The sequence below is a fragment of the Monodelphis domestica genome, chromosome 1 (genome assembly GCF_027887165.1).
Source record: "Monodelphis domestica isolate mMonDom1 chromosome 1, mMonDom1.pri, whole genome shotgun sequence".
NCBI lineage: Eukaryota > Metazoa > Chordata > Mammalia > Didelphimorphia > Didelphidae > Monodelphis > Monodelphis domestica.
This window is the reverse complement of record NC_077227.1, coordinates 603,627,054-603,736,374: the sequence shown is the minus strand read 5'-3', so window position 1 is coordinate 603,736,374 and position 109,321 is coordinate 603,627,054. Positions and strand designations below refer to the sequence as shown.

General features: G+C 34.8%; 1 protein-coding gene and 2 long non-coding RNA genes across 6 annotated transcripts; 2 read left to right on the top strand and 1 right to left on the bottom strand.

The window, feature by feature from the left end:
- Positions 1–211: 211 nt before the first annotated feature.
- On the bottom strand, positions 212–85,817 carry ZC3H6 (zinc finger CCCH-type containing 6). 4 transcript variants are annotated; one of them, XM_056813786.1, is made up of 12 exons: positions 85,472–85,817; positions 58,089–58,272; positions 55,077–55,199; positions 40,023–40,275; positions 38,805–38,938; positions 30,850–30,966; positions 30,328–30,439; positions 29,553–29,662; positions 23,686–23,939; positions 19,957–20,468; positions 10,600–10,833; positions 212–8,859 (listed from the first exon to the last, which is right to left on the bottom strand). In XM_056813786.1, exons 4-12 carry the CDS (start codon positions 40,249–40,251, stop codon positions 7,355–7,357), a joined length of 3,207 nt encoding a protein of 1,068 aa, XP_056669764.1. In that variant the 5' UTR covers positions 40,252–40,275; positions 55,077–55,199; positions 58,089–58,272; positions 85,472–85,817; the 3' UTR covers positions 212–7,354. The 4 variants fall into 4 exon arrangements, with proteins under 4 accessions (XP_056669764.1, XP_056669765.1, XP_007476652.2 ...); XM_056813787.1 differs by having other exon boundaries at positions 85,531–85,817; XM_007476590.2 differs by lacking the exon at positions 85,472–85,817 and adding an exon at positions 85,198–85,330.
- LOC107650123 (uncharacterized) lies at positions 64,483–72,373 on the top strand. Its single transcript, XR_001624951.2, has 3 exons — positions 64,483–64,662; positions 70,283–70,421; positions 70,647–72,373. It is a non-coding gene; the product is annotated as an uncharacterized LOC107650123 (long non-coding RNA).
- Positions 85,818–86,121: 304 nt separating the features above from the next.
- Positions 86,122–87,206, top strand: LOC103094930 (uncharacterized). Its single transcript, XR_008915595.1, has 2 exons — positions 86,122–86,214; positions 87,064–87,206. It is a non-coding gene; the product is annotated as an uncharacterized LOC103094930 (long non-coding RNA).
- The last annotated feature ends 22,115 nt before the right edge of the window (positions 87,207–109,321 follow it).

The window sequence follows — 109,321 nt, the reverse complement described above, 5'->3', positions numbered from 1 at the left end:
GGATTTTTCAGCTTATATTGATTAAAGATGTAAAAAAAAAACTTTCAATGCTGCTATTAAGCAAAGCTGAATTAGGAAAACGAATTGAATAAGCTCCAAGAAATATGGTTAACAAGCAGAAGCTGAACTGTTTAGAAGCTTCTGACTGATCTAAAGGAAGTAGGGGATGCAAATTTGTAGCTTCATTGATGGCAAGCAAACAACCAAATACTAAGAGAGCGATTAGAAATAACTTTATTTCAAGTCAGACAATGGAAAGATGTTACAGGAAGAAATTACAGAAACTTGGAACAGAACAAGATGCAATCTAGAAACAGTAAATGAGGAGAAAACAGAAGTTTCCCCTGGTTTAGTCAAATAAATATGCCTTCAGTTAGGTCAAAAGTAGCAGAATGGCCTGTTACCAATGTCAAGAAGGGTCAAATTCAAATGATAATTGCTCCAGAATACCCAGAAGTTATCAGCTCATAAAAATCACAATAGATAAAAGCCCCTAAAGACAAATATGTGTGATGACATGGGTCCAGCATTTGATACATAGTCTGGGCAACCCAAATAGTGAATTTAATGTCAGGAATACCTAATACTGAATTGGAGCAATTTGGGTTTGCATAGCAAAAAATGATACTTATGAAACTGTCAGAGAAATAGCCTAGCATGAGTCTTAACCACCCACTATACCCCAAGCAACAAATGGCATTAATACATTTGGATCCTGGAAAAGATGACACCTCAAAACAAGGGGGGAAAAAACCTTCCACAATTGTGGAATTTTACATCGAAGCCCTTTCAGAGTTTTTGGAGGAATAAAAATATTAAGAACGAGGGCAATTTGGCATATCGAATGACTTTTTTTTGATTGTCACTCTTAAAAGGGAATGCCATTTCATTATTTGAAAAGCAAATTTCTCAAGTCACATGACTTCCCTCTTAAGCATTTTAAGTGCAAATGCTAATAAATTAAGGATGAATGAAAGTTCTGATAATACTTATCCTGTATTAGCTTATTTTTCATGTGTATTTTGTGTTTTCTCTCCTCCCACCCAAAAGCTTCAACATACTGTACAACCAATTCTCAGATATTGCTGGTAGCAGAGGTACATGGATAATGCAAAATACTACATCTGACTTCTAATTATATTACAGTAAACTTTGTCTACTGATAATGGAGCAAAATAAAAAGCAAATTTCGTCTCCTCTTAATTTTTATCTGGATAGAAGTGTTAACCATTTATGAAATGCCCAAATGGTGAGCAGGGAGAGGAACATGGGGGCTGACAATCCACTTAATTGTCACTAACATGCCAAGCTTGTTAGTTTTCCTTAAAAATGCCAAGTTGAATGTCTAGTGACTAAAAGGCAAATAATGCTATCATACCCTATTCTAAGAAATGACAACACATTGAGGTCAAGAAGAAAATCAACACTTTCTTCACATATATCTCTGATACAAAAGCATTCTGCTAAAAATAGCAATGATGGTCAGAAGGTATTTCAAAATTAAAACAAAAGATAAAATTAGAAAATAACTAAATAATAATAAAGGAATTTTGAATTTTAAAACATCAAAGGGAGAATTACTAGTCTTTGTGAATGCTGATTGTTGTTATTCTACCTGCTAACCTACCTACCAAGGAGTTAATCCATATGTTTAATTTCCTTCCTGAAAGATAGGAATTTAAAAGGATGCTGGCTTAAATCCTTGAGAAAATTTGGAGGAATCACCCAAGAAAGGCAAGGGATGTATTTTTGTAATAAATACTTTTCTATGATTACAGTTCTTTTTAATGTATACCAAGAACCCCTTAAAAGATCAATAAGAAAAAGTTATTTTTATCTACTTTGATTTACCTGATCATCTAGGGATTATCTTAATGTATTCTGGTACTCTCTGAGGTGTATGGGTACCATAAAGTAGACTAGAGATGAAACTGAATTACTCCTATGGCCTACACTATTTAAGCTATTTATTTTGGGGAAGTAGGGATTAAGAAGGTGCCCTGTGTTTATTGGAAAAGATAGTTCACCAAGTAGCATTGCATTTGAACATAATCAAGAGTATATAGCTGCCATAAAATAATTGTCCCTACTATGGATAAAATGTTACCTTAAAAAACATCTACTATATGCCCAGTATTAAGCTTGTTCCTGTGGGGTATATAAAAAATACAGCAGTTGTGTTTCCTGTCCTTGAGCCATTTGCAATCTAATTCCAAATGTGCTTTTCATTTTTTCTTATTTTAAAAACAAAGTATCCTACATAAACATTAAAAGCAGCAGAAAGATGATAAGCCCTTTTTCAGCTGTGTATCCTTTTAGGGAGAAAGTGCCCAAAGGGAAAATCAGGCTGTGGAATAACTATTATAGGCTAAGAAGTATGATGTTTATTACTGGAGTTTTGTGAACATCAGGATCCATTCAAAGCATATTAAGCTACCGGTAGGATAGTAAAGTGGATCCTCCTATAATCCTCCCCGCTGATTCATTGTGGCATGGAATGGACCCTGAGTTCTCAAAGGCTATTCCAGTCAAGCATAAGCTCTGGCAGGTCTAAACAAAGCTAGAAAGGCTTTAAGTATGAGCTTGGCAATTGAATGAATTTAATATATATCTGAGGATCAGGCTGGCTAAATGCAGCAAGGCTCATCACCAGAAAAGTGTCCACCAAGTGATGACATTTTCAACTACAAAATTTCACAGAATGTGGTGGTGGTGGATCTGCTTTGGGGGAGGGAGAATCGACACTGATGAAATTATAAATCTTTCAAAAGATTAAGGTATTCTAATGACATTGGCTCTCATTAGAGAAATAATTTTAAAATGTTCAATTAAAGGCCTTTTTTGCTATACATGGATGATGTTTATGACACAAAGATTTCTCTGAACTGGTATCACTTTACTAGTGGCCTAGAAATTCAACAGGTAAACCTTTAATTTCATTTCCATCAAGATGACTATAAAGAGCTGCCAAAAACATGGAAAACCTACATTTCAGCAAAGTTCACAAAAGCAGACTACTAGAGAAACAGGATACTTTGAAGACCACTTGAATAAGGAGCCTGTCCTTGCCTTTCCAAAGAGAAGAACTGAGTATAAGTTCACTAACAAGGCTCAGGGAAAAGAGACAAGTTTTGCCAAAAGTCCTGAGTCATGCACAGGGCAGTCCGGCCTTTCTCACCATACCCAAGATCTCAAGATCACATCCCAAGAAATCTCCCACTTTCTAAGCAACCCGTGGCTTTTGCTTTCACTGCATTTGGCAGAGGCATCTGATATAAGTGACATTACCTTTCTGAAATACTTAGCACTATCACAAGCTTCACATGAACACAGAAAGTAATGTACTGCACAGAATGGGACAAGCTGGTTTCTGAGAGCCATAGGCAAAATACAATGCTTGAGTTTGTTACCTTAGACAAACTTTGTATTAACCAAGCACACCACACAGAAGCAGCCTTTTACAGCAATTAAAAAACCCCACCACTCAATATCATGCTTTGTAAATTTGTGTAAATTTTCCATTTTTAATACACACACATACACAAAGTCAAAGAAAACCCTGGAGCAAGGATTTTTTTCTGTTCATAAATTATACAAACTAGAATTGTGGAAATTGGTACTTGTTGAAATTATTTGAAGCAAATTATATGCAGTCATGACCTTTACAAAATATGAATGAAGGCTCTAAAATAATTTCAGCATACCCACTGAAACTTCACAAATTGCCTTCCAAATTGTACAACTTAATTCATCCCAATAGGTATAGATGGATTATTTTTATGAAGTGGTTATAAAGCAATTTTCTATTTACAAAATACTTTACAATAATTATTTCCTCCAACATCTGTGAGCAGCCATATTATCCTCATTTTACAGTTGAGGAAACAGACATAAAATAAATTCATATGTTTAGGGCAAACACACTGAGAACCAATACATGAATTCATAATTTTTAAACTCTCAGCCTGATGTGCCACACTACTACACCACTTAAAAAAATTTCAAAAGGTGGATTAAATGAATCTTTATTTTCAAATCAAATGTTCTTCTACTCTCAAAATAAAGACCGACAGTAAGAAAAGCTTGAAGTTCTAAACAGATTAAATGTAAGGAAGTCTTCCGAAAACTTGGTACCATAACTCTCTATCCATGAAATTTGGTTTAATTTTATATTTTAAATAAAATATTAAAACCTTGGTTTTTGGGAATCTATTCAAACAAATTGGGGCTAGTTCAAAGTCAGGTAATCCTCCAAAGATAGAAATTTGAGGTGCAATAGCCAATTCAGATTTGAGCAAGTACAATCTTCAAATAAATTATGATTTCTTATGCCTCCTCAGTTCAGAATCCTGATCATAATAGACAACTAACCATGCCCATCTAACTAAAGGACATATTGCAACTACAAAAATGCCAGAAAGTGGTATAGATGGAGAAACTTCTAAATCATACTTTCCCCAAGGTCATAACCTATTCCTAATTGCCTCTGGAATTTTCATGGATGCTGAGGAAGAAGGGTCCAATTTGCTGAAGAAGGACATAATTTGCTTTACAGGGCACTAATGGCTTAAATATCTACCTCAACTCTATAAAGTGGCTAATACATCAGAGAATATTGCTCCATATGAGTTTTGGTGAGAGAAAAAGGTTAAAGTAGTCATCACATCCTATAAGTTCTGCTTTCCTAAAGGGACTTAATTATTAATAAAAACACTCAACCAGAGTATAAAACCAAAAAATAAGAATAGTCAATTTTCTTTTCTGGTAGCTTTTATCCATAATCCCTGTATAAGATTAGTTTAGGCATTGTCTATTTTATCAGCGTTGTAAATAAAAAAATATAGTGCCTGTTCTTTTAGAACATTATCAGTTTAATAGTCACTAATAGACTCCCATTGTATTTTTATAATTTTGTTTAAAATGTCTCAAAACACAATTTATGCATTATAATTATATCAATATCAAAAATACTTTAAAATTATCTATGTTGCCCAGTGTATTTCACATGCCAGTATAAGAAAGTAATTTCTTTCTTAGGTAAATCTCAATAAAGCTGCAATTACATGTAAAATTGCATCTGAAAATTTAAAGCATTCTTTATATAATGTATTCACTTGCATTTTAAACTATAACCAAAATCCTACTTATGCAACCTTACCTACGTTCATGAATTTTAACCCTTGCTGTTTTTAACTTTTTAGTAGAAGAAAGGTCCTTTTTATTATTCAAAGGGGTGGGAATCAAGGCCCATTGGCTTGGATTCTATCTTAAATATGACAGATATATTTATCTTTTTATATGTTATTAAAATGTATATGTATTATGAGGAGTCTTGAGATACATGGATGAGCTAATTATAGCTATTAAATGATTAAAGTTTTGAAAATTCAAGAAGCTTTTCATGAAGCTCAATATAGCAAAACTAGTATTCAATTTTAATCACCCAAAAATAAACATATATATATTAAAAATATATATGACATAAATCTTACACCCTCTACTAAGTGTTTTTTATCAGACAATTTTTTTCCTTAGTTAGGAAAGCAGAATTTGTAAAAGATGACTACTGTTACAGTGGCTTAAAGACTGATTAAAAAAAAAGAAAGAAAGGGCTGTCCATGGCTATCAAGCAATCAAAAGAGAATCAGTAGGCAATCACATTTATATCCTAATGACATAGTACCGCTCCTCCCATTTAAAAAAAAAAATTCTTATCATGGAATAGACATACATTTGTTATTCTAACCACAACTCAGTTTCAGTATAAAATGTAATCAGGTCAAATAATAACAAGTAATGGACAAAAGTAAGGAGTGTACATGCACTAATCTTAAACCTTATGCTATTATCTGAGTACCTAGGTACAAAGGTGACAGGTTCCCACAGAAACAATTAGCCACGTAATTTTAAAAATTACTTAGTAAAAATGACCATTTTAATTTGAGGGCCAATTTCTAGGCTAAGTTTATAAATCTTAAATTTTACTTTCATTATGTTTTATAATGAAATGCTCCTCTCAAAGTTACCTACTGCATTTGCTACCAGCAAACACTATCATATATCTTTAGCTCAGGATATATGAATATCAATGTAATACTTATTTTCAGTTCTAAACTGTATGTGCATGACAAAGTTTGAAACGAATAAGCTAGTCATTATTTGTACACTATAATAAATACACAAGAATACAAGGTTTTATAAAAATACAATTTCTAATCAATTTAGGAGATTTACAAACCATGAGAACATTAAATACTTAAACACAAGATAGTCCCTTTTATGGTAGAGTGCCCAAAGGGCTAGATTTAAAAGAGGTTCCTCTCTGGTAGTTGTGTACAATTGATTATATCAGTAATCTCTGTATAAGATCAGTTCAGGTATTTTCTATTTTCCAAGAGTTAGAAGTAAAAATACGGTACCTGGTCATTTACAACATTATCAGTTTAATAGTCACTAATAGACTCTCACTGTATCTTTTAAAATTTAGTTAAAAATGCCGAAGACACGATGAATACAAGTACTGCGATAACGTCAATACAAAAAAGCAATACAAATTAAGCTGTTGAATACAAAAATACATTGAAATACATAAACACCACAATGTAACCTATAGCACTAATTGTTTTATGTGAAAAATTAAATAAAAAGTTTAGTATATAAGAACTTAGGTATTCTCACTGTTTAACAACATTTTAGTTATGTACTTCACAATTTTTACATACAGTATAGCAGAAAATACTTTGAAAAGATATGACATTTTAAATGCTTTAGTAGATGATATAATTATCCTTTACACAAAAAAGTACTGACAGAATGAATAAAAGTCATTTACTTAACATCAATTGCTCTAAAAAATGAGGATTAAGATTTTTTAACTTCATTTGTTTATATTTCAGTTAGCAGGTTTGGCCTGATAAATTCAGAAGATCTTAGTCTGAAATATTTCTTTCAAAGTACTGTACACTGTATTGCTTGAAACTATACATCATACAAAAGTAGCAATTCTTTGTCTAAACAATGATTATGAAAGACAGCTTGCACATATATAGGTTGAATGTTGAATTCATGATGTTTTATTTACAATGAAAAGTGCTTTCATCAGCTCTAACGTGATACATCTATTTCTATGTGTCAATTATTACAGTCTCCCTGAATTTGAAAAAACATGTAGAAAATACCACATCTTTGCAAACACTAGAGCATATAACTGCATGTGGTTCTGGAATTAGCAGCTGAAAAAGTGTTGATAATTATAATTTAAAAATAAATAAAGCATAGAGGTAAACCAGTTACAAAACAGCAGAGAACTGCAATAGTCGCAACAGTAAAAAGAATTTTTTTAATAAAGCAATTGCTAACAAAATGGTGAAGCTGTTGGATCAAAAGTCTTAAAAACATCCTTCAGGGACTTATCATCTGATTCTCCATTGGGATCATTATCTGGTGTTTGATTCACTTGTCCTGGCTGTCTTGTCTGTCTTGGATCACTATACTGTGGTCTTATTAATCCTGTTAAAGCCTGGATTGGAAGGTTATGCACTGCTGGTGCAGTACTGGAGTGTGGGGGCTCAGGTTTAACCTGAATCTTAACAGAACTATTCTGTTTTTCTGACTGTGAGTCAACTGGTCCATCTGTAATCTTTTCCAAATTTGGAGTGGTTTTCTGCAAAGCTTCTGAAGAAGAAGGTTCATTTTTGCTGTTGTTTTGCAAACCACTGATTTTTTTCTGGTTCTCTCCATTTTCTCCTAAAGAAAGTGATGTTGGTTCTGATAAAGACAATGAGCCATGTTCCCTTGGGTCATACAAACTAATGCCACTAAGAATAGAGCTTGGTGTTCCTAGTCGAACACCAGTTGAAGCTGATAGTTTAGGAGCATATGGAGGAAGAGGATCAGACTCAGATTTATTAGTTACTGACCCTGAGGTCTGTGATGAACCAGGACTAGGTCTGGCCAAACGCGGATCAAATTTTGACGGATGAGGATCCTTTGCATTCCCATGATGAGAGTCTGTACTGGACAGCCTATGAAGTCTAGGATCAACATTTTTTTGCAACCTAGGATCCCCCAATTTATTTCCTGGACTATGGGTGTCTCCAGGTTGGTCCAAGAATGCACTTCTTGTAGTATTATTTTTGGCTTTTGCTGCTAATCTTGGATCAGCTGGCATTGTACTTTGATGAAGATCACTATTTATATTACGTAACGTATTCAGCCTCTGGTCAGCTATCAATGGAGGAAGAGGTAAGTTGATTGACGAAACTGGGTCAGGCTTAGGTAAGGGTACTGGAAGTAAGTCTTCAGGAGCCCATATAATGTGTTTTGCAAAGTTTGGTTTGGTCAGGGTAATATCCATCTTAATATGACTGAACTGTCTAAGCTGTGACCTTGGATCTTGAAGTGTTATACCAGGTAAAGATTCCAAAGGTATTAGGAAAGCTTTTTCTCTCAGCTCTCTTTCTGTTTCTTCTTCTTCATCATCAACTCCTTTTTGTTTAGTTTTAACTCCAGAATTTGAATGTTGTAAATCAAACTTTCCTCCACTAACAGAGGGGCTTGCATGACCACTTTCATTAAGTTTTAATTTCCTGGGATCCCGCGTAAGTCTGGGATCAAAAGGGGCAGAATCAGAAGGTTTTCTAGCACTTTGTCTTGGAACAGCTCTAAGTCTAGGATCGACAGCTTGGTTTCCTGTATTTTTGTCTTTAGCAAGTCTTGGATCAGTCGGAGTACCAAGTTCTGTGGAATGTTGTTGTTGATTCCTCAGAGTCTCTGTTTGTTTCTGCAAAGTTTTCAATATTGATTTGACACTACTTCCCTCTTCTTCTTCACTACTGGAATACCAGTTAACGTTATCATCTAAAAACAAACAAAATTCAAAAAAGGTCACATTTAAATTTCAAGTTTCCAATCAACATGTAGTCTTTATAATAATGTTCACTTAAAGCCGAACTAATGAGGGAATTGATAAATAGAAGTTAAGGTACTCTTTTGGGACTAAACTGCCTCCCCCCCACACACACATATGGTTGCCTAGTTGCTAACTATAGTAACAGGGTCAATGAATTCTCTAGAGAAATGCATGTCAAAATCAAATAGAAATGGAGGTCACTAAATTGCATATAAAGGTTCTTGTGAATGTGTATTGACTTAGAAAATCACATTTTGTTATATTTTTATTTTATTTTGTTCAATATTTCCCAATTACATTAAAAAAAACCTATATCTTCCATTTTAGAATTGATACTAAATATTGGCTCCAAGGTAGAAGAGTGGTAAGGGCTAGTCAACTGTGGTTAAGGATTTGCCCAGGGTCACACAGCTAGGAAGTGTCTGAGGCCAGATCTGAACCTCCCATCTCTAGGCCAGCTTTTAGGCCTGGCTCTCAATCTATTGAGCCACCCAGCTTCCTTCTCACTTGCCAATTAAATTTTAATCTTGCCATACTTGGAGTGTTGGGGGCCAACATGTGGCCCGAGAGCACCTCTGCTCTAGAGGATATATTGCCTTTATAAAGGATAGTTTGGCAAATCTCGCTTAAAATCCTTCTGGTCTGGGGAAAAACTGAAATCAAGGTAATCTTTTTTTCACTTTTAAAGGAATTAGAGAAAGACAAAGTAAGGATACTAAGATATCTCTAGGTAGTCTAAGAATTTTACAAGCCACTTAATTCAGGAAATTCCTAGGTGAAATCGTTTTGTGCCCTTTAGTACAACAAATAACAGCTAAAAATAAACATGCTACCAATATTCCTGGAGAAAAAAAATGGCAATTTTGTAGGTAAGTTATTTTCAGAGAGAAGTATATTTTTATTTGGATGTAAGAAAAACCTAATGCCAATGACTAAGTCTGAAGACTAAAAATATCCATATTCAGAAAATAATTCATGTCAGCATTTTAATTTTTAGTTGTAATAACTATCAGATTTGTTAAAATTGAAAGTCAAGAAAACTTATCAAGAAAATGCTTTCTACCTCACTATCTCCCCTATGGGAGATGCATGTAGCCACATGTCATTTACTTGTTACAGTTACCTGTTGGTGTCTTCAAAGTTACTGATACTGAAAAGAGTACTTTGAAAGAATATAAAGCCTGCCCTTTACAATTTCTTAATCAAAAATTGTATAATTTTCAGGCAGAGACAGAAAATAATATGTGCTTTTCTCCAAAGGGAGATTAATTTAGACCTTAAGATTAACTGGACTATTTTGAAAGAAGACTGGAAATTAATGGCCTATTTCCTCATATTAATGCTGAAAGTATATCTCTCCAACCCTGATCTATTTAATATTGGGTCTAGGCTTTACTTGTAGCAGATGAGGTACATTGCTCAGGTTGTTGATTTGTTAACCCATGGTTTCCTGGGATGATCATCTCAGTTCCATTTTAGATCATCCTCTACCTTTGTCAGTTTAGTGTCTGCTCAAAGAGTCTGAAGTTGTGGCAGTAAATGGGATTTACGGTGGGACAGAGAGAAGTGGGTTGGCAGTGGCAGAGTGAAGCAGGATGCTGGGTGAATAGAACTCATCAAAATTTGATTTAGTTCACTTTAGTTATAGAGCAAGTATAACAGAGAAGGTTTTATTGTATTGGTATTACCTTCTTCCCTGCTTAATGTTTTTTGAGATTGGTGACCAACTGGTTCTCCATCTTCTTGATGTTTCTGACTAAGTCTTACAAAGAGGGCTTTCTGCATTGCAGGAAGGAAATCTGGTACATTTATAGCAGGTTTATGGCCTGATGTGTTGATGCAGTCCTTCTCACTTCCACTGTTTAGTAAGTCTTGAGTCAGGTGAGGTTGATGTTCAGCAAATTCACCATGCCACATTGCATCTGCATGTATTCAATAACAATAAGAGAAGAACATATGTAATAAAAACTAAATAATATAAAAATTGTCACTGAATAATAGTCAGCTTAATAAGAGATGAGTTTCCCAATAATAATTGAACTTGCATATGACAATATTCACTTAATGTCAAACTTGGCAGTATAATTTTATCAAATTATTAAAAAACAACTACAAAGCATTCAAAGAATTACTATGTCAATACTTTTGGACAAATTTTTTAAAGGCATTTACTTTAAAATTCAATTTTAGCTAACTTGAAAGAGATCTTCAAGATTACCAAAAGGAAGATAAACTCTAGCAACAGAAAAATCCATAAAGGCCATAGAGGACAGAAACCTTTTATCTCACAGCAAAGATAAAGGACTATTTGGGCATAATGGTGTGTATTTTGTCAGATGCAGTCACTGTTTGTTTAATTGTTTTTCTTTGGCACAAAGGAGTTGAATTCTCCTTTGTAAAAATGAACAACCAATTAAGCAAAAACACAATTCAGTGATAGTCTGACACTCTATGTAAAAAAATGTCCTCATGTTTCTCCATTTCATTATTTGTTTTCTAGGACCAAGATCAATTATTATAATTATTCAGTGTTGGGCTTCCTTTTAGTTTTCATTTATATTATTCAACAAACAATAAGTTTGTCTAATAAGTCCCACTATGTACAAGGCATTGTGCTAAGTACTGTGAAATAAATATAACAATGAACAGTTCTTGCTTTTAATGAGCTTATATTATAACTTCATTATAGTCATTGTGCAGACTGGTATTCTGTTACAATTTATACAAATCTTCCAACCATGAAAGATATAACTTATATGTATATATCTTTTTGTTGGTGATACCTTTTTTTTTTAAACCCTCATCTTCCATCTTGGAATCAATACTGCGTATTGGTTCTAAGGCAGAAGAGCAGTAAGGGTTAGGCAATGGGGGTTAAGTGACTTGTCCAGTATCATACAGCTGGGAAGTATCTGAGGCTAGATTTGGAACCCAGGACCTCCCGTCCCTAGGTCTGGCTCTCAATCCACTGAGTTGCCCAGCTTCCCCTGGTAATACCTTTTATAGTGAGGGAAGGGGAGGGAGAGGCTGAGACAAATACCTGGCAATAAATTCTATTTAAAAAAACCCAACAAGAAAAAAATAACATATCTTTCCAGGTTCTCTTAATTCCAAATATATACATATATACACACACATATATGTATAAAATTTCTTAATGAACAATAATATTTTGTCATTCATATACTATAGTTTGTTCAGCCATTCTCTAGTTGATTCGCACTTTGCTTCTAGTTGCTTCCACAAAAAGTGCTATGCAGAGTTTTATAGTCAACTTTCCCCATCTGTGACCTTACTTGCCACAGAATAATTATTTGATAAATGATATAATTTTATTGGTCATATCTATTTGAATATTTCTGGTATACCTGAATCATTTTAAATACTGCCTAGAATTAAAGGTCACAGTTCTAACTTTGCCTCGTTTGCCATCTGTTTCCTTATTTTATTTCCTGAAGTCTCACTTGGGAATGAATTCCTTTATTTTTTAACTTAATCATCCCTGTGTTATTAAAAATGCTGCCTAGTACCATTCCCAGGACTCATTCACTGCATGCTGGCCAATGTTGGTAGCCATGATCCCTGGTTGCCATACTCAAAAGTAAATAGGGCTTGGTAAAGCATCCTTGAGAAACACTGGATTGTGGGAACAGAGGGCAGAAGCAGCAAATGAGTAGTCCAAGGAAGTCAGCCTGATTCTTACCTTTTTAGATTGTTCTGAATAGACAAGGTTCTATTAAATGCTGAAGTTAATAAATGTTTTATCATGACCAAATGCCCAAAATACACAAATGCTAAGGATAAAATCAAATTAGTTCTAGACTATAACTAAGCTTTCATATTCCTTCTCTGAGAGGGATTGGTACTCTTGCCATTAGCTCATATAAGGCAGAGGCATTCCATTTTAGTTGTCTTGCCTTAGATATCTCTACAGTCCATCAAGGGCAAGAATATGTCACAAGATAACTGTGCTCATAGAAAAGACCTGGTACAAAGTTGGTTTACTTATGGATACTTATTAAAGTTCCATGCTTAACCACAAGACCAGGCCTTTCTGTAGTTTTATGATGCCTCATGCTGAGTATCTGACCCTTCTAGCACCTAATATGAAACACTTGTCTCACCTCTCAGGGGAAAGAAAGTTTTCTTGTTATATTCTAAATATCTGCCAGCTATAATGCTCAGGGTCTCAGATCATGCTGGGTGTGTCTGCACACCACTGACTCTTGAGATAAATATGCTCATAATAAAGTCAGTTTTCTCTGAAGATTTATGACTGGCCTTTATATTTTACAATATCCAAACTGTTACCAAGGTCTGTTGATTTTCCCTTTGCAATCTCTCTCAAATATGTTCCTCCTCTCCTCTGACATCCCTGTCATTCTAGCAAAGGCCCTTATCATCTCATGTCATCTCATGTTTTGATCACTGTAATACTGTGCTGGTGGGTTTGCATGCTTTAAGTCTTTCTCCACTCTAGTTCATCCTTCATTCAGCCACCCAAATGAATTTCATAAAGTATAAGTCTCAATATGTCACTCCATCCCCTTTCAAAAATCTCTAATGGCTTTGGGCATTTTTTTCTGGCTGTCTCTCATGTCTAGAATGCTCTTCCTCTTTGCCTACTGACCTCCCTTGCTTCCTTTAAGTCCCAACTAAAATTTCATCTTTTTCTAGAAGCTTTCTCTAATCCTTCTTGAATCTGGTGCCTTCCCTCTCTTAATTATTTCCCATTTATTCTGTATTTGCTTGTATATATTTGTCTGAAAAGTTTGTCTCCCATGTTAGATTGTAAGCTCCTTGAGGGCAGAGACTGTTTTTTGTCTCTTTTTGTATCCCCAGCACATTGCCTGGCACAGAGCAGGTGCTTAATAAATGTTTACTGTTTTATTGAAGGTGACTTTGGATGAAATACATACCCTTTCTGATCTTTAAGTCTCTTATAGCTATAAATCGAAGATTCTATGATCATTTTCCAATTATAGATTGCCCAAATGTTTCTTATGCTATGCCTTGATGGAAATACTCTATAGCCTACTTATACAAATCTTATATCCCTCTAATACTTTATGCATTACCCATAATTTTCATACTTTGAATACACTGGTTTTCTAGGATTCATGACCATTCCACATCATTAGAAAACCAATGTTAAAAAGATGGATTTTGCATCAGGAAAAAGCTTGGGATTATTACAGATGTTGTCCAAATTCCTATAAAAAATCAGCCTATTTTCTTCCTCCTATTCATTTGTGGTCACCTCACTGTTTATCTACAGTACCTGTGCTAGATGTGTGCCATATATCTAAGTGTATTTCATGGCCTAGACAATGGGTCCATTCTCTGGACGACATACATTTGGTTTCCCTATATAAGTAGTGAAGTTAATCTTTTTTGAATAGTGGCATTTTAGCAATTCATTGAATAAATTCATAAATATCACTAGGAAGGCCAGTTTTATTCTTGTATTTAATACAATTAACACAAATAGAATTCTGTGTCAGTGACTCATATCTTTGATGACATATCTTCATGCTTTCTACTTTGCCTGATGTTAATAATAAGCTGATTATTGACCAACATTATTTCTGTGGTTATATATTCACCAAGGAATCTTACATGATTTTAATATGTGCATTTTAGACTCCTTATTGGTGTAGATTTTAAGATAGCATACTGCCCTACCAAGTCAAACTTTTTTTTGGTAATCAAGTCCACATGGTTATTTTTATGAATGATCTAAATAAACAAAATAGATAATGTGTTTATTAAGTTTACAGGTTACACAAAATTAGAATGGATATTTAACAACGGATTATAGATTCAGAATTTAAAAAGTATCTCTACAGGCTTTAACCATGAACTGAATTGAAAAAGAATGGATTTTAACTGGAATAAATATAAAGTCTTAGATTTGGGTTAAAAAAATCACCTTATACAATATTGGAGAGGAGTATGACTTAGAAAAATGTCTTCATTTTTCTAAGAAAGAAACAGGTATTTTAGTGGACTACTTAGCTCAAAATATTCAAAAGCCAAGACAGTTGATGCAATTTTAAGTCATACTAAAGGAATCACAACTTCCATGTGTAAGGAGGTATAAAAGTTTTTTAGTAACAAAAATTAATCAATTAATGAACATTTATTAAGAACTTACTATGTATTATATGCCAAGTATTATGCTAAGCTCTGGGGATACACAAAGAGGCAAAAGACATTTCACATATTCAAAGCACTTACAATCTATTAAATAGACAGATGAAGCATTGAGAAAAATGGGATTTAAGTCTTGCCTCTAACATATAGTAACTGAGTAACTGTTGGCAAGACACTTAACATCTCACTGTCCCAGGCAACTTTCTATTCTAAGTTGCAGACAGATCACTGATCTGTGTGTATGGAGATGACTTTCCCAAACTGATGTCAATGGCTCAATCCAAAAAAGAGTTCATTGTACTCTCCATGGTCAGATCACATATGGGGGCTTGGATGCTACATTTTAGGAAGGTCATTGGTAAACTGTTAAGTATTGAAAAGAAAGGATAGTATCCAGAGTGGTGATCCTCATGCTATATGTGGATCATTTGCAGGAATTGGAGGTGTTTAACTTGAAGAGGAGTAGCAAGACTTATTGACAACTGTCAAAATATCTGACGGGCTTTTAGTTGAAGAGGGATTAGATCTGTCCTATATGGCCCTACAGGGCAGAACTATAAGCCATGGCTAAAAATATATGAGAAGCAAATATAGGCATGATGTTGAAAAAAATTCAAAAAAATTTTCTAAAATTTAGTGCTATCAAAAAAGTACAATAGATTATTTTGGGAAGCAGTAGGTTTCTTCATTTGAGTTTTTTGAGTGAAGGTTATATAAGCATTCTATGTTTCAAGTGTGTGTTGACTTGATGGCTACAAAGTACCTTCCAAACTGGAAATTCTGAGACTGGAATTTTGTATTCTTTAGAACAACTACTCAATAATTTTTGTACAATGGTTTCCTTTAGCAGTCAGATGAAGCCTGTAGAACCTGCAACCATAATGTTCTTTTTAAAAAATAAATGAAGGAAAAGCTAAATTTCAGTTAGAGGTTAATGAAAATAAAGATGTAATTTCATGAACCTTCATGAAATCTATCTAGACCAGTGGTTCTCAACCTTTCTAATGCTGTGACCCCGCAATACAGTTCCTCATGTTGCAGTGACCCCAAACCAAAAAATTATTTTGGTGGCTACTTCAAAACTGTAATTTTGCTACAGTTATGATTCAGAATGTAAATACCTGATATGCATTATGTATTCTCTTTGCTACAAATTGAGAGGTTGAGAACTGTTGATTCTAGACCCTCAAAGGGAGGTGTAGAGTAGGGGTTCTTATCCTAAGGACATTTTTTTCTTTTTCCAGTTAGTTACATGACTGCAAAAATATGTTCTACTGTGGAAAACCATGAAAATTACTATTTGCTTTTTTATATGTTCATGAAGAATATGCTCTAAATTTGAGAATGTTTTCATTAAAAAGATTTTAACATAAGACAATGTATATAGGTTTGAGTTAATGATGAATTAATGAAGATATGTCATTAAAAACTGCTAATATTCTATTTTCTGACATTTATTATTCTTTTGTCACCATCTATAAATGGTATTGGGCTGATTTCATTGGGTCTCATATATAGCTTTCTACAGATTTTTTTTTCACACCCACTGCTTTTTTCCTTTTTTAAAAGGATGTTCACATTCTTTCTTTATTCTCATATTGTACAAGTAAATTTGTACTTTAAACTACTATTGCCTACTAGCTATCATATCTTCTTCCTTGGCAAGGAGATCAATTGTTGATTGGCTATGGTGGCTACTGGGTTTGTTTGTTCCCCTCATTATGGTGACTATTCTACAGAAGTTATTCTGCAGAAAATAGTGATAATCTTTGCAGTCTAACCTCTAACCTCCCCAAAGTTAATAATGATCTACCTGACAAATTTAAAGTGCTTTTCTCAATGTTCATCCTTTTTTACCTTGACCTTGATCCATTTTTGATATGGTCAATCAACTTATTTTCCTTGATATTCTCTTAAGGTTTTCATTACATTGCTCTTTCTTAGTTCTCCTCCTATCTGTCTGATCTGTTCATCTCAGGCACCTTCACCTAGGTAATGTCTATTAACTGTGAGTGTCCCAAAAGGCTATGTCCTGGATCCTTTTCTCCCCTTATACTATTTCATTTAGTGATTTCATCAACTCCAATAGATTTGTTTATAATGTCTATGCAGATAAGTCTCATATCTACATGTCAAGCTCTAACTTTTCTCTTGACCTATAGTTTCACATCTCCAACTACCAGAAATCCTGGACTGGATATTTTTAGACATCTTAAACCCAACAAGTTCAAAATTGAACTCATTATGTTTTCCCCTAAACTACCTTTTCTTAACTTCTTTATTATAGTCAAAGGTATCATCATCTTTCCAATCATCCACATTTGCAACCTAGGTGTCTTCAATTCCACATTCTCTTTCTCAACTCCACCCCCCCAATCCGATCAGCTGCCAAGTCTCATCATTTCTACTTTCATAACATCTCTCATCCCTTTCTCTTCTTGAACATTATCACCACCCTGGAGCAAGCCCTCATTAATTTATTCCTGGACTATGGAAAGAGACTTCTTATTATTGTCTCTGCCTCAAGGCTCTTCCTCTCCTAATCTATCCTCCACTCAGCTATCAAATTGATCCACCAAAAGCACAAACCATACCATATCATCTTCCATTACATTCAGTAATCTCCAGTGGTTTTCTATTACCTTCAGGATCAAATATATGTTTTGTTTGGTTTTGAAAACCCTTTATAATCTGGTTTCCTCCTACTTTTCTAGACTTCTTGCGCTTTATTATACTTTATTCCTCTACATACTCTGTAATCTAGTGATATAGACCTCTTTACTGCTCCTCATATGATATACTCCATTTTCCAATTCCAAGCATTTTCATTGGTTATCCTTGGAACTCTCCCCCTCCTCATCTCTACTTCTTTGCTTCCCTGGCTTTCTTCTAGTCTTATCTAAAGTCTCATCTTCTCAAAGAAGTCTTTCTCAATCTCTGTTAACAATCTTAATGCTTTCCTTTAGTAACTACTCCAAATTTATCATATATCTAAATCTAAATCTATATATGTATATATTTTGTCTGTATATAATGGTTTGTATGATATCTGCCTTATTACATTTTGAAGCACCTTTAGAGCTAAGCTAGGACTATTTTGTTTGCTTTTATCTTTCTTTGTATTCTAGCACTTAGCAGAGTGCCTGGCACACAGCAAATCCTTAATAAATGCCAATTTCCTTTTTCCAGTTCTAATTTTTCAGCATCAATGGATTGTGTCAGTAGGCCACATTGCACTGTATTTTCAGTGTCTTCATTTTTTATCTTTTCTTTAAATCTGTCATTGATTTTTACTTTTGTTCTAATTAAATAATAATTATATGTTGCCTCATACCACATATGTAACTGATTCTGAAATTAATTAGATGGAAACCAATCTTTTTCTGTCAATTATAAGACATGGTAAATCTCACATTTTTATTGATGCTATATAGTGCTCACCATATTTAGCACTTGCTGACTCTCTTCTTGACGACATACTTTATTTATGATATATAGGTATGAGATTTCTAAGCAGCCCATAAGTTTTTGGTCTCTTCCATTAAAAAAAATCAGATTTATATTTTATATTTTTACTGTCCACGTTAATAGTAATCAAGTGTTAAATGATATATTTAATTAATTTCATGTATTTTATCTTAATCTACACTTAATATTTCACCTACAAAAGAATGGTTGATATACATGACTAGAGTAAAAGACATTTTGATAGAAGAAATGTACAGTGGAAAAAAGCACCATCTCTGGAGTATGAGGATCTGGATGTAAATCCCAGCCCTGCTATTTACTACTTTTGTAAATTTAGGAGAGTCACTTAAATCCCTCTGTTCTACAATATCTTCAACTATAAAATGAGAGGAAGGGACTAGATAATCTCAAAGGTTTCTTCCCATCCTGGATCTATAATTTTATGAGGTTATAGAAATAAGGTTTATTCTGTAATTAATTTATCCAAAAGTGGCATTATTTCCCAATTAAATAATAATGACTATTCAATTTTGATTTTAAGAAACCTTCCAAGTAATAAAACATTAAAAAAAAAAAAACCCTTTCCCTCTGTCTTAGAACCAATACTAAGTATAAGTTCCAAGATAGGAGAGTGGTAAAGGCTAGGCAATGGGGGTTAAGTGACTTGTGCAGGATCACATAGCTATAAAGTGTGTGAGGTGAGATTTGAAAATAGGCCCTCCTGTCTCTAGGCCTAGTTCTCAATCCACTGAGTCACCTTGCTGCCCCTAAAAGATTAATTTTTAATGAATATAGAAATGAAAACATTAAATTATATTTTGACTGTGATGTCTTCATTCACTGGCAAAATTTTACTATTAAAAATAATTTTCAATGTGATTTATTTCTAAAGAAATATTAATTATTCAGAAATGCTTAAGAATATAATTCTGTACACATTAAGAAAGTGACAATTTATTACAATGTATAATTTTCCAGTGTTAATAGTATTTGCAAGCTATACAAATATATATATGTATATTTTAAGTAACTTTTCTTTTTCTGGTACAAATGTACAAAATATGTGGAAGAAGTAGGATAAGCTATGTTGTACTAGTTTACTATTCTGTTAACTACATAGTTGATCAGACTTCCTATTTTTATAATTAAGGCACTGCTGAAAGTAAATAATAAAGATCTTGATTTTTTTTCTTCCCATAATCTATAAAATAGTTCTCTGCTACACTGCCATTAAACCATATAATTGACTTTACAAAAAATATACATTGCAGATGTATTTTCATTTAAAATTGTTTCTAAGTATACAATTTGTTGTTCAATAAATACTACATTTACAAGATACAAGATACAAGATTACAAGATAAAATTATCTTGAAATCACAAACAAGGAACTAGACATGGAATTTCAAAGGTAAACTTACCACCAGAGTTATTGGCTGTCTGAAAATTATGTACAGCTTGATGTGAATAGTAATTATCATAGAATTCAGCTGAGTTTTGTAGGGACTCATAGTTGGCATTGAGCTGCATTTCACTGGGACCTTGCTGGTAGGAAGGACCTGAAGAACAGTGATTCTCTATTGTGATGTTCATCATATGTCCTTGCACTCCTGTAGAATTATAGGAACCACTCATACCAGGTGGTGTTAAAGGTGGGCCTGGTTGAATGGGTCCTCCAGCTTGATTGTGTGGCCCTAAAAATCCAGGTGGACCAGGTTGCAATGGTGGGCTATGTGGCATTGGTGGGCCAGGAGGACCTGTGCACTGGTGGTGTCCAGGGGAACCTGGGTGCACTGCAGGACCATTGTGTCCCTGAGACATGTTAGGACCAGGACCTGGACTTGACCCTGAACTGTACATATGCTGAGGATGTGGGTTGTTTCCCTGAAACTGTGGTCCTGGTGGTGAGGCACTATTATAAAATGCTGGTGGCCTGTAAAAAGAAAGAATGTTTTAATATTTTTCTTAAGTTAAATCTTGAGAAAAAAGTGTAAATATCTAATGACTATTCATAAGCACTTTCTACCAAAGTTAGAAACTATCAATATTACCTACAATGTTTTTTAAAATATTAATTTTACTTAACATTTACATGATATGTTGTTTGTGTTGCTTTTCTTATTTCCACTGCTTTCTTAGTTCCTACTGACAACCTTTTACTTTCTTTTTCTTCTTGACCGTGTCCTGCCTTAATTGCTATTATTATTTCAAAATTTGATTATAATCTTAAATGTTATAATACAGGACAGACATGTAAAAAATTTTAGTTTTCTAAAACCATCTTTTTTGGTTTGTATTGTGATATACTATCAATGTGTATCACAAGTGTATATCACAATATGGAAATTATAGCACTTATTTTCTTAATATTTTCTCCAGTGGATAACAGAGTCTGAAACAAATTCTCTATTACTAACAGCATCAGTTTTGTCTCTTTATTTGTAAAATGAAAAAAAACAACTCTTCTTCATTTACTTAATACATGATAAATATTTCTTTAAAGAAAAGTACTATGATATTTATTATAATGACCCTTGGAGAGTCTATAAATTGCCTTACATATATTTTTCCATTTGAGCTTCACAACAATTTCATGAAATGGGTACTTACAAGGTATTATTTTCATTTTTAAAGAGGAGAAAATGGACTCAGAGGTTATATGATCTGTCTATGGTCACATAGCTATCAAAGTTGTAATTTAAACTCCAGTTTTCCTAATTCCAAATCTAGAATTATATCCACTATGACATGTAATCACCTTTTTAGTCCTTCTTATTCTCACTGTTTTCTCCCTAAAAAAAATTTAGTGGTGGTGAGACAGGGGTTATCTCCACTAATTTTTCTTTTGAATATCACCACTGATGTTCAGTAGAATACCATTTTACAGTCAAATTTAATACTCAGAGAATTATTCTAAAAATGTAATCACATTTAGTATAAAAGGACTAACATTATTCTCTTAGTTTTTTTTGCTTTTTCACCAAGATTAAGTGCTTTAAAATAATTGCCAAAATAGAAGACATTTCAAGTTGGTTCTATATTTTCTTTAAGATGCCTTGGGATAGTTAACATTTGGATATTCCTTTAGTCAAATGTTACTCATGATAATTAAGCATACTATGAAACCTTTAATGATAATGTTTTAAAAATTGAAGAAATATTATAAATATATTTTATAATGTGCAAAATTGATAGATTCCATTCAATTCAATTTAAAATTTACTAAGATTCATTGTGCAGAGTATTTTGATAAGTGCTAGAAGAGATACAAAGTTTAAATACATGATCCTTTGGGGAAGGCACTTGATGTAGTAGAAAAAGCACATCACTTGAGTTAGAGCTTAATCCATTTAGTATGTGATTTTGGGCAAGTAAATTCCTTCAGGCTCAGCTCTTTTATCCGTAAGATAGATGGGCACAGTATTATCAACATATTAGGATTATTAAATGATATATTTTATATATATATATATGTGCATATATAAAGACTTAAAGGGACTTGTGAGGATTTCATTTAATAACTTTTGGGGATTTTCTGTTTCTTTTAGTCTGCACTAGGAATCATATATACTAATAAATGAAAATGCACATTAGAATTAATGCTACCTGAAAAAACTTGATCATTTTTTAACATATTGCTATACCCACATTTTTTAAAGCCTTTCAGGGATTATCTGTTTATGATAATGAATAGCTCTATATTTATTCATCAGCCTATTTACTGTTCCTCATGTGAGTGACTGAATAAAGAAGTAGGGAATTTCACTGGTTATTTTCACCTTACCAAATGTGCAAACTATCATTCTGGCACTACTTGAATTCATTTGGATGGACTACCAATAAGTTCATATTAAAATTAAAGTATATGGGGTAAGCTTTACATAATAGTTATAAGTATCTTTGATTTTTCCAGTTACAATAATTGCTATCTATTGGTTTAAGTAGTCACATGTTTTGGTCCAAAAGAACAGCAATGTACATGGTACTTTGGGATCCACTGCTGCTTAATCTTCCCTCTATTTCTTCAGAAGCAGTCTGGAGAAGAGGAAAATGGGAGCATTTAGTAATTCCTGAATGCCACAGAACCAATTATTAGGGCATATAAATTGAGAGGCAGCTAATAGCTAACTCCTTTTGAAAATGCTCAACTTGTAAAACAATTCCAAAAGAAGAAGGAAGTTATCTGTGATCTTTTAAAAATGTAGGAAATTTGGGAAATCCAATAGTTGACCCTCTCCCTACACCTGACAATAATTTAATAAAGGATTCTTACCACAAAAAAAAAAATCTAAGCACTAGCCTCAGTGGTTTTTGTGGCACTTTTCTTAAAACTCTGTAATAATCTGATGTTGGGGTTCAAATCTTAGTTCCACTACTTACAATCTGTGTGACCTTGGCAAAATCATAACCTTTGGGGCCCGAGATCTCATTTGTAAAATCAGGATGCTGGATTCATAAGATTCCTAAGGTCTCTTTCAATTCTAAATCCTATGACATAAGTAGACAGATAGTAAAAATATCCCAATGGCCATTTTTATAGGGAAAGAAACAGGTTCAGAGAGATTAACTAAGTTGCCTAAATTCATATAGCAAGAAATTGGCAGAGCTGAGATATGAACCTAGATCATTTGACTATAAGTTCAGTGCTCTGAAACAGTGGCTAAAAAATTATAATTCTTAGGAGGAAGTGCAGGTTCTTGGGCAGTCCCAATGATGATGCCAGAAACAATTCAGATTTTGGCCAGTTGCTAGATTGTTAAATAATGCTTTGAGGTAAGGGAAGAAAAGGTGGTACCATTCATATTGCCAGACCTTGAAAAGGCACATTTGCAATTTCATGAAAAAGAGTTTTTCATCTCCATATTAAAATGTCTGGTTCTCCTCCAAGCTAGCACTTCCACATAAAAATCATGGGAGAAAAAATATAGGGGAAACTAGATAAAACAAAGCCAAGGCTGAAAATGAAAAAGACAAAATTATTCATTAAAATAAACAAAACACTAGCAACTAACAATTTAAAATTTGTTCAGTTAGTGAACTATTAGATATAAAGATCATGCGGAAAGCATAGGATAAGGTTTCATTTTACATAAGAATCAAACCTTTGTTTGAAAGTATAGTATTTTGTTGTGATTGGAATTCTGACTTACTTCTTCCCAATCTTGTGTGCTAAATCCACAGTAGGTTTTACAACTATTTCAAAGAGAGATGGAATTTTCTTAAATTCATCAGAAAGATCTGCTTGAAAATTGTCTTCTGATTCAGAAAATGAAAAATGCTCTGGTGGGGTAGGCAAAAGGCCAACTCCTGGAGGTGGTTTAGGAAGAGGAGCAATACCACGCCTTCTAAGGTCTTCTAAGTCTTTTTTATCTTCATTTTGTGGTTCTTCTTCAGTATTCAGAAGCTAAAAGAAAATTACATCATTATTTTTGGGCAACTGAATCTATCATGGGTATTATCTGACCTCTGAGCAATTCCTAATGTTGTACTATTCATATTAAATATGTTATCATCTTATATTGCTCCACTCTTTCCTGGGTCCTTCCCCTCAGTCTACAAATACATTCAGATAGCTCCATTATCCTACATAAAAAGGAAAAAAAACTGTCCTTAATTTCCCATTCTCAAGTAATCATCTCTTTCTTTTCTATTAAACTTCTGTAAAGAAGACTCTACTTGTCTCTACTACTGATTCAATTCCTTGTAATCTACTTTCAATTACTACTATTCTACTGAAATCATTCTCTCAAGGTCACTAAATTCTGTATTATCTTTTTATCTGTTTTTTTTTTTAGAACTCAGAATTACATAACTCTGTGGTGCATGCCTTCATTTTTTACCCCAATTGGCTTCCTTGATGCTATAAATTAGTTAATTTTTAAATGATACTTTTTTCATCTTTTGCTGGAGCATGCCTTAACTATGTCTTCCCTTAAGGACCTGTCTATTAGTCCTCTTTTCTCTCAATTTACTATCTCCCATGGCTTTGGATCACCTCCATGCAGATATTTCCCAAATCTATATTTTCATTTCTCAAATTCTCCCAAGAAAGCCAAAACCATTTTTAACTGCCAATGGATATTTCTATCTCTATGTCCCACCTGATTTAAAATAATGTCTAAAATTGAACTCACATTTCTCCCTAAACATGATTCTCTCCCTAGTTTTCCTATTTCTGGCAATGTGCCATCACCTTCCCAATCTAATAAACTTAGAATTGTCCATGGCTCTCTCTTCTCCCTCATCCCACACATCCAAACAGTTGCCAAATCTTAATAATCTTGACCTCTTCAATTTCTGTTGTATTGGGCCCTTCATTTCCACTTCCAGTACAAGGACCCTTGTTTGGGTTCTTACTTCTTCTATCTTATACTATTGCAATAGCCTCTTAACTAGTCTTCCTGCTTCATTCTGTCCTTTCTATAATCCAGCCCCCACATTGCTGCTTGATTAATCTTCATTTATCACTATTAAACATCTTTAAATGATTCCTCATTCTCTAATTAATAAAGTAAGATACCAGAGTCTAATGTCCCCCCCCCCCCAATCTGGTTCAAAACTACCTGTCCAGCCTTACCTCATATTGCCATCCTTCATATCTTTTATATGCTAACCATCTAGGATAATTTTGTCCTCCTCCATTCTTATTTTTCCCTCTCCTGTGGCTTTGCATTATACTCTGTACTCCCATCTTTCTTTCCTTCAAGACCCAGGTTGGATGCCATCTATTCCTTAAAGCCTTTCCTGGTCTCCCTAAACTAGCACCATCTTAAAATTTCATTTTTGCATGGACTTTGCTTTTATGTCACTTATTGAAGTATTAGATGTATTTGTATATTTTTTATACCATTAGATTATAAATTCCTTGAGGGCATGGCTCATGTCATATCTATCATTTTATTTCCCAAATCTAGCAAAATGTTTTGTATATGATTGGTGCTTAACACATATCAGCAGAATTGAAATGTCAAATGTTTACTGAATAATTTCTGTCCATTTCAATTTCCTTTGTAAATAATGTTTTAAATTTCAGAAGCCTTACCAGTGTTTAGAGTTCTAGCTCTCTATTTTTATTAACTGTCTAACATGTATAATCCAATGGAATTCTGAGCCAAGATGGAAATGATGGTAATAACTTATTCTTATAGGTTTTCTCCCTAACCAAAGTAGTTGTAGACATATTATTACTTTCTTTTTCAGATAAGGAAATTAAGGCTCATTGTCACAAAACCAATAATAATGATGATAATTCTTGAAATTTTGTGACCAGCATGAATTAATTTTATGTGCATGAGACACATAACGCAAGACATATAATCTGTTCAGAATTATGAAATTCATTGAACTGGAAATTTCCAATAGTCTCCCTTTCAAAGAATTTTCTTGAAGAAGGGAAACATTTTATAATTTACAAGAATTAAAAAAACAACAATTTAAGAGTTTTTGTTAAACTATCAATGAAAGCATAGTAAACTCAATCCAATATGGATCAAATACAATTTAGTAAATGAACAAATATTCATAAAATACCTACTTGTGTGCACTGTGTGCACTGTTCTGGGAATATAATGATGAAAAACAGAGTCCTTGTCCTTAGGGAACTTATATTCTACTGGAGGAATATGACATAAATGTCATATATTTATGATAAAAATAAAGTTATATAATGAAAGAAAGAACAGTTACAAGTAAGGGATGAGAAAAGACTTAATGGAGAAGTGACACCTGAACTGAGCGTAATCATTAAAGGAATTTAATGATTCTGAAAGACAGAGATAAGGAGGGAGTACATTTCAGGCATAATAGAGAATGTAAAGTTTCGGGAAATGAAGTCTAATTTGGCTAGAATACACATTAAAGGAAATGATTTAAAAAGGCTGGAAAGGGAAGTTGGAGCCAGATTATGAAGTCTTAAAATCTGGAATAGCAATTTGTTATTTTATTGTAAAGCCAATCAGAAGCTATTGGAGGTTTTTTGAATAGGGGATGATGAAACGGTCAAAAGTGCCTGAGTAAAATTATTTTGGCAACTTTGTGGAAGATAAAATCAGGGAGACCATTTAGGAAGCTTTAAAATAGTCATAATGTGATAAGGACCTAAATGTGGATTATAACCACAAGAATGGAGGGAGGCAATATGGCAGATTATCTGTGCTAATAATAAATAATGGCTGAACTATTTTGAATTAGCTGATGTGTGAGTTGTGGTAGTAAAATAAAAAGGATATAATAACTGAATATGAAGAGCTGAGGAAGAGGGGAAAACTCTAGGATGACTCTGACATCAAACTAGACATCTGAAAGGACAGTGGCACCTTCATAAGAAATAACTGGGTGGTGAGGAAAATAATGAATTATTTTGGAAATACTGAATTTGAAATGTTAAAGAGAAATCCAAGGGAAAATGTTTTGTAAAGAAAGACTGGGTTTCAGAAAATAGATCAGAAATGGACACAGGAATCTGGAAATACAGAGAAGATAACCTATGTGTGTGGGAAGATCATTAAGCAATAGATTGGTCACATGAAGGGAAAGGAATGGGGAGAGGATCATAAACACTTAAGAGATGGATAATGATTGAGAAAAAGGAGAAAGAAAAGAAATGAAAAGTGAGAAAGGTAGGAGAGTATTGCTGTTACAGAAACTTAAGGAAGGAGAGCAGTTTCTGGAAAGAGTGCTGTTCAATTGTGTCAGAAACTGGGAGAAATCCAGGAAGATGAGAACCATAAAGTCCATTGGATCTAGTGGTTAAGAGGTGATTGGTAATTTCTGAGGGGTAAATATCTCTAGAGCAGTAGAATAAGAAGCTAGATTTCAAAAGGCTGAGAATTGAGTGAATCCTGAGAATGTTAAGACACTGCATATAGTTTCTTTCTTTGAATATAAGTTAATCAATTAATAAACATTTGCTAAGCACTTACTATGTCTCAGACTGGAGAAGGAAATCGGCAACCCACTTTGCTAAGAATACCCCAAATGAGGTCAGGAAGAGTCAGACACAATGGGACAACTAAGAAGTGGTATTAAAAGGGGCAAAAGACAGTTCCTGCCCTCAGGGAGATTGCATTCTCAATGGGGAAGACAACAAGAAAACAAATATATAAAAATCAAGCTTATATAGGTTAATAGGAAATCATTAATAGAGAAAAAGCACTAGATTAGGGAAGTCTTCCTATAGAAGATGGGATTTTAGCTCATATTTAAAGCAAGTTAGGGAAGACAGCAAGCAGGCAGAGAGAAGGAGGGAGACCATTTTAAGCATGGGAGTCTGCCAGAGTAAATGCCCAGAGCTGAAAGATGAGTCTCTTATTGGTAGAACAGGCATAAAGACAGAGTCACTGGATGAAAAAGTATGTGGTTGATGGAATAAGATGCAAAAAAGATTGGAAAGGTAGGATGGGGCTAGATTATGAAAGGTTTTGAATGCCAAGCAGGGACTGTATTTGATCCTGGAGGCAACAGGGAGTCACTAGAATTTACTGGGGGAAGGGGGGGTGACATGGCCAGATGGATCTTTAAGAAAATCACCAATCACCAGTGACTGAATGGAGTGTGGACTGGAGTAGGTATAGACTTGAGGGAGGTCGGCCACTAAGCAGGCGTGAAGTGATGAGGGGCTGTGCAAGAGTGGTGGCAATGCCAGAGGAGAGAAGGGAGCATATTTGAGAGATGCTGCAAAGGAGAAATTAGCAGGCCTTGGATGCAGCGTGAATATGGGGTGTGAGAGATAATGAAGAATCTAGAATGACATCTAGATTGTAAGCCTGAGGGCCTGGAAGGATAGTACAGTACTGCCTTCTATAGTAACAGGGAAAATGGGGGGAAGGAGGGTTATAAGAAAAAGATATTAAGTTCAGTTTTGTACATGATCAAATTAAGATGTCTCCTGAACATCCAATATGAGGTGTCTGTGGAGTAATTGGAGATATGAGATTAAAAGTCAGCAGAAAGGTTGGGGCAGGATAGACAGATTTGAGAATCATTAGCATAGAGATGGTAAAGACATGGAAGCTGATGAGATCAAGTGCTATAGAGGAAGAAAAGCAGAGGGCCCAATACTGAATCCTGTAGAGCATCTTTGTTTAGAGGGTGTGATCTGAATGAGAGTCTAGCAAAGGAGACTGAGAGGGAGGGATTAGATAGGTAGGAAGAGAACCTAAAAATCTAAGGTGAAGAGAGTATAAAGGAGGAGAGAGTGCTCAATAGCTACAAACAGGCCAAGGAGAAAAGAGACTGAGAAAAAGGACTTGACAATTAAGAGATCACTGACATCATAAAATATGGCAGTGTAAGAAAAGAGCTATTTAAGATGACAGTTTTGAGGGCTTGGTAAATGTTAAATGAAAACTTTTTTTTTTTTTTAAGATGAGAGATATTGGGGCATAATTGCAGGAAGCAAGGAATGAGCCAATAGGTAAGAAGGGATTGAAAATGAAAAGAGAGAGGGAATGATCTATGGTCAAGCTCTCCAAGAAGATGGAAGGGATAAGATTAAGGGCATTAATTAGAGTAGATCTTGGCAAGGAGGAGAATTACTTCTTCAGGAACTAAGGAGAAAAGGACAGGCAAAGCTATAGAAGGGTTTGAGAAAACTCAGCAAATAGGAGGCAAGTCTGTTAGGGGAAAGAAAGGGTTGGTGGAAATATTAAGGTCTAATGAGTACTGCTGGGCATATAGTAAGGGAGCAAATCAAGGAAGAATAAAAAAATACTCTGTAGGAATAAGGGTCAAATTATTAGTGGATAACGTGAACTGGGTAAGCAAAAAGTATAGGTGAGTTCATTTTAATGATAAGATCATAAAACACACAAATTACAATCTTAGCCAAAAATTTTTTCTTCATAACTGAAATTTTACTTATGTGTTGCCAACATTTGTTAATTCTCTGTAGCTTTCTAACAAGTGTCTGACTAATAAATCACTTTCTTTACAAAAATAAGCTGCTTTTTAAAAAGAATTTCAGTCATATCAATCTATTTTACTATATCAGTAATTACAGTGCATGTATATTACTTACTTTGTCCAGAAGTTCTTTTGTTTCTTTAGTGAGAGGAGCATGGGAAAATTTGCACTTATCTCCTAGGTAACATTTTGCTCCCGTATGATAAAATTTGCAAGGAAATTCATGTAAAACATAGTATTAAGGAAGAGATCAACTTAAAGTCTCACTACAATATTTTAAGACCATTTCACTGATTGAAGACTTAAAATGAACAAAACTTACAAAATATAATTTCTAATAGTTTTTTCTTCTAATATCTATTTTATTTTGATATGACTAGAAAACTACCTATTAAAACTTAACACAGGTTAGAAGCAAATGTGTTAATTTCCATAATTACAAAAACTTTCTTATACTTGAAAAGTAAATTTTCAATAAATCCCTATAATTTATGAAAAAACTAAAAGGGCTTAATACACTATATTTAAAGTTATACAACAAAAATTAGGCTGATTTGTCCTGGCACAAACATAAAGTTTGAACCAAAACTTTACCTAGACCATTCTAAATAGAAAAAAATTCATTGAAACAGAGATTCAGAGCTGAAAAGTCTTTATTTAGTAGATTTTTCTCTGAAAGAACTTCTTTTTTTGTAATCAATGATATTAATGAAATTCAAAATACTCAATTAAATAGAAAATCTGATTAAATTAGGTTAATACAGTGTATCTTTTCCAAAACTAAAATAGAACCATTGTGAGCTTTATTCAATTACTATTTTAAAAAAAGACTTACTACCCTTTATCCCTAATCCTTAATTTTTTAACTATATATTTTCAGCAAAGGATATTATGCATATAAATGCAATTCTCTCCTTTGGTACAATATCCCTGTATATAAAATTTGCAGATTTCCTTTTTTTTCTCCAGTTCTGCATCATGATCAAATTTACATTGGTCTCCCTGTTCAAAAGAGAAAGAAAAATATTTTTAAAAACTGAGTACCTTGACTGTGACATTATAAAAAATCTCAATAATATTCCAATAAAGAGAGTTATTAATAATACAAAAAGTTTAATAAAACCTCAAAAGGAATGGATGGCATCTAATTCATAAGGCTAAATTTAATAAACTTTCTTACTATTACTTTTTGCAATATATTTGTGTGTGTATGAATATCAGCATAAAGCATTTTCATATAAGGTTTAGCACTATAAAAGGTTAGTTTTATTGCAACAATGAAACAGTAGCTATTAAAAATTCCCTAACATAAAATATTTCTTAGACTAAAATGAAAGATTATAGATTGGTAAGAAAATAATACTTTAATAGAAATTTAAACAGAAATATAAGTATTTAAATGAAATATTTACCTTAATACATCTCCCCTCAAGAAAATATTTACAAATCTGTTTTCCTTTGTGTTCCACTGTATGCTGGTTTATGAATTCTTGACTCATATTAACCCATTTTTTCATAGGTTTACCATCCTATAATAAAAATATAATTCCATTTAAAATTACAAAGGACATGTGGACAGTTTTTAAACTTTTATTTTTGAGATATATACATCTACATAGTCTAATATTTAGAATAATTCTTTACTGCATGTGAAACAAAATATCAGCATGGTGAATTCTAATTCTATCACTAAATTAGGGTGAAAAGTCTCTTATAATTTTCTTATTTTTAATAGTTATTAATACAAGAACTTTTTACTTTCATAATTTGATGAGTTGGTGATTTTATCAGTATTGGCACTTTCTTCACCAATACTCTTTAAAACCATTTTATATCTTCTTATTTCATTTGATTTTTGTTCATGTTTTTCTTGGAATCCTTCACAAAGGATCTACTGAATCACTGTAATTCTTTCCTCTTATTCCATTTACTATCTTTTGAGAATCAAAAAGATGTAGCCCACTTTGTGTTTCACATGGTGTATGGCACTTAATAAATGCTCATTGACTGACTTTACTCGAACTACTAGAGGCATCTAGGTGACATGGTTGATAACATGGAATTAAGTACACTTGAGTTCAAATCCAACCTTAGGTACTTAAAAGCTGTGAGACCCTAAGCAAATGACTTAACCTGTCTGCTTCAGTTTCTTCATCTGTGAAATTAGCAAAATAATAGCTTCTATCACCCACTAACCTCTAATTTAGATTCCTCATCAGTAAAATGAGGAGAATAACAACACTTGCCTCAAAGGATTGTAACAAGGATCAAATGAGAAAATATTTATAACGCACTTTGCAAATCTTAATTATATAAATGCTATTGTTATTTCTTGAGCATATTGCCATTAATATACTTCAAACTCAACTAATACTAATGAATACATTTCTATAATTATTTGGGTTATGTGAAACCTTAGTTGTTTAGAGTTATTTCCTGACTTACAGTAATATATCACTGCTCAGGGAATCCTGTTGTTATAAAGCACTAACAATTCGAGACTGAAAACTGAATCATTTCTATATCTTAATCCAGTTCAATCTACCACTTTTAGACCTTTACCCAGTTTATTATGCAATTGTAGCACTTGTCATATCTATAAAGCTACATGTCTATATTTAAACAAATATATATATATTTGATAAAATGCCTGTTGATAGCAATCTAAAGCAATATGTATTTTTCAAATCTGGAAGGTTACCCTAATTACATTATTGTGTATTTCACTGGTGAAAACTCTATAGTAGCATTCAGGAGATCAACGCAATTAACAGGATGTTATGTATAAATTGGAACAAAAATTTTTGTGAGACTATATAATATAGAATGCTGGAATTGGAGTTCTATGACCTGAGTCTCAGCTCTGATTAGTTATTTCTGTTACCATGAGTTAGTCACCACACATCACTGAAACTTGGTTTCATCTATAAAATAGTTATAATATTTGAATATCTTTCACATTTATTGTAAGGAAAAGTACTTTTTAAGCCTTAATGTTTTAATAAATAAATTAATATGACTCCACATAGTTATATCATCTAAGACATGGGGAAAAACATATTTATTACCATGTTTAATATACTTTGCACAGTGTCTGGCACTTAATATTTACTGAGTGACAGAATATCAGAGGATCATTGAACAAAGTTATTTCCCAAGTTATGTCTTTCATGAAGTTTTACATAGCTCAAATGTTTATTTCAGAGGCATCTTGCTGAGGAAAGCCCTTGTTGTTTTTTTGTCAAATACTATTTTCAACCCCCCAAATAGTGGCACCTCTATTCTCTATACCTTTCAGTCAGTTGACTTTTTGCTATAAAATACTACCTTTCAAATCTGGCCAGTTCCTTTGCATGTTTTCATCAAGCTACTCAATGCTCACAAAGGACACTTTTATTTTATAGAGATGAGAATGCAGGTCATTAGATATTGATGTCTTCCAAGTTGACATTTTAAAAGTTCATGACCTTTTCCATTCTTTTGGAATCTTCTCTTCTTTGAGTTACTTTGAAAATTGATCCACGAGTATCTTTACGACTTTGTTGCCTTCAGAATGAGTATTCCCTTGGTCACTGTGATTGGTCTGGACTGTCTTCTCTTCCCACTTCATCTTTTCAAAATCATTGTGATCTCATCACATGATACATATGTGAAGTAAATAAGTGTTGGAGTTCAAATTTGGTAGCTTATTGTTGTTGGTGAAACTAGATTACTACAAACACAGTGGCAGATATATTCTATTACCTGTCTATTTGTTGTCTTCTTGGTTTCATCTACAAATGATCTTGAGATAATCTAGCTTAGCTGGATTTCAAATCAAGTTCTCTTTAGGCTCATTTTCTCAACAGCTTTTTTGTGTATTTTTTTATAAGCAGTACTGCTTATAATCTTCTATTCATCCCTGCGGAGTTGTGAAAATCAGACTATTTAATCATTCAATAAGCATTTACTGAGTATCCATTACATGCTAGACACTGTGCTAAGTACTAGGAATACATAAAGAAAAAAATTAATGTCTTTGCTCTCAAGAAGCTTACATTCTAATGAGAAGACGTGTGCATATGCAAACATGCAAAGCATACATAAATCAGATATAAAGGAATTTTGGAGGGGAAAAGCATTATCTTTGGGAATACAAGGAAAGACCTCCTATATAAGGTGGCCAGGTGAGTGGAACCGTGAAGTAAAACTAGGGATTCTAATAGATGGAGGTGAGGAGATAAATATTTCAGGCACAGTCAGGATAAAGGAAGAGAGAGAAGATGGAGTATTATCAACAAATGACAGCAAACAGGCAAGTATGATTACCTGTTAAAAGCATCAAGAAGAGTAATAAACAAAAAGGATGGAAAGGTAGGAAGGGGTTAGCTTGTAAAGATCATTATATGGTGAACAGGAGTTTATATGTGATCCCAGACATGACATGGTCAGATCTCATCACCTGGAAACCTATCACCCTGTGAGATTATATCAGCTTTTGAAATCTGACCTAATCAGTACCCTCTGCTCCTCTTCCAGGACTGAGTAAGGATTTCTCCCAAGGTCTCCATTTAAGGATCTGTATTCTCTTGGACTATATATATTCCATCATGACCATGCTCCCAGGAAACATGTTCCTGCAGAAACCACTCATAACTCACGAGCACTGTTTGCCCACTTGATTATCCTCAAAGTATGGAGAGCAGATCAAAGAACTTCTCTTGAAGCTTCCAATTCAAGAGATCTCTCATGCCAGTTATCTATTCATTTTTTATCAGCTTGCACTTCTTGGGTGGGGCTCCACTAGGTTCCCCAATGCTAGGTATCTTCTTCCTTCCCATGCTCCCAAATCCAATATCCTAACTTTTTAGTTTCCTTTTATGCATTTCTTCTCTCATTAGATTGTAAGCTCCTTGAGGAGAAAGTGCCTTTAAAAAAAAAATTGTATCCTTAACATTTAGCATAGTGCTTGGCACATTGTAGGTACTTAATGTTTATTTATTAACTGAGTGACGACAGGCTTTAAGAAAATTTCACAACTGTGTGGAAGATGTGAAATTTGACATAGATGAAATAGTTGGCTTTTGTAATAATCCAGGCAAAAGGAGATAAGAGCCTGAACTAGGGCAGAAATGTGTAGGTGCAGAGAAGGGGACAATGTTGGGGAGATATTGGAGAGATAGAAAAGATACATGTTAAGAGTTTAATAAATGTTTTTTGAGTACTGAAGGCTTGGTAATTGAATAGGTAGAATGAGAGTGAGGAATTGAAATGACCCCAAGGTTATAATGCTGGACAGAATCAAGGAAGTGTAGGTTCAGAGGCACGATAATCAGTTTTGTTGAATTTACTATGCCTCTAGTACACTGAGCTCAAAATATCTAATCGGTAGTTGGCAATGCAGAACTAGAATTTGAGAGAAGACATCACTGAATATAAAGATCTAAACATTTTCTTCATAGAGATGATAATTAAAACTTGGTGTCCTGATGAGATTACACAGTAAAAGAAACTAGAGAAAAGAAAAGAGGTCCAAGAACAGTTAGGGGTATTTATATGGATGATGATTTAATAAAGGAGGTTAGTTAGGAACTACCAGATAGATAAGATGAGAACCCAGAGAGAGTGTCACGAAGACAAGAGAAGAGATTAGAGGGTAGTCAAGTAAGATTAAGATTGAGAAGAGGTCATTATAAATTAAAAAGGGTTTATATAAAACAAATACAAGAAATATTAAAAGGAAAGCAGAAAGCAGGGAAAATTTATAGCAAGTATCTTTAATAAAGGTCTAATTTCTCAAAAATACAGAGAAACTAAATCAAATTTATAAAAATAAGAAATACGAATAAGCAGCTTTCAGATGAAATAAAAGCCATTTATACTCATATAAAAAAATGCTCTAATTAGAGAAATGCAAATTAAAACAACTCTGAGGTACCATCTCACATGTATTATATTGGCTACTATGACAGGAAATTAATATGACATGTTGGAGGGGATATGGAAAAATTGGAACTTTAATACTCTATTGGAGCTGTGAGTTGGTCCAATCATTCTGGAGAGCAATTTGGAACTATAGAGTCAAAAGACTACAACTGTGATCTATCAATACCATTACTAAATCTGTATCCCAAAGAGATTTTTTTTAAAAAAGGGAGAAGGGCCTATTTGTACAAAAATACTTATTGCAGCCCTTTTTGTGGTAGCCAAGAAATGGAATTAAGGGGTTGTCCCAACAATTGGGAAGTGGTTAAACAAGTTGTGGTATATAACTGTGATGGATACTATTTTGCTATAAGAAATAACAAACAGGATAATTTTGGAAAAATCCGGACTTACACAAACCAATGCAAAGCAAAATGAACAGAACCAGGAAAACATTGTACCTAATGACTATAATATTTTTTGACAAACTACTGTGAATAACCTAGTTATTCTCAGCAAAGCAGTGATCCAAGATAATTCCAGAGACTCATGATGAAAAATACCATCTGCCTTCCATGAAAGGACTGATAAGTCTGAATGCATATTGAAATACATTATATTTCACTTTCTTTCTTCTTTGTGATCTCTTCTACAAAATGGCTAATATGGAAAAATGTTTTACATGATTGCACATGTAAAATCTTCATCAGGCTGTTTACTGTCTCAGGGATGGGGGAGGGGGAATGAAAAACTTAAAAAATTAATTTAAAAAATTTTACATGTAATGGAGGACAAAAAGAGGTCATTAAATGTGGCAACTAAAAGATCTGTTGGTGACTTTAGAGACTAGTTTGAGCTGAGTGATGAGGTATATGCTTGCCATATCTTTCCCCTGAGCAAAAAATGTTTTTGCAGGCTGAGGTAGTTTCTGGACATTTGAGCCCTCTTCTTGTAGCAATTGTTTCATATCAAGCAAACGTCTCCATAAAGTGCTAATTAGAAACAAAGTCTTTACATTCTCTTTTCATTTTTCAGAGTCCGTAACTTGCATAAAGATGCTGAGTTGGAGTTGCAGTTATCATATACAGGGTACCTTCTTGTGCTTAACTTTTCTTCTAATTTGGAATTTACTGTTCATTTTAACTAAACATTTATAAGATGGTTTTAGTGAAGATATTCTGAAGTGATGGTTACATCTACAAACAGTTGTTTCCTATCTCAAGATTCAGTTAATTTCTTTTGTCATTCTGTCATTTGGTACTCCACATATCCAGTGTCTCTTAAAAGTATTCATGATCTGAAAATGTAAAGCATTTTGATAGTCTACAATCCTTTGATCTCTAAGACCTTTTGATATGGACTGTTATTTTCTGATGTAGCTTCTTTTGTAATTCCTTGTCCTCATTTTGCCTTGAAGTTACCAAGTATTAATAAATGTGACTTGGTTTGGAGGAATTTGTCAAATTCCATGTGTGATTTCTTTACTTTGTCTTCTACAATGGATGTTGGCACATAACACTGTAAAAATTTTAATAGTTGTTTGATTATCCTCATGACAGTGATCAATGAGATAAGAAAGTATTGCAAAAAATTGTTTTTTAAAAAATTACTGTTGGGGACTCTTCCAACTCTTTATTTGCCTTTACAAGGGGAATCAGTGAAATATCTTTCCATTTACTTGGTTTTGTTATGTCTTCTGGATCAATTTGTAACAAGAATATAAACATGAATAAAGCTGCTGATATAGTTGATAGTAAGGGCACAGTAAATATTTATTTGATCATATTTTGCTCTAGTGTACCTGACTTTAACGTTGTAGTTAGTTCATTGAATTACCAAGAGATGGCAGCACTAAGACAAATGTACACATTTACTGCAAAAAATAACAATAGAGGAAACCTTCCAAGCACTTATATACTAATAATTTCTCAGGCAAATCTAATTCTATCTATCACTTTTACAAACTAGAAATACTTAACTCTGGGAATTCAAAGAATCCAGATTATTCTCTCTGGTTCTGGGTGCAAAGAAACTGGAATTTTCTAATTAATATCTATGGTATAAAGAAGCTACTTATATATTGACCAAAATGTAGGTCTTTGCTCTATACTCCTACAGTGATTTATGGGATTGAAGATTTAGAGCTAGAAGAGAATTTAGAGGTCATTTAATCTAAACTATTTTACAGATAAGAAAACTGATTTCTAGAGAGTTTAAGTAACTTGCCCAAGGACATGTAGGAAGTAAATGGCAGAATAAATTCAAATTCAGATCATTTAACTTCTAATCCAGCATTCTATACATATTCCCACGGTGATAAAAGATTCTGTTGGAAGTAGGTTTTTAAACCATGCCTTCCAGTGACCAGAATAGTTATGATAGGAATGGAAACCTTAAGTCTGATACCTTAGAATACTTGGCCACCCTGATTTGACTATTTAAAACAAAAACCTATGTTGTAAAAATAAAAAGAAAAGAGATTATAGGAAATAGTAAATAAAACAGTAAAATAAAGTGAATAAGGTGTTGAATATAGTGGATAAAATTCTGATATTCAGAATCTATGAGGAAATGAAATAAATTTGAAAATATAATACACATTTCCTAATATTCCTAGATTTTCCCAATATCCTAATATTTCTAGATAACTTGGAAAATAAGAGAAATTTTTTCAAAATGTAAAATGTTAAAAATTACTCTGAAATTTTCATATTCAATCTGAGAAGTGCAAAATAAAAAACCTCTTAATCTTATAGTCATAACATTGGTTAAAAAGTAGTTTAAATAACCATATTACATGTTGGCTTTACTATTTCAATGAGAAAAAGTAATAGTTAAAGGTCAATATGACTAAGAAGGGGCTGCAAGGGCTTGTTTCTATACTTTCAGAAGTGAGGATGTTATGATGCTACTGGAAATCACACTTCTTCATTCTTTTAGATTTCTTCTATTACAGAAACGTTATCATTTCTTTCTCAATCATCCTACTTGAGAAAAACAAAGGGAAGAAAAACCAAGGCAAAAGAGTTTTACAGTTTTAATTTCAAATAGAGGGAGGGTCTAAATCTATAGTTTTACTGGTATAGGGAGTCTCCTAGGTAAGGAAATTCCTTCTACCAAAACAGGTCATCAGCTTCCCTGAAATCACTATTTTTACTGAGCTGTCCAGAGCACTGAAAAGTTAAAATGAACTCCTGGGGTCCCACAGCCAGAATAAGGCAGGATCAGAACTTAAACCCATCTTTCAAGGGTAGGCCTCTATTGATTATGCTCTTCAATTTAGAAGTTCACAAAAATAATTTATTTGATGAAAATGAAACTAAAATAAAACATAATTTCCTTTTTATTTTTCTTACAGTCTTTTATGATGTTAAAAATGTTAATACTATATTTGTACTAAGAAGAGCTAAAATTTTGGAAAGAACTTAGCATCAACTCTTTTTTACATGTCTATTTTTATTACCTCTTGAAAGCCATCTGTTCCAGAGAAAGCATTAGGTCCTTTACTGCCTCTCCCTCGGCCACGCTCTTTGCGCTTTAGTTTTTTTGGCAAGCCACGTCCACGACAAACACTAAAACTTTTACTCCTCTGATCAACTAAAATAAAACATATATTTCAAGTGCAATAGAAGAACAGCATACAAATTTGTTAAAAGTAGAATCTTCAAAATAATCTGTGATTAACAGTGCATTCTCCATTTTTTATTGTTGTTGTTGTATATCCAAAAACACAATATAGTGGCATTTTGCTTCAAGAAAAACTGATATAAACAGATTTACAAAATTAAAGGGTAGTAAGTCCTGATACAAAATAATTTGCTTTTCATAAGATTAACTACAGTATTCTCTTGAAATCAAATTCTGCAGTTCACTTAAAATAGTTATTTACAAGAATCTGGTTGATACAAAACTTTTTAGGATCAGGTTACATAAAAAAGGGATAATGAAATAGTAGATAGTGAAAAATTTTAAGTAGCAGATGAGTTTTTTTTTCTAACTTAAAAAGGCTATTCCAAGAAATTAATCTTTAGACTCATCTGACATTGTTAAACAGCAGCAGAATTTTGAAGGAAGAGCTAAGAGTGAATAGGGCAAAACCATAGAAAAGGAATAATTCATAAAATTGAAGGAAGGGGGGTGGTTTGATTTATTAGTTCAGACTTAACTTTTATAGGTTGAACGCTAAGATTTTAAGTTTTAGAATAGTTGTAAATCTATATAAGTAAGGGGAATTTCCTCACCATGAGATCCTTATATTGATGAAATTCAGGTCCAGACTAAAAAACTCTTCTTACTATCATGGTTACCTATCTAAAAACTTATTTTATATTCACCTCATGCTCCATAAATGAATAAGAATATATTTACATAAAAATATAGATAATTCTTATTCAGAAATAATGTGTATAGATTAATTAATAATACATAATAAGAAAAAAATAGGCTATTAGCATTTTAAAATATTCATTTAAAAACGTGTCAGGTCATCTTCTAACTGGTAAAAAATTAAAAACAAAACCAAAATCTTTTAAAATCTCATAATAACTTTGTCCTTAGAAGCCGTATCATGAGTGAGGCTACATTTATAAAGTAACTAAGCCTGTACTGGGTCCAAAGACCCACCTACTTAATTCTGCTATGGAAAAGCATTTGACAGATTTTGTTTCAATTTTATACTTACCTGGCTGTACTCCTTTCATTCCCTGTTTTTTCCCTGATTCTTTATGAAATGGTGATCCTAAAGCAGGGTTTGAGGTTTCTTTAGCTTGTCTGTATTGTTTAAGATGATCAGCAAAGTCTTCTTCTGTTTCCTGATTATAGTTATCAAAGTTGTCATCACTGTAGTTACTATAATCATCATAGTCTTTATTTTTTGATTTTTTATTATGCTGACTTTTCTGTGATATCATGTAGTTTCCTGATAAATGTCCATGCTAAATGAAAAGGACAATAGAAATTTTCAATTAAATACAGTATAGCCTAATAATTTATTTCCCTTCTCTGATGAGGATTAGGAGAGGTGATAAGTACTAACTATTCTTGTTTATCTTTGCTTATAAATCATACTACCAAAAAGTAATTTCAAATTACTAAATTGTATTCCTTATAAAGCCATGATGGAAGAGAATATGCACACTAATAAATCCATGGATCAATAAATCTTCAACAAGCAATTAAACTTGTACTATGTACCAGTATTGTGCTAGATTCTGGAGATAGAAATAAATAAAAAAAAACAAACTTATTTGGAAAGTCTATAAAGTTATAATAGACCTGGGAGATCATCTTGTACTAATCTCAGACACCCCCAAAATAATCCCTCAGGAGAAAAAAAAAACTGGGCTCAGTGGCCATTAAAATATATGATTAATGTTATTGTAGCTTCTATTTTTCACCTTTGATCATTCATATGGTAAACTTAAAATTTATAGGACCATATTCCTTTTTTGAAATAATACAATGAGCATTTTCAAAATGAGAAGAGAATAAGGTAGATTGGGAATAAAATATGTAAAAATCCTCATATTTACAAAATTTACAAATGGCATGTCTAAAGAGATTATATCCTATAAAAAGATTAATGATTTTATTAACAAAAATAAAATATATATATTTGAGTCTAGTAGAAGGAATCAATTTTATATAATCAACAAATAAATTCTTAGGAATAATTAGCTCTTTCTGGAGGCCCATCAATACTTTCAGATTATTTGATTTATTCAATACTAACTTTATTTTTTTCTGAATTAAGTGGCAATCTGTTAACTTGGGAAAAGTTGATATGTTAGGCCTCAAAATTTAATGCAAATCTGATTAGTTACAACAACTATAGTTGATGAAAATTATAATAAAAATAGTTAACATTTATACAGTGCCAGGAACTGTGCTGAATGCTTTAAAAGTGTTATCTCATTTGATCCATACAACAACCCTTGGGAGGTAGATATTATTATTATCTCCATTTTATAATTGAAGAAAACTAAGGTCAATAGAGATTTAGTGACTTGTCCTGGGTCACACAGCCAGTAAGTACCTGGTCCTGGATTTGAATTCAGGTCTTGGCTCCAGGCCCAGGGTTCTCTCTACTATGCCATTTAGCTGCCCCCAAACAATCTCATTTTTCATAAAGGCAAGAAAATAATTTTAAATAGATATTGTTTGAAAGAACTATTAGTGGCTCATCTTAGAATCAATCAATTGATCAGTAAGTACTTAGTATGTACCAGATACTATTATAGAATTCTAGTATCACAAAATTTTAGAAATGTACAGTAGAGATGCAGGATGGTCTGATATTAATTCAAATGACGTCTCTAGCAGATAGCTTCAGGGCTCTGTGATTATCAACAATTTTATTAATCATTTGAATAAAGGCAAAGACAATATACACATCCAATGTGCAAATGACACAAAATGCTAATACACTGAACAGAATTAAAATCTCAAAAGATTACAGATTAGAAAGTTGGACATAATTTAATAAGATGATGAAGTATACTTAACATGAAAAAAATTAAATCTCCCATGTAAAAGGTTGGAAGAGGAATGGCTAGAAAATGTTTTGTTTTGTTTTTTGTTTTTGTTTTTCTGAAAAAGATCTGAATGTTTTGGTGGGTTGCAAGCTCAATTTAAGTCAATAGTGAAATACGGCAGCCAAAAGTTCTAATGTGATCTTAGGATTAAGGGAGACATTGGAACTAAGGTTAGAAAAATGATTTTCCAGGTGTGTTGTGTCAGCACTCCAAAGAGAGCAACCAGGATAGGGAAAGGCCTAAAGATCATGCCAAATGATAATCAAGTGAAAGAATAAGCACATCTTCTTTATAGAAGAGAAAACTTTAGGGAGGGAGGGAACATGACAACTGTTCAAGTATTTGAAGAACATGGAAGATGGATTAGACTTGTTTTGCTTGGCCCAAATAGCAGAACTAGAAATAATAGATGGAAGTTGCAAAGAGACAGATTTAGGCTTAATGCAAAGAGAAATTTCCTTGGGATTAATGCTATTAAAAAACTGAAATGGACTGCCTCAAGAAGTAGTAATATTTGTTGGAAGTGTAAAAATTAAAATTAGTCTCAATAATAAAAATGTTATATTTTAGTAGATTTGTTAATGATCATTAGAAATCAAGGAATAAAGGGGACACAAAATAAAGACCACGTGCCCATGGCTGATCAGCCCATTTAAAATCCCTGTGCTTGAGGGCAGCTGGGTAATTCAGTGGATTGAGAGCCAGGCCCAGAGATGGGAGGTTCTGGGTTCAAATCCAGCCTCAGACACTTCCCAGCTGTGTGACCCTGGGCAAGTCACTTAGCCCCCATTGCCTAGCCCTAAATACTCTTCTATCTTGGATCCAATACTGATTCCAAGATGGAAGGTAAGGGTTCTAATAAATGAATAAATAAAATAAAATAAAATAAAATCCCTGCACTTAGCTTACCACTGCCACCATGCTGGCTGCAAGCCCAAGAAAGAGCCCCAAGAGGACTGCCCACTCACTAATATCCTCTGTCTACAGAAAGTACATAACAACAGGAAGTCAGTGGGCTCCCAGGAAATGTAGTTCTTTTTTAGGGTAACAGATTTTCAAATATACAGAAGAATGTCATTGGACATTTCCTAGCAAAGGCTGAAGACCTTTTGGATGACAAATGATTTATTAGTTATGTTGTCAGGGAAATTCTAGTTTAGACCAGATCACCTTTGAAGTCCCTTCCAGTTCTGAGATTTAGTTATGCTTTAAGAAATTGGGTCATGGTTTAGAAAGATCACTATTAGTTTATATTCTAAAGATATGAGAAAAAGGAAAAAAATCCATATGGACAAAAATATTTGTAACATCTCTCTCTTTTTTTTTTTTGATTGGTTTATGACAGCAAAGGACCAGAAACTAAGGAAATGCCTGTCAATTGGGGATTGGCTGAAAAATTATAGTATGTGAATATGATGGAATACTATTATGTTCTAATATATGAGGAAGGAGATGATTTCAGAGAAAACTATACAGACTTATATGAACTGACAGATGTGAAATAAAGTGAACGGAATAGGGACAATAACATATAAACTAATAACAATATTATAAAGGCTTCTACTCAAAACCCCCAAATATTATAAAAAAGTAGTGAAAGTCTTAAGAACTGTGATCATTATAATAGCTGAGGCTGATAAAACATGTTATTACCTGCCTCCTGAAAAAGAGATGATGGAGTCAAGGCACAGATCAGAAACATTTTTTGGACATGACCAATAGGGAAATTTGTTTTGCTTGATTATATGTTTTGTTACAACAATTTTGTTTTTTCTTTCTTTTTCAACGAAGAGGTGGAGGTGAGAGAGGGAAAATAGAAATTTTCAATTGGCAAAAAGAAAATTTTTTTTGGTTTGTTTTTCAAGAAAAACTGGGGCTCAGAGAGCTTAAGAGATTTATCCTAGGTTACACTTAGAGTAAGATATCAGAACTAATCTGGGTTTAAATCCAACCTCAGATACTAGCTGTGTGAACTTTAGGAAAATCACTAAACTGTTCTCAGCCTTAGTTTCCTAATCTGTTAAATGGGGACAATAATAGCTAACTCACAAGGTGTTGTGAGGATCAAACAAGATAATTTAGGAAAAAGAAGAAATTGAGTCATGGGGTTTGTGTAGTTTCACCTCTAATGAAAATGCTAATAAACAAGATTTAATAATAACCTATTACTTGAGGCTGTCTGAAGATCTATATGTTAAAAGTTTCTAAATCCCCATAAGAAAAAGGTATTTCTACTAATGCTTAATGATATATCTTACTGTTTACAAACTTAAAAGTTTATTACATTACTAAATTTATATATCTTTGCCAGAGACTTAGTTGTCCAACATACATCACTGTCACCTAATTATCCATTTGAAACCTTCCTTTCTTTCTATGTATCACCCCCAAATTCACATCTTATATTTCCATTTATATGTCTAATACTAACCCTTCTAGCTTTTCCAGATCTCCTAGACTCCCAATCAAAGTATTCCTGGTAGCTCTCTCATTATATATTGATGATTTCACTATGACATGGTGGAAAAAATGCTAGATTTATCAAGAAATTTGCTGCGATTCAATCGTTTTTTTAGTTGTGTTCAATCCTTCATGACCCCATTTGGGGTTTTCTTGATAAAGATACTGGAGTGGTTGTGTAAAGGTTAAATTTAATGGTTGGACACATTTTATTTACCAAAATATAGGGGAAACAATAAAGTAGAGAAATATGAAAAAAGTTAGAGAAAATACCTATCCTAGTCCTTAGCCAGGACAGCCAGATGCCGCCTCCTCCAATATGGAAGCTAGTCTCTTAAGAAACTAGGAAGAGAGTCAGCCTTTTCACTCACCCAACCAAGTAGTCAGAGTCTAAATTGAAGTCATGATCCATGCCGCAATGTCTAATGAAGTTCCCTCGAAGACTATCTCCAGGATAGTCAATTTATATAGTCAATTTATATAGTCAATATCTCCAGGAATGTCAATTTCTCATCAAAAAAGTTTCCAACTGTTTGAGTTAGAAAAAGGGGTGGAGCTCTTCCAAGTATCTTGCTGGCTTCTCACATCTAGAGGTGTTAACTCTCCTCCTATGAGTAAAAGTTTGTGGACTTCCCTTACTTTAGGGTTAGGTATAGGTGTATTCAATTTTGTTGATTAATTCAAAAGTAGACAAAAGAGAGTTAATCCTGTCTTCAGTCTAGTGAGGTACTATGTAAGGGTACTTAAATTATTGTTATTCCAAAGTATTACCTCCAACTAGGCAAAGAGAACAAAAGATTCCCTTTTCACAAGTGCAAACTCAGAATAGACAGAGAACCAAGAATTTCCTTTTGCAGTTGACTATTTCCTACTCCAGCTCATTTAACAGATGAGGAAAATGAAGCAAACAGGGTTAAGTGACTTGCCCAGGGTCACACAGCTAGGAAGTGTCTGAGGCCAGACTTTGAACTCAAGGAGATGAATCTTTCTGACTCCAGGCCTGGCACTCACTGTACCACCTAAACTGCCCAGACAAGAAATATGTTAGTTCAAATTTTTACTCCAACGTGTGACCTTGGACAAATCACTTTACCACTGAAATTTAATTTCCTCATCTATAAAACAGAGTTAATAATACTTGTACTAACTACCACAAGGGGCTGTTGTGAACAAATAAGATAATATATGTAAAGTCCTTGGCAAACCTTAAAGTACAATCTAAAAATCAGTTTTAATGCTTTGATAGATCTCCATTTTCTACAAAGCCCCTGGAATATAGATTTGAATTGAGCCTATGATTATGTTTAGACCCCCTATAATTATTTTTAGATGATTATTATACTCCAGAGAAGTCTTTTTTCAGGATTAGTTGTAGCACTGTACAAATAGGGGTTATAACATTTAATCAGATATGTGGGAGTATGCCTAGTTTCTTTGTGCCCATTACTAGGCTAAAAAAAAAAATGAACCTTTTAATGAAGATCCAACAAATGCATTTTTCAAACTCTGCTGAGTAAAGACAAAATAGACTTAGCCACTTTCTGGAAAAACATACAAACATATAAAAGATCAACATGTCTATGTAAGGAACAATTATGTATAAAGATTATTTACTGGTGATTACCACGCAATAATCAGAGACACAGAATCAGTTCATGAATGGTGATTCAATTTCACAAGCTATAAGAAAAGAGGAATTAAATGAAAGAATAATGAATGAAAGTAAGTCAAAATCTTATACAGGTTAAGCAGATTTAGAAAGAGAAAATGTTCATAATAAAGAATGAATTCAATATAATGAAATCTGAATCTCAATATATGATGAGTGAATTAAGAATCTATAGGTGAAATTAAGCTGGAATATGATTTCCTTACTAAATAAAACATGAAAGGCAGTGTGGCATAGTGGGTAAAAGAGCAGTCTTGTTTAAATCAGGAAGACCTGTATTCAACTCCTGGCCTCTGAAACATGTTGTCTGGCAGATTTCAGTGGTCCAGATTATAAGCAGCAAGCCATTTGTTTATCTATTGATGAGGAGATTACTTATATAGAGTGAAGTATTTTTAAAAAATTGTCCACATAACTTTTTCAATTTGGAAACTTTTTCTTGTCAGCCTCAAACCAGTTAAATGTTCATTTTCCATCATGTCACATTGTCTTTTACACATGTTTACCCAAGGTATTCACCAAAGAACAAAAGGAATCCATGTTTTTTAATAGACACAATCAGGTTGGGGCCTTGAGGTCTAGTTTTTAGATAAGAATTAAGGGGGAGTTGCTCCTGGTAATAGGAGCAACTAGATGGCAGATCTGACATTTTTCTCTGATCCTCACAACTTTTCAAACCTCTCTGAAACAAAAATTATGCCTTAGAGATAAATCAACTTCAGCTGTCACCATGCTCTACACCCAGAATCCAAAAGAAGGTTAAAAAAACAACAACCCAAAAAACCAACAATCTGAAAACCCAGGAATTGATGCTCATTGAACATAAGCTCACTCAGTATTCCTTTCTGACCTCCCACCCTACAAGCAGTAATGCTATACTAGCAGACCCAAGGACATGACAAAGGCTTACATCAAAACCCATTCCTGCACCCTGGTCCCTTCCATCCTTTTTTACATGTCATGGAGATCCATACTCCAGGTTCAGGAAGTTTGCTTGGGATTTTACAATTAGCATGGCCACAGCTCTTCAGGAAAGGAGCAAAAATCTGCCAAAAGCTACAACTCAGAAACATTAGCTCTGCAAGGCTGTGAACTGCAGGTGCCAAGGAAAATAGATTCTAAAAGCTGGTACCAGAGTATTGAGAAATGAGGGAAATCGGCCAGGACATCAGGACAGAACACCAGGTGTGTGAAGGGTTGCATGGCACTCTACCACATCTGAGAAAAAGAGTACAGAATCCAGATCAGGCCAGTTCTGACCACCCAAAAGTCAGCTGGGGCAGAGACCCAGGCTGGTGAGTTATGAAGAGCCCAGCATGGGGTGTGGCTGAAAAACCTGTGAAATCCAGTTCCCAAGGAAACCATAGTTAGAGAAGAAGGAATGAGTAAGTAATAAGGAAGACAAAGGGGAAAAAGACTGAAAGTGTGAAAGGCTTCAGGAAGAACACATCTCAAAAGCCTTGAACAGAAACAGATAAATCAACAGGAAAAACAGTAACAACAAAAAAGAAATATGATCTAGTATACAAGTTCAGACATCTATGAATAAAAATTGATAAATAAAGGAAAATGATTTAGTACTTGATGAGATAGAGAATCCTGTGGAATTTGAGGGCTACATGAGACCACAACATGTTATTCCTGAGTGGTTTAAAAAAGCAATGAGAATTATGAGTGCAGAATTTATGTGCTCATAGCAAAAATGATGAGCAGAATAGAAAATTTTAATCTGTAATGACTAACTTCAGCAAAGAAATAAAAGAGAGAACAATAGATTGGAAATGCAAATACACAGAAGCAAAGGACAATCTAGAAGAAGAGAAGCAAAAAAAAGAACATCAAAAGAAAATATGCTCAGTACACAAAGTATACTGTCCTAGAAGAAAGAATGAGCAGACACAATTGAAGGAACTCAGATCTCCCAAAAGAATGACAAGACAAAAAAACCTTAACAGGAAATAATAGAAAAGAATTGCCCAGAACTTCTAAACATAGAAAATAAAATTCCAATTGATAGAATTTATACATCACCACCAGAAAAAACCCAATACTGAAGACTCAAAGAAATATAGTCAGAAATATCAAGTTCTACAAGCAACCAGGAGAAACCTTCAAATACAAAGAAAAAAAGGCATTCAAATACAGTTAAGCCTTGGTACTCAACAGTTTCAGAACTCACTCAATTTGGTATTTTTTGGTGAGACAAACTATCACAGTATTCAACATTTGCTTGGATTTGACATACTTGCTAGAACTTGTTGGTGCCATAATCTGTGGAAACATTCCCTCCTCCAGCCGAAACAAAGAATCACCTATTAGTTCAGGAGCATAAAGAAGAGCTCAACACTGAGAAGCTGCAGTAATGTGTAAGAGGAGATTTTGGAAAGGCAACAGGATTACAAGGAGAGTGTCACAGAATGCTGTGAAGCAAGACTGGCAGGGGTTAACCCTGTTAGAATCTTGGAAATAGAGGGGAATGCTGGGATTCCAACAGCCAGCCTGGGAGTTGTTCCTTGAATCTGGAGGGACACCCAGCTCCCACACTCCTGCTCCAACCCTTCGGAAAGTGAAAAACATTCCTGAAAGAGAATTTAAAAAGAGCCTGAAACCCACTGAAACTTATAACTCTCTTGTGACTGTGAAAACAAGATCTAAGAGGGAGCTGATCGAACTCTCAGGAGGAGACTTGATCACTCCTGAAGTCTGACTTCATTTCTATTCAATCTACAATCTAAAGACTTGTTCCTAAGTGGGTTTAGCCTAGGTTTAGCTAAGAATACAAAGGATTTATCCGGCAGAGAGTGTATTCAGAGCATCCTCGACTTTGATCGAGGACAAAAGAGACTTGCCATCACAGTCAGTTGGAGGGGAAAGAAATTTGTTAGGTTTTATTAGAGATAGGGAATAATTCTCAACCCATTTACTTCACCCCATACCCAGTTATCAACATGATTAAAACTTGTTATCTCTAAGAAGCAGTCAGATTGATTACTCACTGGCCTGAGGCAGAGAGGGCAGCCATTTTTGCTCTCTGGTCTTGAAGAGACTACTCTGTCTGACCAGGTTCTGTAAAATCCTGGTTACCCATTTATACCATCCTAACAGGGGCTCTCTTCACCCTAACAAATGTCAAAGGGAGCAGCAATAGTTAGTGAGGGGAATTTTCTTTATGTAAGGAGGATGTCGCCACTTCCTTAATCAAAGAAAGGTGTACAAAATGGGTGGAAGTGCAAAACTTTGTTGAAAAACATTACCCCAATAAAAGTTTTTAACAAGCAGAATTATAAATTTGTTAAATGACCAGATTATTTCCCACTTTAGAGGAATTTTGAAACACAGACAAAAACATCATTGGATAGGTTTCTTGTGAAGCTTACACCTGGTGAATATCAAGCTGGGTTCAGTAGTGATAAGGGACAGAAAAGGAGACAGAACTCAAGGCAGTTGCCCTCAGATATCATTAGGGAACCACTCTTCCAAACAACATTTCTGCTTCCCACTATCTCCCTTAGGCCATGACCGCCTCTCAATATAAGTAAAGTTAGGTTAAAATTATTTAATTTAATTGTTTTTTATTCATGTCTATGTATTATTAATGCTTATTTAGTAAAATATAACTCCATTAATATATATAATATCTTATAAAATCTAGATTTTCTGGCTGTCTAAAACAGAATAATTCAATTTACAATATTATTCCTTATGGGAAAAATTCATTTGGTACTTGACATTTTTGGTATTCAGCTTTCTGGAACCAGTTAATAATGGGTACCAGGGTACCACTGTAATGGAAGACTATTCTGGAAGAAAGAATAGAAAGTGTTCTGAAGAGCAATGGAATTCAGGATGCAGCCCTAAGTTACCTATCCTGCAAATCTGAGCTTAACTTTTGGGGGAAAAGATAAATATTCAATAAAAAAGAGGAATCTGAAGCGTTTTTAGAAAGAAACAAAGAACTAAAGAGACTATTTGCCTCTCAAACTCTTTAAACATTAGAAATGGAGGAGTGAATAAATATAGTAGGCAAGAATAGTAGCAGCAACAAAGTAACAACAAAGAATCTTCTTTCTAAAGGTACAGGGGGAGGGGGCAGCTGGGTTGCTCAGTGGATTGAGAGTCAGGCCTAGAGTTGGGAGGTTCTAGGTTCAAATCTGGCCTCAGACACTTCCCAGCTGTGTGACACTTAACCCCCCATTGCCCAGCCCTTACCGCTAATACACAGTATTGACTCCAAGATGGAAGGTAAGGGTTTTTTAAAAACAAACAAATAAATGTACAGGGAGAAACAAAGGTGAAGGTGGAAATCTGGTAGAGATAATAGTAAAGAAGCAGACATGGTCTATTAAGGGCAGAACCCAGCAACACTGACTGCAAAGGTGAAGGTGGGACTACATTACAACATGGGAGAGAGCATGAAAGGTGGGGAGGAAAGTAGAAGGGTAGAGAGGAGTCAGTGATGAGAGCTAACAAGGGGGAAGGCAGTCCCTATGGTCCCAGAAAGAGAAGAGTCTATAGGGCATTGGGTGAGGAAGAAGAAAGACTGAAAAAGGTATGGGGATGAGTAGGAAGGAAGAAGGCCTTACTTTGAAGTAGAAGGTAGGACAAGGATCCACTGATAAATGCTCCTATGAATGAAGAAAGAGGGGTGGTGAAGGGAGATTAGAGCCTTACATTGGATGAAGTCTGTGAGACTTGGTGCTTAAAAAAATCTACCTACCATGGGAAGGATGGAACTAAAACCTTGAGGTGTAACTGGGACTTAGAAAAGAGGGAGAGCATGGACAAAGGGAAATTTCCATGCAAATGTAGGGGGAAAAAAGTCAACAAAAGAGTATATAAATCAATGATGTGTTGCATAATCAGGGATATGGTAGGGGATTGGCCTTTTTCATAGGGCAGTGTGCTGTTTGACACCTGCAATAATCAGTACTGTTCTGGAAATGAGGAACAAAGCAAAAGGGAAATCTATGGGGTAAGTCCTACAAGCAGTAATGGAAAATGTGCAGAGGAGAGAGCCTAAAATGGAAAAATTGGAAGCCATGATTACGAAGAACACTGAAAAAAGAGAGATCAGATAAAATTATAGGAGTCATAATTAGAGAATAAAAGGTTTAGTGTAAAAGAAAAAGAGATGTATAATAGAGTGAGAGAAATCCTTTTTGGAAAGGATTGGAAAAAAATTTAAAACTAAGGAACAAGAATGGTTGAAGGGGACATAGAGAAGGGGGAATATTAATTAAGGAGAGGGGATCAGTGGTATAGGGAATAGAGCCAGTGGGAAGAGGGCCACTTAAAGAAAAGTTTGAAGTTAAGTAACTGAAGAAACATAATATTATATTTACATCAGAAGAGGGAAATTGAAACCTAAAAGTTTCTGCACATACAACATTATTGCATCTAGAATAAGGAAGAAAATGACAATGGAAAAAATATTTATATCAAATTTCTGATAAGAATTTGGTAGCCAAGATAGACAAACAATAAATAAGCAAATAAATATGACTAATAGCTCTTTCCCAATAGATTAAAGGTCAAAGGATATGACCAAATAAATTTTAAAAAGGACTACCACATATTCATAACCATATGAACAAGAGAAAGGCAAATTGAAACAACCCTGATGTTTCACTTCACACCCTTCAAACAGGCAAAAATAACAAAAAGGTCAACAGTCAGTATGGGAAGATAGGTCCACCAATATACTACTGTTGGTGGAGTTCTGAAATGGTAAGACCATTTTGTAAAACAATTTGGAATTATGTAAATAAAGCAACCAAAATGCCCATACCCTTTGAACCAGAGACTCCATTTCTGAGCTTATAGCCCAAGGAAGTAATTGAAAAGAAAAAAATCCCCACATATTCCAAAATATTGACAGCAGCACTTTTTTTGCTAGCTAAAAATTGGAAACAAAGAGAATACTTATCAATTGGCGAAAGGCTAAACAAAATGTGGCACATGAATTAATGGAATATTACTGTGCTATAAGAAATGATGAATGTAATGAAAACATAAATGCATGGAAAGATCTATATGAACTGATATATAGTGAACAGAACTAAGAAAACAACATATATAGTAACTACAATATAAATGTAAAGAGATATGAGAACATACCCCCAAACTACTCCTTCCTGGTGCTAGGAAATCCACAAATGTTACACATTGCACATTTTGGGGGGCTTTTTTCCTTTATTTTTCTGTGCTGACTTTTTTTCCTCCCTCAGATATTATTTGTCATGTGGGACAAATCTCTGAGAGGAGGAGAGATACATGGGACACTATGGTAATGTAAGTAACAAAAAATATAAATAAAAACTTATTTAAAAAAAGAATTAATGGGGAAATCAGTGTTCTGTTGCAGTTATACTTATTAGCTGTGGTACTTTTCCTTCTGCAACATACTTTAATGTGGGCACAAAAAATGGTATATATGGTGTGAAAGAGAATTCTTTACTCTATTGTCTATCCTGAGTTAACACTAATTTAAGTAACTCACTAGATTGAGAAAATAGGATTAACTCTCTTTTGTCTACCTTTTGATTGAATCAACACAAGCTTGTAGGAGGTGGAGGAGCTGCAAACCATTTAGTAAATTCACACCCTACCTAGTGCTAGGTGAGAAGCCAGCAAGATACTTGGAGAGCTCCACCCTTTTAAAAAACTCAATCAGTCAGAAACTTGTGCATTCTTTTAAGATTTCACACCCTCAAAAACTGTGAACCCTTTCAACAGGTATTCACCTCTCCAAAAGGTGCGAACTGGTTCCCACAAATACTACCCCCTGGGCAGTGCTAGACTATTTGGAAACTGATTGGCCCCTGTGAAGAGGGAGGAGACAAGAAGTCACCATAAAAGCAAGCCCTGAACTCAGTCAGAGGAGATGGTCTTGGAGAAGATAATCTGAAGATTGCCTTCTGGAGATAGTCTTCTGATTGAGGAGAGTCTTCAAGGAAACTTTGTTGAAGTCTGTGGCTTGGATTATGGGCTTCGAGCTCGGCTTCAACTTGGATTCTGACTTCTGGACTATTTCATTGGGTGAGTGAAAAGGGCTGACTCCTTTCCTAGTTTCCTAAAAGACTGGCTTCCATTTTGGAGGAGGCCATGTGGTTACTCACTACTGGCCTTCCTGGCTGAGGACTAGTATAGGTATTTTCTCTAACCTCTCTCACATTTCTCTACTTTATTGTTTCCCCTCTATTTTGGTAAATAAACTTCTGACTTGAGATATAATAATTTTGGCGACCACATTATTTCTTATAATTTAAGTCCAAGCACTAAATTTAACAACCTTTACAATGGATATTTCATTTCTATGAATGTACCATGACAAGTAGATAGGATTCTGGTGAGGTAAAAAAAAAAAGACAAAAATGACATCAGAATTATTGTGAGTCAGGTGTACTTCTAGAATGAAAATGCTCATGATCAATGAAGAAAACAGTATTATCACTGTTTCTGAGGTAAAAATAAATGGTATAGATAAGAATTTCTAGTAATAGTTAAGTCAGAGAAAAATTTAATTATATAGATTAAGAATAACTTTGGATATTTCTTTTAAGAGAATTAGTACTCAGGGGCAGCTAGGTGGCTCAGTGGATTGAGAGACAGGCCCAGAGACAGGTGGTGCTGGGTTCAAATCTGACCTCAGACACTTCCTAGCTGTGTGACCCTGAGCAAGTCACTTAATCCCCATTGCCTAACCCTTACCATTCTTCTGCCTTAGAGCCAATATACAGTATTGATTTTAAGATGGAAGGTAGGGTTTAAAAAATAATAATAAAAAGAGGATTAGTACTCTAAAAACTATTTATGAATACATTTAAAAACCAGACTGGTGGAGGCAGCTGGGTGGCTCAGTGGATTGAGAGCCAGGCCCAGAGATGGGAGGTCCCAGGTTCAAATTTGGTCTCAAACACTTCCTAGCTGTGTGACCCTGGGCAAATCACTTAATCCCCATTGCCTAGCCCTTAACACTCTTCTGCCTTGGAACCAATCCCCAGTATTGATTCCAAGATGGAAGGTAAAGGTTAAAAAAAAAACAGTATTGGTCCAGATGAAGAATTTGCATGTTAACTTATGTGACAAAAATCCTATTTCAACACTACAAAAAATAATCTGTCTACATCTCTTTCTGCCTCTTCTCCACCTTTTTTATTTTCCATAGTTTCTATCTCTAAGGAAAATGTATCTTTACAAAAAAGATTTAGGTAACAATATATAGGGATATAACAATGATTTCATCACACATTTTAATAAGGAGTAATTATATTTAATACCTTTTCCCCAGCAAAATCATCTACCAAGAACACATTCGAAAAACAGGAAATAATCATATGGCACTAAAATAGCTGTCACAATATCTTCTCCATCACACTTTAGAAATAACTCTCAAATGCCATTTAGTCTTATTCTATACATAATTCTAATTAATGTGTTGCTTGCTTTCTATCTCAAAACATATGAATAGCATTAAATCATTAAGAGGAAAGAATAGTACTTATAGCATTAATATAAAGAGGAGCACTTAACAGAAGCAATTAGTGACCAATAACAAAGAAACAAAAATGATTTTAAAAACCATGGCAACTTAAAGCTATTTGACATGGGAGTAGGGGTTTAGGAATAGAGGAAAAATAAATAGTACAGAGAGTATGATACAGCACACTAAAATAATTGATGTTAATAATGAAAACACTGAGTTATGAAAAGTTTAAATTTTGAATTATGTATTCTGTTTATGAAAACAAGAAACATATTTATTTTAAAAAAATTTACACTCAAATTAATTTTAAAATGTTTTTGTGCTTAAAAAGGAACATTTTAATTACCTGAACAATTAAATTAGGAAGAATAACCCATTGGACAAATGATTAAGTTTATGATAAATTAAATAAATGAGATTTAAATGAATAAATGAATAATTATAAATTGAAAAGCTAAATTGAATAAATAAGATTACTGCATGGACTTTGTTATAGGATTAAAATTTAATGCATATGTATTTTATAAGATATTTTATCAAAATACAAGGACATAAAAGGATAAGATTAAGTTAAAGGAATAATAATACCTGAAGAAATGATGAGTCATAATCCCTGTAGGAACTAGATCCTTTTTTATGGGACCTTTCTGTATGTTCAACATCTGAATCAAGGCTGTAGTCTGAACTATCATCACTAGAAGGAGAATTATGCTGGAAAAAAACACAAATGTTTTATTAAGCATAAATTTATTGTCCAAAGAAGAAACAAACTCTTAGCATTGTAATAATGAAGCTGATAGCCAAATAGACAAATCTATGTCTTAGTTACTTAATTAGCAGAGTGGGTATCATCACAAATAGAGGTCTAGATTTACCACATAGATCCTCAAGCCAGTATTCACTACCATTCCCTCCCTGTAGCCCTAACCTATATCTCTTAGAAGTTTTCTAGGATTCCTAGGAAGGGGAACAATAAATTTTAGAGTTTATTGTAGAATCTGGTAATTTTAATAAAAGCTCAACTTTAAAGTAAATTTTTTTATTTATTATAATTAGTATTTGACAGTTGTAATGCTTCATGAAAATGATACCAATAGAAGTGAGTCTTGAAGAAAACTAAAGATGTCTAAGAGGCAGAGGTGAGGAAGGACTCCCAGGGCAAAGGCATGAAGATGGGATAAGAGTGTTGGGAATAAGTCTGGCAGGACCATCAAATGTACATATGTATAAGTACATATATACACAAATATGTATGTTTGTAATACATAATAAGACTGGAAAGGTAGGATGAGACCAAGCTGTGAAGGTCTTTAAAAGCCAGATGAAAGATTTTATATTTGCTCCTGGAGGCAACAGGAAGCTGCTAGAGTTTAATGAATTAGAAGCCTGACATGGTCAGATTTAGGCTTTAGAAAAAAATCACTTTGGCAGCTATATGAAGGATGGGAATGGAGTGCAGAAAGATTTTAGGCAGGGAGAACTAATAGGGGGTTATAGCAATAATCCAGGTAAGAGTGATAAGATCCTGAATTAGGGTAATAACTACAAGTGGACAAATGTTGGGAAGATATTTAAGTAGAAAAGATATGATCTGGCAAATGATTGGATATGTAGGGGTTAGTGGGGAATTGAAGATGACCCCAAGGTTATAAGACTGTGACTAGAGGTAAGGATAGTATTGCCCTTAACAGTAATAGGAAATTGGGAAGAGATGAGTATGTTTGGGATATTGAATGAATCCTGTTTGGGATATTCTTAGTTTGAGATGGCTAGAGAATACCAAGTTTAAAATGTAACAGTTTGTGTTGTAGTATTGGTGTTAAGAAGAGCAAATGAAGATAAAGATCTAGGAGTCATGTATAGAAAGATGATAATTAAACCTATAGAACCAATGAGGCCACTAACAGTGCAGAAAGAAAAAAGAAGAGGACTCAGAGCAAAGTAAGTTAAGAGGCTGGAGAATGGATGATGATTCTGCAAAGGAGACTGAGGAGAAAGAGTTAGACAGGAAGAAAAATAAGAGAGAGCAGTGCCATGAAAACAGAGAATCCAAGAGGTCTACAGTGTCAAATACTACAGAGATAATAAAAAAGGATAAAGGCTGGGAAAAGATCATTATATCTGAAAATTAACTTAACTTTGGAGAAAGAAATTTCAGTTGATTGATAGTCAGAATCCAGACTGCAAAGGGTAGAGAAGTGAAAGAAAGAAAATGAGGTATTTAGTACATCAGATATGCCTAGGAGTTTGGCTGAAAAAGAGAAGAGAAACACAGAACAATGGCTTGAGGGGTTAATAGGGACTAGTGATGGTTTTGACTTGGGCATGTTTGAAGATAGCAGGGATGGAACTGGGAGGTAGGCGGTGTTTATAAATGAGGAGGGAGGAATCTGTACAGTCTATGGAAGATGATGAGATCAAGGGCAAACACTGGCTTTGGTGACAAGGGCTAACCTTGGTGAGAAAGTTCACCTCTTCATTAGAGATAGGAGTAAAGGAGGAAAAAATGAGGGATTGATTATACCAGGGAATAGTTAAGATTAAGAAAATAGGAAATTACTACAAATGTCCTCTTTTTCTAAATAAAGTGGGAGGGGAGGTCTTTAACTTGGAATTTGGAAGGATAAGGGTAGTGGGAAAGACCTGAGGAGAAAAGAGACTCTTACATAGGATTCTGTACTCTACGACAAACTTAATTTCTTATATCAACTAGACCCTCACTGCTGCAAAACTGTCCTTTTTCATCTTCCTAATTGATTCTCAATCCTACACCCAATAAAGGCTTTTCCAAATTGTCTCTTTTCTCCTCAGGTCTTTCCCACTACCCTTATCCTTCCACATGCAGTGTTCCATTCTAGGAACCACAGTTTAAGGCCATTGTTAAGCTGGAAGCTGTTGTCCAGAGAAGAGTAAGCAGTATGGCAAAGTATATCCTTTAAAGTTTGATTACAGAACTGAGGATAATTAGCTTGGAAAAGAGAAAACTTGAGGGACATGATAGCTATTTAAGTTTTTGAAGGGTGATTACATGTAAGGGGTATTAGACTTGCTCTGTTTGGCCCCAAAGGGCACAAATGGGGACAATAGGCACAAGTTAGAAAGGGGTAAATTGAAGCTCATTGTTGAAAAAAAATTTTTTTCTAGAGGTGATGGGTTCTTCTGTAGAGCTTCCTTTTCAAGCAAAGGATGGGTAACCACTTGGATTGAGAGTCAGGCCTAGAGATGGGAGGTCCTAGGTTCAAATCAGGCCTCAGACACTTCCCAGCTGTGTGACCCTGGGCAAGTCACTTAACCTCCAATGCCTAGCCCTTACCACTCTTCTGCTTTGGAACCAATACACAGTATTGATTCCAAGATGGAAGATAAGGGTTTAAAAAAAATAAATAAAAATAAAGTGCTTAGCACAGTTCCTGGCACACATTGTTATATGTGTTATTATTATTATCTTGTACTAGAACATTATCTAGGTATTTCAGCAGATAAAGCACTGGATCTGGTATCACTAAGACTTGAGCTCCAATCTGGCCTCAGACACTTTCCGTTGTGTGACCCTGGGCAAATTGCTTAACATAAATGATTATAAAAAAGGTAGTTCTTAACCTTATGTTTCTCGCGTCTTCTCCTTTTTGATTTTTTCTTTTCTTTTTCTTTCTTGCGCTTCTTTCTTGATTTTCTGTGGGCTCTCTCACTTTTCTGTTTGTCATTCCCTTTTGTTTCTGGCTGTTCTTGTATTTCTTCAAATCCAGCATCATCTATTTCACCATCTTCTAGTTCACCATCTTCTCTATAGGAGAATAGGCAAAAATGAATATTTAAATATCAATTCAGAAACTAAACATGTTAGACATGTTTTCTTTATCTTTTTTGGAGAATGTGGGAATGACCCAGACCTGTAATGCAGATCAGTCCTTGCTTTGTAGTTCATAATCTTAAGAGCTTCCTGGGCCACTGAAAAGCTGAGTGATTTTCCTTGAGTCACATTGTCAATATGTGCCAGAGGTAGGAGTTGAACCCAGGTCTCCCTAACTCCAAGACTGGTTCTCTATCCACTATGCTAGCCTATATGTCCAGGTATGTTATTTGTAGAAACTCTGTACAAGAATTTTAAATTGTATTACCCATTCTCAAATACATTTTAAAAGCTAAATTGTTTTGAAGATAAATAAAACTATAAAATGCTAAACTACCTCAAAAATGGAACTATATTAGATGAATATATCCTAGAGAACAAAAGTTAAAAATACAAAATAATTTAAACTTCATCATATTGAAATGAAGGTAGATGCAATGAATTGCTTAAAATGAAAAGCAAAATATTAGTACAGCCAATTTTAGTACACTTAAATAGATAAGCACTAATGATACTCAGGCTACTAAAAAAAGATATTAAGCTAATAGTAAAGATAATAATTTTAAAGTTGAAAACTGACAAGAATATTGAAACTAAAATACAAATCCTAATAATTTCACATTTGCAAATATTAAAATATTAGTTTTTCAAAACAAATATTCATTTTTAAAATAAATATTTGCATCTAAATAGATGAAGGGACCAAAATATTTAGTAGTAATGATTTTTAAAATCATAAATAAGCAAATGGGACACAGAACAAGAAGTCTGATAATACAAAAGCATGTTATATCAAAATGCAAAAGTGACATTTTTGTTATATTTATGCCAAATATCTCTAGTTACTAGAGTGAGAGAGTCTATATATTTAAGATAAATTAAATTTAGAACTATTCTAAAATATTTGTACTTCTAACTTTTTTACAAAATAAGTACATTTTGAAATTGGGGAAAAATATATTTCTCATTGACTTCTATGATACAATTAAAGTTTTATTTTACAAAAACAAATCCCCAAATAGACTGACAAATATTTCTGCAAGAACAGCAGCTATGCCTTTTATGATTATGATAGATGATATTAATTATAGCTGATATTTACATAGTATTTTAAGGTTTATAAAATACTTTATGTAATATTCATATAACAAGATCTCACTCTTCACAATAACTCTGTGCATAAGTGTTATTATCAATTCCATTTAACATATGAGGAAACCCATGCTACAGAGTTTAGTAAGAATTTAAGGCATATTTGAGCCTTGAGATTTCTAACTTTGAGTCCAGATAGATTTCTCTCCACTACAGATTATGCTGAGGAGGTATAAGAATACTAGGGTTGATATTTAAAAACGATGGTTCCATCAACTATATAGAATGACAAAAAAAAAGTTGTGGTATATAAATGTAATGGAATATTACTATGCTTTAAGAAATGGTGACAATGAAAAACCTGGAAAGACTTCTATGATTTGTTACCAAGAGAGGTAAACAAAGCCAGGAAAACAATATAAAAGATGACAATGTGAACAGACAAAAAACCCCAACAAAACAATATAAATTGAATTTTGGGAAATTAGACTAAACTGCCCCCCCCCCAAAAAAAGACATGAGAATGCACTTCCATGGGAATAGAACACTGAAACAATGTCAGACTTTTTCAATGTACTTAGCTAGTTTTGCTCAATTGCCTTCCGAACTGCCACCCCCACCCCCTTTTCACTACTATAAGGGGTGGCTACATGGGAGAGTGCAGGAATGAACAGTGGAAAATATGGATGATGTTAAAACAAGGAATATCAATAAAATTTCATTTTTTTAAAAAGATGACAACTACCGGGGTTTAAGACCTGGCTATATTACTTAATTACTAGCCATACGACCTTGGTATTTAGTCTCTGTTTCCTCATATGTAAAATTAAGAAGGTAGATTTAAGCAGTTTCTAAAATCCCTTCAAGTTCTAACATTCTGTTATAATAGCATTATTTCTATTGACCCTTAAAATTCTACAAATTCTTGGTCCTTTCAATTTCCAATTTGTCATTTTGGCCAAAGCATAGGAATTTCTACGCTGTTTAGGTAGCTAACTCACCAGTTGGAAAAAATGGTTATCCTTTCTTTGGTAAACAAGACCACACTATCACATTTTACCAAGAGATGCTGTTATTTTTTAGGCTGAAAAATTCTGTATAATCTATCTGCACTCTATATTATAAATTCATTAAGTCTAAAGGTTCATAAAAGTAAGTTTTCTTAAAATGTAAAATATACTGTTTTCTGGAAATTTTCTTCTCTTCAGCTTTCCCTATCCTTTTATTTGACCTTTTTTTCCCCAAAAATAACTTAAAATGAAAATTGGTTTTGAATTCACACTTCCTTCCAAATCATGCTCTAGATAGCTTATGGAGTCATTTTTGGGAAATATTCTATGATGATATTATACTTGGCATCAGGGTAGGTACTAGCCTCAATTATGATACTAAAATGGAATACAATTTTTTTATTGAGCACCTACCATGCTTCTTTATCCAGGAAGTCACTTAATCTTTGAAGGACTCAGTTTCCTCAGCTATAAAATGAAGGAGTCAGACTAGAGGATCTCTAAATTGTCTTCCATTTTCTAAATTTTCTTCCCTCCTCTCAGTAGAGAGGTGGTTGGCTAAAGGTACAGAATGAATTGTATGTTGTCAGACAGGGCAACTGTTGATTTGTTTTACTTAATGTACTTCTTTGTTAGAATAGAGAGTTCTCTGAGGGTGAAGGGAGTCAATGGAAAGCTTCAGTGATACAAAGAACATCAATTAAAAAAACTTTAATCACAAAATTTCTTCTAAGCACCAAAACTCTTTGGATTATATCACATTTTCAACTTCTAGTCTACCTTATTCTTGAATACATCTGAAACATTTATAATTACCATCATTACAAACAATAAATGTTTAATTAAAGGCAGATGGTGATATGGGATTATCAGTCAGGACAAAGGTTAAGGCTGGAAATATGAATCCAGGTGTCATCTGTATAATGGAAGGTAAGAGTTTAAAAAAAAAAGAAAAGAAAAGAAAAGCTAGTAAACATTTTAGACCAGAAGAGGGAGTTCCTTCCCAAGACCTCCTTATACCAAAGGTACCATGGCTCTGGGTGGAACTAGATAACACACTAGATAGAATGCCAGTTCTGGAGTTGGGAGTATTGGGTTCAAATCTGACCAACTACCTAACCCTTGCTGCTCATCTTCAAATATAGAAAGTAAGGGTTAAAGAAAAAAAAAAGATATAGCACTGGCTTTAAAAAAGTCATTCTTTTTACATCTGCATTTGAGTAAACTTTTGGAAGCATGAATATATTTATAATACAACCTAAGCTTTTTGGACCCCTCAGCAAGAAATCAAAGTATATAGTTTTCCTTTTGAGATAGTTGCAGATTTGAAAAGCATTTTATAAGCATTAAAGTATGGTACTATATAAGTTGAATCTATTATTTTTATTTCTGTCTTATAATATTTTTATTTCAATTATTTTAGGTGTCTCTGAAATTTTTCTTTTTTAATCTTCATGTTGCAGGATCATTATTTTAAGATTATTATAAAAGGTTGCAATCTTTTTGAAGCTTTTAATCCTGTTTGCCTCAGTTCCTCATTTTAAGAAAGTAAAATGAAATTGAGAAGTAAATGGCAAACCATTCCAGTATTTTTGCCCAAGAAAACTACCAATGGGGTCAAGGAGAGTTGGACATGACTAAAAATGACTGAACAACAAAATGGCATATCCAGTTCTAGTTGCACAAGAGGCAAATGATGATGTGTAACTGTTGTTTAGGTGAGAGATTAGTGCTGGATAAATTGATCCAGGAAATCAATTGCACAGAAAGAACTGAAATCATGGGAACTCATGAGCTCGCCAACAGATTAGTATGGAGGGAAGAAAAAAGGGCCCAGGACAAAGACTTGAAGAAACCCACATTTAATGGGTATGACCTGGATTAAGATCTAGAAAAGAAGAGAAGGAACAGTCAGAAAGGTAGGCGAACCAAGAGAGCAGTATTATAAAAACATAGAGGAGAGAATATCTAAGAGGTGAGGATGACTGACAGTATAGAAAGCTACAGAGAAGTCACTAAGCATGATGACTGAGAAAAAGCTATTGGTTTTGGCAGTTAGAAGCAAGTAAGAGAAGAAGTAGATGGCTTTCTTAAGGCATTTAGTTCAGAAGAGAGAGAACTAGCAGGAATGATCAAGTGAATCTTTGGGGGATTTTTTTAGACAAAGGAAACATAGGAGTGTTTGTAGGCAGCAGAGGCAAAGGGAATAAGCATTTACATAGTGCCTACTATGTGCTAGACACTGTGCTAACTGCTTTAGAAATATCTCATTTGATCCCTAAAAGAATCTGTGAAGTAGGGATAGTCAAAGCAGTATTCAGGGGAAAATTTATATCACTGAGTGCCTATACCAAGAAAATAGAGAGGGCAGAGATCAATGAATTGGGCTTATGACTTAAAAAATTAGAAAAAGAAAAGATTTAAAATCCCCAGATAAAAACTAAATTGGAAATCCTAAAAATTAAAGGAGAAATTAATCAAATTGATAGTAAAAGAAATATTGAACTAATAATAAATAAGACTAGATGCTGGTACTTTGAAAAAATAGATAAAGTACTAGTCAATCTAATAAAAAAAGAAAATCAAATTAACAGCATAAAAGATGAAAGGGGCAATCTCACCTCTGATGAAGAGGAAATTAAGGCAATTATTAAGGGCTACTTTGCTCAATTATATGGCAATAAATATGACAATCTGGTTGAAATGGATAAATATTTACAAAAATATAAATTGCCCAGATTAACAAATAAATAGAATTCTTAAACAATCCCATCTCAGAAAAAGAAATTGAACAAGCCATCAAGGAACTGCCAAAGAAAAAATCCCCAGGGCTAGATGGGTTCACAAATGAATTCTATCAAACATTTAAAGAACAACTAATCCCAATCCTATACAAATTATTTGACAAAATAAGCAAAGAAGGAGTTTTACCAAATTCCTTTTATGACACAAATATGGTACTGATTCCAAAGCCAGGCAGACCAAAAACAGAGAAAGAAAACTACAGACCAATCTCCTTAATGAACATAGATGTAAAAGTCTTAAATAAAATACTAGCAAAAAGACTATATCAAGTTACAAGAATGATCAGATGGGATTCATACAAGGAATACAAGAATAGTTTATTATTAGAAAAACCATCCACATAACTGACCATATGAAAAATCAAACCAACAGAGATAACAATTATCTCAATAGATGCAGAAAAACTTCATCTATTAACAAAATACAACACCCATTCTTATTGATCACTAGAAAGTATAGGAATAGAAAGGCCATTCCTCAAAATAAAACAGTATATATTTAAAACCATCAGCAAGTATCATTTGCAATGGGAACAAATTAGAAGCCTTCCCAATAAGACCAGGAGTGAAGCAAGGATGCTTATTATCACCTCTTTTATTCAATATTGTACTAGAAATGCTAGCAGTTGCAATTGGAGAAAAAGAAATTGAAGGGATTAAAGTAGGCAATAAGGAGAATAAACTATCACTCTTTGCAAATGATATGATAGTATATTTAAAGAACCCCAGAAAATCAACTAAAAGGCTAGTGGAAACAATTAACAACTTTACTAGTAAAGTTACAGGGTACAAAATAAACACACATAAATCATCAACATTTCTATTTATTTACAACAAAATTCAGCAACAAGAATTAGAAAGAGAAACTCCATTTAAAATCACTCTAGACAATATAAAACATTTAGGAATATATCTGCCAAGAGAAACAGGAATTATATGAACACAACTACGAAACACTTTTTACACAATTAAAACTAAATCTAAACAATTGAAAAAACATTAATTGCTCTTGGATAGTGTTATTGTAATAGATAATATTGGAGGAGATATATTTGATGGGTAAATGATAACTAATGGATCAGTTATCTTCTTTTGCCTACCTTCCTTCCTTTTCCAGCCTCCCTTCCTCCCCTCTGTTCCCTTCAGCTTCCCCTCCCCCCCTTCTTCAGGAGTAGAGCCTTCTGAAAAGGCAGAAGCAGGAAGATTCTGGAATTCTGAAGAAGTGACAGGACTGTCTTCTCCTAACAGGTAGGCTAGAGGTTGAGTTTTGTCTAGTCTTCTAGGGTGGACCTAGTGAACTAGCTATTCTCTCCCTGTGGCTTTCTTCTTGATCCATCATACCAACTACCTGTACCGGTGTATCCTGTGGACTGACTGAGATATTCCTGCAGAGCTGCTTGAGACACCTAAAGCCATCTGTTAGTAAGCCCTGTTTCTGCTTACCTTCCAACCTTATTACCTCTATCACTATCTAAGGGAGGATATAAGTTAGTGAAGTGTAGTTATTATAGGAACTGGGGCTTTTAGGTAGAGAGCTGACAGTGCAGACACCATCTCTCTGAAGCTACTTGCTTGATTTGGGGGAGGTTTATTTATTATCTGCCCTGGGCTGGTCTACCTTTCCCAAACCAGATTACTGGCCCTATAATACCCTCCTTGAACGTACAATTATCCCAAATAATTATATAAGTGTCAAAATAGTTATTTCAGGATGAGCTAATATAATAAAAATGACAATCCTACCCAAATTAATCTACTTATTCAGCACCATACCTATCAAACTACCAAAAACCTTTTTTATAGAATTAGAAAAAATTGTAACAAAGTTCATCTGGAAGAACAAAAGATCAAGAATATCAAGGAAAATAATGTGAAGGATGGGGGCCTAATGGTATCATATCCTAAACCATACTATGAAGCCATGGTCATCAAAACAATATGGTACTGGTTAGAGATAGAAGGGTCAAGCAATGGAATAGACTAGAGGTAAATGACCCCAGTAAGTTAGTGTTTGGTACACCCAAAGACCCCAGTTTTGGGGACAAGAACTCACTATTTGACAAAAAAGGCTGGGAAAATTAGAAAACAGTATGGGGAAAATTAGATTTAGATCAACATTTTACACCCTATACAAAGATAAATTCAAAATGGATAAATGATTTAAATATAAAGAGTGAAAAAATGTAAAATGAATGATTTTGATTATATCAAATTTAAAAGGTTTTGTACAAGCAAAACCTATGCAACCAAAATTAGAAGGAAAGCAACAAATTGGGAGAACATTTTTATAACAAAACTCTCTGACAAAGGTTTAATTTCCCAAATACATAAGGAACAAAAGTCAAATTTTCAAGAAATAAAGCCATTCCCCAATTGATAAAACATTCAAGGGATATAATAGGCAGTTTTCACATGACGAAATCAAAACTATCAAAAAACACATGAAAAAGTGTTCTAAATCCTTCCTGATTGGAGAAATGCAAATTAAAACAATTACCTTACATCTAGCAAAAGGAAAGTGATAAATGTTGGAGGGAATGTAGCAAAGTTGGGACACTAATGCATTGCTGGTGGAGTTGGGAATTGGTCCAACCATTCTGGAGGGCAATCTAGAACTGTGCGCAAAGGGCTTTAAAAGAATGCCTGCCCTTTGATCCAGCCATGCCACTACTACTGCTGGATTTGTACCCCAAAGAGATAATAAGGAAAAAGACTTGTACAAGAATATTCATAGATGTGCTCTTTGTGGTGGCAAAAAATTGGAAAATGAGGGGATGCCCTTCAATTGGAGAATGGCTGAACAAATTGTGGTATATGTTGGTGATAGAATACTATTGTGCTCAAAGGAATAATAAAGTGGAGGAATTCCATGGGAACTGGAATGACCTCCAGGAAGTGATGCAGAGTGAGAGGAACAGAACCAGGAAAACACTGTACACAGAGATGGATACATTGTGGCACAATCGAATGTAACAGACTTTTCTACTAGGAGTAATGCAATGATACAGGACAATCAAGAGGAATGCATGAGAAAGAACGCTATCCACATTCAGAGAAAGAACTGTGGCACCAGAAATGCATTAGAAAAATATATGATTGGTCACAGAGGGATATAATTTGGGTTTTGATGTTAAAAGATCCCTCTACTGCAAATATGAATAACATAGAAATATGTTTAGAACAATGATGCATGTATAACCAACCCAGTGGAACTGCTTGTCAGCTTTGGGGGGGGGGGATTATGAATCATGTAACCATGGAAAAATAGTCTAAACAAAAATTAAAAAAAATAATCTGTGAGGTAAATAGGTGCTATTTCCCTTTAATGACAGATGAAAGTTAAATGACTTGCCCAGGGTCACAGAGCTAGTCTGTATTTGAGGCTGGATTTAAATTCAGGTCTTCCTGACTCTACAATGATTTTAATAAATGCAGCATGTTTGGGCAAGACTTAAGTCTAAATAATTTCCAAATTAAAAGATAATCCTCTGGCAGACAATATTTCCTATAATAAACCATTAAACTATTAGCATAATTAGAGTTTTAACATTTCTCAGTAAGCTGAGCATGAGAATTCCAAGTTTTCAGTTATGAGAGTCTATAGGGACTATATGAAGAACACTACAGGAGATCTAAGCTTCTGTTTTGCCATCTGTATTATAGGAATAATCAAAGGACCTAACAGCAATGCTCTTACACAGTTGTGAGGATGGATTAAATTATTGTGTTCAGTACTCTTTAAAACTTGAAGTACTCTGTAAAATCTGTTATATTTATCATTAATTGCCCAATGGGATTTTTCCGGCTTCACTTCTAAAGTGTCTATAATGTAAAAAAGATACAGATTGCTTTGGTTTAATAAAATTAATATACTTTACAGTTTTGTGATGATCTTAGTAAAGCATAGAAAAAGTAACCTAAGTATTCATGTTTAATGGGGGTTCATCTACCAATAACATCATAGATTTTTGATTTAACTTTAGTACAGAGAAAAAATAGAAGCATAAAAGTCTAATTAAAAGAATATTATGTTGAATTAGGAAACCAGCTACTAATTAGCCATGTGACTTTTAATGAATCTCTTAATTTGACTGTTTCCTAATGTATATGCTTTTTTAAATACTTTTAAAATTCCATTAATCTGTGATCCAAATACTTATTCAATTTTCTGAGCTTGCCATAAATATGCTAATATATAATTTATGTTATACATTTTAGGATTTACAGAATATGCATACATTACATATTCATTCATTCATTCTGTTTGTCTGTTTATCTATCTATCACATTTAACCTGTAAGCCTCTCCTGAAACCCTATTCTAATATAGTATGGAAGGGAAATCTGCCTTCTTAAAGGCAAAAGCAGTAAAGCACAAACTCTCCCATGTCCAGCAAATGTGAAATAGCCTCAATTATGGGCTCAGCAATAGATTATATTTCTGTCAACCAAACATTAACCTAGCTAACTTTGGCTGGTTGGTCACTATATGATCAGTAACACAAATTTTAGCAAAGAAACTCATTAAACCATAACTAATGCACTTATGATCTGTACTAATAAAGAAAATCCCACATAGATGGAATCATATATTTTTAAAGTCAAGGATTCTTAACCTTTTTGTGTGTCATGAACCACTTTGGCATTCTAATGAAGCCTATGAATGCCTTCTCAGAATCATGTTTTTAAATGCATAAAACACAAAGGATTAAATTATAGGATATAAAATAAACCAATTTTATTTATCAAAAAATAGTTCATAGACCCCAGGTTAAAAATGTTTGCTTTTACTAGTAAATAAGTAGTTACTAAAAACAAAACAGATTTCCAACTTTTAGGTTATATAAAATAACTAGGATATACTTTTTATGAGAATTAAGCTGATTTGTCATGATACTTATTTAAAACAAATATATCCTTTGCTAAATCAATAATTTATTAAATATAGGGTGCATCAAAAGCTATAAGAACTTAAAACTACACTTAAAAAAATACTCCATATATAGAAGACACAGAATAAACACATTAACAGGAAAAACAACAAAGTTAAATTGATAAAAGGGAGGCCTTAGAATCAAGACCTCAACTCCAGGGGTTCAAGACTGGTCTTATACAAATTGTGTGACGTTTAGCAAGATATTTAATTCTCCAGCACCCCAGGCAAGTCTATAAGTGGTTTAGACTATTGATAGCTTGGATTTCTTCCTTTGAAAACTTCCTGTTAATATCTTTTGACCACTTATCAAGAGAATGGCTCTTATGCTTATAAATCTGAATTCATTCCCCATCTATCTTAGAATTGATAGTTTTATCAGAGAAACACTGCAAAGATCTGTCCCCTCTCCCCAGTTAAATGTTTCTCTTCTAATTTTAGCTACATTAGTTAGTGCAAGAAATTTTTTTATTTTGTGTAATTAAAATTATCTATTCGAGGTTTTTTTTTTTAAAAAGAGGCCTAGAACTGCATTGGTTTCCTCTTTGGGAGTTCCATTTGCCTATAAAAATCATAGATTCAGAGCACATCTGATGTTACTGTATCTAAACATGACCAAAACTAGACACAATAACAAGCTTCTAGAGAATGTGGTTATCTAGAAATTTTGTGAACTCAGAATATATGCAAAACTAAGAAGGTATAAAAAAGGCTGTATGTAGTCACAATAGTTGCTACAAAGTCTATATACATTAAAGTTCCCATGTTTTACTTTTAAGTCATTCTCTTTCTCAGCTTACAAATTATACTTGTCAGATCTTTGGGAAAGGAAAGACTTTAAAACCAAGCAAGAGCTAGAAAAAAAAAATCACAAAATATAAAATCAATAATTTTGATTACATCAAATTAAAGTTTTTGTACAAACAAAACTAATGCATCCAAAATTAGAAGGGAAGCAACAAATTGGGAAATAATCTTCATTAGAAAAACCTCTGATAAAGGTCTAATTACTCAAATTTATAAAGAGCTAAACCAATTGTACAAAAAATCAAGCCATTCTCCAATTGATAAATGGGCAAGGGACATGAATAGGTAATTTTCAGTTAAAGAAATCAAAACTATTAATAAGCACATGAAAAAGTGTTCTAAATCTATTATAATCAGAGAAATGCAAATCTAAACAACTCTGAGGTATCACCTCACACCTAGCAGATTGGCTAACATGACAGCAAAGGAAAGTAATGAATGCTGGAGGGGATGTGGCAAAGTTGGGACATTAATTCATTGCTGGTGGAGTTGTGAATTGATCCAATCATTCTGGAGGGCAATTTGGAACTATGCCCAAAGGGCAATAAAAGACTGTCTGCCCTTTGATCCAGCCATAGCACTGCTGGGTTTGTACCCCAAAGAGATAATTAGGAAAAAGACATGTACAAAAATATTCATAGTTGCGCTCTTTGTGGTGACAAAAAATTGGAAAATGAGGGGATGCCCTTCAATTGGAGAATGGCTGAACAAATTGTGGTATATGTTGGTGATGGAATACTATTGCGCTCAAAGGAATAATAAAGTGGAGGAATTCCATGGGGACTGGAATTCATACAGAATGAGAGGAGCAGAACCAGGAAAACACTGTACACAGAGACTGATAAACTGTGGTACAATTGAATGTAATGGACTTCTCCATTAGTGGCAATGCCATGACCCCAAACAACCTGGAGGAATCTACAAGAAAAACCACTATCCACATCCAGAGGAAACACTATGGGAGTAAAAACACCAAAGAAAAACAACTGCTTGAATATGTGGGTCGAAGGGATGTGGTTGAGGATGTAGACTCTAAATGAACATCCTAGTGCAAACAATAACATGGAAATAGGTCTGATCAAGGACACAAGTAATACCAAATGAAATTGAGCAATGGCTGTGGGAAGGGTGGGTGGAGGGGAGGGAGGGAAACAATGTGATTATTGTAACCAAGGCATAATGTTCTAAATTGACTAAATAAACTAATTCAAATGGAAAAAAATAAAATTTAATTTAAAAAAAGCTTACAAATTCATAATTTACAAAAGTTATAACAAGCCTAAATTATGTTTTTTTCAGTTTCCAGAAGATGAATTGTTGTTAAAAACCAATGAACCAATGAGTTGGAAAGCGCCTCAGGGACCATCTAGTTCAACCTGTATCTGAAAAAGAATGCCTCCTATATCATCTCCCGCTCAAGTTTTGGTTGTCCTATTCAGTAAGGAAGACCCCACTCTCTACATTCAGAAGCAGCCAATTTCTCTTTGGACAGCTAGAATGCTAAAGAAGTTGTTCCTGATGTCAAGTCGATAACTGTCCTGTAACTTTTATCCACTGCTCCTAGTTCTGTTCTTTATAGCCAAACAGAAAAAGATAGTCTTTCTTGTACATAACAGCTGTTGAAATACTTGAAAATAACTATCTTTTTTTTCTCTCCATCCAGGTCTTCTCCAGGCTCAAAAGCTTTGATTTCTTCAATTAATCCTTGGGGAGGATTATCCTACAATAGAATTATTACCTCTCTAGTCCTGGACCAAGAATACTTTTTCTTAAATTAAGTCTGAATTATTTCTTTATAACTTCTAACCATTACTACTAGTTCTGATCTCTGAGACCAAGCAATTACCAAAAGTTGATTACATCTCCTTAGGCATTCTCCTCACCATGCTAAAAATCCTTAATTTTTAAAACTTATTTTCATAAGCTTTATCAGGCTTGCAACTTTCTTCCATACAACTTCTAGTTTAGTACATCTTAAAAAAAAATAGCTAGTAGAGCTGAATAAAAATTGTAGTTTGACCCACACAAAGCACCAAAGAACTATAACCCCCTCTTATTAATACAATCTATACTCAAAATTAGCTTTATTGATTGCCATAAAACTCTGATTCATATTGAATTTAACTTAAGTCCACTACTACACCTAGGCCTTATTCCTCCCCCCATTTTGTATGTTGACTTTATCTTAATTTATTTGGCCCAACATTAGGACTTGTCAAAAACTTTTTGGTTTTAACTCTATCATTAATGTGTTATCCATTAGCTTCAAATCATCTGCATATTTGACATACCTGCTAACTAAGCTTTAACCAAGTAATTGGTAAAAATGTTAAACTAGGCCAACCAAACACAGATTCTCAAGGCAGTTAGATATCCAAAATCAATTATTTTTTTCTGGATCCAGCTATTTAATCAGTTGAAAATCTACCTACCTATACTCTTTTCTAACCCCCCTTTTTAAAAATCTTCTCCATGAAACAGCATAAAACTTTATTAATTACCTTGATAAGATCTAGATAAACTAAATTGATGGAATTTCTCTTAGTTTTACAACCTTGTTTAAATATAGGGGAGGAATGAAATAGTTTTCTATGACTTGTTCTTCAAATAATGCTGGCTCACTGACACTTCCTTTTCTAGATATTCATTCTCCCTTTAATAATACATCTTAGAAATTTTGCCAGAAAATGAAATCTTGTTTGTTTACCTATAACTTTCAAGTCTACTGTCTTCTTTTTGAAAAATCAGATCATTTGCCCTTCTGTACTCTAACAGCATGTAACCTGTTTTTCATAACCTTTCAAAAATGTCTGACAGTAGTTCATCCATCATAGTCACCAATTCTTTTGGTATCCTAGGATGTAATTCACACGGACTTGATCACTTTATAAGCAGCAATAATAATTCACATTTATAGAGAACATTAAGATATGTAAAGTGCTTTACATAAAATACATCATTTCAACAAACTCATTAAGGGTAGCTAGGTGTTCTTTTATTAGGTCACTACATATCTTGGGCTTTGAATTTTTATTTGCAATTTTTGTTCTTGTCCCTTTGAGTACAAAAATTATTCTTTCTTTTTGACAGAAAACAGAAGAGAAAAGTTAAGCAACTTTGGCTTCCTTCCTTTGCCTTTTATCATTATTACATCCATTCTGAAAAACAGTCCCACCTCTTTTTTTAAGTCTTCTCTTAAAACAAACAAAAAATCCAATCCTACCCTTATTTTGTTATTCTTAGCTTTTCCCAACATCTTTACCTCATTCTAAGCTCTCGAACTACTGAAACCATTCGTTTAAAACTTTTTTTATACCTATATACATATATAGTATTTTTCCTCTGTACCATGACCTTCCTTCCATTTTCTGCTTATGTTTTTTTAAAAAGTCTTAGTTGATTGAGAATGTTTAACTTGTTAATACACATTGGGTCTATTAAATTGACTTATTCTTCATAGAAACAATGATAAACTTTCAGAGCTGGAAGCAACCTCAACATCTATCCAAGTCCAACCCTTTTCAAAAAAAGAATTCTTCATTACCTCCTCATGGCAATTTTTACTTTGTGTCATTAGAATTTCATTTATTAAAATTTCTAATCTCCAAGGCTGGTTTTTGTTATGGAATTTTAGTCTATGTGATCTTATTTATCCTTTTCCTGAATCCTCTGAAATTGGGTGTTCTAAAATCTATTATGAATATAAGACTATGCCAGTATTTCCTCTACTCCCTATCATTTTAAATTGGAATTTTAAAATGGAATCATAATTTCTTCCCAAGGGTCTCATTAATTTTTACTGCAGAAATAAAGAGGAAAAAAGGTTTTCCTACAGATTTGCTGATCTCATTTTGAAGTGAGCTGAACAACTCATCTATAAATGCATTTTCAAGTTTATTACTTTTCTGTAATCCAGGACAGTAAAAAGAACACTGAATTTTTAATCAGGGGGCATTGGCCCCTCATTCTGCTGCTTACTATCTAAACTTGGGCAAGTTCCTTTACCTCTTTGGATCCCAATTGCTCATACAGAAAGCAAGAATCTTGGAAAAGATATCCTCTTAAGATCTCTTTTCCATAGTAGGTAAAAGTACTATTGACTGTTCACAGCTATAAAGTTAAAAAGTATAATTATTAGCAGAGATAGATCAAAATGATGCTTGCAGTAGAAATTCCTTCAGAACTCTCTCTAAAAAATTCCTTACCTACCTACTTTCTTTAGAATCCACACTAAGTATACAAGGCAGAAGAGCTGTTAAGAGCTAGGCAACTGGGGTTAAGTGACCTGCCCAGGGCCACATATCTAGAAAGTGTCTGAAGTTAAATTTGAACCCAGAACTGCCTATCTCCAGGTCTAGTGCTCTACCCCTGAGCCACATGGCTGCCCACAGATATAATTCTTAAATTTCATTTTCTTGGATCTACTTTCCTGTTCAAGATAAACAGGATAATAGATATGAATACTTTCCTGTTCAAGATAAAGAAGCAGGATAATAGGTATGAATAAAGAAACAGGATAATAGGTATAAATATTTTCAACCTGGAAATCTAGAAACCCCCAGTTTATTTAGTTGGGAAATAGAAACCTGTTTCTCCCTCTGAGGGAGGGCCCTACTTCACCAGACAATAGACAATCCATTTCAGGTGTCGCTTCAGGTGGGAGATAAACCCAATCTGAAGTCAAGTGACTCTGTCTCCAGAAGCCTTTCCCAGTATATCACACCCTCCTTCTGATGATCAAACTCAGGACCTTCAGCTTGTGAGACTGATGCGCTACCTACTGCACCAAAGAGTCACTTGACTTCAGATTGGGTTTATCTCCCATCTGAAGTGGATTGTCTATTGTCTGAAGTAGGGCCTTCTCTCAGGGGGAAAACTCTCCTGTGACAAGGTCAAAACCTGGGGTTTCTATCTCCCAACTAAATAAACTGGGGATCTCTAGATTTCCACTTTGACAATATCATACATTTTTAGATGTGTTCATTGTATTGGATGCTTTTGCTTTACTGTTTTTCCTTGTCATAAGGAAAAGTTCAATCTGGAAAGGCCATTCTTGAAATGACTTTGATGTAAAGATAAAAAGTATTAATAAAAAATTTAAATTTTCAAATAACTTACTCTCTTGTTTCTATGTTCTGAGAAATCATGTCTTTTCAAATGCGATTTAATCCACTCCCCTCAGTAAGGATATTTCCAAATCATCAATAATATACTTTTATTAATGAGATTTAAAATTTATTATTATTATGTCTAAACTCTTACTTTCTGTCTTTGAATGTGTATTTCTGTGTATTGGTTCCAAGGCAGAAAAGTGGTAAGGACTACGCAAGGGAGGTTAAGTGACTTGCCCAGGGTCACCCAGCTAGGAAGTGTCTGGGGCCATATTTGAACCCAGGACCTCCGGTCTCTAGGCCTGGCTCTCAATCCACTGAGCCACCCAGCTGCCCCCTGTAAACAATATTTTTAAAAATATTTTTTAAAAATTGTTTATAGCTAATCTGTTGCCTCTGACCTCTTCTGCAGCTACCCTAAAACTGATCCACAACAAAAGATTCCGGCCACACTAAAAAGAAAAGATAGTAGAACAGATTCCAATGTCTTTTCAAATAAATGCTAATTTATGACATTTCAATAGAATGTCTCTCAATAGTCATTCACTGAAACATATTAATAGATTATTACAATGTACTTATCCATACATTTTCATATTTGTGAGTTTTGTAGTATAAATATTATTTTTATTTTGCCAATGAGCACACTGAAGTTCAAAGAGTTTTAAGTAATTTGCTTTAGGTTGCATAGCTACTAAATAAGGGAATGAGGTCTCAAATCAGGTCTTTTACCTCCAATTCCAGAAATTATTCCACTAATGATATTTGTTTCCACTACCTAAATTATATATTTGAATGCCACAGGACTATTGGGGAAAGTAATCTTAGATGTCCCTTGTACAAATGAAAAAATCAAGAACACTTTTTATGGCTTTTTCCCAAATTTAAAAACCATGAAGCTTAGAAGCTTTTGTATAGCCTTTCCAATTCATATATACTATTTTATTTCTTATATACCTTTTCTTACTTATTCCTTCTTTTTCTCACTATTCTTCCAGATACCTTATCTTCAATCTCGATAGTCTAGTACAGAAGCAAGAGAAATCTGAGGACTTAATAGTAATGACCCCAGGCAAGTCACTCTACTTCAGTTTTCTTCTCTTTAAAATGAAAGGTTAGGACTAGATCACCTCTGAAGGTTAGTTCTAGATGACCTCTGTCATCTTTGACAAAGGACACAATGCGTGCTAGTCTAGACTGGTAAATGAAGTTTAGCAGCTGCAGAGCTGCTTTTGCCAGAGGCATGAGGAACCAGGTTCCCAAGTGGATAAATGTAAATAGGAGTGGTAAGTATTTCTTTCACATTTGAAGAGATCTTGGGCAAGGGAAATATAGAGACAAATAATAGTGGGTTTTGATATTCAATGAGATTGTGCTGATGAATATTTCAGCTACTCAAATTCCCAGAAAGGGGATGTGCTAATAAGGTAGGCGAGACATCTAGAGTTGTAATCAAGCATAACTTTACCCCTCCGTATCATTTAAGTGGCCAGAAAGATTTTTGTTGTTTCTTTTGTTTTGTTTTTAGTAAAATACTGATTTGGGAGGGGGAAGCTAAATAAAAAACCAGATACACAGATTGAGAAAAAAGATGCAGAGAAAATAGCTCACTAGCTCCCCAAGAGAAGGGAAAGACAAAAAAGAAAAGCAATCCAAGAAATGGAACCCAGTATGTTATGATAATGGTAATGGAAATGATCAGTTCAAGTTGGGAAATACACAGAAGGTATGAGTTTTAATACTGAAGAAAAAGGCTAGTTAAAAGATTTACAAATGATGAAATCCATAGGAACACCAGTCAAATTTCAAAGCAGGTGACTGCCAGGATAGTTTTCACTCCAAAAGAAAGAAGGTAGACATAAGGCTTAAATAGGAAAAGGTCAGTAGGGAACTAGAAGTCAAAGAATAAAATATAGGCATGGAGTGGAAATCGAAAAGAACAAGAATAAAAATTTGCAATAAGATTAAATGCTACCCATGGAAAAAGGAAGTGACCAGAGAAACGAATGAGGACAGACAATCCCTACAAGAGATTGTTTAATATTTTGAACTAATGAACACCAAGCTAAAATTGAATAATGTGAGAGAGGCTGTACTTATGGCTGACCTGAATTTGTATAAAGGTTTTATTCCCAAGTCATGTTACATACACTACTACAGCAAAATTTCATTAGGGAGGAATAGGTAGACAAAAGAGTTATTAACACATGAGAAAAGAAAGTAAGCAAAAGTTTTAAGTCTAGGAGCAATTTTTTGAAAGAGAAACTCCCTTTATTCAGTTTTTCTCCCACGAGTTTTCCAGCAGAAAAGTCATCTTAAATAGACAAATGGTGATAGGAATCAGACAATTTGAAGACTGATCCTAGACAGCACTTTAAGTAGAAAAGCATATCAATTTTCCAAAAATGAGGTATATTTATGCTATCCTGGAAAATCAAGGATTGGGGGAAAGAGTGGCTAGCCTTACACCAGTGGTTCTTAACTATTTTGTGTCACAGACCTATTTGGAAGTGTGGTAAAAGCTTAGGGACTCCTTCTTTTTAGAATGCTTTTTAATTAATAAAATATATAGGATTACAAAGTCAAATATACTGAAATATAAATTTCACAATATTAAAAAAAAATTCCAGGTTAAGAACCCCTACCCTAAACCTTTATATTTGATGACAGGAAGGATATTTATGCAATCCAAAAAATGTTCATTGTGAAACTTACAGAAACAGAATAATAATATAATTTGAATATTCATAATACTGAAAAAAATTTGAAAATGTCTACCTCTTTCTTACTTTTATTTATAATAAATTTCTTACTTTTGGTTCTCTATACGTACATATACACACAACATGCAACAAACCCAACAAAAACAAAATTCAAGAATTAGTTTTGACTGAAAAAGGGGGAAAAGCCTGCAAGGTCAGAATATTAGACCAAAGTTAATTTGCTGTAGAAAAGTACTTAAAAGTTTAAGGTGCACAGCTGATGCCCCTAAAATGCCTGTTGACTAAATTATTTAACTATAGGTTATGAATGAAGAGATCTTAACTTTGACCCATTAGGAGTATCCACAAAAGGCACTTTGTTGATAAATTTTCCAACCTTAATATAAGACAACACAGTATTATGGAAGTAGGGATTGGTAGACACAAAATAGGTAAAACATAGCATAGTTAGAGAACAGGGTTCTACTTCTAGATCTTCTTTAATGGGCTGTAAATTAGCTACTCTCTAGTAGTAGCTAAAGACTCTTTAGTCTTCTCATTTTGTAATATGAAGTGATTCAATTACATAATTTCTAAGGTCTTTTTCAACTCTAAAACACTCATTCCTCAAGGTTTATTTTCCCTTTCCCCTTTTATATCTATAGTGTTATACGGGGCTATACAGTCCAACCAATATGTTACCAAAAAATTCTTGACAACATATTCTATAAGTGGGCATTCAGCCTTTGTTTTAAGATCTCTAATGAGATCTCCACTATATTCTGCAGCAGCCCATTACACTTTGGGGTAGCTATAATTTGCTAAGTACTTTTTACTTCTATTAAGTCTAAGCCTCTCTGATACACATCCCTATTATTGCTCATTCTTCTCTCTCTCTTCCATATGAGATACCTAGGTGGTTCATAGAGCACTAAACCTGAAGTCAGAAAGGCCTAACTTCAAATCTAGCCTTAGACTCTTTCTGGGAAAGTCACTTACCCTCTGTTTGCCTCAGTTTCTCTAAGTAAAAATGAGGACTTCGTAAGGTTGTTGTGAGGATCAAATGAAATAAAATTTGTAAAGCACATGTGTCTGGCACATAGGTACTATATAAATGTTTATTCTCTTCCCTTTCCCCACCTGGTGCTCTTTTAAATACTTGAAGATATTTATCATGTTTCCCTTGAGAATTCTCTACTTCAGCCTAAACACTCCCAATTCTTTTAATCAATTCTCATATGGAATAGAGTTGAGGCCCTTTACATTTTTGGCTATCCTCTTATCAATGTCCTTCCTAAACTATAGTGTCCAGAACTTAATATTCTACATGTGGCCTGATGAAGATTTCCAGTGAACATATAAGTCACAATGATTTCTCTTCTTGAGTTTCATTGTCCTAGAACACAGGGATGCTATGAGGTTCAAATGAGTTAATAGATGTAAAACATTTTGCAAACTTTAAAGCCTTATAAATGCCAGTTATCATTATTTTTATTATTAGTCTACAGTCAGCAGGCCTCTAGTCCTGTGATTTATTCCTTGAGCCTTCTATTACAGTTCTGTTCAAGCAGTGTTTACAGAGTATTTCAGGGATATGTTGGTAAATGTTTAAAAGGGGGCTAGGAGAATGCTTTAACGTTTAATCTGTATGAGGAACAAAATTTTCTCAAGTCAACAAACAAACAAAAAGAAAACAAATCAAGCCCTGAATTGTAGAGATTTCCATTTCTGAGGTGTAAATGCTTAAACCAAACCAATTATCATAGGTTTTCTGGTTTAAGCAGGCTCTAGCACATCTGGACACACAGAATGAAAACAATGATGATCACTGATAGTTAGCATTTATATGATGTTCTAATTTTGCAAAATGCTTTACATATTTCATTTTACTTCATCACAACAGCCTGATAGAAATGTGCTATTATTGTCCCTATTTTACAGATGAGGAAACTCAGGCAAAGAGAAGATAAGCAACTTGTCCAAGGTCACATAGTTGATAAGTATCTGAGGACAGAGTTGAACTCAGTTTTTTCTGACTACAGATCCAGGATACTATTGATTATACAACGTAACTGTCTTATAAAAGAGGCATATTAGGATTTTGCTGAGGATGTTGCCATTAGATGTGTCCATGATTTTCCCAGAAGTATCACTGAATCTCAAAATAAGAAGGGGTCTTAGAGGCCTTTTTGGTCTGCCCTTAACTACTCTCCAACATCCTTAATGTGATCACTCAGATTGACTCTGCTTCCAGTAATGCTGAATTCATTGCTAAGTTTTTACCAAGAGTGAAGCTAATCTTATTAAAGGATAATAGAATGTGCTGTGTTCCTACAGGTCCAATTTAAAGAAGATTTTATATCGAATGACCCATTTAAAAGCTGTCTTATTTTAAAGGCAAGCAGTAAAGTGGATTAAAAAAAAAGGCTCCCTAGCAATGAAATTAATATGATTTTAGTAAATGTTAAACATATAATACCCCCAAAAAAGGGTTAACACTGCAAAGCAGAAAGACTTTTCATTCTATAATGGTCAAAAATCCTATTTAGTCGTCCAAATTAGAAGGGATTGTCAAAACATGATTAAAATCTTAGAGAGAGAGACTCTTTAGGTAGTTGAGGAAACCCCAAACTTTCTATATTCTTTGCCAGACTTTTTGCACCTAATTTAACTTCTATACCAGGCATAAGGAAACTTGAGTAAGTAGCTCTCTTAAAGCCATATGAAAGTAGGGCTCTGCATAATCTACTTATTGATAATACAACAGGAAAAAATATCTTATACCTTTCTCAAGTTACAGATTAAAACAAAGGCCATTGTATACTTCTCAAATGTATACTATGGATATGCAAAAACATCTCTCTCAATTTGTTTCTAATTTTTTGAACCCAAATAACTCATAAATGATTTAATATCACTTTTTGGTCAACTAGTTGCTAGTTTCAAATCTATAGCCACTGCTCAGAGAGAACTAAAAGAAGTAAGTGTAGGTATGTTTTCTTATGTCAAGGATTTTAGTGAATTCTAGTTTTTTTTAAACCCTTACTTTCTATCTTGGCAACAGTCTAAAACAGAAGCACCAGAGCTGGGCAAATAGATTAAATGAGTTGCCTAAGGTCACACAGCTAGGAAGTGTCTGAGGCCACATCTGACCCCAGAGCTTCCTAATTCCAGAGCTGGTGCTCAATCTATTGTACCACATAGCTGTCCCTGTGAATTCTCTTATATCAATTAGTAGAAACTTTTATAGAACCTAGAAAGCTTCCGTTTCTCACAAATGAAATTTCTTAGATTACGAAAGGCTAAACTTGGAATAAATGGAAAAAACATATCTGAAACTAGATCAGCACAGAAATCTAGTAACTATGCAACAGTAAGCTGTAAGTTCTACTCATAGTTTCCTGGTTATGTTCTCTGGGGCCAAGAAACACAAACCTAATTCCTATGACATGATAATCCTTCAAATATTTGAAGGCAGATATTATGTCCATCCTTTGCTTCTTCTTTCCCCTTCTCTTTTCCAGGTTAAACATTCTCAATTCCTTCAGTCAACCACTAGGTCCTTCATTATTCTCAGTATCCTTTTTGGGACTCTCCAGTTGACCTATGCTGTTCCAAAACTGTGGTGCCCAAAAGAAGGTATAACACTCCAGGAAGAGTACAGCACGTCATCTCAAACCTGACAGATCCAAAAGAAAACTCATGCTCTTTCCTCTGAACCTGATGCTTTTGCCAATGGTCTTATATTTTTGTCAAAAGTCCTTCCCTAGTTATTCCTGTCTTGACAATATTATTTTTGACTTAGCCTTTTCCTCAACCCACATATAAAATAAAATATAATATCTTGCTGTTTCTACTTCCACATGTCTCTTACAGCTGACCAGTTCTTGATCATTATCTGTTGCTTGCCTGGGCTATTGCTATAGTAGACTGCTAGAAAGCTCCCTAATTGGTTACCTGGACTCAGATCTCTCCCAAATCAAGTTCAGAACTCAAAAGTTTTCTTAAATATCTATTTATGTCCCTATCATCTCAATAAACACCAGTGACTCACTATAGCCTCTAGGAGGATTTTAAAGCCTTTAAATCATAGCTCCAAAAGATCTCTTCAGCCTTATTATACCTTATTTCCCTTTACTCACCCTAGGGTTCCAGGTGAACTACTCTTCGTTCCACTTATCTGGTACTCTATCTCCCACTTCCACATCAAAAATACAGTTTTCTTAGTTAACTTCATAGAATTCATTTCTTCCTTCAAGATAAAACTCAAGTATCACCCTCTATAAGAAACCTTTTTTGATTAGTGCCCTCCTTAAATCTCTTACATTTATTTTGTTATACATGTATGTGTATATGTTGACTCTCCAGCTGGAATGTAAGCTTCCTGAAAACTGAGGTTGTTTTTCTATTTATACTCTCAGCTCCCAGTACCGTATCTGGCACACAGAAGCTGCTTGAACATTATTGCCCTGCCTCTCCCTATAGACCCAATATGACATTAGCTTTTTCAGTTGTCATAAGACACTGTTGATTCATGTTGAGCTTGAAGACCATTGAAACTCCCAGATTTTTTTTCAGATAAATTGCTATGTAACCATCTTATACTCAGGAAGTTAAAATTTTGTATCTAATCCTTCATATCAATCCCTATTAAATTTCATCTTATTAATGTCCTAGCTTATTAAGATCTTTTTAGGATTCTAACAACCACTATTAGCTATACCTCCTAGCTTCATATAATCTTCAAATATATAACGCTTCACAAATATGTTATATAAGCTAAGCTATGCCTAGCAAATTTATAGTAAAATGCACATCATATTTAAATGGTATGGAAATATCACTGAGAAAAAAATGAAACTGAAAATTGTGTGATTATAATGACCAAGTTTGGCCAAGAGAACTGAGAAAACAGACCTCTAATCTTTCATCACAGAAATGGATGCGTTAGGGAAGTGGAATATTGCTTACATGTCAGATACAGTCAATGTATTGTTTTCTTTATTTTGGCTCTTTTAAAAATCTTTGTTACAATAGATCATTTGCTGGGAAGAAGGGGAAGTATATTTGGAAATGAATGTAATATGAAAATAAAAAATATCAAAATGAAAATATGATTTAAAAAACCCTTTAAACAAATATTTTTAAAACTAAAATTCTTGGGTCTATCTCAATTGGAAAACTACCAGCTTTAAGTAGATAAAATTTTCAACTTAAAAGATTTTAAAGCTAAAACTAAATATATTTAATTTAAACTAAAACTAAACTTTTGCATTCCAAAAATTCATTTTTACTTAAGATGATGCTTTTATATAGTAATCACAAAAGTCTATTTACTTTTTGAAAAAAATACATGTTTTAGACATCTGCTTTTTAAAAAAATTGTAGAATTTATTCATTCCTTGAACTTATACTATAAGGATCTAATTGTTATTAAAAAATCTTTAAGCCATTGGTATTTGACAACTAAATATTTCTTTTTAGAATAGTTGGAAAAGTATTCTAGAATTTTTTTTTGCTGAATTCCAAGTATTATAGTTCTTATACCTCTTTCACTTCCATTAACTTTTTGCTATCATGGGTTGGGAATAGAGGGGCAGTATAGTGTAAGGATACAGTGATAATCTTAGAATCAAGAAGACCTGAGGTCAAGTACTACCAATTATATTTATTAGTTATATGATTACTGTCACGTGATTTGACCTCTCTGAACCTCAAGCAACTCTCTAAGATGACAGATTATTAATTATATAGATCCTTTATTTTAAATGAATATAGAATCAGAATGTGAGAACTATATAAGGGCTTAGAGATAATCTAGTTCAGCTTTTTTTTTTTTAAATTTTCAGGTTAAACAGTTTTGACCCAGAGAATTTAAAAGACTTATAATAAGGGGATTTAAAAGATAGAGTAAGTTCACCATCTAGATAATAGCAGAACCAGGACCAGGCCTCCAGAATACACTGTATTGTAGGATTTTTTCTACTATAGATCTAGACATAAGCAGAAACTAAAGTATAATGAGTTTTTAAAGAAAGTATTTCAGAATAAAGCTGCTAATCTAAATCATTTTCTAGAAAAAGGTAGAAAAATCTTATTTTCTTAGCTCTAAAAGGACACAAGAATATATTAGGGTAAATCCTTTAAATTACTTAATGCTGCTGGGGTCAAAGACAACTAAAAAACAATTTTTACAAATGAATTTTTTTGTTTTGAATTTTAATTTACAATTTGCCAGCTCTCACTAGCATGGTTTTTGGTCTTCCATAGTAAAAACATTTTGATGCCCAAATACAGTAAATTTCTTTATTAGGAAACTATTAGAATTTCTCAATATAGCGCTAGAAACCTTTAAGGCTAGAGTATAAATTGTTAAATTTGGTATTATATTCTCACTTAAATATTTAATTCCTTCTGATTAAAGAATGAAACCTCATCTGTCTAAAGGAGATAAATGTCAGTGTAAACTCTTCAGAAACTTTACTAATTGTATTTTGATTTTTAAATATTAAATGATTTGCTTAAAAAAGATATTTGTAACTTTGTAAATATCCTTTAGGATTAATTTATTATGGGAATTTGCTATCTAAAGATATTAGATTTTTATTTTTAAAACCTAGATATGTTTTTGCAATTATCAATAAGTCTTTAATTAAAAGAAAATTCCTACTGCCCCAACAAAAGGATATGAAAAGTATTCATATATTCGTGATTCTAGCCTTTTGTTCAAGAGTGCTTTCCTTCCCTCCTTCCCCCTCCCCCACTTTGTGAAGGGAAGGGGAAGGTCACTGCTTTCTTTCATTGGCTTGACTTTTAGGGGATTTATGCAATTACATTTGTCAAATAAAAAAAGTCCTTGATACAACTCAGTCCTTCAAATATTTAAATGCAAATTCTGAAATGCAGACTAGTTTATTATTTCTGCTTTGGGAAATGGGTAAGACTGTAGCAAAGTATAAAAGTCATTAATACTAGTAAGTTTTAAACTTTGGCAACTTACACATGTGTTAGAAGCATTCTAGGAGTAGCTAGAAACTGAAGCTAGGGTTCCAAAAGTTTTTGCATATAAGCACTTTCAAATACTTCTGTTTAGTTCAAAATAATTTTCTTACTCTGGATTTTGAAGTGGATGTTCTAAATGACAATTAAGACTTGATATTTTGCTTTAGTCACCTAAATGGTTAAGTGACTACGCTGTGCTTGGGGTCTTATTACATCTGAAGTCTGCAACCTTAAAATGGAAAAGACATATTACATAGAGTAGTACTCAAAAGTAACTTACTTTGAGGGAAATAGTAAAAGTGTAACATTCACAAAATCAAAGAGGCCAAAGAAAACTCATAATTCATGAAGAACTAATTTTGAGATTTTTTTAGAAGAAAAATGCTATGGCCTTATTATTTTGCAGTGTTCCCTGCTTTTCCTAACTATGCAGGCTTGTTATTCTCAACAGGGTTTTAATAGAAAACTTCTCTGTGTTTGGGATTTTTGTTTTGTCTTGTTTTGGTGGTGGAGTTGTTGATTTAAAACTTTATAAAAGCAAAACTTTGGTATACTTAAGGGGGAGCTCTGGTGTCATAGGCAATATGTAAAAACCATTAAGTATTAAATGGCTTAAAATATTTGAAATTGAATATCCAATCATTTACCTTTGAGGGTTTTTTTTTTTTATCTAGGGCTGGGCCATAGCCAACAGAGGAAATTGGGAGCTGCAATCGTTTCATGTAAGAAAAAGAGTGCTCAGAAGAGGGAGACACACAAAAGTGCTTGTCATCTAACCAGGGAAATGATGACTGGGGTGTGCATGTGGGGACTGGGGGGTGGCAAAGCAAAACGTCAGTCAGACCCTAATCTGCATAAAAATGATCTCGTGAAATCAGAAGGCTGCAAATCCGAGGAGAAAACCATCAGGTTAAATATAGAACACGAAACCTAGTTGAGAGGTAGGGAGGAAAAAACCTGAAACAAACCTTTCTCTATCACCACCAAACGAAGTTTGCAAAGACGGTGGAATTATCTTGAAGGTTTAAAATGGGGAGGCAGGGGAGGGGAGGAGTGCATGTAATGGAATTGATGGAACAAAATAAAAAAGGTTTAAATCATGCAAAATGTAACTGCAACCGTCCCCGAGCTCCCCGCCCCACACCAATCCAAAACCACCCCCATTTTGCACACCAAGGAGGAAGGTGATTTTGTTTGTTTGTTTACCTCCCCCACCCTCCAACTAGCTTTCCCCCCTCCCCCAAGCCCCACCAAACACAGGCTGAAGAAAACGCAGCAAACATTCCAGTACTAGGCACATGAGGATGAGGACTATTATTATTGAACCACAGACACATTATTATTATCGGACAGAGAGAGAGAGAGAGAAAGAGAGAGAGAAGAATTAGGGTTACTCGACCTTTCGTCCCCTGCATGTTCAGAGTCTGTCATGTTTTTGTCAAGAACGGGGTTGGGGGGTTTGGAGAAAAGGCTCTCAAAGGCCATGAGGCTGGTGGAGGAGGTGGTGGAAGAGGTGGTGATGGTGGAGGTGGTGGTGGAGGGATGAGCAGCAGGAGGTGGCGAGGAGGAAACTGCCCTGTGGCCACCGACCAGAGACCCTAGCGCGCACACGCCCTGCTGCTGCTGCTGCCTGACAGAGAGAGACACACACACTTGGACTCGGTGATCACCACCTGCTCTCGGCCGCCGCTGGGACTCGGTGGTGAGAGATGATGAATTGGTAAAAACTCACGGTTACTTAGTGAGCGACACAGAGAGACACAGAGACTTTTCCAGTCTATTAACAATCACAGCAGAAAGATGGGGCTCTAACTGCAAACACAGGGCAATGGCCCCCCTCGCTGCCGGGCGCTGCTGGCGCTGCTGCTTTAGTCTCTATCCGCCGCTGCTGGCCGAGGCTTGGGAGCAAGCGGGTGGCGTGGAGGAACACAGGGATTTGGAAAGTGGCCGTGACGGTGATTTCTTCTCACCAACATGGCGGCGCCCGAGATAGGCAGCTCGACAAAATGGCGACGACGCCGGCCGAAATGCCTTTCTCCCGGACTCAGGGAGGAGGGGTGGGGGTGGGGGGTAGGTGAGAGAGGATTCTTCCGCGCGCGGCCCTCGCTCTGGTGCTTCCGCACCGCCGCGGCGCAGGCACACATACATGCACACACTCATACACACACACATAAGCCCGGCCCCGGGCCCCACTGGGAAGCTGCCCTGGCGGGCGGGAGGATCCTGCTGAGAACGTTGACCATTGGGGAAATCTCCTTGCCAATCATCCCCTAGGGGCGGGGTCTCTTTTCTCCCTCGGTAGCAGCGAGGTAGAGAGGCGGGACGTCGATATGGCAGCTATGGTGGCTCTCTCACCCGAGGAGGGGGAGGAGGGGAGGAGAGGCGGAAAGAGAAAGAAGTTGCCCCCTCCGCCGAGGTAGCGACGGCGCACGGATATCTCCGGGTGGAGATGAGAGTGGGCCGTGTCACGTGCCGCTTGAGGCTGCGGCTGAGCCCGAAAAGAAGGCGGGGAGGAGGGGCATGGCCGCAGCCGAGCAGTGCTAATTTCCCCCTCCTCCCCCCGCTTCCTCACCAGGCCTCTCCGGCAGGCAGTCTTTCTTTTGGGAGCTGCTGCATTGCAGTGGCCTGCTTGGAGGCCTAGGGAGAGAGAGGAGGCGTCCCTTGGCCCTATCTGCCGGAAGGGCCTGGGAATCTGGTTCGGCCTCCGTCATCCTCTAGTGTCCCTACCAGCTGTGCTGGGCCTGAGGCTAGGCCTGAGGCCCAGGAAATGGAGGCGAGGAGGAACTAGCCCTGCTCGTTTTTTTTTCCAGAAGGCCTAAATGCTTGTATGAACACACATTATCTCTTTTTTCGTTTTTTGCTGCAGCCACCAGCAGATTTACAGTTTCACTCTCCTTTTCCACTGTTATATTGTTAATACTTTTGACAAAAACAAAGTATCTCAAGCACTAATATTTCTAGCAGAAACAAAATATCCCAAGTACTGGTCTTTCTGAAAACTGACACCCAGGTGACACTCCCTTTTTGTGTATGTATTGGAATACTACTCTGAGGGCCTTGCACAATTAAGTACTTTCTCATAATAGCTATCATTTATTTAGCACTTTACGGCTTGTAAAATGCTTTACATGGTTCATCTCATTTAATAAATGCTTGTTGATTGATTGTGAGAGATGAGGTTTGAAAAAATTATACCTGCCTAACAAAGCTGCACTTGTACTGCTCATATGGTTACCTACCAGGTGATGATTTTTTTTTTTTTTAGTTGCAGCTCTCAAGATTATGTTCTGCATCTGGAGGGCTGATGAAATCTTCTTACGTATGAAAACTTCACAACAGTCCTTTATGTGTGCTGGTGTGGAATTTAGCAATGTCTTTTGGCTTCTGAATAAATAGGCCCCAAACTAATTTTAATTTGTGTCTGGTTCATACTTAACATTTTAATATTGAAGGCAAGTATTTTGTTCCTTGGAATAGTAATGACAGCTGGCATTTGGATATTTGTGTGGCTAAACTGTATACTTACATATTTAACACCTTCATTTATAAGGCAACGTCCTTGTTGCATGAAATTAGAATAACTGACCCCTGCATTAGCCTTAAAGATTTACAAAGGATTAAGCTATATGATCTCAGAATTTTTATTGTAGCCTTTTAAAATTACTTTAAACTTGTAAACCTTATTGATTTCTCTTACCTATTACCCCAAGGTTCTTTGTGTTTCATTTGGATACTGTTAACAAGACCCAGTTATAAAGTATATTTCACTTAGAGCTCTGATAAGTAAATAAGTAGACTACAATGAAGCCAGGAACTTTCACTTTTGTCTTTGTGAAGGATACAAAGTACTTAGGATAATGGTTGGCATTTAGAGGGGCCTAAAAATGCTTTTTCTTTGGTTTGATTATGGCCAACACAATCACTCAGGAGCATAGGCTCCTTCCAAGTTATTATTAAAAAGCAGTAAATATTGGGAGATTTTCATTAGTTGAATATTTTTATTGTTAGAACCTTTATTCTTAAAGGCAAAATATTCAGATGAAGTTCATATTTTGATACAATGTTCTTTCAGAGGATTGTATTTTCCTACTGGAACAATGACATATTTGGGCATTGTGTACCTTATTAAAAGCTCAGAATCAAATCACCAGTATGACCAAAAATAAAGAAGCATTGTGGTATAGAAAACCTTCTTGAAGTCAAGACAAATACAAGTTCTACCGTATGTTGGCTATGTGATTCAAGACAAGTCATTTAAAGTCTCAATGCTATAAGAAACTCTAAAAATATAAAATAGAGAACAGTTGCTGATAATTAGAAGAGGGAGTTACCTCACTGGGGGTTTCCTTGAAATTAAATTTTAGATCATCTATCCCCTTATTCCAAAAATGCAACTGAAAAGTAAAGCTATTACAATTTGTGTACATCTCCTCCTCCCCATTTGATTATAAAATACTTGGAGAAATAATCAAATGAAGATTTATTAATCACCTATACTGTGCTGATATAAAAAGAAGGAAAAAATTCCTGTCCTCAAAGAGCTTACATTGTCATGTAAAATGTGGATAATAGCATCTATCTTCCAGGATTGTTATGAGAATTATATATATATATATATATATATATATATATATATATATATATATATATATATGTGTGTGTGTGTGTGTGTGTGTATGTATATGTGTATGTATATATATATATGTATATATGTATATATATATATATGTATATATATATATATATAACCTTTACTGTATAAATGGAGATTTTTGAACCTTAGACTTCATTCCCCAGAAGTCCTTGATATTTCCCAGAATTCCCTATAATCTCTCCTGTGTCTCCACGTTATTGGCATTTAACTGGTAGTAATGCCTACCATGTTCTCTCTTCTTACATGATATAGCATCAGTAGTGACAGTGGTAAGGTGGGGATGGCTGAAATGGCTAACCAGCCATGGGCATGTGGTTTTTATTTTGTGTCTTCTTTATTCCTTGATTTCTAATGATCCTTAATAAAGCTCATAAAATATAATATTTTTATTATTAGAGATATAATTTAATTTTTACAGTTGTTGGCAACCACTCTAGTCAGAGAAGAACCTCTCAATTTTTTAAGATAGCCTAGATAAATTTTTTTAAGTCATGTTTCTCCTGCCAAGGCTTTTTGCCTACCCCACCCACCCACCCACCCTCACAAAGCCGCTTCTCCCGAATCAGCTTGCTCCTGCTGCTAAATCGCAGCAGCTTGCTTCTACTCTTACTCCTGCTTCTACTACTGTTGCCCACTCTGGCCTTCCAGCCATCCACTCCTGACCTTGACCCAGATTGTTCACCGGGCCTGGCCCCAGCCTTAGGCCCCAACAACTCTACTCCTGATCTCCGGCCTCTGACCCAGATCACTCATCCAACCCCAGGCCCAGCCCCAGGACCCAGGCTGCTGGTAGCTGCCACTGTGTCTTCAGAATCACAAATCAGCTCATAAAAACTGGTGTGTTCTTTTCTTAGGTAACAGTTAGCCTCCATGTGGTGGGGGATCCTGGGTGGGGCGAGGAAGAGAAGGAAAAGACTTTTCCAAACAGGATATTGATTATAAGCATGGCATATTCTATGAGAGAGCAGTGTATTGCCTATTTCAAACAGCTTCCAGCTTTAGGATATTTTTTTCATGGGTGCACTGACCCTTTTACTTATCTTGCCTGAGATTCAGGGGAGAAATTCATCTCTCTGCAACTCTTTGCCATTTGGGCCTGCCCAGTTTGGGATTCCTAAAACCCATGTTCTCTCACTATAGGAGATACCACAGTCCTGACAAAAGGAATCTCAATGGAAAAAAAAAACAACAATAAACTTTAAAGAGGCTGGAGGTTATATTTTTAAAAACTTTTCAGACTACAATGTTTTATAAAAGTCTCTGTATTTTATTGTATTTTGCTGATTGTTTTGTTTAAGATTTAATTTTGTGATGTTAAGTTCATATACTAATGTATTCAATACTACTCTGTTACACTGAATCATTTTAATGTACTGAGTTTTAACTACTGTTATATTCTGTTACCTTTCCCCTATAACTATACTGAACAAATATTATTGAATAAGACCATATAAAAAAAGTGTTTTTTTTTTTTCTATTTTGGCTTTGTAAGTTGTTACATAGAGGATAGATGGACTTCATCAATAACTGGTTACAGTTGTATAACAATCTTTGGTAAATTTAATGAGCTAAAGATCTCAATTTGATTTTAAGGGGTCTTTAGACATGATTTTTAGATTTTTTTTTTTTAACAATTGATCATTTTGCCTGCCTCTACTCGAAAGTAAGGTCCATTTTAGTAGCTGAAGTGAAGTACAATTATAATCCCCACTTCCCAATGGGACATTACAATCTCATACCAAAGGAGCTGGGAAGTTGATCCCAGGGCATCATACCCCTGGATGGCTCCCAAAAGAGGGGAATCTCTCATTTGTAACTCCTTAGCTCACTTTACCCTTTCACCACAATGATCTCTAGCTTCTTGGTGACATTCTTAGACCCAACATCAACAGTACAGAGGTTTGTTTTTTTCTAGACTCCTGCCACATTTTTGTAATGATGGCAGTAACAAAATTTTTTTAAAATATCTCAGCCAAGGTTGAAACATTGCTACACCTGAAAAACTTGTGACAAGTATCCATTTTCTTTAAACATCATATAGCAGGTTCATGTAAAATATGGTAGTGGGTTTGTTTGCTATTGTCATTAAATGGGCTCTTATAACTTTGGGGATTCTGATACTTTTGAATGTGCATTACATGTTGTACTATTGTTCTTTATAAAAAAGTGTTACTTTGTGTAAATCATTTGCCTGTACTCACAGTGGATCATGGCCAGATTTGAAGAGGAAATGGATCTCATTTTTGGTGACAAACCTTTGTATTCTACATTTCCTTAGCTGACACAGTGTGTCAATGATTATAAGCTATATTTTTTATTTTTAAAACTCTTATTATTTTTTCTTACATGTGCAATATACTATTTTTGATTTTTTCTCTCCTTTTTGTATTTGAAGCAAATGTCACCAGTATTGAGAAAATTTTCTTTAACTTTTTTGATTTTGCAGTAATATAAGTTTAAAATATATTTGCTATAATGTCAATGCATACCCAAAAAGCTTGAGATTATAAAAATGATGCCATTGATTGTTTAAAATAATTAAAATAATTTGCTAAATGATTCTGTCTGATTCCAGGACAAGAGGATACAAAAGATCCATTGCACAGTGCCAAAGAAGCACAAAACTAAACTGCATAATGCCAATCAAGCACAAGATCAAAGAGACCAACCAATCCTAATGGAATTGATGAAAAATTTGAGCCAAGACAAGAGGACTTGAACTTGAACTTGTTTGGGGTTTGAGGTTGTGGCTATTTAACATGTGTTAAAGACAGGTCTTCCTTGTCCCACATTCTATCAAGTATTTAAAATTTGGCTCCTAAAAATCTAGTCCCTATTCTGTCTTTCATAATGAGGCAACTTTCTGTAGTCCTGGCTACTGATTGGGTAAATGCTTAATTGCTTAAATCATTTTAATTGGACCCTGATTCAAGGACCGGTTATAGATTTATTTTTCCTTTATTTAGAATTTTTACACATAAGACTTTGATAGTTTTTATTTCATTCAGAAGTTTTTAATTTGGATTTTTAAAAAAATATATATATATATTTTATTTCTCTTGACAGTTGATTCATACACCTCATAACTCAGCCATGCATCCCTAAATGATCCCTGTGATTTTCTATCACCCTCTTCAGAGGGGTATGTATAATAATTAATTATTATTTTTAATTGCAAAGTGTAAATTCCTTTTGAGAGTAATTTTAGGTTAAGAAACATACTACCTCTCCGAATCCAGAAAGTGAACTGTTTGGAGAAGACACCATGAAGATACCTCCAAAGACCACATGCTGCACCAGAAGATCCAGAGTGAACTTTGGGATGTGGTGATTTGAACTGTGTGGGGTTTGAATGTATTTGTTTTGTATGTATACTCTTATGCCGAAGGGGACTTCCCCCTAACTGGCTTTTTATCAATGTGCCTAGCTAGCAATTATTGGTTTTGTTCTCTTTTCCTCTTATCCTCAAATTATTGTAATTTCATAGCTGGTATGTTTACAAGACCCACTTGAGAGACTAGTCTTCCTCAGGTCTCAGGGGGACTATGTATATAAATGGAGATTTTGAACCTTAGGCTTCATTCCCCAGAAGTCCTTGGTATTTCCCAGAATACCCTATAATTTTCCTGTGTCTCCACGTTGGTGAGATCACAAATTCTCCTGTATCTCCACCTTGGCGAGATCACATTATTGGTATTTAACAGGCAGTAATGCCTACCATGTTCTCTCTTCTTGCATGATGTAGCATCAGCAGTGAAGGTGGTAAGGTGGGGATGGCTGAAACGGCTAACCAGCCATGGGCACACAGTTTTTATTTTGTATCTTCTTTATTCCTTGATTTCTAATGATCTTTAATAAACCTCATAAAATATAATATTTTTATTATTAGAGATATAATTAAATTTTTATATTACCTTCCATTTTAGAATCAATACAATATTGGTTCCAAGGCAGAAGAGTGGTAAGGGATAGGCAGTGGGGGTTTAAGTGACTTGCCCAAGGTCACACAGCTAGGAAGTGTCTGAGGCCAGATTTGAACTTGGGACCTCTCATCTCTAGGTCTGGCTCTCAATCTACTGTACTACCCAACTGATTCCAACATATATTTTAAATATATATTTTATTACTGCCAATATCCTCCCCACCTTTCTACCTCAAATCCCCTTAGAACATAAGAAAAACAAAACCCATTACAAAATGTATAGTCAATCAAAATGAATTCTACATTAGCTATGTAATTAAAATAAATTTCCATATTGGTCATGTAAAAAAAAAAAGTATTTCATTTTCTGTTCTGAATCCTGCCCCTTTCTGTCAGGAGGCACATAGTAAACATTATTAGCATCTAATGCTACTTTTATTTCTTCCTCATCACCATCTCTTAAAATCTTTAATCTTCAAAACTCAACTCTACCACTATCATCTACCTAATATTTTTCTGATTCCCCTAGCTTCCAGTTCCGTCCCTCCAAAATAATCTTGTATCTATTTTGAATATATTTCATTTTTGTGTACGAATGCATGTATATATGTGTGATATGTTACTTCAATTTGTTGTGTTTAGTCTTTTTCAGTCATGTCCAACTCTTTGTGACCCCATTTGTGGTTATCTTGGCAAAAATACTTGAGTGGTTTGCCATTTTCTTCTCTGGCTCATTTTGCATATGAGGAAACTGAGGGTGAAGGGACTTTCTCAGGCTTATATTAGCTGGTGTCTGAGGCCATATTTGAATTCAGGAAGAGGAATCTTCCTGACTCCTGGCAAGGCATTCTATCCATTATACCACGAAGCTGCAAATTGTTATGATGGGATTTGGAGTGAGGAAAGAACAAGAGGGAACAAATAAATAAATTCAAATTTATTGGTTGGAAGGGTAGTAAGGACCAGGGGTTTTAGGAGTAAACTAAATTTATACTTAACCTAAAAGCTAATATCTATATACTAACTAAAACTTCTAATTAAGCTCAGCATTAACTTTCCAATTTCCAAGTCTCACACCAGGAGTCCAATCAAATGGGCCAGGATATTTAGTTGGTTGATATCCAAGCAGGTCCAGAGATCTGATGCTGCCAGCAGCCAGATCCAAAAACCTCTTTCCTCTGCTGGTCTCAGGAGAAAAATCTTCAAGCCTTAGGTCCTTCCAGGAGAGAAGACTATGAGATGAAAGCACCATTGGGCATAGAATTTTCCCAGATCTCAAACCTCAGGCTCCCATGTGACCTGTGCAAAACTAATTAAAGGTTTATGTGAGAAACTGGAAGGGGGCAGGGGAAAAGAAGAAGGGAGAGAAAAGCTAATAATTTAAATTTAACCTTTACTTGGATTTTCAGGATCTAATATTGCTACTACTACCAACGAAAAATATATTGAGAATAATACACTAATCTCTTACTAATTTTCACTTCATACAGTATGAACCAATCATGCTAGTTATTATCTCTGGGGTCACCTTCTCTGTCTTCCATTTAGCACTTAATCTAATCCTAAACTCCAAAGGAAAGTTCTCCCTGAGACTCTTCTGGTTGGTGACTGCTTCTGGAAACTTACTTCAGAAAAGCCTCAATCATTTCCTCCATATCCTTCTCCTTAACCACTTAGGCACCATACATATACATACCCTTTCTTCATCTGTCATGCATCCAAAAAAGAAATTAATTGCCTTCTCTTCCAATTCCTTCCCCTTCTGAACTTTACTTTTCCTGTTGGCCCCAGAAATTCCTTCCACCCAAGTTTGAAACCTGTATTATTATTTTACTCATGGGGGACTATGTTATTGTTGTGAACTTTGATTTGAATTTGAGCCTAATCTAGAACAAGAAACTACCTCCCAGAATCTAGAAGGTGCTGTGAAGATGCCTGCAGAGACCACAGGTTGCACTAGACGATCCAGAGTGAACTTTGAGATATGGTGAATTTGAACTTTGGGAGGGTTGAATGTTTTTTATTTTGAATGTATACTCTTATACCAAAGGGCACTGCCCCCTAATTGGCTTTTTTCAATATACCTATTTTTGGTTTTCTTCCTTTTCTCTTTTATTTTCCCCTTATCCCCAAATTATTGTAATTTCCCTTTTAAAAACTGTAATATTTGTATATACCTCTAGTTCAAGTTATAAATTAGTTATGTTTTCATGATCCATTGGGGAGACTGGTCTCCCAAAGGATCACAGTGGGGTATGTATTAATTTAAAATCTTGAACTCTAGAGACTACATTTCCCACAACCCCCTTTTCCCTTTTCCTGTCATGCGTCATGGATTAATTTTGTATTCAGTGTTGGAAGCAGAGGCTGGTGGTAGCAGCATGGAGCTACGCACAGCTGGTTTTTTTTTTTCCTCAAGTCTTACTTTTCCCTTTGCTCTAAGTAAATTTTTAATTAATAGCATTAAAATAATACATGGAGTATTGAATATTAATTTTAATCTTTACAAACCTCAGCATCATCCTTTATTCTACTGTTACTCATGCCATATATCTAATCAGTTTCTAACAAATCCTAACTAATTTGTAGCTAATTCTAGTTTTATAATTTCTAACTTTTGCAACATCTTTTCACCCAGTCAAACACCACCCCTTTCTCCCCATTAATACCCTCACTGGCCTAGTTTGGGCTCTTACCATTTCTGGGCTGAGCTATAGGAATAATTTCCTTATCATCCTCTTTATTTCAATTCTCTCCTCATTCTAATCCAACCTCCATGTAACAACTGCAAATGTGAGTTTCCTAAAGTGCAAGTTTGGTCACATTATTTACTTACTTAAATCTCCTTCGAGTATCAACTAGAAATTCCTCTGATATTTAAAAATCTTCACAACTCAGTCTCAGGATATCTTCATTGCTACATGTTTAGTTGCCTTTGTGTCACCTATGTTGCTGCAAACTGGCTTTCTTAGTATTCTTCATAAAGGACATTCCATTTCATGTTTGCATGCCTTGGTACAGATTGCTCTCCATCTCTAGAATTAGATTGGGGCAGTTAGATGCATTGTAGATAAAAGTGATGGGACTAGGGTCAGGAAGACCTAAGTTCAAATCCAGCCTTACTCACTAGCTGTGTGACCCTGAGTAAGTTACTTAAATTCAGTTTCCCAATCTGTAAAATGAGGATAATAGTAGCACATATCTTGCAGTGTTGTTGTGAGGATCAAAGGAGATAATAATTGTACCTGGTATATAGTAAGTACTATATAAGTATTAGCTATGATTATTATTACTCCTTTTTTACCCTACCTCTTAAAATCACTAAACCTTTTCAAGACTCAATTCTAGCATTGCCATCTTCATAAAGTTGTTCTGATCCCCTAGCTTCCAGTGCCAACTGTCCTTCTAAAATAATCTTATATATATTTCCAATATATGCAACATTTTATTCAGCTCATCTGGCAGTCTTAATGAATCACACTTTCTGGAGGAATATAAGTTCTTTGAAGACAGGAGATGTTTCCTTATTCCAAATTTCACATAATGGTTAAATAATGCTGTCTTGGGTAAAAATCTTAATTGCTTTCTAAGAACTAGTAATAATACTTAATAGTATTTCCTTTATGCAGCTAAAAATGTTTTCTAATGTTATACTTGACCTTAATATTATTTAGACTTTTAAGAGTAAACTTTCCACGTGAACAGTATTATACTGTAGTATAGTGGAGGAGTTTTCCCACAAGTTGCTGCAGGAAATTCAGCTCATGCCACAGGAGGCTCAAAGTTTGAGACAGCCTAGTTTTTCACTCAAAGAGGATGGGATTGAGTACCTTTAATACATTTACAACTAAAATACCTTTAGTACTCAGAAATAAACTTTGTAAATTTATTAAAAGTTCTTAACTCAGTCCTTTGAACAGGCCTTCACAGCAGCTTTATAAAACATCTGAAGAAGAGTCTTCTTCACTACACTGAAGAGGTCCAGCCCCTCCAAAAATTCATGCATGGATTCTAATCACTTAAGAGGGAAGCCAAAGACTGGGGAAATGATTGGGAAAAGGTTTTAAGACTGGGGATGGAGATGCATAGAGAAAATAAGAGAGAAGAGACACAGAGAAAGATCCATCATGGTGTCAGGGAGACAAATCTGAGAGAGAGCTTGTCTCTGACTGATTTATTATATCTTTCAAATCACTGGGGGTTTCAGGGTTTCCTTCACACAAAGGAAATGTCATAAGTTTTTTATTGTGTCTCCTGCCTTCTTTTTATCAGATGATGTCCAATGGATTTGGCTCCATCCTCTTACTTTCACTTTATGTGTATCTACCTTCCTCATGTGTGTTTCTTGTAAACAGCATATGGTAGGTTTTGGATTCTACTCCACTCTGCTATTTGCTTGCATTTTATGGGTGAGTTCATTCCATTCACATTCAGAGTTATGATTACTAGCTGTGTATTTCCCAGCATTTTGATTTCTACTCCTGGTTCTGCCTTTTCTTCTTTCACTATTTCCTTCTACACCAATGTTTGTTTTTAATCAGTTCCCCTAGTTCCCACCTTTATTTTACTTCCATTTCTACCCCTTTCCCTTCTTATCCCCTCCCCTTATTTGCCTTGGAGTCTTTCTAAAACTACTCCCCACCCTCTCCCTCCCTTGTGCTGCTTCCCTCCCCACCAGTCTGTTTGTTAGCCTTCTACTCCATTATAGGGTGTAAATCTATTCTCCGCCCCAATGGATTGGATTGTTCTTCCCTCTTTGGGTCAGTTTCAAAGCACTTAAGAGTTGAGTATTTCCTATCTCCAATCTCTTTACCCTTCCAGTTTATTGATGTTCTCCCCTCTCCCACCATGAGCTTCTTTGTGCCATATAAATTTATCCCCATTTGTTTCTTTTCCCATTTCTTTCAGTATTAACCTCTTTTTAGCTCTAGTTGTATATGTATATGTATATATATACATATATATATATACACACTCATGTATATATATACATATATATATATACACTCACACATGTATATATATATTTATGCATGCATATATCTATATACCTCTTTATGTGTTGTCCTTTCATTCTATACAGTTTGTCACTGTTCCCTCTAAGTGTAATTCTTCTAGCTGCCCAGGTGATAGCAACAGTTTTTAAGAGTTACAAATGACCTCTTTTCTTACAGGGATACATATCATTTTAACTTATTGAGTCTCTTAAAAAAATTCTTGTTGTTATTGTTTTGTTTTGTTTTACCTTTTCCCCTCTTTTTTAATTACCTTTCGATGATTCTCTTGAATTCTGTGCTTGGACATCAAATTTTCTGTTCAGGTCTGTTCTTTTCTTTACAAATTCTTGGAATTAGTCTATTTTGTTGAATGACCAACTTTCCCCTGTAAGAATATAGTCAGCTTTGCTGGGTAGTTGATTCTTGGTTGTAGACCTAGTTCCCTTGCTTTCTGGAATATCATATTCCATGCCTTTCAGTCCTTAAGTGTGGATGCAGCCAGATCCTGCATTATCCTCACTGTGGTTCCATGGTATCTGAATGACTTCTTCTTGGCAGCTTGTAATATCTTTTCTTTGGTCTGATAGTTCTTGAATTTGGCTATAACATTCCTGGGTGTTGTCAGTTGGGGATTAAGTACAGGAGGTGATCTGTGGATTCTTTCAATCTCTACTTTTCCCTCTTGTTCTAGGATATTGGGGCAGTTTTCTTGAATAATTTGCTGTAGTATTATGTCCAGGCTTTTCCTTTTGTCATGGTCTTCTGACAGATCAATGATTCTTAAATTGTCTCTCCTCAAACGATTTTCATGAGATGCTTCATATTTTCCCCAATTTTTTCATTCTTTTAGTTTTGTATTATAGTGTCCTGCTGCCTTATGAGGTCACTTAATTCCAGTTGTTGTATTCTAGTTCTTAAAGACTGGATTTCATCACTGGCTTTTTGGTCATCCTTTTCCTTCTGGTCTGATTTTCTTTGAAGTTCATCTTTCATCTCCTTTGCCTCATTTTTCAGCTGATTGATTTTGGCTTTCAAGACACTGTTTTCTGTTTCCAGATGACTTACCTTGCTGTTAAAGTTGTCTTCAGCCTCTCTTAATTGTGTTTTGAATTGAATTTTGAGTTCTTCCACAGCCTGTATCCAATTCACTGGTATTTCTGATTTATCGTTTGCTGATCCCTCTCCCTCTGTTCCATTCACTGTATAGAAGCTATCTATTGTAATTTCTTTCTTCTTTTCCTTTTGTTTGCTCATATTCACCCCTTCTTTGCTCCCCTTATTTGTCTGTGCTCTTACTCCTCTCAATTTTTTTTAGTTTTGTGGGGCTTCTGTCAGTCTCCCCTCTTAGAGCTTTGACAAAAGATCTCTTGCTACAGTCTCTGTGGGAGGTTTGTTGGGGGTTTGAGCTTCCCTGTCCTCTGGAGGCTTTTGATTGGATTAAAGTTCAGCAGTCAATGAGGAGGGGTATGGAACCTGGCCTTCCCTGAGTTCTGAAGACTTTTGATGGGATTAAGTTCAGCTTGGGTGTGCTCTGAGTCTGGAAGACTGGAGCAAATATGGAGGATCTCCACAGCTCTGGCCAGGCTGCCAGGTCTATTCTCCCTCTCTAGCTCCTTCCCTGCCTCTATGTTCGATGCTCTGAAATTGGCACAGCCCTGCCTGCAAGGTATACCCTCCAAACCAGCACCTTTGGCTGCCCAGAGGTTCCCGCTGCCACTGGAGTCTCTGCGCTCTGGGTGGGTGGGGGGAGGTTGTCCTAGGACCTTCCTTCTGCCTTACCCTTAAACCTGAGTGTTCTTGGATTCTAGCTTTTCAGGGGGTGTACCTTTTGAATTGAGTCTGGCAGGAGGGTTCCCCGGCTCTGTCTTGTTGTTAGGTTTGCTTTTCAGTCCCCTAGAAGCATTCAGTTTGTGATCAGTAAGGAAGGGTATTCAGAGGTCTGAACTTCTGCTCCTTCTAGGCTGCCATCTTGACCATGGGTCAAAGGGATATGGCTGGGGATGTAGACTCTAAATGAACATCCTAGTGTAAACAACAACATGGAAATAGGTTCTGATCAAGGACACAGGTAATAACCAATGAAATTGCATGTTGGCTGCAGGAAGAGTGGGTGGAGGGGAGGGAGGGAAATAATGTGATTATTGTAACCAAGGAATAATGTTCTAAATTGACTAAATAAACTTATTCAAATGGAAAAAAAAGAAATAGGTGGGTTAAAAGAAAGGGTTCAAAAGTAACTATATATATATATATATATATACATATATATGTATATATAAAATAATAGGTTTATATAGCTAAAGGGTAAAGGGGAAAAGGGAATTAAGGAATAACTAAGTCAACCCAAACAAAGATTAAACCCTTATATTTTCTATAATTATTCTAAACTAAATTCTTAAATTAGTAATTAAGTTTGGGGGGGGGGTTGGTAGGAAAAGGGACAAAGGGACAAAGAATCTCACAATACAGGAATCCTCTTTGATTCAAGCAGTAATCTCAGTAGTAAGTCACCAGCATTGTAGAAATCCACCTCTCTGTAGTAGCAGCAGCAGCAAGGACAGGCAGAATATCAAGAAAGCCAAAGAAGAGGGAACCACCCCAGAAATACCAGACAGAAACTCTCTGGGCTTTCCTGGGTGCTAGAGAAAAGGAACCTCTCCCTCTTCCAGAGGAGTCCACCAACTCTGCAATTGCTTCTGAGTTCAGTTCCCCAGATTCTGAGAGTTCTGTGTGGAATGTTGGTTGGCAGGATCTCTTGATATCTGTTGGCTCCTGCTAAAACCCCTTACTACACTACACTGCATTGTAATATAATTGATTAAGCTTTCAAAAGATGTGAGAATTATTAGCAGCACATAGATTAAATTTGAATTAGAGGGTTTACTTGGAAAGTACTCAAACTGCTGTTCCTCTTTTAAAAAAATCATACTAGCTAATATTACTTCATTAGTTTTTAATGGTGTAAACGTATAACTACTTAAATATAATTTTAAGATTTATTAGTCATCACTAGAATTAACAAAACAAAAAGGTAACAAAATAAAAAACACATGCCCATGGCTAATCTACCTGTTCAAAAAGCCTGTTCCACCAATGTCCCAACCAAGGAAGGAAAGAGAGCTAGCCATGGAAGACCAACCTATTTATCCCCTGTCTACGTAATGACAGGAAGTCAGTGGGCTCCTGGGAAATGTAGTTTAAAGGCACAAGATTTCCAATTACACAATGGTTAGCTCTATCAATTTTTTTTTTGCTTTTAGTTTTTTAAAATCTCTTCATTGATTTTCATAATTTCAACTTTTTTGCCTAGGTGGGAAGTTTTGACTTCTTGTTTTCAAAGTTTAAAAAAATTGCTTGCCCAATTCATTGATTTGATATTTTGTACATAAAAATATTTAGAGATATGAAATTTTCTCTGAGAACTGCTTTAGTTATGTCCCACACACTTAGGTATGTCATCCAAGCAGTGTCATTTTCTTGGGTGAAATTTTCCATTATTCCTATAATTTGTTTTCTATCCACCAGTTCTTTAGAATTACATTATTTTATTTCTAACTATTTCTTAATTGTTTTCTCAGTGGCCCTTTCCTGAGTATAATATTTTATTGCGTTGTGATCAGCAAATAATATGTTTAGTATTTCTGCTTTTCTACATCTTGGGGGAAAGTCTCTTTGCCCCAATACTTGGTCAGTTTTTGTAAAGATATCATTCATGTACTGAAATGAATGAAAATTCTCTGGAAGCTATATTTTTAGTTTAACAATATTAATTTATTAATCTGCCACTCAAGAACATCTAATTAGCCAACAGACTTCATCACAGTTAGGACAGTTGACACAAAACTCAAGCAAGGTAATGTAAAATTTAAATTTAATAACAATAACTCCCAGTATTATTTTCCATAGTTTTATTAATAATCATGAAGTAGAAAAAATAAAAAGCATAGAAGTAGAAAGCCTAATCTAACCTAACTGATCACTGCTTGACTCTCAGCCAGGCTCCCCTGCCACATTTCAGGAAACTGAGAAAGGGGATGGTGCCACACCAAAACTTTTATCCTCCTTCCCTCCCATACATGTGAGTTCACTCCAGTCCATTCACGGAGTGTTCGTGCAACGTAAGCACACAAATGGGAGGCTAGGTAAAATGAGTGGGATTGGACAAGCCTTGATGAGAGAATTCTATATATATAATTCCCACTGGTGATTCTTTGAGAGAAGAACATATTGAAATCTCCCAGATTTATATGCCTAGTCTCCCCAATGAATCATTTCACATAATCCAGTTTATATGTCTAAAGATCTCTTATAAGAGGTGCATACAATATTGTACTTTCTATGGAGAAATTATAATAATTTGGAAATAAGAGGGAAATAAAAGAGAAAGACCAAAACCAGTGGTTGGTAGGCTCATTGACAAAAAGCCAATTAGGGGGCAATCCCTTTTGGCATGAGAGTTTACATTCAGAGTAAATGTGTACAACCCTCAGCAGTTCAATTTACTACATCCCAAAGTTCATTCTGGATCTTTTGATGCAGGGTGTGGTTTCTGTAGGCATCTTTATGGCGCCTTGTCTAAATAGTTCACTTTCTTGATTCAAGGAGTTAGTGAGTTTCTTTTCCTGAAATTACTCTAAAACTGTATAAATATTGAATTTTATAAAAATTATATAGTAGCCAGGCTGGATCAGAGAGAGGAATCAATTTCCTGTCTCATAATCCAATATATATCCCTTCTGACTTCATCACTCAGTCCCTCTTCCTTGCCAGGACATCATATCTCTTATTGGAGAACAGTCACACAGGGAATGGCCTCAGAGATCTCAACTCCTCCTTCACCACTTCATCACAGGAAGAGGTAGGTCTCAGGAGGATGCCAACAGAACTGGAAAATGCTGACACATTCTGCCACATGGCAATGCAACATGGCTATCTAGAGCCTCCTAACTTCATTATCTCATCTTTCAAACGGGTAAGGTAGCTACACAACTCACTCTTAATCCTATTATTCCTAACAAAGATTTTAACAAAAGAAGGGGAACTCCAACACAGTTGGGGGGGGGGGGGAGATGGTTTTGTAGTTTTAAGATCAAACCCAGGGAAACAATTTCTCAAAAATTATTCCAATTTTATATTAATTTTCCACAATAACTATGAAATTTTCTTTCTATACCCATTTGACAATCACCAGAGATCTAGCCTTGTGAATTTTTCTAACTGAAAGTGGGTATATTAATATCCCTTGCTCTTGTGGTTTTTATTCCCTCTACTTTGATTTTTCCTTTAAGTATTTAGATACGACACTATTTCGTATCCAAACATTGTTAGATTTAAAATAGTCTTGAGTGTTAAATAGTTGTAGATGAAGAGAGTGGGAGCCATAAACTGTGATAATTAAAATGTTTTGGGAGCAAGGGAAATATATAACAATTATGACCACTGAAATATGTTTTCTACTGTGTATTGGTTTTATATAAATATAAGATGGTCGCCAGGGAATATATTCCCAATTTATGAATATGCCCAAGCCAACTGGGTTTTATAGAGAAATTTAATTTATAATACACTGATTAATCAATAGAAAAAGAGAGAAAGGAAGAAAGGAATAAGAATGAATAAATCAGTCAGTTGGTTTTATCACTCACCCAAGATCTCTCTAGGTAAGGCTTCTCATGCCAACCTCAGGCTCCACCTTCAAGAGAGCCTCCTTTCAAGAAATGTTTCCAGAGAATTCTCCTCCTGACTCCTCCTGAGTTCTCCTTCCACAGCCTCCTTCAAGACCTCTCCAGCAGCTCTCCCTCCAGGACCTCTCTCCTCTCAGACTCCTTCAGAGCATCCACCTCTCAGACCTCCCCCAGAGTCCCAGACCCCGCTATCTTTAAGCCAACAATCTAAGTTCCCTCCCCTCAGTTCTCACATCTACCAATCACTGTCGATCTCTCCCCTGTGCCAATGGTGGCTCTAGCTTAATCCAGGACCGCCCAGAGGTCTGACCCCTTTGCACATGTCTGTTGAAGGTCATATTCTCAAATAATTAAATCTTGATCTTTGCTGCAGCCCTTCCTAAATCCTGTTACTCTGAGTAGGGTGGAGATTGTAGTTTCCAAGACCTGGTTCTGTCATTCCAAGTATCTCTATTGTATCAATTCTAAAATCAATCATGACTCAAAGAACTTCCCATTCTATGCTTAAGCATAGGTCAAAGCCCTTTCCATTGTTCAGCAAAAGGTTTCTGTCCTAAAGTAATCTCAGGTAGGGAGGAGAAGGATCCTCCCATGCCAAGGAGTTTCATATTCCAATAGAGTTCTTACTATCAGTAGGAAATTTTTTCAAGTATGAAATTTCCCAATGGGGAATTTTTCAACATTCATAAGTCTAAGAAATTTTAAGGTTTACAACATGTATGTATGTGTGTATATATATATAAACAAGAAGTTTCAATAATGATTCATTATCTATGGCGCCTACAAGAAAAGGATAGTATTCCTGCTTATCTATTTTTATCATGTCTATATTTAGTGTAACTTTATATGAAATTATATTTGCTATACCTGATAGTTCAGTTGAAGCTGTCAAATGTCTTTATGGAACCCCCAAATTTGCCTCTGTCCCTTGGGAATTTGCCTTAAGGGAAGTTCCAGCCTAACCTTGTCTTAGACTGAACAATAAACCATAAAGTACCCAATGATCTCAGTTTAGATAGAATAAATAGGTATAATCAAATCATAAGTACCCTTTCGTCTTAGAAATTTCTCCCATTGTATCAGCGATCTATCCCTGGTAATCCTGCCCTGGACTCCTCCTCCTCTTCTGTCCATTGTAAAGCAAATGAATTGAACTTTCCTGTCCTTTATTCCCCAAAAGGTATATAAGATACAAAGTTCTTTAGTTTCTTGATAAATCTCTTTTGGAGGGTTTTTTCCCCTGAGACATTGTTCTCAGAGTCCCAGAGCTGTGGCTCTGTGTGGTGACTGATTCTGAGCATTGTCTTCCTCATCCTGATTAAAAACTTGTTCTTTTTAACTACTTTAGTGGTTTTGTGTTTTTCAAGGTTGTCAAAGCATAGATTTTGCTCTAGCTTTTCATTTTAACTCTGTGAATTTTTATGTTTCAAGTATTTTTCTTATAAACAACATATTGTTAGATTCTTATCTAATTCAGTTTGCTATTCTTTTTTATTCTATTCAAAGTTATGACTATTAACTATATATTGCTTTTCATTTTTCCTCTTGTTTTGTACTTTTTCTTCAATATATGCCAACCTCCCTCCTTCCAAATAAGAAGGTAGTAAAATAGAAATTTGACTGACACTTGTGATCTATAAATGAAATAGACTTTCAACTCTGGTACAGCTCTTTTACCTTTGCCTTACTCTTGATCCTAGGTTTTACTTTTTTCACCTTTCCTTTTAAATCTTCTATGACATTGTTCCTCTCTCTTACACTGACATTTGTTTTGCTTATGATTATTATGTGTGTAGGCAGGTGTTTTTATTATTCCTTTATTTGGTTTGGGTGAAAGTGGGATTTATAAAACATCCATTCTTCCATCCCTTCTTTTCTATTTGAATACAATTCATATTATATACCTTTAATATAATAATGATTTTTATTTCTTTCTTCATATCATTCCCCAGTAGAATCTCCTATCCCTCTTATTTTTTCTCTGAGATCATCAAAATGAACAAAAGCATCCACAGTACATCTCTCATATTTATGTTTCTTTATGACCCTTAAAAATATGTTAAGGGGGCAACTGGGTAGCTCAGTGGATTGAGAGCCAGGCCCAGAGATGGAAGGTCCTGGGTTCAAATCTGGCCTCAGATACTCCCTAACTGTGTGACCCTGGACAAGTCACTTGATACCCATTGCTTAGCCCTTACCAGTCTTCTGCCTGTGAATTTTAAAACTATTCCACACTAGTCAGACCATTCTTTAGAAGATCTGATTTAGCTATTTCCTGATCAATAACAATGGAGATACTTGGAATAACAGGATCAGGTCTTGGAAACTCTACATTCTCCACCCTACTTAGTTTAACACAATTTTGAAGGTCTGCAGCAAACTCAAGATTTAATTATCTGAGGAGATGGCCTTCAACAGATATGTGCAAAAAAAGGACAGACCTCTGAGCTGTCCTAAGTCAAGCTAAGACCTCATTGGTACAGATGAGATGCAGAAAAGTGAATGTCCATATAAGGCACATTACTTCCTGCCACTTTCTCTTTCCCTGGAGAGACAACTCTGGCTGGCAACGTGCTAAGCGTTCTGACATCTTGGAGTATTGGGTGGTGAGTTTTGTCCTGGAGTTGATTTCAGGTTCAGGCATCTTAGCTGAGCCCCTTTGGAGGTCAGGCTGATTCCTCCCTCCTTCATACTCCAAACCCTTACTCCCTTATCTCCTGATCTCCCACCCGATACAAATCAGGTAGGGGAAGAGGGAGAGAAAAAACCTACTCCTTCTTCTTCTTCCTTCTTCTTAATCTTCTCCACTATCAACTAATCACCATAAAATTTGGCAGCTGACTTGGGTATTTTTTTTGGTTTGGGTTATTGGGTATTTATTTGGGATTTCCCATGGTGACCACTTAAATTTAGCTATTTTTATTCTCAACCATAATTTCACCCTTTACATGCCTTAGAACCAATACAGAGTATTGATTCTAAGATGTAAGGAAAGGGTTTTAAAAAAAGGAATACTTGAGAACCCACAATTTCATTAAAGGTCCATTTCTACCCTAGTTTGTACCCCATAACATTTATTTTTAGCTTTTCTCATTGGGCTATTCTTGGTTGTAAACTTTTTTTTTTGCCTTTTCAGTATTGTGTCCAAGCTCTTATCTGCTTTAAAGTGACAGCTTCTAAATCTCATGTCATCCTTACTGTGGCTCTTTGCTTAGTCCCCCTTTTCTGTCTCTGAATCAGAGGCATAATAGAACTTTCTAGTTGCTCCTGGGCTGCTTTTTGGAGAATATTTTATGTGGGACAGGATTTCATGAACAATGGACCCCTCCACTAAAATGAATACATAGTGGAATCAGGAGCAGAAGTACAAGATAGCAGTTTATTCTTTCACAAAAGGGATATTCCCCAGCTTTGGATGCCTAAGGAATGCCAAAATATTGAGTCCAAAGACCCAGTTTATAGGGTACTCCAATCATAGAAATTCCCTCCCTTTCCCACTTCCCTCCTCCCATCCTTCGTTCCAGCTGGAAGTAATATTTTGACATCTTTGAAAGATAAGTGAATTACTGGGATCTGATATCTTTAAAAGATAAGTGAGTTACAATCTTAGCTACAATCTTTCTTTGACTCCCTTTAAAAGAAAAGTGAGTTACTGGCTTGTAGATTACAAGATAAGGGAGTTGACAGGTCAAGGATTTTGTCTTTAGAGAAGGGGGTGTTCTAAAAGGAAAGGAAAATACTAACTTCTGTCTAAGTTCTTGAAAATATTTGGATGAAACATTTCTTGTGAAAAAGACAGATTATATATACCACTCAATTTGAATTACCTTGGCTTGTTTACTTTAGGATTCCTGTGGGATTCCAGTGGTCCTCCTGTGTCACCCCTAGTCTATTATTCTCTTCTTTTGTACTTCATATATACTTATCTGTATTCTTCTTGTTTTCCTGTAGTAGAATGCAAACTCCTTGCAATATAGGATTGTTTTATTTTTGCCTTTGTATCCTTAATCCTAATACACTCCTTGGAATGCAGGTCTTCAATAATTGATTGTGAAAAGAATTAATGAAGAATAAATCTACACTTTACTACTTGAACAAAGCAGGCCACCGGGAAAGGGCTTGACTGTTGAGACCCTGAGTGCAAAATTCCTTTTTTTTAGAGAACTCCAACCTTAAAGTCATACTGTACATTTGAAGGCAACCTTAGTAAATAAGAGATCACCAGAAGGCAAGTGATCCACTGTTCACTGATCCCAAATGTCTTTCCCTTTTGATTGAAGGGGAAAGTCTATTTCTCCTTTAAAATTTGAATGAATTTATATGTCTTGAGGGAAGATGGTGCTTTCTGGTGAGTGAAGAGATGTCACCATGATCATTTAGGCATTCATGTGTGAATGGGCTATTCTGTGTTCCATGTGTGGTTAGTTTGTTGTTTGCATGGGAATTGTACATTAAAGTTTATTTAACCATTACCCAGTTAAACCATACATTTAAATTCCAGATTTAAAAAAGTTTTCTTTTAATTGCAAATATGATGCTACATATTTTGGTATATAAAAAATGTCTGATCTCCCTTAGAGTTTATGCCAATCAGTTGGACCTCTGAGTCAAAAGGTGTGAATGTTTTAGTCATTTAAAAAAAAATTTGAATCATTTTAGACTACATGCAGAATGGTTGGAACACATTACAACTCTATCAATAGTGAGTTAATATGCCTCTTTCTACAACCTTTGCAATATTTACTATATCCATATTTTCCTGTTTTTTTAATGTAACATAAAACTTCAGAGTTTTGGTATTCATTTCTTTTATTAATAGTGGTTTGGAACAATTGTTTTCTATGGTTAAAAAGTTTCTCTTGAGAACTGTTCATATCCTTTGATCATTTATCTATTTATCAAAATAGAGTATAGTGCATGACTGTAATGGAATGTTGTTGAGTGAATAAAACAACAAACATTAAGAATAAAAAACACAAATATTAAATGGTATGCTATATACATTGATGTGAAGTATGCAAAACCAGAGAATAATAGTTACAATGACTATAACAAGAAAAAAAGTAATATTTACACTTATAAACATAATGATCAAGTCTGGTTCTGAAAAAGAGAAAATAAAATATACTTCCCTCCCTTTTTTTTGTATGTATAGAGTTCTAAGTATGTAGAACATGACATATATATGTATATATGTATGTATAACCTGGTTGCCAAGCTGTTTTTTTCTTTCTTTTTTATTCTTTGTCATAAAGAATAGCTCTCTGGGAAGGTGATAGGGAAAGGGAGTATTTGGAAATAAAGATGGTATAAAAACAAAGTTTGTTGATTAGCAATTTTAAATTCCATATCAAAATAAGATGTTATAATTACAATACAATTAACTTACAAAAAAAATAAGATTTCTCTAAATCCAAAAGGCTCAAAATTTCCTGAACCCCGCCTTTCTCCCTGATGATAGAGAATGTTTTAAATTGTCTTAATTTTCAAGAGTTGAAGATTTTATTTATATATAACCTATATGCAATTGTAAATATTAGTGTGTTTTTCTGTTAAATCAATATCAGACATATGAATAAATATGAGGACAGATTATTGCCTGTTCCTTCTACATATCACAAATTATTTAACTATATGGCATAGTATTATTATAGAACAGTGACAGTGAACCTATGGCACACAGAGCATTCTCTGTGAGCACTCAGATGTCCCCAACTGCCAAACCCAGAGTTTGTTACTAGAAAGGTGGAGGTAATTGGGCAGAGCTGCTCCCCTCCCCTTCTCTACTATGCCTGATGACTTTTCTCATATGACCCACCCCTCTGCCCAGCAGTCCTATGGGAGGGCACAGGGGGTAAGTGGAAGGCTCACAGGTGGCAGAGCTTGAGGGGATCAGAGAGCTCGGGATATTCCCCTCCCCCCCTCTATACTCTCTGAGGACATTCCCCATTTCAACTGCTCCTTTGCCCAGCAGCCCAATGGGAGCATTACCCCCCTCACCTGTGTAGAGTAAGGGGGAGTAGGGCATAGCAGGTGGTCTGGGGGTAGCAGGCATGGCGCTCTTTCTGGGGGGTGGGGTTGGGGCAGGATCTGGCACTCCATTTCTAAAAGGTTCACCATCACTGTGACTTTGAATAAAATGAATTTACTCAATACAGTCTAGTTTCTCATCCTCTGTAACTTCATTGGATTCAGTAGGTTGAGGAGATTTATTTCCTTTGTTATCTAGAATAAAAATTCTTATTCAGTTCAATCAAGCACTTACT

Bases quoted from the DNA above. Each gene is read 5' to 3' on its own strand.
- ZC3H6 (XM_007476590.2), bottom strand. From the start codon at position 85,283: ATGGCCTTTGAGAGCCTTTTCTCCAAACCCCCCAACCCCGTTCTTGAC. The intron at 30,967-38,804 runs GTAATAAAAATA...TTTTTATTATAG, and splicing joins GAACAGATGGCTTTCAAGAG to GATGGTAAACCTATGAAAAA. The intron at 29,663-30,327 runs ATATCCTTTGCT...ACTATGTTTTAC, and splicing joins GAATTGCATTTATATGCATA to ATGAATTTCCTTGCAAATTT.